Here is a 138,148-nt window from a genome sequence, read left to right on the forward strand (position 1 = left end):
GAAACTTCTACTTTCATAAACGACAGCCGATTGCGCCGTTAACAAAAAAGGTGATTATTAGCATGCGTAAAGAGAACTTTGATTTAACAAAAAGCTAAATATTTGCCAAAACGATAAATACATTATTAGATTCTCACTCTCTTTCCCTCTCTCTCTGTCAATTTATTTATTGGCACATGCGATATTACAAGAGCGACGACCTTTTGAGTGCGTTTGAAGTCTAGCCGGAATCACACATTTTTCCGGCACTAATTTAGCCAACAAGAAATAGGTTAATCATCAGCGTTGTTGCAAGAGGAGTGGAGAGAATCAGAAGGGAAAGGTCGCTTAGAGTCCATTCATTCCAAATTTGTAAATCAAGTACTCGAAGAGTAAATAGGGAACATTGTATTTTTGCTCGAAAGTGGATGTACAAACATACATATGTACATATATAACGGACAGAAGGAAACGTTTCCGACCCCATAAAGTATATGCCGATATTCTTGATCAGTATCGACAGCCGAGCCATGTCCGTCTGTCCGTCTTGTTAGACGATTTGAGACTAGAGTCACCAAAGTTTGTGTAAAAACTCATGTGATATTACACTGAATGCAGTTTGTTTCCAATTTTCGGCCCGCCCCAACAAAGAGCAAAAATCAGCTGTATCCACAATTTTAAAAATAACGAGAAGGGACGTGTGAGACGCTTCTTACAGTACTTACAGTCTTGCAGTACTACATATGTAGCTTTTTTTTGTCAAATTTTACATTTTTTCTTCATCTGTCATCTACATCTACAACACTTCTTACGCCATTACGCTGCTTTAGCTCGCCGCCCTTCCCTAGAACCACACACTGCAGAGTCATGGCAGAGGCAGCACACTGCAGAAGCAGAGTGTGAATGAAAGAATATGAAAAAAAAAACAAATATAAGCTGCTTGACGGGGTGGGTTTAGCCACGGCAGAGGCGGAGGCCGCATACTGCAGAGCAGAGTGTGAAGGGGAGAATGGGAAAAAAACAATAAAAGGTGTGGGACGGGGTCGGTATAGCCACTGCAAATTAATTTCTTCATTTGGTGATCTAATAGATTTGGTCCTTCCCCACAAAATGGCGTTTATAGTATTCTTTTATCTTCAAAATTTAAGGTTTGGGAGGTTTTCGCCATTTTGGGTGGCGGAAGGGGGCGGTGCTCATTTTTTAAATACATGGTAACAGTGTGAGCATACTAAAGTCAGGATGCAACCTTTGGTGGCTCTAGCATTTATAGTATCTGAGATCCAGGCGCTCATAAAGACGGACAGACGGACGGACGGACAGACAGACATGGCTCAATCGACTCAAAACAAAATCGAAAATTGTGCTAGCAAAAGTACAAAGAACACATTTTCCGTTAGCTTTATTACTTTCGGTTTGTTATTCACATCAAACATTGTACATAAATAAGTACATACACATATGTACAAATGTATATACACACATTTTTAGTTTGCATGCATGTGCACGTTGCACTTTTTTCGCTATTATACGAGTACCGGCGAAGAGTAAATAGGGTATCTTGTATTTGAGCACAAGAGTGGATGTATGTAACACACACAAGGAAACGTTTCCGACCCCATAAAGTATATATGTACATATATTCTTGATCAGCATCAAGAGCCGAGCCGTTTGTTCTTCCGTCTTGTTGAACGCCTGGCTTTCAGAGACGTTTAAAGCTAGAGCCACCAAATTTTTCACCCGGATGGCTGTATGCTCACACTGTTACAAGTGGTTTCGAAATATCACCCCGCCCCCTCCGCTCCAGAAAAGGGCGAAAATCAGATGTTAATACAATTCACAAAGATAAGACAAAACTAAGATGCCATTCCGTAGGGAAGTACCATATCTTCCCTCCTCGTTTTTGTTTAGCATTTCACGTCGTGTAAAAAACTGGGGAAATCAGATTAATACTTTGGCCAACAATTTAAGCTGCTAAATGTCCTATGCTCAAAAAGTAATGATGTATGCATTTCTGTCTGTATGTTTAGGTAGCTGTATTAAAAGGAAAAGGAAAAAAAATATAGTTTTATCTGAAGGTAATTAAATATGAAATATAATAATAAATATGAACCATCCAGAAGCAAGTACAGGAATAAAATTGCTTTTCCGCCTCATTGGGCAGCACCTGATTGCAAAGTTGTATGCGGTTGTTCTGGTTGCTGGGTTTTGTTAAAGCCGTCATATTTCACACTAATGTACTTGTTAAAAATCAACAGCAAGAACATTACTGACACAAACCGCATCAGGGACAGAATGCATGAAATGATTATCACAGATATTTATTCAACATGCAACATTGGTGGGGAAGGTTTATACGTATTTTTTATTATGACTGAACTTTCCCACAATACAATGTCAGAAAGTGTTTCTGTATCAGTGGCCTGTAGTATTCTTGTCAAGGCGGGACCCATTTAACATACTGTAAAGTAATTCTTGCTGTAGCTTTCCAATTCCTGTGTATTTTGTCCGCTAACTGAAATTATGTGAAAATAATTTATCTCTTATAAGTCAAATCTCTTTTATAATCCATCACTTTCCATATATAGGAAACCTATTCTCTACAGATAATTTTATCGTGCTCTATATTTCCATTCTCCATTCATGGCCGTTTCTTTTAGTTTTGCTTGTTTCTGGAGTTGACGGATATGCAAACGCATACATTTTGTGAACTGTTCAGCCTGGTGCCTTTTCCGACCCCTAATTTGTTCACCCTTTTATAAAACCATAAACTATGCTCAACCCAGTTCAATTTTATTTACTTTTTGCTTAGTTTGCTGAAAGTCATCGTTGATGTCTTCAGAGCGGGTTGTTGCATGTGGAAATTGGTGCGAGAGACAGTTAGAGCGGCAGAGAGATGTTCTGCAGTGTGCTGCACCGAGAGTGCTGGCACCGACAATGGCACTAGACGAGATGCCGGAGCATCGAAATTAGTATTCATGCCCCACAGTGTAATTTCCTCGAATGCAAACGCAAAACTTCTACCATAATCCTTTCCGCGTGGGGTGCAACAAGCAGCAAGCTGTGAGACGGCGGCGTAGCAAGCGATTGACAAGCGAGCTTCAGAAGTGACTAGGGGTAAGAACTCAGCCAAGGAAGAGTTTGAGCTTATGGATGGTGCGTATAGCTGATTGCGGGCCACAAGTTCTAATTTGCCGTAGTTCTAAAGTGCGAAGAGTAGCACCTATGCTTACAACAATCGCCCAATACATACATATATATATGCATGTGCAGTGCAGATTGTATTTTCCCGAACTAGCACCAAAAAAACACAACAATTTTGATCGAGTATGATGCCACAACGAGTTGCACCTACTACCAATTGGGCCGCTCGTGAAGAAGTAAGCCTCAAATCTTGCATAAGCTGGCGCACAATAAAAATAGGGTGTAGGCATCTAGGGACAGAAAACAGGTCGACAGCACCCTGAATTTGTACCTTAGGCCTGTAAAATGTTGCTGCCCAAGTGCCAAGTGTTTCACCAATTCTGGCACACTGCTCTCTTCCTGCCAGTCTGTCTCTACCCTAAGAGTGGAAATCAGCAGACCTGAATGTCAAACAAAAAAAGATTTCATTTAAAATTTGTGGAGAGAAACTCTTAAGAAGAAGCTCGTTTGTCAATCGCTTGCTTTAATATCGCCTTAGTCATCCAGTGATTTAATCCAGGAAGTCGGAAACAATGATCTTTCATAACCATGTCCATATGTTGCGTTTAAATTGAAAATCTGAATTAGGACTCTCGCAATGAACACAGCAACACAGAACCGTGGACACAGCGAAGTATAAACGAAAAATACGTAATCCAAGCAAAGCTGAAATTATTCAAAGTGTAGAGCTTTATTTTGTTCTCGTTATAGAAATTATTAGTGTTCTCTCCATTGCTAATGAAAGTAAAAAAGATAGGTCCGATATTTTATAACCGGTGAAAATACCCGTTACGATTTTTCATTTTCTGAAAGATGTGCCAAAACACCATGCCAAAACACCATGATTCCTTATTGCCCTTATTTGTTCTCCAACTCCATCTAGGCTAGACACATAGGCTTAGCCGTTTGGGCCAAGTTGATCGAAAAGTTGTAAGTTAAAAAAAGCGCTCTGCCGAAACATAGAAATGGACAGAAGTGTGTTCTCTAAGTTTCTGGTCCGTTTGTGTTAATTATTTTCGGTACCCCACTATGTCGTGTAACTCTCGCCAGAAAAGTTAGTTGGCTATTGTACATCTTAAACTTTCAGACTTAAAACAGAAAGTATCCCCATAACAAAAACATCCATCACATTTAAAAAAAAAACATCATACAAAATAGGGATACACTCACATTTCCAGTTGTCTTAACTCAACAATAGTAGCTGAAATTTGAAACTGCAAATGTTTTCACTCAGCTTTGCAGAAGCCATACGTTCTGCCACCTGAGAGTAGAGTTGACTAAGGTAAAGGAGACTTTTATTAGATTTGGGAATAGGCTGGCGTGTCCAATAGCTCTGGGTCTTGACATTTGTCGCTACGTTCAACTAAAGTTCGCCTCCTCTTTGCATTCACTCTGGTTTAAGTTCCTGAGTTCAAAAGCGGATTTAGATCATACGCGAGAATTCATGAATTATTTACCAGCAGCATAGTTAGGCGCACGGCCACCTCAGACAAACCCCAATACCAAATCAAATGTGTGCAACTATGCCCCATCCCGACTTTAGTTACCCTGCCGCTAGTGTCAAAAGCTGGTCTCAAGGTTTTCAGGGGTGCTGGCTTTCTGGAAGGAGCCAATTCATTGAGGTAAAGTTAAAGGTAAAACTCTGAGTCTGCCACCGGGTAATAAATTAGGCCTGTCGTTTGTCAATATGATCAGCGACGGTTGCTAATTGATGCACATTTCTCAGACCTGTGCGGGCTGCACAGTGTAAACCTCAAGGCAGTTTTCAGATTCCAGTTTCTTTTTTATTTTGAAGGTACATGATGTAGTAACTTAGAAATTATAATCTTAACAAACATACAAACCAAGCAAAACTTTTGACCAAACAAACTGTAATTATAAAGATGCAAATAACAGGACAGAAATAGCAAGAAGGAAATTATTTCCTAACTAACATCCATAACGTATATCCCTTTAAACTCACTTCATATTCAATTACTTGTAGTTCACCGACATGGAAACATAGCGTTTCATATTTATATCAAATAAATTCTAGAGTTAGTAAGTGTTGAAATTTGAAAATTTTTCGATATTTATTTAATAGTGGTAGCTCGTAGATTTATGCGAGTGGTACCCTTAGCTTCTTCAACTGTTATAAGTAACTATTCAAGACTTAGAAGTCAAGAGTAAGTTCATATTTGATATCAAAAGCTTTTGTCAGTTTTCCTTATAAATGGTCTACCTATAGCCATGACAAAATTAATACCAATTCTGTTCGCCTGCTACATTCGCCTGTTCTCGAATTTATCGGTCTTCGTCCTGGAAGAAGAGGATGAGCGCTGTCAACACCAAACCCGTTTTGGCAGCCTTATATTTTTCCTATCTATGATGGATGTGCTGCACGGCATTGAGGTACTACCAAAGAAAATGTACCGTAAGAGTCGGTTGTTCAAGATGTTGCTGGATACAATCTGTGTCTTGATCATTAGTGAGATTACCATGATGTTTTTCTGGGTTAAACTAGAGGTTACTATCGACATGGTTCTTCCACTTATCCTTGAGACGAATGACCATCGTTTGGTCCTTCTGGAGGCTATCACCGTTGGACTAAGTGTGTTTAGTTGGGCAATGGTCTCCCCAGCCACCCATAAGCAGTGCGGACTGTTCAGCTTCCTGAGCCGATCTTCTCGCATGATACAAGAGGCATTCAAGGAATTGGCCGGCCATTGCGGTAACCTGATCAAAGCTGGAAAGCAGCCTAAAGCTGGTGCCACTAGAATCAAAGGCATTTTGAAGAGTTCAAGGAATAAAAGCAAGCTTAATTAAATATCTGCATTAGTTTTGGCGCCAATTCCGGTATATGGTATTTGTGCGAATAACGGTTGTTTGTAACGCACAGAAGGAAACGTTTCGGACCCCATAAAGTATATATATTCTTGATTAGCATCAATAACCGAGTCGATTGAGCCATGTCTGTCTGTCCGTCCATCTGTCCGTCGGTACGTCTGTCCATCCGTCTTGTTGACTATAAATGCTAGAGTCACCAAATTTTGCATCTGGAAGTGTATTTCAAAAATGAGCCCGCAAAAGGGCAAAAACCTCCTTGGGAAAGGTTTTCGCCCTTTGCGGGGGCGGAAGGGGGAGAGGCTAATTTGAAATATACTAGTTTCAGTGTGAGCATACGCAGTCCGGAGCCAAAATTTGGTGGCTCTAGCTCTTATAGTCTCTGAGAACAAGCCGACAAACAAGACGGACGGACGGACAGACGGACAGACAGACATGGCTCTATCGACTCGGCTATTGATGCTGATCAAGAATATATATACTCTATGTGGTCGGAAACGTTTCCTTCTGTGTGTTACATACATTCACTTTGTGCACATATACAATATACCCTATTTACTCTTAGAGTACCGGGTATAAAAATGTTACACTTGCTACCACAAAAACAAACCAGCCAAATAGGTACAACATTAGTTTCACCAAAGCACGGCACCCATTTAAATGGAGATAAAAGCAGATCCTGCACTAAAAGTGTACCAGTTTATATAAGGTGAATGTAAGGTAATTTTATGTTAGTTTAAGGAAGTACAAATTGGAGTGGATGTGGATGTGGAGCAATCGTCTCAATTCGACGTTTCGAAATTTTGAAATACACTTGAAGCAGTGTGATATCACAGCAGTCTTGGAGAAAAACTTGGTTTCTCTAGCTTTTATGGTCTCTGACTACTAGTCGCTCATCAGGACGGACAGCCAAGGCCAGCCGGATCCCACATATATTTCAAGAATCTCATTTTCATCTATTTTCGAGCTGTGTTTTCCTCGCAGTTTCTGGGGCCACCGCTCTATTCATTTTATTCTGGGCGGGAGAATAAAACTGTATTGACTTTACGTAGCGCGTAATTTGTGTATGTGAGCCCTACATATTTCTGAGCAACCAAAGGAAGGAAAGATCCCGTCCGTTAGTGTTCTTTTTTGCACTCGACAGCACGTCCAAATATCTACAACAATTTCTTCTTCAAATGGCAAGGCATTGACGGTACCTCTTATTCCCTCTTCTCTACATATGGCCCAGTCGCCATATGCCATCAACTGAAATTGAAACCTGCAACAAATGGCCATTTTTTACTTTTACATTTCTCTTTCTGCTTCGTACTCTCTTGGCTAGTCGTCCATTTGTAATACACTTTAACGGCTCCCGAGCAAATAAACGATTTTTGCATTTTAGATTTGTAAGCGTCATCTGGAGGCAGCATTGCTACCAATATGGTATTAAGGAAGGTTGCATATCGATTGGAATTTCTCCGAAAAGTGCTGTGACACAGGTAAATACTTGATTCTCATTTCCTGCCTTATATAAGGTACTTGTTGGAAGCTGCAGAGCTTTTTCGACAACTCTGAATCTACATTTACGACAAATATCGGTTTTGATATATTTGTTTATTATTTTACGAATGTATACAATTTATAGGGGGCGTGTCCGTGAACTACGATTCGGTGCGTTAAACTTCACAATAATTAAGAGCTCGATTAAGTAACGGATTCGCGTTGGACATAGAAAATAATTGGACTGCTCGGAGATGCGGCGATCGACAATATGTTATAAGAGATTTTAAAGAGATTATGAATATAAACAAGGCGAGCTGATCTTAAGAATTTATATTTGCTGCAGCTCCGAACAGTACTATTTCGGTCAGCTGTGGCTCTACAATTTTCTGTGAAGATCGTCGCCGGCTTGGAAACCTCAATCGCTGCTCTCGTCGCTGCTACAGCTGCTGTTATGGGAGTAGGTGGTTTAGTTATGGTTTAATCATGTAGTCTCTATGAAGGGTTTTAAGAACTCACAGCACACCGCTAAATGGGAAAATAGACTGAGGAAACAGCTTTTTAAGCTTGCAACTGGAGATCTCGTGCAGGTGCAGTAACCAGAAATTGTGAAGAATAAAATTCGTTACGTAAACACCTAATACACAGGACTGAAATTTCTTTGTATAATATAATTATGTTTAAAAAAGTTTGTATACAATCTGGCAATATTTCGCCTTGTTTAAAGATTCGTTTCATTTCGTTCATTTATTTATTCACCTAAAAAGAGACAAAATAAATCGCAACCATACCCCATACCACCCAGACACTAAAACTGCTTTCCATTGGTCATTTCACTTTTGTATTTGAACTCCCGCTATCGCCGCATTGCAAAATAAAAACCGTTCAATTCCAAAAATCACCAAAAGCAAACAACTAACCAAATGGACAACGAAAACCAATTGAAATTGATGTACGAACTCCCAAATAAAACTGAGGAGGGAACTCACTTTCCCACTCTCTCACCATATCCAGGGCCCTTTGCTCAAAGCAAATGAAAGTCAAATATTTTTACATGTTCTGAAAGCATTAGAGCAACATGAAATTAATAGAAATATAGTGGAGAACTTATAAAAACGAGAGCATTACAAAATTGGTGGAAATACCAATACAAACTTGATAAAAAGATTACCACTGCCAAATCATGCGCCCTGTGTTTGATAAACAAGTTCCTCAACTGATTGCTCAACTGAACAAGATTTACTTCAATTCCAGCCATTGCAATGGCTGAGGTAAAAGGTTGACTACAATTAGTGAGGGGTTTAAGGCCAACTACAATTGCAGCTTCGTTTGCTGACCATTTTTTAGGGCCTCATCAAATCTAATGCTGACTCAGGGCTTTGGCAATTAATCTGCAAGAATTCTTCAACAACAAATATTATTATTCGTAACTCCTGCATATATTTGTGTATGTATGTCCTTGTATGTATTATCCTTTAAACAAGAGCTGAGCGGTAGTTCGATTTTATTTTATTTTCTACCTTGGTTAAATACACGAATTAAATTTATTAATTCAGTTGCCCAAAAGAAACATGTAATTCCCTTGCACTTTCTTTCTTTATTCTTTATTATTAAGCTCGGGCTTAATAAATCCGCTTAGTTTTCATCTCTTTTGTGAAACTTCTTCCCATTGTTCTCTAGCGAATGATAAATTATGCACTGCCACTCACAAAGCTTAGAGCAGAAGAGAAGAGAAATCAAGAAAGCAAACAAAGAAAGTAAAAGAAGCAAAATGCTGTCCGCCAAAGCCACATAAAACGAGAAGGGACGTGTGAGACGCTTCTTACGCGTCACAACTTTTATACCCGGCACTCAGGACTACATCTAGATGTAGAAGACATCGCCAACCACTAGATATCGTTCATATTACAGAATACGTAGTAAAAAGCCTACTAAATAAAATGCATCAAACAAATTGGATCAGTTAATCGTATTTTGCAATTTATGAGATATTTAAAACATAATTTATTTCTGTTGTTATTGGTACTTTTTCCCTGCACATTCTGTGCAATAATGACCGCTAGGTTTCACAGCAGATTTTTCGAAAGTGGCGCCATCTATGAAATTTTCTGGTACGCAACTTTGATGGTCACTCTTTTTCTAATACAGAGCGTTAAAAACCGAGTCTTGGTTTTAACTTTTAAAAATTAGCTTTTGGCCACTGTTTCCGCAACTCCTCGCAACCAGTTCAGAATCAAAATTTCGAAATAAAAAGCCAAGTGCTTCTGGTTCGACCGAGTCGCAATTCAAATCAATTTAATCTCTTCTTCTTTTCAATTTTGATATTCACCTATTAAATGCATGTTCTTCCTCTTTCTCTATCGTATTCACATATCACATGTATGCTCTATAGCAACAAGCTTCTGTCAGTATGTCGTAAATGCAACAATTCAATAGCTTAATGCTACAAATTCATTTTACTTATACAAAATACTAATTGCTCCGGACCATAATTTGGCTAATTGGCGTAAACAGCCACCAAAACTGGTCATTGGGACAATAGTGAATCTGCACCTCAGCGGTGTTTTGTCAAATTTTAAATTTTTTCTTCATCTGTCATCTACATCTACAACACTTCTCACACCAACACGCTCCTTTAGCTCGCCGCCCTTCCCTAGACCCACATACTGCAGACTCGCGGCAGAGGCAGAGGCAGCGATCGCACACAAAAAAAAACAAATATAAGCTGCGGGACAGGGTGGGTTTAGTCACTGCAAATTAATTTTTTCATTCTGGCTATAATAATGATTCAATCGGATCCCAATTCGGTGATCTGATAGATATGCCCATTTCCTTCGGAATGGCGTTTTTAGTTTTCTTTTATCTTCAAAACTGTAGATTTGGGAGGTTTTCGCTCTTTTGCGGGGGCGGAAGGGGGCGTGGCTCATTTATGAAATACACTGGTTCCAGTGTGAGCATATAGCAGTCTGGATGCAAAATTTGGTGGCTCTAGCTCTCATAGTCTCTGAGAACGAGCCGACAAACAAGACGGACAGACGGACAGACGGACGGACGGACAGACAGACATGGCTCTATCGGCTCGGCTATCAATGCTGATCAAGAATATATATACTTTATGGGGTCGGAAACGCTTCCTTCTGTGTGTTACATACAACCGTTATTCGCACAAATACAATATACCCTATTTACTCTTTGAGTACCGGGTATAAAAAGGAAATTAATCGACACATGAGTAGGAGCTCTGATCAGCACCATGATGGTGATAAAGTTGATGATAACACCGCCACGAGCCACCTTCAACCAGCGGATAGGAGCCGACTCGAATTTGTCCATTTATTTTGCTTTAATTTTTAACAACCAACACTTGGTACGGCACACAGAACTTGAATTTTAATTGTGCTGTTCATCGTTTTATTTGAACTTTTAAAGCGGATGCGGGTCCGAACGCACCCCAGCTCACACATCCACTTCACTGACTCGCCGAAAAACCTCAAAGTATCTCGCAGCAAAGTATCTCTTTGGGGTGGCAAGTGCCACACAATTTCTTCAATGATAGCTCAATTGTCAGACAGACAGACCCAAGCCCAGACAGTCGTCAGTTGTAGGCCTTTTGAGGCTTAAAGATAACTTAAGTTGTCCCCACCGGAGGGACAAAGTATAGCAGCAACAGCAGTGGCTCTTCGACCCGGAGGGAGGCACTGGAGCTCACCTTTTTATGCCAACAGTTGAGGGGTTGATGGAATGAAGAGGATACCAGAGAGGACGCTAAGCAAAGGAGGCTTTTGCAACGGGTTGTCCACGGAGCTGTCTGGTAGATGAACAGCGGCTCTGCAGCATTAAAGATATCATGGGCTGGCCGTAAATTCTATGAGCAGACAGACAATTAATAATTCCATTTGTGGCTGCGTTGGGAAAATGTTCCTAAGACACTAAATGACTAAGATAGTAGACAGGCATCGCAGCTGGCGGTGTACGGGGCTTCCCCAAAAATGATAGAGCCCAAATTGTTGCAGTTTAAAAATGAATTTAAGTAACACATATATTCTCTATCTATTTGTTGTATTTGTTTTGAGTTTTAGGAATCACTCAACTCGAAGAAAAATTATGCAAGGTCCCTCACGTCACCATAATCGATCGCCACTTGATCGGCAGGAGCACCAGTTCCCTGAGGATGTCACGCATCCAGCAGCAGAGGCAGGCGCAGGGCTAGTCAAATTCTGACAAGAATGTGTCGGACGACCTGATGCAACGTCTTCTGGCACTCGAACTAAAAGTAAGCGCATGGAAGGCAATCAAGTACTAGATTCGGGATCGGGATTTGATAGTTCTTATACGACAGGATTTTACAATAAATTTTTATCGTACCAAAAATTTCACAATTGAAAATTTTTATTAAACACTTCTTTCAAATCAGCCACTATCCGCGAAGTATACTTTTCCGCAACACTTTCCAGATAAAAAAAGAAAGACAAAAGGAATCTTTATTGTGCACTCAACAAACAGCCATTGTGTGTGGGGAGTCGTAGGAAAAAATTTTGTTAGTGCAGTTTTACAGTTGAAAGACGGCGAAGAGCCGGAAAGTTATCTCCGAACAGGTGGCTTTTGTTATTGACCAGCAGAGCGACGACAATTTATGTCAAAAATAAAATGTTTCTTTTTACGGGTGTGGTCAATAATTTTATCATCTAAAAGTGATGTGCGTCCAACTGCCGCAGCAATTTCAAGAGTTGATAGAGACCATCTTTGGGGAGGCTCTAAAATGGGCAAGAGAAGGTGGCACAAGCTTTAGTCATTTATTTATTTTTTAAACCCAGAGGCAGGGGCATGGCCAGAGCCAAACAGACAGTCGGAGGAGTCGAGGAAATTGTTTGGCTATGTATCCACGTCCCACAGCTTACTAATTAATTTCACACCGTTTATCGTTGCGTTTCACGCACATAAATATAGCTTAACCTTATACTAATCAATCACCAGAGAGGTGCCCCGAGCTCGAGTCGGCTCTTGGTTGGTGGCCAATTAGCAAAGCATACACACAGTACACATGCTGTTTGCATGGCTCCAGGCCGCCACCAGGAGTACGACGAGACAACCACGATAACGTCAGCGTGGTTAGCACTTAAGACAGATGAATGAAGTTGCAAACATGGCGGACAGCTCCAGTGCCAATGTCAGTAAGAGGGTCGAGAGCCCAGTTCAGAAGCGTCGACTGGCCGCAGCCATTTACAAATCAGCCGTCATTATGTATTGGGCTTCCTCCGAACTGAACAGAACAGAACAAAGCAGGGATTGGACCCAAAGTTTTCATTTTGGAACCTTTAATCATAACAGAGTTCGTTCCATTAGCAAACAATTGAACAAATAAGAACCAACAGCTGTTAAAGGAGCATGCGAATAATACCGAATTCAAAACAGCAACTTAATTAACAGAACAATTTGTTTACCAAAAAGTTAAAATTTGTTTTCAAAAGTAAATTAGAATATTAGATCGATTATGCCAAGGCGAGAGACTTCTGGAGTTTCCTCCTAATATGTTTTTGTCAACAAACCCCGTTGAAGCAGTCACTAATCATGAAAAGAGGCATCCTTAAAAAATTCAAAAAGGTAAACGATTCTTAGAGAAAAGATAAACAAGTACAAGAACAAAGAGGAAAGTGCAACAAGGCAATTTTTCAGTTTCATTAAGTAACCGCACAATTTCTTTTATAAGCGATGAGGGTATAAGCCAGAAAAAAATACAACAAATTTCAAGTTCGGTTATTAGATACCGGAAAACAAATGTTAAGCAAACTCGCACGTTGTAAAGGAGCAAAATAATGCACAAAGGAGTGAGAGCTTTAGAAATGGAAGTATGTTTAAAAATATATTCAAAAAATAATTATTCATTCTATTTATGGTGTTCGTTCGGTAAACAACTCCTTTATGAGTTCAAAATTTGTAGTGACTTTTTTCTAATATTCAACATAAACTGAAGTACCTGGTCAATGCGGACTAATCTGCGACCAACCATTTTCTCTATAGCAACTAAATAACAAAAAACAAAATAAAAATAAAAATTTGTATCCTGTATATACATTTACTATCTATTTACTGATCATAAAATTAAATTGTATACGGAATCGCTAGCAGCCTCGAATCCACTAAGAAACTTGTGAGGAAACCGTCAAATCTACTCCAATACTGTATGTTCCGTTCCCAAAAAGTTTTTGCCAGAAGACAATGACATATATCCAAAGCGCCAGAAGCAGAATCCTTGCTATAGTCAGCATAAAATTGTGTCTGCACTTTGTGTTAAGCCAGCAACAATTGTTGAAATTGGAAGAAATCATTTTGTGGACTGTTCGGTGTGCTTTGATTCGAAGAATTTGCAGGGCTTCAGCTCTGCCTTCTGGTTCTGGATTGCTGCCAGGCAGGGAGGAAATTAAAATGTATCTGTTTACCATAAAAGCTGTGCAGCAGATGCTGAATGCAGCATTTTGGACCACTGATGGAGGGCAGAATATGACCTGCCCCTTTGCCTTGGCTTTCCTTCGTAGCCACCGCCTTGGTCGTGTCCGACATGGTTGTTGGTGGTGGGAAAGCGTACCTGTCATTTAGCTGCCAATCGGCCATTTGTAAGCTTAGATCGTTCAAAAAGGAAGCAACCGTTAGTGCAGAATGATTTCTGTCTCTTTTCTGCTTGCCACTTTTCTGCCAAGTCTTTGCCTGAATTGGCTTAAGTGATTTGGCATTCAATCAATGCTAGAAGTTTTCTCCACTCTTAACCCCAACACTCAGCCATTCCTGCAATAATTATAGCCTTTCACTGAGTGCTTGCTTTTCGATGCCAATGCCACATAAGAGCACGCCATGTACTGAGGAGCGCGCCAACTCCATTTGGCTAAACAATAGTTGGTATTATCTGTCCCGATAGAAGGAAGTCTGGACACCGGATAGTTCTGGCAGAAATATAAATCAACCATGCGTTCTGGCCCTAATGTCTTTCCATGTTCCTCCTGAATTTTGTTGTCTTTTTCTTGACAAAAAGTACACCAGAAATTAGAGGACATAGATAAAAAATATAGCTAAATTATAGCAGTTGGAATAGCAGCAGGCGAAGGAGAAGAGCCGCAGGCTTTTGCAGGCTTTAAGTTGATATCACCGCAGTGACAGTGTGGCAGACAGAAGCACACGAAGAACCAGACTGGCGACCACATATCTAGGAAGGATATTGATTGATTTATTGCGACTCCTCTGGGTATGAACCTTCTCGCCCGAACTCCCTCGACAGCTTCACGCAATCAATGTCACACACACAAACACACACATTGGCGGATTGGAGCTTGGCCTTTTTTAGGGCATTATCAAATGGAGCGGGGAGTTTGTGGGGCTGTAAATCACTTTGAGGAATGCAATAGGGAACGGTTAGAAAACCCTACATATATTATTGACAATTTTGTATTTTAGAACGAAAAAAGAGGGCGGAACGCAATTAGTTATTGCATATTTCCATCATGAATATTAAGAGTTCATTACCATTTCAATTAAACAGCAAACTATGTTTTCCCATGACCTTAACGTCTTCTTCTGATCGAGTTCACGAATTTCCCCACCTGATTGGAGCCACCTAATTCCCACATCATCATTCCGCTCCTGAATTGCAAATATGTACAACGGGCTAAGTCGAAAACTATGGCTGGCCATGTGAGGGGTATCAAGAGTCCACTCCCAAGACAAAAACAAAAAGCGAAGAAACAAATAAGCGATACAAAAACAATATACAAGGAAAATAAGAACAAGTTCTGGCACAAGGCCAAACTGGGATACAGATATACACACAAACAGACCCAACTGTGGCCATTCATAAAACATTCCAGACGTAAAAGAGAATGAGCATGGCAGAGACTGAGGGCAAACGGACGCCTAGTACAGACAGACCGAACAAAAGAATTACCAAGTATTTTGTATTGTTTTCAATTGTTTGTTGGCAACCTAGCATAAAGATATTATTGATGAAGATAAAGGACCTCACCAAGTAGGCTGCAAAAGAGGAAAATTTGTGAACTGCCACATTGAAGCATTCTAAAGATGTTCCCCTAAGATTAAAGCTGCTTAAACCGACGAGTGATTCTATGAAACTGACAAAATTCTGCGTGCTTGCATGTGTTATAAGTTTTCTAAATATATATGTGTTTAACCCTTATAAAAACATGCTACCACTATCACATATAAATAAATAATGGCAGACCTGCACCAGCAACTTTGTAGTCTAATAATAAAAAAAGTTTTCATTCTCCTGCCCTGCGACACACTCACATCATTTAAAAGTTGGAGATCAGTTGTGGGTGTCAGTAGCTGTTGGTGGTGGTGCGGAGTGATTGAAATTAATCACTCAAGGAGAGCCCTTCAGTATCAAACCTTATTTTCAGTGTAGCGTTGTAGATACCCGTCGCAGCTTTAGGGCTCTAAAAACTTGTTCGCTCTTCACCCGAACATGCCGTAGATTTAGGTGATTTTTGAATAGGGGACCTTGGTTTTGACCAACAAAATTCTAGACTTGGTGTTATTAACAACACATGATCGATTGCTGAGAATGAACCGAGACTTCGCGCTAATGCAAAATGTTTGTAGCAGACTTGAAACTTAAGAGTCTCAATAAAACTACAGTCATTTGGCGGAAGATAAGACCTTGGTGGGAAAAGCTAACCTGAAAGCGTAAGACAAACTACTCGGCAGCAGGAGCCAACTGCAGTAGTCATGTAAATTGAAACTGAATTTGCTTAGCAGAAATTACGAAAGTTACGGGCCCCAAAAGGACCCCAAAAAAAAGTCACGAAAGCAAATCTTCATCTCCAGCCATGGACAGCACAACAGGACTTCAGCTCACGTATGCAGCTGGAGATTCAGCTGCGGCCTGGCTTTTGCCTGTACCTGCAAATTGCATTTGCAGTAAATTTACACAAAATTTAAATTGAATTTACGCTACGCTTGCACAAAATATCTATGAATGTCATGTAAAGACACCCACAGAGATAGCAAAGCGAAAGATGACATGTCCATGTCCATGGCAATCGAAAGACGCTTCAGCGCACAACAAAAAATCAAATATATTTTATCAAAATTCAAATTGTATTTTCTTTGCTCATCTTTTGCTGTCGTCTGTTTGTTTAGCATGCGTGATAAGTCAGCAAAAAGTAAATTCCAGCACACATACTGTACATGGCTGCGAGTCCTTACAATTTTTTGCAGGTTGCATCTTAGAGGAGAGCGAAGTGAATGCATGGTTTATTTTGGGGAAAAAATATAAAACAAACAAAAGCAGCCACGCGCTTACCCTCCCTCATTAAAATTTTACAATTAAATTACACTACCCGACACGATTTTTCCTCAAGGAACCAATCCCACTTTTTATGAAAGATATGCGTCTCTGAAATGGTCATATGACAATTTTTATACCCGGTACTCAAAGAGTAAATAGGGTATATTGTATTTGTGCGAATAACGGTTGTATGTAACGCACAGAAGAAGCGTTTCCGACCCCATAAAGTATATATATTCTTGATCAGCATCAATAGCCGAGTCGATAGAGCCATGTCTGTCTGTCCGTCTGTCCGTCTTGTTTGTCGGCTCGTTCTCAGACACTATAAGAGCTAGAGCCACCAAATTTTGCATCCAGACTGCTATATGCTCACACTGAAACCAGTGTATTTAAAAAATGAGCCAAGCCCCCTTCCGCCCCCGCAAAAGAGCGAAAACTTCCCAAATCTACAGTTTTGAAAATAAAAGAAAACTAAAAACGCCATTCCGAAGGAAATGGGCATATCTATCAGATCCCCAAATTTGCAGTGACTAAACCCACCCTGTCCCGCAGCTTTTGTTGCTCTTTTTACATTCTCTCATTCACACTCTGCCACTGCTTCACTCGGCCCCTGCCTCTGCCCTCCCCCTGCCGATTCCTCTTCCGACTTTTAACCCACCCCGTCCCGCAGCTTATATTTGTTTTTTTTTGTGTGCCATCGCTGCCTCTGCCTCTGCCGCGAGTCTGTAGTATGTGGGTCTAGGGAAGGAGCGTGTTGGTGTGAGAAGTGACAGATGAAGAAAAAATTTAAAATTTGACAAAACAGATTCACTATTGTCCCAATGACCAGTTTTGGTGGCTGTTTACGCCAATTAGCCAATTTATGGCCCGGAGCAATTAGTATTTTGTATAAGTAAAATGAATTTGTAGCATTAAGCTATTGAATTGTTGCATTTACGACATACTGACAGAAGCTTGTTGCTATAGAACATACATGTAATATGTGAATACGATAGAGAAAGAGGAAGAACTTGCATTTAATAGGTGAATATCGACATTGAAAAGAAGAAGAGAATAAATTGATTTGAATTCCGACTCGGTCGAACCAGAAGCACTTGGCTTTTTATTTATAGATTTTGATTCCGAACTGGTTGCGAGGAGTTGCGGAAACAGTGGCCAAAAGCTAATTTTTAAAAGTTAAAACCAAGACTCGGTTTTTAACGCTCTGTATTAGAAAAAGAGTGACCATCAAAGTTGCGTACCAGAAAATTTCATAGATGGTTTTAAATATCTCATAAATTGCAAAATACGATTAACTGATCAAATTTTTTTGATGCGTTTTAGTTAGTAGGCTTTTTACTACGTGTTCTGTAATGTAAACGATATCTAGTGGTTGGCGATGTCTTCTACATCTAGATGTAGTCCTGAGTGCCGGGTATAAAAGTTGTGACGCGTAAGAAGCGTTTCACGTACCTTCTCGTTTTTTATATGGAAGAGCTGCTTATACCCGGTACTCGATGAGTAAATAGGTGTATGTATGTCACATATAGACGGAAGCGTTTCCGACCTCACAATGCTTATCCATATATTCTTGATAGGCATCAATGGCAGAGACGATTTAGCCATGTCTGTCTGTCCGTCCGTCTGGCCGTCCGTCCGTCTGGCCATCCGTCTTGTTGAACGCCTGGATCTAAGAGACTATAAAAGCTAGAGCTACCAAATCCATCCATCCAGATGGCTATGTGCTCACACTGTTCCTGTGCTAACAAAACGTGTTGACGTGAGAAGTGATGTAGATGACAAATGTAGAACAAATGTAAAATGTAAAATATGAAAGAATCCACTATGGTACAGATATCGTACTGTATTCTATTCTACTTCAGCCCAAAGAGCACTCGAGCAAATTTGTAGAAGTATAGCATTACTTTTGGCATTAATGCCAAAGATTTTGGGCTTTTTACCCATAGTGAGTGGCCGCTTAAAATATGCTTTTAATTGGAATTGTCGCCCGACACATTGGAGCACATTATCTATATTTACTAATGCATCGTAAATTCTTCATATAAATATAATTAAATTGTTTAAATTCTGTCACAGGTTACAAGAAATGCAGACATATGTAAAGAAAAAATATATTTTAACATTGTAATTTTCAAAAATATATAAATTTTAGAAAATAATTGATGTGCACACATATGTACATATATGCTAGCGTTTATGATTGAATTATTTGTTCCTATTTACCACTTAACTTTTCGCACTATGCTCTGTATTTAGCAATACAATAGAATAATATGTTGACAGGCTAGTCGAGTACATAACATACATGTGTACTTATGTAGATCAGATCTCCATACCTAAAGTTTCCAAGAGTAACATTCCACTAACATATTTTTAGAGCTCGGAAGCCATAATCATGTTAGTCTATGTATAAATCTTACAAAAAAATTCATTATTTTAGAATGATGAGATGGGAGATGGGATAAGTCAAGACCAATGTAAATAGATCAGAGCGAGCTTTGGCACACTTTACTGACGTCACGTACACAAATTTAACAACAATAAAGCTTATTACCAAAAGCAGTTAGCGGCCAGGTCATCATTTGTCAGTAGGCCAACCGGTAAGGCAGAAGGCGGATGGAAATAGAAAGAAGCTTACAACCTCAAAGCCAGCTACACTGAAGATGAGAAATGGACAGAAACGGAGAAGCAATTAGATCACGTGTTACCGTCGTCAAACTCAAAATTTCGATGGCAGGATTTGTCGGCACTCTCCTTTTGGTATGCGAACGGAATTGTCAATTAGTTTTCATTTCAAGTCAACCTATGGATGTATGTGCCGACAATTGCACAGGCTACGAACGCAGTTGTAATAGGAGCTGAGGGACCAGAGTCCAGGTAGCGTAACTATCCATGCAAGCCATTTTTGTCGTGGCTCCTCGATTTTTCACTCTCAATTAAACGAAAGTATCCAAGGTACAAGAGTCAAAGAGGAGCCTAAATACCTTGAAAGGAATGCCGTCTTACAGTCTGACTGGCTTAACACAGCACTTGTGTGCCGACTACAAATCAGGAGAACCTCAAATGTCACACGACGTAAGGGTCATTGGATGTATGTGATGCGCACCCAAACGAGAGAGATCCAATGGAATTCAAAGTTCTCCATGTTAAAGGATTAAAAATGGACGGAATAAGCAAAAACTTTGCCAAATTGGCTGGCCAAACTGTAAACTAGCTTAAAAGGGCGCCTGCTTTATCCACCTTGGCAGATGGCTCGTCGCATCTCGGTCCCAGCCAGACGTTCCGAAAAACAATGCATTGATGATTGAAGGCAATACATAACACGGTATGCCGCCGGCACGGCAGGGATGTCCTGAATAACCTGTATCCCGCTTTGAAATCGTAAATTAAAAATTGTAATTCAAAATTCGGCACAGTAAAGAATACTCTCACAGTGAAAGTGAAAGAGCGAAAGTGGTGAGTGAGTTAGTAAATGTGTTTTATCCCCCAGGATACTGCGCCAGAGTCCACAAAATGACGTCTGCTCCCGTCACGTCTATCGTCGGCGCGGTTTTGACGGAATTGTTATTAATTTGGCCTGATGGAAATTTGACGAGAGCTGAGCACACACACGCAACATCGAAACGAGCTCGATGATGAGTACGATGTGGCGCCGCTAGCCACTTCGGGCAAGTTGTATGAAGCCATTAAATGCTTTCAACATTCGTCAGTCATAAAATGTTCCATCGTGTACGTTAACTGGGCTGAGACACATAATCGTCGGTGAAATTAAGATCTCAATGTGTTTTTTGAGAAAAAATTCCCATACATTTCCCAAACTGTAATATGATGGTTTCGTCATATGGAAAAGAGGGCTGACTTCGGCGAATTGACTACAACACTGCGTCAGTGTTGGTAGATAAAGATTGTAATACAACTATTGATAATTACCTATAATACATACATACATATATACATATATTTTATGGCGTCGCAAACGCAAAGACAATTTGATACGTTTGTAGTTACATAACTTTTATGATAATCATCACTACTAACTAGTCGTCCTCGACTAGTGTTAACATCTTCCGCTCCAAAAGAAATAATCCGCAATATTAAACAAATCTGTCATATGTTTTTCTCGTGAAAAATAACTTTTTGACCTTCTGTTAGAAGTTGGAATAGTGGATATTGATTTAAAAAAGTCAGTTCAAAAAATACAACTGCGAAGTCATAGTGCATTGCGGAGGGCAGCGCAACGCAGCGCAGTCGAGTGTCGACTCCCCGTGACATCTGCATCGAGTTTTGCTCCTGCCCCCAGCCACGTGTAGCCAGCATGGTGCCTCGTTCTCATTCGCACTCTCGCGCCGTCAAACTAAATCACACCCCCAAGAAGTAAGTTCGCTTTAGTTTCATTCAGATGGAGCAAGGAGGCCACTGTGTCCTGCCTACTCTGATCACAGTGGCCGAGGAGAATTTTGCAATCCAGAAATGTGCGGTGATGGAGGCAGTTTATGAGGAGCTGGCTCCCAGTCAATTCATGCCATTGGCTCTATCTACTCTAAGCTTTGACGTCCCAATTACCCCCAACAACCCTCGCAACTCAAGGTACAAATAATAAAAAACCGGAATCCAACCAACCAGCGAAATCTTAATACATCCACAAATCCACAAAGCGGAATGTCCGAAAAACTAAAAGCGGAGCTTTGTCCTATGTTCCTAGCGGACAGGACGGCCATGTGAAAGTGACTTACGCTTTAATGGAATGTGAATTGTCTCGGCTCTATTGTTGACCGTTTCTAACCATTAAAAATAGTTTTTTATTCATATGAATCTCGCTGCTGGACTCGTTGTAGCTTGTCTCCAAGAGAAGCCTGTGGGCCCCATACATTTCGCCAGAATTTCCATATTTGTATTACAAAGTGAGGAACTTCAAGAAACCGTTTGGTTTTTTCAAATAGATCAGCCACTTTTCTAATAAAATATTATTATTAACATTAATGGTTTTGTGAGAGTTTCAAATTTCTTCTTGTATGTAATCTACAAGGCAAACGAGAAGGGACGTGTGAGACGCTTTTTACGCGTCACAACTTTTATACCCGGCACTCAGTACTACATCTGCACCTTAGCGGTGTTTTGTCAAATTTTAAATTTGTTCTTCATCTGTCGTCTACATCTAAAACACTTCTCACACCAACACGCTCCGTTAACTCGCCTCCCTTCCCTAGACCCACACACTGCAGACTCGAGGCAGAGGCAGCGCCCGCACAAAAAAAAAAACAAATATAAGCTGCGGGACGGGGTGGGTTAAAAGTCGGAAGAGGAATCGGCAGGGGGAGGGCAGAGGCAGGGGCCGAGTGAAGCAGAAGCAAAGTGTGAATGGGAGAATGTAAAAAGAACAACAAAAGCTGCGGGACAGGGTGGGTTTAACCACTGAAAATTAATTTCTTCATTCTGCCTATAATAATGATCCGATCGGATCCCAACTTAGTGATCTGATAGATATGGCAATTCCCTACGGAATGGCGTTTCTAGTTTTTTTATCTTTATCTTTCTTTATCAAAATTGTAGATTTGGGAGGTTTTCGCCCTTTCGCGGGGGCGGAAGGGGGCGTGGTTCATTTTTGAAATACACTAGTTTCAGTGTGAGCATATAGCAGTCTGGATGCAAAATTTGGTGGCTCTAGCTCTTATAGTCTTTGAGAACTAGCCGACAAACAAGACGGACAGACGGACAGACAGACATGACACACATACTTCGAGTACCTGGTATAAAAAGAGCATTCCCTTTCTCACATTAATCAAGTCCTTTTGCCATATTTAAAGGCCCTTCCCATCCTCATGTTAATATTTTCGCTATGCTTTTCTGGCGGATTTTCTGTTGTTTTGTTGCGGCGTATGAGTTGCCTTTGCCTTCGCTTTTTATTTCTGCTATGCTTGCGTAATTACTTCTCTCCAAACTGTTTTCTGCTACATAGTAAGTCCCGGAAAAGTTTAGGAGATATTACTGGAAAGTCAGAAAAGAAAAATAAATGGCAGATTTTGTATCCTTCTTGTTCAGAACGATAAAACCGCAAATGGCAATTCGTTGGCAATTTTTGGTTTTTAAAACGCATTTAAAAGCCAGAAAAATACATTTTGTTTGCAGTTGTCTCGTTTCGAAATATACATATGAGATTGTTGCTCCATAAGTCCTTTCATTTCTAACATTTGAGAGCTATCGCAGTGGGTATATCTCCCATAGTAAGACAACTGTTGTATTGCACATCCACATCCAAGAAAATATCTTGCGCTTGACATCGTTCCGAGCTGTCACTCCCTGCCTGAGGGTAGACCGAGACATTTTCCACTATAAATTTTAAATTCTTTTTTGTCAGGAGACACGGTGGCACACACGGAGACACGGACTCTAGCTAGGCTTCGTCCTTGCCGCTGATGACGACGCCACCAACACTTAATTAACATGGCATCCGGCCGAGCCAGCAGGAACAATTCAGCATCTGCACACTGGACCTCCACCGCTTCAGACCATTACTTTCCCACTCCTACTTCGCCTGTTGTGAGTAAACGAATTCATTTCCCGCTTTTGGCCGTTGATTGATACTCCATTGAAGCGAACGTCAAGCTCGACGCTGAAGATCTGCAAGCCCAGACTCAGGCACAGACCCCAGCATGGGTGTAGAGCCCGTTTGGAAAAAATCGAGTTCGTTAGATACAAAGTGGTACTAAACATTGCAAACCAGTGGTCGACATAATAAAAATGATAACGGACGTGTGAGACGCTTCTCACACTTCACAACTTTTATACCCGATACTAGTAGATCTAGCTAGTATATCTGTACCTTAATATTTTTTTTTTAATTGAACATTTTCAATTTTGAAATCTGCATCTCTCTTCTGCATCTACATCTACATCACTTGTTACGCCAACACGCTCTGTGAGTTCGCCCCCTCACAGGGGGCCAATCTCTTCCATTTCGGTGATGTGATAGATATTATCATTCACGGAATGGTGTTTTTAGTTTTCTTTTCTCATCAAAATTGTAGATTTTCGTTCTTTAAGGTGGCGGAAGGGAGCGGGGCTAAATAAAGCATACAGAAGTCTGGATGTAAAATTTGTTTGCTATTGCATTTATAGTCTGTGAGATCCCGGCAGTCAACAAGACTGACGGACAGACGGACGGACATACAGATATGGCCATATTGACTCGGCTATTGATGATTATTAAGAATATATATACTTTGTGGGGTTGGAAAAGCTCCCTTCTGTGTGTTACACTTTTTCCGCACAAATACAATATACCCTACTTACTCTTCGAGTACCGGGTATAAAAATGCAGATGGGGTCCGATAAATGTTCAAATTGAAGCCACTTGCGCGTTGTATGGTCTGTGTTCAGACATTTCCACCACAACATTCCAACGCAGCAGACATAAAAATGTTCAAGGGATGTGGGTAGAAAGGTGTTTAGCAATTCATGGTTTTTATACAAGATGAGCTTTCGATCATTTAGCGGCTGCGATTCATGTCGATTGGTAAATTATAATTATTTAATGATAATTATTACTCCTAGAATAGCTTTTCAAAGATGAAATATTGATGTAACATTTCCGACTTTCAAAAGGATTCCCCCTTTCCCTGTTTCTTCTCCAGCAGCATCTGTAGAACAAAGGCGCAACTTCCCTCCTTTAGAAAATTTGTATAAGAGCTGCTTAAAAAGTTTTTTCAAGGCAAACATAAATATAGAGAGAAAAGTGGCACAAGAGCCAAAAAGTTCTTCAAGAACGCAGGAAAGCATTCAAACTCTATACCCATGCCTGTCTCAGGCTTGGGCTAAGAAAACGCAATAAATATCAGTACAAAAACGACACGAAAACGACCACAAATTGCATACCCAAAGAAAATACGAAAACAAAACAAAACTTGTTTTATGAATCTGGGATGGGCTACCCAGCCATGCAGACCATCTATATGCACATCTGTGGGTGGACGGCTCTTTCTCTCCTTCCAGAGGCTTTGCAAATGCTGCAACAATACAGAAAACATTTTGAATATTCAATAAACTTGTTTTTACTCGTCTTTTGTTTAGTTTGATCTTTCATTATGGCCTATGTATTTTAGAGAGGAAATATAGGTAAAAGGCGGACAAAAAGGTTGCAACGGTATGAACCCCTGTATTATTCCCATGTTAATTTTATTAATTTGTTTTTAAATTGTAATGAAATACATATCGATTTTCTGCCTCCGAGAGAATAGCACAAGCATAAAAATATACGTTACCTTTCCGCATTTATAAATGTACTATTATTCCAGGCACTGATAAAGGTTACACCAGAGTGCTATTTTACTTAGTTTATTGATTCTTTAAACTCATGTCTGGATTTAAGCGCACAGCTCGCAAACAGTCCCATCGTACTACTACGGGCTAATAGGTTTAAATGAAGCCGCGTACAAAATATATATTTGGACACCGGAAAAGTCGAACGGAAACACAGTAAGAATGTTGGCCTTCCACAAGAAGCAAATTGCAAGTGAGTGCAAAACTATAGATAACTCGTTTTGGGGCAGCGTTTAAAGGCTTAACTCTGGGGTGGGTGTCAGTCCGTCATTTTTAAAAATAAAGTAATAATTTTAAAAGCAACAGACAGGTTTTGCAGAAATTCGTTCACATTACAAACACTTGGGACACGGAAATTACACTTGAAAGGCAACTAGCGCCATTAAGAAATGGCACTCCGGGAGCTGACTTCCACAGCTGCTCATATTGGGAGCGGAGCCCTTGACGTCCAGGATGCGGATAGGGAATGGAGGTGGGGGAGCTCTTTGCCTTTTTGCAAGATAAAAAACCAAAGAGCGAGAACGAAAGACGCCGCCTGGCAACACTTGCAATCCATTAACTATAATGCTGGGCCATTATGTTATGATTACAAAAAGAGAAGAAATTTCAGAAAGCCTGAAATTGGTACACGTTGCTCCTTTTTAAAAATACTTGTATGAGCGAACACTCGAAAGTTCCCCCACTACGTCTCTACACTCAAAATGAACTCTCATTCAAGGGTAAAATATTTTGGAAATTAAGAAAGATAAATTTAGTGGAGGGAATGATAGATTTAATCAAAGGCAGAAGCCAAAAAAGGGTGCAGAATAACTTAACACAAGCCACAAACTAATCAATTATTAAGGGAGCAGCGATTAACATTGAAGGCATTTCCTACCAGCTACTCCGATAGAACAGAGTCTCGGAAAGAAAAGCCATTAAGCATAACAATTTCCTGTGTTACTCTTTTAGAAGGAGCAAAGAGCAAGGTTAAAGAAACTCGATGCTGCACTTAGGCGGAGCCAACTCAGACGTTTAAGAGTCTGGAAAAGGATTGCAGAGTGAAATGTTAGCTCTGCCAATAAACAATAAAAGCCAGCGAGCGAACTCCTTGAGAAGCTCTTCACATTGTATTGTGTGAGGTTTAAACACATAATAACATAATGAATAAGATATAAGAAGTTTCCTTCGTCTACACATTGCTGCCAGGGATCGGAAAAACTTCAATTATTTAACTAGACGCCTGTGGCATATTAGATATGACGAGCTCTAGTCCATCCTTGCCCTAGATGTAGTATTTCTGTTTCTACCAATTGTAGTTCCATAATTCATGGGTACCTAATAATGCTGCAATTTGGTAGGGCTCTAACACGCCTCCTTTTCGTGTTTGGTTCTCCTACCCCTCTTTATTTTGTAGCATTCTAAGAGCCACCTCTTCAGGTCATGTTTGTTGAACAACGTTTGTCTGACTGCCACTTTCACATTTTTGCAGCGCGCTCTGCAATTTTTTAGGGGTTAAACTACCCGTTTATCAAAAATTGACCAGATCCTTGTAGTGCATAAAAGGTAAATGCATATGTGCTTATTTGTTTACCTCGTCGCTTATCAAGATAATCCAGCCAACGTTCCAAAATAATTAAACATAATTTATTTCTCAAATTTTTATTTTTTAATTATTTAAATAAAAATTGTTTTCAAAAGCTGTATCTTTAAGAGGAAGTATCCTAGATTTCATTCCATGTACTCTATTGGCTGGTGTCCATGCCTTCTTTTTTCTTTCGCCCGTTGTGGTTTGGCTTCGACTTTTGTCTGTCTGTCTGCTCAACCGTACTCCCTTTTTTGGGTTCAAAGCTCAGCGGCTATTATGAGCGTGCCGCAATCGAGACAGACAGACAGACGATTTCCCTGCCAGCTCCGAGAAGTGCACTTATTCTTGTACAGACACAGCGCTGGCGTGGGTTGCCGCTTTTCGTGTTGCCACACTATTTTCTCAATGGTTATTGTTGCTCTCTCTGCACTCTGCATTCGACTGTTTGGCTGGCAACTTATGAAATATTCAATTGAATTTAATGTATTCGACCGACTGACTGAGTAATCTCTGTTATGTTCCGTATCAGACGTGGCGTGGCAGTGGCTGTGTGAAGTTGCAATGCCAAGACACAAAGATTAAATCATCAGAGTTGAACCCATTGGCTCTGCCAGTACTAGAGTTCACTGGAGGCACTTTTTTGGGCAACTCGTTCTTTCAACGGACCATTCAAGCTCTGCGGCAATGTCATTTAATTATCTTGCAAGCGAAAATACAGGAAAATGGGCACATATTGTAAATTATTGCAACCATAGCGGTTCACATACGAGAACAAGAAGTACAGAGGTGAACTGAGAACAATTTTAGGAATTGAGGGAAAAATGGATACAGGAAAACTCATCAGTCAAGGCCCATAGCCAGAGCCGCACCACAAGAATATTTGGGACAAGACTTGGCATAAATATGAAAGTGCAAAATTAAATTTGTAACGCTTTCGTTTTTCAATTAAAATCTCTAAGCCTAACGAGATCCTTTGATTGCCTTTCGTGTATGCTTGAGTGCATTTTGCAGTTGTATGTCAAGACCTGACCTCATTTAATTGAGGTCAGGTCTTGACATACAACTTACAACATACAACATACAACTACAAGATTTTAATATCCATGCTCTTCTCTGAGATATATTTGTACTAACTTTGGTTACATATATGTACATACTTATACTATAAAGATACTGTACAGTGGCACTCTACTATCACCATAGAAAACTTTCTTAACATTGCTTTCGGCCTAATTAGCAAATTGCCAACATGACTTTAAATGGAAGCAAAAGCTGCTTAAGGCCCCATCGATTCAGAAATTCTCGTAAAGCGTATGGCAAATTCATGAAAATTGTCTGTACGTTTATTTTGCCCCTCCTATGTGATCCTGCATTAATACACAAGCCACAAGCCAAAATCACACACATTTCGAGTTACCTTTTTCAACACCCTCAACCTCTCTCACGAGGCTGTTGTCTGCAACTTTTCTGATCATTCAACCAAAAAAGTCCGGCACATTGTAGCAAAAACAAAGGACAAGCTACTATGAGTACAATAACGAAGAAGAAGATGATAATGATGACGATGGCAGCCTACCTGACTTGCCCAGTTTCCGGGCTCATCCTGGTGTTTTTATAGAGCGATACACAGGGCTTTGCTTGGCTTTTTCGTTGGGTTGCTCATTGTCTCGGTTTTAAGTTTCACATTTGCCTCTCCAAGGTACACACTTTAGAGATGGGGACTTGTATCTATGGGTCAGGGAGTCTAAAAATTCAGAAAACATTCTATGATGATGATTAGGATTTTGATTATGCTGTTAAAGAAAGCAATCCTCCATTCACCATCTGGTGACACCATTACTGGTGTCGACAATGTGATTTTCTTGTTAGTCCTTTTGCTGCCATTGGGCTCACTGTTGTTGACTTAAATTACATGAGGTTTTAATTCGTGTGAGTCTGCTTCTGCTACCAGCTGCTGTTAAGGGGATAGTCGTCTGCCATTAAGTTAACGCCATTGTTTGGGCCTCCTACATCCTCCTCCTGCCTGCCTCTCTGCCTGTTAAAAAATAATGTAATTTTCATGTAAACAATTTGCACGGTGTTTGCTTCTCTTCATTTAAAAGGCTGGAAAAATCTGTGACAGAGACATGGCACAGGAAATTATACTTAATAAAAATTATTATAAACTTATCCTGTAGGTACAATGACCGCAATACCTTTCTTGCGCTCAATCGACAAAGGTCTACTCCACTCCATTAAAATCTATAATATTCTGAACCTTTTACTAATATCCCAGGCCCTGCGCCATTCCCGAAGCATAGTCCACCGCCACAATATTCTTGAACAATGAAGTTTTAATTCAAATTATATAAACATTTACGACAGGGTACATCCAATAAGAGCAAATAAACAAATGTCAACGATTGTGGTGGCGACTCTTCAATTTGTGATAATTGTTTTTATGCAAATATGTCAAATGCAATGCGGCGAAAATTAAGTTTTGAATATTTTATGAACGTGGCCAGTAAAAACAAAATAGAAGCACACGCAAACACAATACAAAAAGGGCGCTCACCTTTCAGAGCGATTGTCAGTCGATAAGCCATATAATTAATTGATGGTCGCCAATATTTGAGTTCGACAAACAAACACAATTGAACACACATACATTTGGATTACCCTACCCCAAAGTTATAACAATAATATTTAAACGAATGTAAACAAATATGTGTGCAATTCATTTATAGAATCAATTTTAAAAAAATACACCTAATTCATCTTCATTCTGCGGGAAGATTATAAATAATTTCTTAACAATTCTATTTTAAATATTTATTTTTATTGATATTTTGTATTATCTTTTATGCGCAGCATTATTAATTTAGGGGACGGATAGGAAATTTGCGTGTCACAAAAATATGAGAAATCAAATGCTGAATTATTCACAGAATATTTTTTAATGCTCTACGCCATTAAAGCTCACAGTGGGAGATGGAATTGGGAGTTTGCGAGATGGAACGAGTTGCGGAAGGAAAGAAAAACACAACATTTTATATTTGGCTTCGCTTTGGCGAAAAACACCGTTTAAAAATCCTTTTTACCTGGTGCCAGTTAGAGCTTGAACCCAGCGAAACGAAACGAAAAAAATTCCAAGGATATTTTCAAATAAATTTTTTTATATTGGTGGGTATTTTGAAACCCACATGTACATATGTGTACATTCGAGTATGTTGATACTCGAAATAGATTTGCACTCAGAGATACTACAGATGCAACCGAATTTGTTCAACATTTGTATACCCTATACTCGAAGAGAAATAAGGGAATATTGTATATCTGGTTGAAAAATGCAACACCCAGAAGGAAGCGTTTCCGACCTCATAAAGTATACATATATATTCTTGATCAGCATCAATAGCCGAGTCAATATAGTCATGTCCGTCTGTCTGTTCATCTTTGCTTGCCTATTTTTGTCAGTCTTTCTCGCTTGCACACTCTGCCTCATGCAGTGTGTGGTTCTTGGGCAAACAAGGCATGTTAACGGGATAAGTGATGTTGATGTAAATGACAGATTTAGAGAAAATGTTAAATGTAAAATTCGAAAAACGACTGAATCCACCGGGTATAAAGTTGTGACGCGTAGGAAGCGACTCACACGTTCCTACTCGCTATATTTAGTGTGTGTGTGGCGGAGGGACAGGGAAACTAGTTCTGAATGAAGGGAACTCAAGATAACCTTAAAGAGCAGAAGGACTCGTTTAAGGGGCAGCCCAGGAATATGGACGTTAACCAAATGCAATTGGCAGACTTTTAACCAGCCGCTCACCAGCGCAGCGGCACTACTGTGCCATTCAGTGTCCTTTTTGCTCTCCCGCATTCATTTGCGTTTGTGATTCGATTCAGTGACGGAAATGAAAATAATTTTATGCCATTAAAAAATCCAATTAAAGTAAATGATCGTTTTTGTAAGTAATTTTATTTAAATATATGTAAGTCATTTCCAAAGGATAGTGAAAGGCGGAGTGGAGGGAAACCGTGCACAGACCAGAGCTATCCCTTGTAGCCAAAGTAAGAGGATACAGAGGGTAAAGAGGCCCAATAAACAGTGGAAGAGTCAGAATACGTAGTGTAGGATCGATCTAGTAGAGGACTAGCACCTGAAATAAGCTGACAGATTTTCCATGATGAATTTGACTTAAATGCCTGCTCCCTGCTTGGCCACGTGCCATCAAAATATAAAAAAAAGAACCCACTAAAGGACCATAAGATAATTGTGCTGGGCGTGTCTATCAGCTGCTTGATCTGGGAGGAGCAAGCACTTTTCAAAAGTTCATTTCCAACTCTTTGAGATTTTGGGGGTTTTCCCATCTCCCACATGATTTCGTATTTTTGTAAGCTTTTTTGATTGATTGTTTTGTTTCATGTAGCAAATTTACTTGTGAATCGTCTCTCTCTCTCTTCCCTTCGTATGAGACGCTTCGTACGAGTCACAACTTTTATATCCTGTACTTAGTCAGCATACATATATGTAAATATGTACACATGGGCGAAATTTTGAAATACACTTTTAGTAGTGTGATATCCCAGCATTATGGATGCACGAATTTTGTTGCTTTTGCTCTTAAATTCTCTGATATCCAAGCGTTCATTAAGACGGACGGATAGACAGACAGAAAGATACTGGCCGTCTATTGATGCCAAACAAGAATATATATACTTTATGGGGTTGGAAACGTTTCCTTCTCTGCGTTTCATACATCCACTTTCGAGCACATATACAGTATACCCCATTTACTCTTCGGGTACCGGGTATAAAAAAAAAATGTCGGCATGTAAATCATTGTCAGGGCAGGAAATTGGCAATCGCCTCGCTCTGGCGTCGCTCTTGTATGGCCAGAAGCTTAATAACTTAATCAGTATCTTTACCATCTTTATAAAAAAAAATGAAATCTTCAAAATATCATCTCCATCTTCACCGTCTCCTTTTTCAGGGCCAGCATCATTACTGCAAATTATTTCTTATTGAATGGTCGCTCTTGGTTTGCTACTTTGACTTTTACCGTTATCCTAATCAATATTTTATTGATTTACATATTTTGCTGTTCCTTTTTTAATGTTTTTTTGGTTTTCTTCTATTATATCCCACATTTTCATTTTTGTTTGCTGGCATAGAATAAAAACCCAAGTAAACAGAATAGCTGAAATAGGACCTATAGACTGCGTAATTCATGACGGAGAAAATGTATCTAGGCATAACTTTTCCAAATTTAAAGACTAAAAAGCTCGAAATACAGGGCTATTTCCATTCTGGTTATTTCACCATGAAATTCATTCCCATGTTTTCCCCCTTGTTCTAAAAGTCAATTTTCAAGTCAAACTCGGCGTAATTTGGCCATGGCAGAGACAGCCTAAAAACATTTTTTCGGTCCACAGTTTTAACAATTTCTTTTCATGTTTGTTGCGGAACTTCCACGAATTCAGTGAATACGGGCTGAGGTAGACGGAGATTATTTAATTTTTTCTATTATAACCGAAAAACGCATTACTAAATGTTTAAATTGCAGTTTAATGTGGCCAAAAAAGGGAGGAGCACAAAACCCATTTGAGAATAAAAATGAAATTCGATTAAAAGTTTTACAGATCCTGCTCGGTGCTCATCCACGTTAATAACCAAATGATAGTCATGAATTATTCATTTCAAAGCAAAAGAGGAGGGACGTGTGAGACGCTTTTTACGCGTCACAACTTTTATACCCGGAAATCGTCAGTATTTTACATTTTTCAATTTTTCTACATATGTCATCTAAATTTTCATCACTTCTCCCCACAGCACGCTCTTTTAGCTCAATACCGAGCTAAACACTGAATGAGGCAGAGTGTGGAATGAGAGAATGTGAAAAAATAATCCAAGATGCTAGACGGGGTGGGTGTAGCTACTGCAAATTTATTTTTTCATTCTGGCTATAATAATGATCTAATCCAATCCCAATTCAGTGATCTGATGGTCATTCCCACAGAATTACGTTTTTAGATTTCTTTTATCTTTAAAATTGTGGATACAGCAAAATTTCACCCCGCCCCCTTTCGAACCCACAAAGGGAGATATGCTGTATCCACAATTTGGAAGTTAAGAGAAATATAAAAAATATCTTGTATCAGTGTGAGCATGCAGCAGTCTGGAGGAAAAATTTGGTGCCTTTATAGTACCTGAGAACTAGCCGACAAACAAGACGGACGGACGGTAGGACGGATGGACCGGACAGAAGGACAGACAGACGGCTATAGACTCGGCTATTGATTCTGATCAAGAGTATGTGTACATACTTTATGGGGTGAAAACGGAAAACGCTCTACGGAGCGTTAAAAACTTTTAAAAGACCACGAAGACTGTAAAGCTTACTTCATTTAGCCTGAATATTCTTAAAATTTTTGACATTACTCATCCCTAGGGATCGCTGAGAAAAATGTTCTTAAAAAAATAATAAGAACGAGACGAGACAAATTTGTAAGCAGTCGGAGACGGAGAGTCGCAGTCTAACAAATGACAAAAGAGGAGACCAATTTTTAAATCATTTAAAATAATAATAATTATTATTGGATATTGAAGTCTCAACTATTGATGATGCCGGCAGCCATTGGGGGAATGGTTTGCCGGGGAGAGGTTCTCTATAGAAAATGAGGCACAACAGCTAAAAATGGCTTAGTGTGTGAAAGGAGCGGACAAATGTTGATAGCGCTTCCACCAGTGTCGTACGAGTGAGCCTTGCCACACAAATATACAAACAATTTTGCATGAACTCGGCCGTTGGTTGCATGGGTGGTAATGGCTCTGGGAAATTGAAATAGATGGCTTTAATTGCTGAGGACGATCCATTGTCCCAAGAAAGGGTATCAGTTGACGGATGGGTCGAAAACGGAACCAGGCTCCGAAATCATAGCCAGATAAATTGTCAAAGATAGCAGAACAGAAATGCCGATGGACGATTTTCACGACCACGGGGTGGGGTTTATTGGTCAAAATCAATTAAGAGTTAAATTGGTGCAAAAAATATCATTTTCCAAAAGCGGTCATCAGTCGGGACAGCAGCATATAAAGTAAATGAAAATACCTGAAACGCAGAAAGACTGGAAGGAGCGGATTGGGTGGCAGGCAAGAGAGGGACGCAGAGAGAGACAGAGATGGAGAGAATAAAGACAACATTAGAAAAAATGGATAAATATAATTTTTGCATTTGAAAGATTCATATTTAACAGACGGTTATCAGCTGTTTAGTAAATGTAAATGTAAAAATTCATTACAACCAGATGTAAAATACTTAAGCTTTGTGAAAAAAAGAGCTACATCTAAAAAATCTTTACAAAAATAACAGTTTAAAAAAATTCTGCCAAAGAGTGAAAAACAAAGTTAATTTACAAATTGTATGCCCCAAATCTTTCAGACAAACTTGGTTTGGTTCCTAGAGGAAAAAAAAGTTCGATTTTGTCGAGTAGTGTTGTTATTCCCATTTGAAAGCCTCTGAAAACGCTAGTCCTGACTGGGCTTACGACCTTGCAGCTAAGTGGCTCGCAGGCGGTAAACTAAAATCACAGAGTCTTTGGTTCAAATTTTTAGCTAAGATACGCTATTCAATATATCAATGTTCTTTACCAATTCTAAGCCCCATATCTTACAGAAAAATTTGGTTTGCTTCTTCGAGAAAACATCGTGACGTTTAGTGTAATCATTTCAAGCAGTGAAGAAAGCCAAGGCAAACTTTAAAACTGTCACCTAAGGGAAAGGTTCAAACTTTTGTTTTGCCAACAAAATTGTTTCCATTTTTGGGTAACAAAGTAAAATAATATAATAAAAAGTGGAAAAACATATAAAAAGAAAGAGGAGACAGGAATATAAAAGAAAAGATTTTTAAATCAAAACACTTTTATTTAAAATTTGTGGGGTCTGCAAGTTTTGTCAAACTCGTGCTTAGCCTCAGGTCCTTCTCTCTTGACAACCCCCTCTCCCAAATCCATCACCTTCCGTCCCAGCCCAACTGTTTAGCATATTTCCTCTTTCAGCTGACTCACATTACGCGCAATATTTTGAGTTTAGTGTGATTCTGGCTTAGCATGTGATTGCATCTCTGCCCAACTCAATTCTTGTTCAAACCAAAGAGTTCCAACTCTACAGAGGTGGTATGTGTTATAATTAAACAATGTTCTCGGAAACTTTTACAAATTAAATCTAAAATTAAACACGAAAATGCACTCAACATTATTGGTGGGAGCTGGATTACAGACAAACCTCGAACTGGACACTGATTGTTAATGTGCAAATTCACAAACAATGCAACTAATTGAACGTGTTCACAATTGTGCCTCAATCTTCCGAACTAGTATCGAATGGCAAACATTGACTCACCGTTGCAAAAGTGTCTTTTGTCGGTTATCGCATCTGGCCATACCCTCATATCTCTGTCTCGAGTAAATGATTCCCCATATTAACAGCATGGTTAGCCCCAAAAGCAAACAAAATGGCTTTTAGTCTAAGCATTATAATGAGCATAAAATTCCTTCTGGGATTCGGGAGAACAGGAATGTGGATAATCATGGAAGACAAACGTAGGGTAGCAGAAAAGCAATAAGGACAGTAACCATGCCGGATCGCTGTCTGCATGGTGTATGGGCAAAATAAGAACAGGATGTATAGAATGTTGTATACAATGGAAAAATGTATAGCTTTATACTTTCGCTTCTCCTCTAGACACTACACCTGGAGACCAAGTGTCCAGAGCAGCGCCAGTCCTGACCAGGCTCCCAAAATATTAATTTATAATGCTTTAATTTGGCTACTGGTCAGCGAAGACGTAAGACGCAGACCAGACCAACTTTTTGTAATTCATAATTACTAATTTGCTTTGCTTTGCTGGCCCATCGAAGGGAGTTTTTCCTTCTCTGTGGTTATGGGAGTCTCAGTTTTAACCACAGCAAGCATTCAAAGTTATATTTATTAATCTTTGCCGAACTTTACTCGCCTGTAAATGTAAATCAATAATTAAAAAAATGTATACTGAAATATGTATACTCGCATAGCTAAACGAATACGAGTACGATGAGTCAGGAGCTTAATCAACAGTTACAAAGTTTGTGGCTGACGGAGAGATACAAGTACAGAAAAAGAGGACGGGCGGCTTACAGGTCGACTGTGTTCAATGTTAACAGTAACAATGCCAAAACTACAACTGTAATGTTGAAACAAAAGTCAAGTTAATACAACAGCTCTGCAAAAAACAACAACAGAAACATAAGCATCGAGTTGGGACGTTTGTGAGACGCTTCGTACGCGTCGTACATACCGTACATACAGTATTTAACCTAACGATTTTTTCGAATCTTACATTTTAAATTTTTTCATCTGTTATCTACACGTACATCTACATATTTATAGATCACTACTTACACCTACACGCCCTTTTAGCTCGGCCTCCCTCCCCCAGAGCTGTACACTGCATGAGTCAGAGTGTACAATGAGAGAATGATAAAATAAACAAGCTGTCGGTATTAATTTCGTCATTCTGGGTAAAATAATGCTCCAATCTGATCTTTATTTTGGGATCTAATAGATCTGATATATCTATTTTCTACGGATTATATATATACTTTATGGGGTCGGAAACGTTTCTTTCTGTGTGTTACATATGTACATCCACTTTCTAGCACAGATGCAATATACCCTTTACTCTTCGTGTACCGGGTATAAAAACAGGAATCCACACATGAAACTTATTCAGGCTCAGTCTACAGAGATCGTTGGCAGGTAGTAAGGGTGGGACTAAGAGGTGGACCTCCGGAAACATATCATCCCTTAATACCAGTAAGGCTTCTCTCACACTCTGCCACTCTGTAAGAATCTCGGGGACTCTCTCTAGTACATGAAAGTGGAACAAAACCAATATGAAAAGAATCCACATTTAAACACTTTCAATAAATGCAAAAAAAAGAAACAGCCTTGAAACAAATTTTTATTTTTTTTTTTTCATTCTCTTTATATTTACAATCTGTTTTTAAACAATAAGTAAATTGTATAATTAATATTCAATTAACAGAAATAGCAGTTTTCCAATGAGCCCTGCTATTATATATAACATCTTTTTAGTTTGTTGGATTTATCTAGCAGGGATATCGAGAATGTGGTATCTTTTCAGTCTTCTTACTGTTAGGCTATTGTCTAATAGACTTAAGGCTAAACTATTTTCGTGGTTGTGGAGTCTGTCGATGTATTTCTTACTAGTTTTCTTTATTTCTTCTTTAATGGTTGGAATATTCAGATCTTTGTGGATGTTTGCATTAGATACGTTAAACGGAGCATTGACAATGTGTCGCAAAGTTTTTGATTGGTTGAAACAAATGAAAGTATAACATTAAATAAAGGAACAATCTTCATATATGGAATCTACTCAACCTGTACAGATCTCCTGCCCCTTAAAATTTGTCCTTATGAGAAGATACCATCTACCTTCTCCATCTATGCGCCGCAAAAAAGAGACCCGAGTTGGGCAACCCACACACACAAACCTATTCAGGTCAGGTTCCTTGCTATTTGAATGTTTTTTACCACTGAGCTAAACTTTCCCCTTCAGGCAGAGCTCTTGACCGCATACCATTCCCACCTAATTCTCCCTAAGTGTGGGTGAGAACTGGGAGCCTTGTAGTGAGAGACTAAAAGGAGACCATGTGCCAAGTGTAAATGAAGACTGATTGCAGTGCACATGATTTTGTGTCTACAACAGGCGCATGGTTGCAGAGGTGGGACTGCTACAAAAAGAGGGATAAAAACCTTGCTGCCCGCTTTTTTTTGCTGAAAAGGTGGGCTCTGGTACTCGAACAGTCGCTCGCATGACTAAGGTTAAGGGAAAGTTTTCGTTAGCTGACTACCACCCCTTTTGAAGGACAAAATTTAGAGGTTTTTGAGCACTTGCTGTGCTGTATGATCGAGATTTTTAATGCAATTCTGTTGAAAATATGTCATGATCATAAAAATATCATTCAGCTCATATGAAATATGGCATCGGCAGGTTTAGTCCCACCAAACTCACCTTGTGCTAATTTTCATATGTATTTCTCTCATATTTTATGCTCTCGAAATTAATTGCTAAAAACCATTCCATGTGCATCCACATTAACGTTTCTGAAGCACATTAAAAACATTTATTTTTTAATTGAAACACAAGCCCGCTGGCTATACTGGAAATCGGAGGGGAACACGCAAAGGCATCACCGAAGAGAAGCAGCCATGAGGGTTCAGTGAAAGCACTTCACATTTTTCTGTGGAATCGGTGCAGGGGAGCCACTGTCGCTCATTTAACTGAATACGTAAACCAAATGTCACTCAACATTATCAACAGCAAACGTAATCAGTTGAAACTTTTTTCCTCCCGGACTACCACCCTTCCCTGCCTTTCAGTTACTTTGCTGTGATGTAGACTCAACCCCAACATTCTGATGGGTGAGTGAAGCAGGCTAAATGGCAGGCAGTGGCAGTGGAAGTAGTTTTTGTTTTGCAAAAAGTTGGCAACATTTTTGTGTTCTCTTTCAATTTTCCATGCCATCCATGCCTCTGGATCGGACCTACATTTCCATGAAAAGAATAGAACAGAAAAACAACAGTCTGAGAATTTACTGTTGAATATTTGTATGGCCCAGACATAACGAAGATAACATTCTCTGAACAAAAAAAATTTATTAGTTTTATTCTTCATTCATCTGATATGGGATTTGTGTAATATATTGTTTTTTGAATAGAGAATTTCTGATATTAATTATTTTTCTGCGTATGTATTTATTTTGGACAATTATGGAATGAGCACCCTGAAATTAGAAATGCGTAAATAATATTTCAAGAATTCTCTACATATCTTAGAAAGAAGATTCCATTAGTTAGAAGGTTTCCATTAGTTAGTTTCTTGACCTTTCAAGTATGTGCGATTCGTTCATTAGCCTACTTGCCAACCTCCCACATAAAGGGTATAAAACATGCATGGCATGCGTTTCCACTGAGTACTCCACTCCACTCTGATCCTGGTTAGGCGTATGGAAAAGTTTTTATATTTTGGCATTTGGCGGAATTTTTCGTTGACTGCGAACTTAACACACAACAGCAGCACAGAGAATGTCTTACTTTAGGTTTTCATGGAGACCGGTTAGCAGGTCGTGCGGGCATGTGTCTTAAGTGCACGCTGTTTTTGCATATTTTTGGAGCAACAAGCAAATGGCGTGTTTTGGCCACTTGACAGCCGTTTAAATGCATTAAAAATTACCTACTACAACATAGGCACAGAAACGGAGCTGCATTAGCAGCAGCATGTCACCCACTAAATTGTAGGTACTTACATATCTACAAACAAGGCGGCTCAAAATCAAATCCACAGAAAATATTGCAACAAAAACAATAAGGTGATCCTGAGTCTGTTCATTCTTAAAAAAAACAAAACAGTAAAATGTAAGTATTATAAGAAGGCTCAGATGTCGATATTTTACTATTTTGTTCGTCCATAAATCAAAGTCGGACTCTAAGATAAAAGAAGAACCAAGACTGATGTTGAGCGGTAAGATAATGAGAACTTTAACAATGAGAGAAGGACTTCTTCTATATAAAATCAACTTCGAGTGGGAAAAGTTGTTTAATCTTTAAGGACTATGGTCTTATTTGTGGAGAGATTGTCTTCAAATCGTCCAGAGCCATACAGACAAAGACAGAGATCTAAATTGTGTGCAGGTTTTTGAATAAAAGCAATTAAATTATTTTCCACTTATGCACAAGCTCGTCCGATAACCTGAAAACAGAAATATTTGGCAATGCATAAATGCTTGTTTTTAAAATGCAATTCAAAATTCATAAATTCAATTCATTCGATGCTCGCCAAACTACATTTCCACAATATATTAAACCAAATAAATTGGATTAGCCCCTGACGTCGATGGGGCAATTAATGTGGCAAGGCGGCAAGATAAAGCAAGATATAACCAGAGAACAGGACCACAATGCAAGGCCAAACACCAATGTGACATCGATTTATGATCATATTTCATACGTGAAGTCGAAGTCAGAGCACTATCTGGTAGACGATACGGATGTAAATGCTATAAAAAGGCATCACGATATACCCCAGGAGTCGTAATTCGCAGAAAGACCCCTGCTCGTGTAGGTTCTCATTTTTGGCTGCTTTATTGTTTCAAGATTTATGACTTTGACTTGGACTCTCCGTTAAATTGGCCTAGTCGGGCGACCCCATCGGGCACCCAGAACTGCTTCAACTCATGTAAATCACACGCTGCGTATGAGCAATTTTTAAATTATTCTCAAATTATGGTAGAAGAAGTGCGGGCCAAGTAATCTTTTGAGCAATTCCTGTTCTTTTTCTTCTCTTAATATATTTGGCGTATATCCGCACCATTTAATAATTAAATAAGTTATGAAATATAAATTAATCAGTTTATAATGCATTAAGACTCTTGGTGGAGAAAATGAATGCCGACGATTACTCGTCCTTCTATAGATGGTTACTACTGCTAACACTTCATACCAAATAATATTCCTGGTATATTCAGTCGGTAAGCTTGCTTTGATGAGAGGCTTGACTTTGGGTCAGCTCTGGCTCAGTGTTGAGTTTCTGGAAACATCATCAGCAGCAGCAGATACAATGGTTGCACGCACACAACGGGACAGGCAGGTCGACACACAAATACGTGTTTGTTCTTGAGTAAAAGAAGATGACACCAATGATTGACATCGTTGATTTAAGTCATTACAAATTGTAAGATGCAATGCAGGTGAAGACGTAGTCGGACCCGAAGGAGCAGCAGTTGCCATGATGCACCATATGCATGTGTGAGTGTATATGTTTTTACATGTGTCTGCATGTCTGTCCCTAGGCTAAGCATTAAAATTGTTTTAAAAGCTGAGCAGGACGAAGCGGAATTGAATACTAGCTCTCGGGCAGAAAATTAATTATTTCTTGTATTGAATAAATGCATGGCCAGTAAATTACAGCTAATAATCGGCCAATTCATGCAAAATAATTCATATGCCACACAATTCGCATTCATTTCATTGCCTATTTGTCGCTTGAGTTGTTTTTTGGTAATTTAGATTATAATCTTAAAGCTTCAACCACCGTGTGGAAACGATTACAATACAAAATCGTGAAAACTTCTTTTCGGAAAGCATACACAAAATATAATTCGAGTTTTTTCAAAAGGACTGAGAAACATCGCATAAGTTTTATTCGCATTTCCTATTCTTTTTTTTAAGAGTTATCCGGCCGACCGCAAGGTATAATGATGGGATTGAGGAAAGATCGGAAAAGAGGATACAGAAAGAACAGGATAAAACAGGTAATTACACTGATAGAAAATAAAATATTAAATAAAAAAATAAAAATATTCATTTTGAAATCAATGGGAAAACTTTTTATTTTAAATATTTGATATTATATTGTTTATTAATTGTTGGTGCTTTATTATGGATTTATTAAGCTGCTGCCGCCTTAGTGACTATTGGATAAATATAAAACATACATACATATTTATACATACTGTGTACATTTACATATGTAGTTTATCGTTTAAATAGATTCATACTTTTATTTAACTCCAGTATTTATAACATATATTAATATATGTAAATTAAAATATTAGGTACATATTTTCATATGCTTGTGTGCATTGTTTTAATTATTAAACTTTTATACATGTAGGCGTAACTAATTTTTGTCATTCTTCATTATTTATTCTTGTTTCGGACATGTTATATTCCGAGTCATGCACTCTCTTTCTTATTTGGTCTTTGCGGCTTGGTCTGAAACTGGTCTGAAATTACCAAATTTAAGATGAGCCTGGAGCCAGGAAGCCCGAAATATTCGAATGCAAAAAAAAACCAAATGGCTTATTACCATTTTGTAATAGAAAGTTATTGAAAAACAAAGCTCTGAAAAAACCTTAAGAAAAAATACCAGACTTAAAATCTTTAAAAAACAATTCCTGCCATTGAATTATTATTAAAATTCGAATTATTCGAATTATTATGTCATAATTATCATTACACCATTTCTAAGCTCCATTTCCTTCATATTAAGTGGGTTTGGTTCCTTGAGGTAAAATCGTGTCGGGAAGTGTTATTTGCTTGTGCCCATAAAGGATGTTCAAAAAAAAATCTGCTATGCAGTCTCCTTTGCTGTTTGGTAAAACCCTTTTCAATTTTTATACCTGGTACTCGAAGAGTAAATATATTTTTAAATAGTATTTTTTGGGAAAACGGTTGTATGTAACGCACAGAATGAAACGTTTCCGACCCCATAAAGTATATATATTCTTGATCAGCATCAACAGCCGAGTCGATTGAGCCATGTCTGTCTGTCCGTCCGTCTGTACGTCTGCCCATCCGTCCGTTGGTCTTGTTGAGCGCCTGGATCTCAGAGACTATATAAGCTAGAGCCACCAAATTTTGCATCGAGATGGCTGTAGGCTCACACTGCTACAAGTGTATTTCAAAATTTCGCCCCGCCCTGTTGTACTGAGTACCGGGAATAAAAGTTGTGACGCTTAAGAAGAGTCCAACACGTCCCTTCTCGTTTTTAATATTTTAGTTGTTGTGTTCTTTAAAAGTCTACTTATTTATGAACATTTCGTGATTTTAATGCACCCTGATCCATAATAATCTCATTAAAAATATACTTCGACAATCGCAGTACCTCCCCCTCCACCTCAATAATCTAAGCTACGAAGCATTGGACTGAATATATAGAATACAATTTATTAGGAAGAGTTCCACAAACACACAGAAGACAAAAAAATAAACTCTTTCCCAGTCTCTATAGAAGTGTGAACTATTTTATCCCCATTCAACCAATAAGTATCCGTAAGAAGCCGCAGCCAACATCAACAGCGGTCGGCAGAGCAAATCAAGCGAGTCGGCTGCTCTTGCTGCAACCAAACTCAGATAAGTTTCTCTGTGTGCAAGTTCTGTGAGTATCAACAACAAATGCACGCTGGACACCCAGACAGATGAAGGACCAAGAAGTCGAAGCAACAGCAGAAATTACAAGGACAGAAAAGAAAAGTCGAGTCCATTGCCGGACAGCTTAAAAAAGTTCGCTAAAATAAAGTCAACCAGAGCCAAAAGAGGCGGAGAAGAAGGAAGTCAATGCTTAAAATGTAATCAACTTTTTACCTAGTGACAGGCAGCCGACAACCATCTGGACTTTTTCAGAGGTGTTGACATTTGTCCCACAGTGTGTATGAGTAACAGGTAAAATTTAAAAATTAATGTCTATACATAAAACTAAAATTTGGATTTCTAATATAATACTAATGTTACATTTATTTACATGTTTTTTTTTAATTACATTTTTTATAACAATTTCTTCAATATTTTTTGGGTGCGTCACTTTTTTCCTTTTTTCCATAACGAAAACACTGGTCTCAGATTAAATTCATCGGTAACGACGTCACGTAACGGCGGCGACGAAGACAACTGGAAAACGAACGATGAGGACGAAAATTCGTAGACCAAGACACGTAATATTTGACAACGAAAACGATGATGAAGGATGAGCGCCGAGGAATGTGTACAAAGCAGCAACTGCCGCGCAACTGAGCCGGCAGAATGCCATAGCAGCATGTTCCATCAGGCGGCTGTGGAACAAAATGAGAATTGGAACAGGCCAAGTCACGACTTCGGTTCCATAGCCGAAGTCGCAACATAACATCTGTTCGAAAGCGGGATAGCCTAACAGAGCGTTAGAGGAATGTGGCTTGACCGAAAGTGGCAGTGAGTCTGGGATTAGACAAGGGACGGGGTAATATGCATGCCCCCCGTAATGTAAATACACTTTAATGTCTGGCTAACACTATCCTACCCCCAAAATCAAAAGTGGGAGTCGCATCGAATCAGCTTTAGAATTCTGAAATCTAAACCGATTTCTAATTAAAAATCCAAACTTTATTGAAAGTCATTATTTTAGTACAGCCCTTTCTTACGCCTTGGCTTAAAATAAGTCTTAAGCGAATCAAGGGAATAACCAATGACCGAGAATTTAGCGAACAAAACGGATTATCAAAAGCCAAAACACAAATGGCGAAAATCGAAGCACACGTGGCTGTGAGGTGCCTATAAAAGCTACAGCAACCAAATTTTGCATTCAGATTGCTATGATATCCCACAAAGGGCGATAATCTGCTGCTAGATCACCGCGTGGCCGGAATGAAGATTTTAATTTGCAGTGGCTACTCCCACCAAGTACAGCAGCTTTTCTTATTTTTTGCACATTCTCTAGGGGAGGGGGCGAGATACAAGAGCGTGGCGGAAGAAGTGACACATTCGAAAAAAAACCACAAAGGTATACCGCGTATAACAGATGTGTCGCGTACGGAGCTTCTGACATGTTCTTACTCGTTTTCCTGTGTCTTCTTTTCATCTAAAAGCTAGGAGGAGAATTAGAAGCGCAGGAAAAAAAGAGAATGTTTGAGAATAGTTAAAGCACAGAGCACAACACCAAAATGAAAGCGAAAGTTTTGCGATGAAATTTCCTGAATGAATCTTCATTTTATTTTTGTCTTGATTCTGATTTTGGTAATTTTGCTTGCTTAGCTCTTTTAGTTGTGTTTAGCTCCAATTTTCCTCGAATATTTGCCAAACATCTATCTTTCCTGCATGTTCTCGACATTTTCGGTTAAAAGTGCCGCGCGCCATGCGCCAGTGCCCCTCGGTTCTGCATTTTGAAGGGTTGCCTTGGTTTCGCATGGGCCACTTGATGTTGCAGGCATAACATATCAACGTCCAGATAACTCTAGGATTAGTTGACCACATTGAGCTAAGCAGACACAAAATATGATCTGGCCAGTGCAAAGAATTCACACGGAACTGGCGGTGAATGCCAAATGCCGGTTTTTCGTGAGATCCGCAGGACACTCAGACGTTGAACCAGTATCAGGCTCAGGCTCGCACTTGCACTTGCACATAAGAGTATAACCACAATTAGGATAAGCGACGCTTAAGTGCCGCAAAGTTCTGGTACCGCTTAGAATGCACCAAAAGCCAGCACGAAAAAAAAAATTGTCGGTTCAGAATGTTTGAGAGCAGTTCGCGACCCGCTACCCTTCCTTCCTTTCGGGCATATAAGCCTTAATGGGACTTTTGCATGCTTTACTACAACAACTTGCGCGCTCTGGCTGCTGAGTATTCCGACCACTCCTCTGCCAGCTTTGAATTCTCTTCCACAGTATGTTCCATACATTTTCCATTGCCGCGCTTGATTTTTTTATAAGCTTTGGTCAAACCTTTGCTCAGGTCTCACTCAGGCAACCAAATCGGCCTCACGAAATATGCCCTCCCACTGCATGACAGTCAATTTGCTGACTAGCCCCGGCTATGTCTCCTGATCCAGCTAAAATTACGACTAAGAATATTTTCCCCTGCTGCTTACTATCTTCTTGTGTAAGAAAGCTTTAGGCTCGCCCCAAAATACTTAACTGTACAAAAGTGCAGACAGAAAAAAGTAAAACAAATACTTTTGGGCCTATCAAAAAACAGAGAACATATTGATTAAATAACAAAATAAATAGTTTGTTTATTTGTCTCTCCTGTATATTTATGGAGCTTCGCGTGGATTCACTTGTCTCTTATACTAACATTAATTACTTACCAACCCCAGATCTGTCTTGAAATTAAATATTTTAAGGTGGTTTCAAACGTGTCAGTATTATATAACTTGTATAATTTGAAGAAGAAACTCCGAAAAATACTAAAAAGGACATTTCCAATTTAAAAAATAAGTTTATTTGTAACTGGGTACCACATTATAAGTACTTTCCAAAATGTTCACTAATTTTGTCACAACTTTTGCACAATATTTTGTGTAAGGTAACAGCATTTTATAATAAGACATAAGACCCAAGAAAAACAAGGAGCAAACGAAGCGTACAGAGGAAGAAATGTTGAGAATGTAGAGGGTACGGAAGAGAACCGGAGTGGCATTCAAATAACATAAGCAGCAGCCAGTAACTGAAATATTCAGGAACGAAGCGGCCTCATAAATAAATTTTATACCGAAAATAGCTTCTCTATCCGTGGTGATGGCGGCACCAAAGCAGAGACACAAGTGGCTTTGGAGCTGCTCGAGAAACTAACAAAATGCAAAGACGCCACACCTACACTTCAGGTGTCCCCGACTCAGAAGTATCAGGGTTTGATGATTCTTCGATTTCGTGGAATTAGCAACGAGCCAGGGCGGCGATGGGGCTTTGCCGCTGCCTCTGCCAACTCCTCTCAATGGAAACTTAAACTTTTAATATTACCTGGGGAACTTACGGCTGGGTGTATAAGGGCAAAGTGCAGGTCAAGTGCCGAATGCACCATGCAGCAGCCATCAAAGTGCAACTCCTGAATTATTTTCCAGCGAGAGCAGGAGAACACTAGAACCTACTCCAGCAAAACATTTGTGTGGCAAATGGGGCTGGAATACTCGTGAATAAGTCAGACTCACCCAGAAGAGATACTGATGAGGAATGATTTTCCTTTCACTCTTTGTGTGTATGTGTGAATAAAACCTGATGAATATTGTGGCAGATTTCATGGAAAATTGATTACAAGCCATTCGTGTGCTCCGTATCTTGCCTTAAATTGAATCACGATTAAAGTGTGAAATGTGTTCTAATTAATTTAAGAAGAAGACACATTGGAATATCTCTGCTGAAATCAGGATTCAATTTTGCAATTTGCTAACCTTTCAAGAAGTATTAAACCCCCAGCCTTACATCGGGGGTAGAGGATAGAGTTGGCGACAAAGAGCCATGAAATAAATTATTTCAAGAATCAATTACAACTAATTGTATAGAACACTTGGGATCCAATTGAATTCACTTGAAAGCCCAGACCCCAGACGCAGACGCGCACAGTCGACCCAAAAGGGATCCATCCGTCGTCTGTGTGTGTTCACAAAATGGTTTGTCGTACATATGTATGTATATGCATAGATGAATATGTATGCACATATGTGTGTAAATATGTATATACATTTGTATGTATCTTTGGATTTAAGCTAATGCATAATTGAATAAAATGCCTCGGCAAGCTTCGACAGAGCATCGTAACACAGATTCCTAATGCAAAAGGATTCGGATTCGCCTTTGAATTCTCGCCATTGTACTTAGAATTTTGTCGTGAACTACTTTTACGTTCTACTTCATTTCCTTTTCTAAACTATTTTGCACACTCTGATGTATGCATATCTTAACACCTCACACACAAGACCAAAAAAATGGAGTCACTCATCCCAGACCTCTGGCTATACCTGAAACATGTTTCAAAAATTTTGCGGACAGAATTTGCTGTAAGAAAGGCATTTGCCGATGGAGATTGTTATGAACTGAATCAATGTCGATAGTTTCGAGATCCCAGATGCCCGAGCCCAAGGCAGAACTAGGCGACATCCAAGGACTTTGTTTACCTTCGTGTGTTATTGTTAATCAATTGAAAACTTCAAAGTATCAATTAGAATAGAATTGTAAGTTTTCCATAGAGCCTGTCCCTGAAAGGGTCCCAAACTTTTGACAAACCTAACACTTTGATTATAAAGAAACGAAAAGAATAGGAAACCAATTCATTCAGAGTTCCATGGGAGGAAAAAGTTGGTCTTTTGTTATGCCAAGCACGGACACGCAGCCTACGAGGGATGCACAAGCACGCATATCCTTTGATGATAACAAAAAAGTGCAGACACACAGATAAAACCATTATAGACGCACGTTTGCACACCAAAAAGGAAGCGGTGGAAGTGCTGCAGCGGCTCTGTGGCCCTATTGGAACAGCTTTAAGGCCCATACATGTGCGCAGTAAGAACTCACTCTGTGGGGTAATTAAGAGAGATTACAGCTCATTAAATGATAAAGGAACTGTGTGCACGCAGAATTGTATTCCCCTGGGCCTCATCATTAAAATGATAAACATGCACGCGATTTCCTAGCCATGTCCTTGCCGCAAGCGACTTGCAATTGTGGCCAATGCAACAGCAGCAACAGGAACAGCTTGAACCGGGGCAGTAGCAGTAATGTCTGTTCCTTGGCTACCTTCCAAGTGCAAGCAACAATTTCAAAGCAGCCGGCAAAGTTCTTTTCCTTTTTTCCCAGGACCTGGGCTTACTTTTTGCTCCTGCCACAATTGCGCACAAATTGTTTTTTTAGCCATGTGCGCCCAACATTGTAAATTGTAAACATGCATAAACGTTGTTTATTGGAAGCAGCGGATAAAAAAGGTTTTGGCAGGCGGCAGCTCTTGTTTGAGCCTTATATAAAGCTCCTCTCGGTACTGGAGTGTGCTAACTGGGAACACTTTTGGCATGTAATGCCAAGTGGTGGAAAGAATAATTTCCTGGTATTTTTATTTTATTTTATTTTATTATTATTAATTTGTATTATTTATTAAATAACACTTTTACGGACGAAACTCAAGGTAAACGAGTGAAACTGCAGCCCACTCCAAATTAGGTAACCATGCAAATTCGGCAGAGAGTTATGGCAAAAATGCTGGGCAAGAAGACCAGATGCAGAAACGGCTTTATGCAAGAGCATTTGTAAGAGCAGCTGTTGCAGTTGCCCTTGCCTCGCTTGGAGGTGCTGGGGCTGCTACAGCAGCAGCTGTTGTTGGCAACGAAGACTAAAAGCGTCGCTTGGCATAAATCCCGACCTGGAGCAGGAGCGGGCAATCCTTCCACCCGCACCTAAGCGCATTTGTATTAAATCGAACCTCTTCGTTCGCAGCCGTCGTCTTTGACTATTCCAAGAGTGCTACACTAGAAAAATAGCTTTAAAATATGGAATAAAGCAGAGAAGTTTGTATGTCCAAGGTAAGAACAATCAAATCAAGCAATCAAAAATAACGCTTCCATATCTCATGCAAACTTTTGCAGTCAAGTAGTGATAGTTTGGTAGTAACTATCGTAAACTATCGTCGGTAGTAACAAGATTAGTAGTATACATTTCAGGAGCTCTGATATGTTAGAGCATTTTTGAGCTAGGTGTACCTCTCAGTGTTAAGACTCCTGCCACTTCTGGGGCCACTGCTTCCCCTTTTTATTCTGGCACGGGAGTTTATTTATTGACTTCACGTAGCGTATATCCTTATAATTTTTGAATGTGAGCTGAACATATGTCTGAGCAACCAAAGGAAGGAGAGATCCCATCCGTTAGTGTTCTTTTCTACGCTTGAATGCACGTCCAAATATCTACATCAACATCTTCGTCAAATGGCAAGGCAGTAAGTACCTCTTTTTCCCTCTTCACTATTTTTCGGTCTCTTTCTGCGTATGAAATCAACTGAAATTGAAACCTGCAACAAATGGCCATGTTTGACTTTTGCAGCGAGGCCTTCCCGTTCTGCTTCGTAATCTCATGGTTAGTCGTCCATTTGAAATTCATTTTAACGGCTCTCGAGCAAATAAACGATTTTCTCATTTTAGATTTTTAGGTGTCATCCTGCCAGCGGATCCTTGCTACCTATATGATTTAGGAATTAGGATTTAGGAAGATTGCATATCGATTGGGTCTTCTCTCTCTCACAGTGTCTGCAGGATTGATTCTCATTTCCTGCCTAAGATTGCGGGTTCTTCGTGGGGACTTAAACTGAATATGGGGGTAGATGAAGTTCGGATACAATTAGTCACGCCTTGAGGATTCTTTGGGAGGGGGAAAATGGACTCTCAACCCCATGCCATTCAGAAGCAACTATTTAATTGACTATTTCCTTGTTACTTGCAGGTGCTTGCCACATGCATGCCTTCTGAAACCACTCTCCCCTCGAATTTGATTGATTTGAATGAAATATGCTAAGCAAGACTGAGAGCTAGGAAAAAGATAAATTATACACGCAGAGCTGCATATAAAGCTGCAGTGGGTATTTACAACGCTGCACTGCAATGTTTTTGTATAATTGAACATTTTAAATTTGTTCTACCCTTTTCGCCCTTTGTGGGGGCGGAAGGGAGTGGTGTGAAATTTTGAATTCAGCGTGAACAAAATCTGGTGACTCTTATAGTCTCTGAGAAACAGGCGGCAAACAAGACGGACAGACAGACACGGCTATATCGAGTCGGCAATTGATGCTGATCAAGAATATATATATACTTTATATGATCGAAGACGCTTCATTCCGTTCGTTACGCACATTGCTCCGACCATCTGGTCGAGTACCGGTTATAAGAATGTTGCATAGTGCGTGGCACCCCAGTGAGTTATGCCAGTCACACGGCACACGGGGAAGTGGTCCGACTGGCACAGTGGGAGGAGGAGCCATAGATGTTATACGGCAAAGCTCCAGGTGCTGGTCCGACCCACATCATCGCTTAACACGTAACGATGGAATATGGGGGTGTAGCATTGAAAGTGAGGCTTTACAAAATACACATATTTATATGCGTTGAAGTTATCAATTTACTAGCTCCAATCGGTGCCAAACGGTACCGATAACAGAAACCCACACCTGAATTGCACTTGGTCCAAGATCCTTTGGAAAAACTGTTAATGTGGTGTGAATGCATTGCCTCTTCCGCCCAACTGTTGACTATTTAAATGCATTCAGACCACATGGCGGGTTATATACTCTACATATAATACAAATGGATTTGGCATTGAAGAAAATACTTGCAAAGGGGCCTTTAACACTACGCGACACGATTTTCCCCCAAAGAACCAAAACTACTTTTTCTGATAAATATCGGGCATTAAAATGTTTGAATGTTTATTTTTTCAATGCCAGAACTTTTTTAAGAATTTTTAATTTTTTTTTAAATTTTTCTTTTCTATTTATATTTTTTCAGAGGTAGCGGTTTGTTTTTCACATAACTTAAGTATCTTAGATCTAGTTGCAAAGGACTTTTTTTATCTGAAAAGCTAATCGATAGCAGGGAACTGGAAGGCATAAAAAATCAACTATTATTGATTGAAGGTCGCATCACTTAATCCACCTCGAAGCCAAATTGGCAGAGAATTAGAAAATCCAGCCTTTACCATCATCTCGGCCAAGACCAAGGCGGTGACGCCAGAGTATGCCTCCATCAGGGATCTAGTCAGCATCTGCCTCGCTATGTATGCCATATACATTTTAATGTCCTCCCTGCCTGGCGGTAGGCCAAAGCCAAATCCAACCCAAAGCAAGAGCCAGAACCAGAGCTGATGCCCAGGCATAGCTTGGCAACCAAACCGAACAATCTGCAAAGTAGGAGCAGAGCGCCTTCCAATTTCAATTCCAATTCCAATTCCAACAATTGTTGCAGGGTTAACACAAAATGCAGCCAATCTCCGTTGACCAAGTCTATTCGGGCTATGGTTATGGATGTGGCTGTCGCTTTGCATATTTGTCAATGAACCCAGGCCAAAACTGCTTGGTCATTGGCAGCGCCCCTAACCAATAATGGAGTGTGTTTTCCGGTCTGTTCATGAGTTTATTAGTGATTCGTATTCTGAGTTTGCCAGCAATTTTGCATATAGTTCTGGCGTTTATTTAATGCAGCTCTTGGCTCGGATGGCATGGATAATCTCTCTTTTTGATCTGCCGATTGTTGGCCTGAGCAGAGACTCAGTGAGTGTGTCTATCAATAGATTACGTGTGGGGTTTTCCTGCTCAACTAAATGTGTTTGCCTGCTTAATCTATTTAAATTTTCATAAGTTTCACTCTGAAACCCTTGACGTGCAGTTAATCTTTTGTTTGCGTTTTCTAATGGCTAGACTTTTAAACTCAGCTTTGCTCATTAGTAGCTCATTTCTCTGACATGATGGCCTGCTCTGGCCTGTACCGCACATAAAACAAACTTTGCGGTTACTTTATGAAGCTGAAAAATTGCTTTGGTTTTCCCGTTTATTTGCAATTGCTTTCGCAATGTCTTTTCTGGTTATACCCGGTACTCGATGAGTAAATATGGTATATTGTATTTGTGTGAATAACGGTTGTTTGTAACCCATAAAGTATAGATATATATTCTTGATCAGCATCAATAGCCGAGTCGATATAGCCATGTCTGTCTGTCCGTCCGTCCGTCTTGTTTGTCCGCTAGTTCTCAGAGACTATGAGAGCTAGAGCCACCAAATTTTGGCTCCGGACTGCTGTATGGTCACACTGAAACCAGTGTAATTCAAATATTAGCCCCGCCTCTTCCGCCTCCGCAAAAGGGCGAAAACCGCCCGACAGATGAAGAAAAAATTTGAAATTTGACAAAACACCGCTAAGGTGCAGAAGTAGTACTGAGTGCCGGGTATAAAAGTTGTGACGCGTAAGAAGCGTCTCACACGTCCCCCTTCTCGTTTTTTTTCTATCTTTTGGGAGGGGAGTGAAAGAAGTAGTAGATCTGCTTGTCTCTATTAACATACGACTGACTGTAGCGTGCTTAGAAAGGGGAAATTAGGCATTCTCCCTGCCAGCAGGAGAACACTTAAATCAAGTCTTACTACTCTCTAATCAGATGGATTAAAGTGAAAAACCAAACACCACAGGATTCTACAATCAGACTTTCAGATCGACCCGGCTGATGATCATCCTGCTAATCATTTTGTTGTATATTTATCAACAATAACTATTAGTTTTTGAAATGCAAAAGCGAAGACAGGTCGAGCCAAGGAACAAGTGAAGTGCATAAGTACAGCAATACCACAAAACCACAAGCTTTTCATAAGCAGCCCGATAAAGGACCTGGTCGAATGAGCCGGGGTAGGACGGAGTATAGTGCAGTTTGCCACAGCAGTGTTAATGGCTGGGCACTCTGAAAGTGTTCCAGAGTTGCGTGTTAATTGCATGGTGCTGCAGGCGCTGCTAGGCAAATTGCTTTAGAAAAACACAGAGAAAAAAATATACTAAATATAAAAAAATTGTGTTATGGCTGAACAGTGCTATTACGATATTAGCTACCTAAATAAAAAGCGACAGAAAACCGCTACCCTTTGTGAGAATTTTACGGTGTTTTTTGGCTCAAAAATGAACTCGTTTCTGGTCGAGAATTGTTGGCCATATAAACATCTATGTATGTGTGTATATTGAAACGATTTCAAAATGGATTTAAACTCGATAAAGAGCGTCGAGGGAAGGTTTTGTTTGCAATTGTTTTGTATTTTAAATGCTCAAACATCTTAACTAACTTAATCTAATTCAGCTTGTTCATTTAGTTGTGCTGATGATTTCCGAGCAGCTGCAGCAGTGGATACTGCACGTCCGGCTGCATTCGAACATCGATCGGTGGGTCCGAGATCTCGGAGCAAGGCGAGCAGCCACAGTTGGCGGGCACCTCGTGCTGTAAGCGAAGGGGAATGTGAAAGTGATTTCCAGGCAGACGAATCAATGTATAGAGGATATACTCACCCTTTGGCTGTACGTGTGACCGTCTTGGCAGACCATTTTCACTGAGATCGGTTGGTAGGACTTGATGCTGCAACAGGTGCAGAACTTTTCGTGCATGTCAGTGATGCGGTTGTACTTGGATCCGGACGAGCAGGCGCCCTGGCAGTCGGTGAAGCCCTTAATGGGTTCGGCATTGACACAGATGCCATGTCCGGACTTGGGGAACTTGAGGATTTCCTTGGTCTGCGACTCGGCCAAAGACACAGGCAGGCAAGTAGCTAATAATTTTCTCAAATAAGTAAAAAACCGCACAAAATTGATGAATTTACTCACATTTATCCTCCACCATTGGTTCCAACTTGCAGCGCTTGCAGCAGCCCTCCTGGTACAGGAGATGGGACAGACAGCCGGTCACATCCGGACAGATCTCCTTCGAGGAAGTAACCATCAGCTGGTTATCCTTCTTCAGGCAACTGTAGAGCGTGCAGTTGTCCGCCGACTTCCACTGATCATTGACCCCGTACAACTTCTGCTCGAACACACAGGACGATTGAATGCACTTGCCACAGCACTTGCTTTTATCCACGCTCTGATAGCTAAAGCCAGGAGCACAGTCCGTCGAGCACAACTCCAGAGTGCTGAGCACCTGGGCATTGCCATCGGGACCATACGAACAGGTCTCGCGCTTGCACACATCCTTGGCATGAGTCCACTTCTCGCCCACTTGCTTGGTGAACTTTGAGGAGTCATCCAGCTCGTACTGGACAATGCACAGATTCTTCGGAGGCACTAAAAGTGAGAATAAATGTTGACTGAGCGTTTATTCTTGCCATTTCGTTTTTATACTCACCACAGGAGTGGGTGGAACAGCAGGCGTCGACTTCCTTTGTAGTCTTCACTTCGTAGAAACGCTCTGGACAGCTAATGGGCGCCTTGGGGCACAGCTCTGTCTGGCAGACGATCTTCTGTGTGGGACAGCAACCCTCCTCAATCTTGACTAGCTTCTCGCCAGGCAGCAGCTCCCTCGGCGGCTTCAGTACCTCGCACTCTTCCTTTGGTTTGCACTCTACAGAAGATTTATATGGGTTAGTGAATGTTCCCTGCGGGTCAAGCATCGTATCTTACCGCATATGTATTGTGGGCAGCCATTGACATCGTTCTTCTGCTTCTTAAACTGTCCCGGACCGCAGACGGGCATCATAGGTGCCAGGCATAGTTTGGCAGGATCCTTGGGTTCCGGAACACATCGATACCTGGGGCAGCATTCCTCTTTGGTGACAATTATCTGCGGCTTGTAGTCCTCGGCGCATATGTTCTCCTCCACCTGGCACTTCTTCTGCACGCACGACGTTTTGCCGTTCTCATCACACTGGCAGTCGGTGCACTTGTCCTTTGGCCACTTTTCTCCCGGCAAATGTAAACCATCGTCGCACTTTGAGCAGGCTATCTCCGGCACACACTTGCCGGCATCCATTACCTGACCGGGGGGACAGAAGCAGCCTTCGAAGCGCTCCGAGCTGATGCACATCTCATCGCTCTTCACCGTCTGGATGACGGTCTGACTCTTCAGACTCACTGCATCGTACTCGGACATGGCCTTGATCGTGTCGCAGGACTTGGCACAGCCGCAGGGCTCGTAGACCATATCGCTGGGACACTCATAGGGACACAGCCGCGGCCTTCGCCACGTGGTGCAGATGCCGTGCTGGTTGCACTCCTTGGCATAGGCAGCCAGAGCCACACAGACTCCTTGCTGAGTGTTGCCCGGCTTGCAGATATCCTGCTGGCACGCGGAGACGTACGCAATGGGGTCCACGACCAGCGGACACTTGCCGAACAGCTCGGCGTTGTAGAACTGCAGACAGGGATCCTTCTCCGGCGGCAGAGGGATGCACTGCTCCTTGGGCACATCCTCGCTGAGGCACTCTTGCGCGTCGGTGAGTCCCAGCTTGGGCTCGTCGGCCTGCCAGCTCTGGATAGCATCCACTCCCGGCTTTTTCCTGGCCGGATTGGGCTGCAAGTCATTGGCCGCGTTCCCGTTGCAGTCCCCGCAGAGGCCCTCCATCTTGCTGCCGTACTTGATGCTGGGCACGCCCAAAGAGAAGATCAAATCCTCGAACGAGGCAGTTAATTCCACATGGGACTCGGGCAGGGAAAGCACCAGTTCCTTGCCCACCACCTGGCGCAGGGATATCCAGCTGTCCTTATAAGGCATCCGCTTCACCTCGAAACCATCGACCAGCACCTGAAGGGATTTCGGCTTCTGTGGCACCCTCTGTACGTGGATCACATGATCCCCATTGAGAATGTGCAGCGACTTGGCGCAGCTGCCGCCTTCGACGGGACTGCTCTGGCCCAGCTTCTTGCAATCGTCCATGCTGACGTACACCTGGAATGTGTGAACGCCGGGCAGGACAACATCTCGAGACAGCAGATAGGTGCAGTTGCCGTTGAAGCTGAAGCTCTTACGATCGTAAGTCATGTAGTTCGAGGCTCCCATGGCATTGCACACACAGTCCTTGCACTCGGAGATGGGCACGCAGTTGGGTCCCTTGCGGACGCTGCCCTCCGGACAGTAGCAGCCCGGGAAGCAGGTGTCGGGTAGCACAGGGCAGTCATCGCCATGGATGTTGTCGCACGATGGCTCGCAGCGTCGCTTGTAGCAGTCCGTATGCACCAGAGGCGACGGGCAGCTGATCTCGCACTGAGCCACCGCCCTCCATGTGGAAAGCTGGACCAGCGGATTCACACTGAGGCACTTCTTCACGAAGCTCTCTAGAATGTTGCACTTGCAGGCGGCTGGATCTCCTCCGTTGGCCATCATGCAGTCGCAGGCGGCCTCGAGGCAATAGTTGTTCAAGAACTGCTTATAGTTCACGGCCTTGTGACAGCGCGCAAAGGTGGGATGGCTGTGGAAAGAGAAGGATCGATACAGTAATGATATGGAGCAGGATCAGCCATGGTACACTCACTGAATGATATTGCACAGCTGCAGGGCCTTTGCCTGCATCTGCCTAGAGCACTTTAGATCCCCGCACTGCTCCTTGGGCACTCGCTTGTCGTACCAGCTGTCGCCGAACTTCTCCGTATTGGCAATGATCTGTCCCTCAGGCGAACGCTTGTCATCCCGGGGATTGCCATTGTAATAGCCACACAGGCCGTCGACAGTGCGTATGAACTTGGAGGAGATGCCCACCTTGACGATGCCAATGTCATCGAGTTGAACCCAGAAGCCGTACTTCGTAGAAACCGCCAGCAGAGTCTTGCCCGGCTGGGAGACCACAAACGAGGCCTTGCAGATGGGCGAGTTGATGAGCTGCTGGACCGTGAACTCAAACCCATTGAACTTGAGCTTCAAGTGGGGCAGGAGGATCAGCTCATTGCCGGCCTGAATGTCCTGGATGGTGATCACCTTGTGGCAGATCTTTCGCGACTCGTCAGTGCACTGCTGATGAACTGTACAAACGTGTCAAAAAGTTAATTATTTTCATTTTTGATTAGTGATCAATCCCTACCCGATATGGACCAGCTTCCGTTGTGTATATCCCTGGCCAGAATGTGGCTGCATGGGCCATACTTGAAGAGGGTTCCATCGAAGCTGGTGAAGCTCTTGCCGCTGATCTCGCACACATCGTCTTTGTTGGGCCTGAGAACGCAGGTGTACTTCAGGCAGTCGCCCGCCTTTGATGTGCTCATGTCTAGCTCCACGTCGTACTTTTCCGGGCACTTGGGCTCCGTGCAGGTGACTGTCTCGTTCTTGTCCACCAGCTTGCTGGGTATGGGCACACAGGTGAACTCGTCGCAATGCTCCTCCAGCTGGAAGTCCAGCTCTTGGGTGGGCATCGACAGTATCTGCTCCTTGGAGGATACGAACTTTGTCTTGGTGATGGTCACGCCGTCATCCAAAATCGACACCTGCTTCGAGAAGGTAAACATCTTCGACATCTTGCGCGCCTTCTTCTCAATGATTTTGATCTTCATTTGCGGAGGACAAACGGGAGCAGGACAGGTGATGATCTCAGCTGAAATGCGAGAAATTCGCTTAATTTTCAGAAATTCCTACTGTCTTTGGGAATCCACTCACTCTCATTCTTCTCCCGCTTGATGTCGGGCTGAACGGTGAATGAATCGCTGCAACTGGAGTCCTCATCGTCCGTACAATCCTGGACACCATTGCACCAGAGCACCTCTGGGATACAGTCTCCACTGGAAGGACACAACCTCTGCTGCTTGGGACAGGGCTCGCACTTGCAGAAGCAATCGCTGGTGATCACCGGACGCAATTTGGCATCCTGACAGGGTTCACACTTTTTGGGCTTACAGTTCTTGTGGCCGCCGAGGACACAGACACACTCCTCGCAGGCGGAGTTCTCGAACTTGTTGCCAATCGGGTAGCTAACGTAGTTCTCTACACAGGGACACAGATTGTGCTGCACGCAACTGTTGCCATCCCAGAAGAGAGACGGCTGGCTGTGGCAAGGGCAGTCGCTGGCGCTGGACTGGGGACCTGCAATGCCGTCGCAAATGTTGCACTTTGTGGGTGCGCTATCCTCGACAGGCACTTGACGCTGGATCTCAGCTGGGAATACAAATTATAAGCATTAAAACTCAACACAAGTAAAGGCATACTTTGGGTTGCGGCTTACGGTAGGGTTTAAAGCATCCCAAGGGTTCGATACGCATGTTTATGTTCCTCTCCCACTTGGCTGGCACCACCTTCAGGAACTGCGTGAGTATGGGGGTCTTGAAGTGATGTCGGCGCTCCGTGTCACCGTCCACGTTGGCCTCAAAGATGCGCGGCTGGCCGCTCGGCGAGAGCACCGTGTTCCAGGTGGGCTTTTTCTTTGAGAAAAGCACTTTGTATCCGGTCACCCAGCCATCGGGGCCGCCCTTGGTCAAGAAACCAGAGATGTTTCGAGGCTCCAGGAAATCAAACTCCACGAATTCGTTCGGGGTATTGGACAGAGGGCGCCAGGACAGAGGCGTCGATAACTTCAGTAGATCCAACAATGCCGGCTTCTTGGCCGGCTTGGGCAGCCGCCAAATGCTGCTCGATTGCACCTGGTCTGCATACATTTTTCCTTCATCCACACCCATCTGGTCGATGCACTCCATTTCCTGCAAGTGCGCTGGATGCTCCGTGCTGGTTGGAGGAATGGAAACGGTGGGCTTAGGCTCCTCTTTATCACCGCATACCAGCAGCTCCACACGCATGGCAATGGAGCCATGCCATTTTAGGGGATAAATGCGCAACGAGCTCGCTTCAATGGGGATCTTGAAGAGGGTCTGCACAGGCGCTCGGGAATCCAGGGGGCCATTGAACATCTGCGGCTTTTCTGTCTCGTCCACCAGATAGTGATAGGCTATGCCGTCATGGCTGTGCAAGATCTGCAAGTAAAAAGGGTCAGAGAAACTGCTGAGAATTAGGAGTGGAGGAGGTTTCCCTCACCTTGAAGAGCGTCACATAGTTGTCAAAGTCGGGACTGCCCGCCATGACCACTCCATAGAAGGGCTCTGGACGGCCGAAATTCAGCTCTAGATACTGCATTTGGTCGTTGATGTTGGGTGACCAGCTGCCCCTTGGATGCTGCTTGGTGAGACGAGCCTTGGTCGGGCCGTATTCCGGGGCGAGCTGGGAGCTGGCATTGAAGATACTATCGGGCACCGAGTGAGGGCCGTTCTCGATCTTCGGGACGAGTCTAAAAGGAAAAGGACATTGAGAACAAATAAAGATTGAGCGATCTTAAGCGATCCGTTACCGATCTGAAGCGCAGTGCAGTGGTGGGGTAAGGGTGACGGGGTAAATGGGCACAAGTGGCTCAACCTCTGGCACTCCCTCTGAAAGTACAAGGATATCCACAGATTAACTCATGAATGGGCCTGGTGAGAGTTAAGCACTCACCTATAGGTTGCTCCGGGATGGGATCCGGCTTATTTGGCACACAGGTAAAGGCATTGTCTATGCACTGGCAGACTTCAAACTCCCCAAAGACGGGTTTGTGCGGCTGAACGTAGTGCTCGGCCTTGTCCATGCAGGGGCACTCGTCGGCATGAACACAGGTGTCCTCGTCTCGCCAGTACTTACCCAGCTGGTGGCAATCGGGCCGTTGTTGGTCCACACAGCCAGGCTTGCAGTGCTCACCGGGCTGGCAGAGGCCACGTTTCCGCAGGATGCTGCCGTAGTAATGGCAGGTGTGTTCGCACTGATTGGCACAGTCCGTCCACACCTTGCCCTCGGGACACTGCTTGATGGGCTCCAACTCGGGCTCCGGCTTGGGCTTCTTGCCACAGCTGGGCTTTAGCTCCTGGACAGTGGCGATGTGGTCGCAGATGAACATGGTGGGATTGAACATCATGTACTCGCCGCAGGTCTGCTCCACGTAGATCCAGCCTCCCTCCACACCCTTGGGCTGGCAGTGAAGGAACTTGTGGCAGTCCCCGGGGAAGTCCTTGTACTCCACCACGCCAGCATCGCAGGACAAACCTATCTGAGGCCGCTCTGTGGGCTTAGGGGCTGGCGGCAGTGGCTCCTGCTCGCACTGGCAGAAAGCGCGCAGCTCGTAGTCGTGGCACTTGCCAGTGCACCGCAGGCCCTCCTCCAGATTACAGACCACGTTCTCATCCATCTGCTCGGGCGCCTCGTGGGTATCCTTAACCCGACACTCGACCTTTGTCATGTACTCCTTCAGGCAGGTGCCGTAGACGTTCTCTAGGCGATCGTAGCGTGGCACCTTCTCCTCGTCGTTAAGCCGCACACTCTTGTCGGAGGCGTCCTTGTCCTTGTCGCACCATCTCGTCCAGCCCTTGACGCACTTGGTCTGATTCTGTGTGGCCAGTGGCATTGCCTCGGTGGTTCCCTCCACGAGTGGAGCGGAATGGGCGGGCGTGGTGGGTGTGGGCTGGTTGCACTTGACACCGCTGCAGATCTCCTTGCGCTTAGAGCAGCGACAGGTGGCACAGGAGTCCGTGTAGGTGACGTCGCCCTCGTAGTAGGTCTTTCCGTCCCGCACCATGCACACTGGCTTGCACTCGGCCTTGGGCACGCACTCGCGGTAGGTGTCGTTCAAGTAGATGAAACCATCGTCGCAGGGTTTGATGTGGCACCCCTCGAGGCAGTTCTCCCTGTTGCACATGCGCTCCGCGATACCCTGATCCAGGAAGTTGTCACATGTCTCCACGGCGCAGGCCGGAGTGCAGGACTTGTAGTCCGAGCAGTGGGGATCACATTGCATGGCTGAAAGAGTTGAAGCCGAGACCCGTTAACGTACTATCCGAAATGGTAAGGAGTCCTCAGCTACTCACGACAGAAGTGCTGCGATCGCCAGCGTATGTTGATGCCCTTCTGGGCACAGGCATCCGCATAGGCAGACATGGCCGTGCACAGACACTCGCAGTCGCCTCCCTGATCGCAGGCGCACGTATCGAAGATGCAGCGTTTCCAGTAGCGCTCCAGCGGCACCTCCGAGTGGCACTGCGCAAACAGCTCCGACTTTAGAGCTCCGCACTTGAGCTGGGCCCAGGTTTCGCGCTCCGGATGAGCCTTGCAGGCGTCGATGGGAGCCACCGGGGCTGAGCAATGCGGCTGAAGCTTCCAGGCATGTCCGAAGAGCATCGGGCTGGTCTCTAGACCCAGAGATGGTGTCTGCATGTCGTCCAGTCCATTGCCGTTGTAGTTGCCACACAATCCGCTGACCTTGTGGCGCCACTCGTTTCCCAGCTTCACGTAGACTCGAGTACCCTCGTCCCATTTGACCTGCAGCTTGAGGGGAATCACCTCCACTATCACGAATACTCCCGCCTTGTAGATGTGGAAGGCATTGTGTCCTTTGGAGTTGACGCTGTCTCGAAGCTCTAAATGGAAGGATAATGATTACTACTGTGGATGTTGGGCAATAACCCTTCACTCACTCTTAATGGGCGTCTTGTTGGGATCCGTGCTGTACGCGGAATCTGCACTGAGAACCAATGACTCCTGAGCATGGCCAGTGAGGGAAATCTCCAAGGATTTGGAGCAGGTCACACCCATTGTGCCACAGAGGACATTCTGTATGGTTATGCTGAAGCCATCGCCATTTTCGAAGGCGCCCTTAGCGAGGACGTAGTCGCAGGCTCCCTGGAAGTCAAAGTCGTGGCCATCGAAGGTGGTGAAGTGCGAGTCTCCCCACACACTGCAGGTGGACTCGCAGCCGTTCTCCGAGCACTTCCAGTTACCCGCTTGACACACGCACAGGTTGCAGTCCTCCTTGATCTTCTCCCCGTCGTCGTAGCTCTTTCCGGCGTGGTGGCACGAGCAGTTGGTGGGCAGCACACAGGACAGGCGAGAGGTGTCGTACACATACCCCTTCATGCAGACACAGCCGGGCAGGCACTCTGACGAATCCGCCACGTACTGGTCCATATTCTTGCACGTCTTGGGCTCCTTGGGGGCGCACTTTGTGAACTCGGCAAACGGTTGCTTGGAACACTTGGATCGCAGCTCGGACGAGGGCGGATACTTGTCCTTGTCGCCCGGCTCGGCATCCTGGCAATCCCAGACACCGTCCTGGCATGTGCACAGATCGAGAAACTTCTCCCCGGGGCGCACCTCTTTGTAGCCCGGCCGGAAGGACATGCCATCGAAGCTGCAGTGGCACTTCTGCTTGGGCACACACTCGCCCTGGTCGTTAATGTACTCACCGTGCGGACAGCGGCAGCCCTCGACGCACTCCCGATTGCAGCTGCCCTTGCTGGGCAGATCATCACACGTGAGGGCACATCCATCGCCGCACTCGTCGAAGATCTGACCCATCGGACACTTCACAGCTGCGGGTATGGATGGGTTAGACTCTGGAGTGGCTGTTGTTTCTGTTGTTCTGCACTTACCACACTCCTTGACCGTCATGCGCCAGCCCGTCTTGACACCCTGACGCATGCACTCCGTGCCATAGGCGGACAGGATGGGGCAGAAGCACTTGGACAGCTCGTCCTTGCAGGCGCACGTGTCGTACAGGCAGTCCTCGTAGAACTGCTCCGGCTCCACCATGAAGTGGCAGTCCTGGAAGATGTCCTGGAGTATCCAGTCACAGTGCTTCTCCGCCTGCGTCTTACGCTCCGGATTAAGCGTGCACGGATGCGGGCCCTGATGAGTCTCCGCCTTGAATTGGCACGTGTCCTTGGTGCGCCACTTGTCTGCAAAAGGCTCCACGGCCGTCTCCACATCGCCCTCGGGCGTCAGGAAATCGTCCTGCGTATTGGAGTTGAAGGTGCCGCACAGGCCCTGTGTCTGGCCCCGCCAGCTGGGCGGGGCGTCGATATATACACGTGACACGCCGTCCCACCAAACGCGAATGCCGTCGGCGAACTCCACGGTGAGGAAAGTGGAGCTGGCCCGGCGGATCAGCACTTCTCCCAATCCTAGCATCTTGGGCAGCTTGGCAATGGGCTTGTCATTGATGATGGTGGTCAGGCCCTGGTCCAGTTTTATGATCGAGGGCGTGCCATCCCGAAGGACGAAGCGAATGGTCACCGACTTGGTGCAGGACGGATCATCGGGTGCAACAAAGTTCATGGCCTCCGAGACGGCGCCCGAACAGGGCACGTTCTCCGCCTCCACCGACATGTTCTGCGTCTTCAGCAGATGGTACGAGCACTTGCCCATGAAGTCGTATCGCTTCCCGTCAAAGGTCTGGTAATGCGGATCACCGATGGCCCCGCACCGTGCACCGCACTTGTCGTCCGTGCACCGCCACTGGCCGTTCTTGCAGGTGCAGGTGTTGCAGTTCTTCTTCACCGTCGACTCCGGCTTGAACTCCTTGCCGCGCAGCGTGCAGGGACACAGCTCGCGGGTGATGCACGCGTCCTTGTACTGCACCGTGCCCTCGGGACAGAAGCAGCCCTCGTTGCACGTGTCTCTGGTGGGCGACAGGGCCACGTCCGAGTCGCAGGTGGGCTCCACATTGGGGCCACAGGCTTGATAGACCCGCCCAAAGCCGCAGCTAATGGCTGAAATTGTACGGGGAGTTGTAAGGAACTCCTCGAAATCGCAGCTATCCTTCAGACTTACGACAAATCTCCAGATTGCGCCAGCCATGCTCCAGCTTGATGCCCTTGAAGCCGCACTCCTTGGCCAGCATGGCAATGGCGTCGCAATTGCAGCTCTCCGGGTGCTCCCGGTTGGCGCAGTTGCAGTAGTCGGCCATGCAGGTGCGTATCAGAGCCTCGTAGTTGAAGGGTTTGATGCAGTCGCCCAGCTTTTCGTTGGCCAGGAGACGCTCGCAGACAGACACTGCCTTCTGCAGCTTGCTCTGCTCGCAGGACTCCATGCCAAAGTCCAGCTCGGCGCCGTTCTCCACGAGGCACATCTCACTGTGGTCCTGGACGCGCCAGGCATCGGCGAACGCTTTGACAGTCTCCAGTTTCTTGCCAGTGCGAGAGACAAAGTCGGTGTTGGGATCGCCGTCGAGGGAGCCGCACAGGCCACCCACTTTGCCCCACATCTGAGGTCCGGCCTGCACGGAGACATACTGATGGTGGTCCCAGTCGAGCTTGAGGCCCACCGACTCCAGATCGATCTGCACATGCTGTGCCACGGGCATCACCTTCATGCCCATCACTTGGACAGACATGGGCAGCTTCTTGATGGGCGTGGACAGCTGAATGGTTCCATCTGAGGGAGTTTTCTATGTGAGGAATATTTCACACGTCAATTACAGAATCCTTACTCAAATTCTCAAAGGTGTAGAGCACCGACTGCCAGAGGACCTTCAAGGTGTGAGCGCAACCATAGCCGGAACCATAGGGACAGGCCTTCAGAATTATGTCAAAGGTTCCCGACACTTTGTCCGTGATCAGCGTGTGCGAGCAAGAAAGAGGTGCTCTGCGGGAGAGCAGTTATCCGACTGAATCATAGCTTATCTAAAATGAACTCACTTGAACACCAATCCATCAAATGTTTTCATGTTAATGCCTCCCCAAGTGGTGCACAGAGCGGGTCTCGGGGTCTTGTCTATAACCACATCCAACTCGTTGCTCTGGTACAAGGAATACCTTCCAGGGGTCACGACAGTCTCCTCCGATGACCACCATTCCTGTGCATATATCAGAATATTAACGAGTGTCAACGCAGTGCCCCCCCTGGAGCACAATTAACATACGCTTCGTCGCTCCATATCCCTGTACTTGGCCAGGAGGGCCAGTAGCTTCTCCCGCTCGGTGCGTATCTCATACGCCATCTCGCCGCTAAAGCCTCCATGATACACGCGTCCTGCCTGCTGCGTCACCTTCTGTGTGGATGTGCTGGAGCGGATGGTATAGCCAGGAGCTGCGGCATTATGTATTGGATTGTGGATTATTTACTTGAAACATTCGTTTAAATTTGCTTTACAACCTAACCTTCACCTCTAGTAACAACAAAACAAGATTTTCTCGGGTAAAATTCAATTTAGGGACACTCACGAAATATACACCTTGGAAGCGGTGCGGGAAGATACTGTCCCCGCTGATAGTTACACTTGTACTCAATGTCCAAGCGTCCTTGGACTTTTAGTCCGGGCACCTGGGGACAGTTGAAGGTGCACCGAGCCTCCTCCATCTCATAGGCGCACTTGTAGTTGCCATTGAAGTTGGTGTTGGTCACATTGCAGGTGGCGATGTCTGCGCGGAAGCGAAGCATTCAGAGATTGTAAGAGCTGGTGGGAATGGTAGTTCTTTGACCACTTACTGTACTGACAGTGGGCACCGCGGAACATCTTGGAGCACTGGCAAACATTGAAGCTGATGCACTGGCCGCCATTCTCGCAGGCAGGTGCACAAGTGGCTAAATGGAGCAGAATGAGAGAGAGAACCATTCGGAATATGGGGTCTACTTACGGCCACAGTCGGGGGGCTTGGACAATCCGGTCTTGGTGTGTACCCACTGGCCATCGCGGCATTCAATGTTGGTTATTCCACTGCCGTCGGGGAACTGGAATCCTCGCATACATTCCGCATGGCAAACACTGAAAAGAAGATGAGCATGTCGAACACACCGCTTCTCTTTCAAAACTCACTTGTTTTTGCAAGAGACCTTCGAGTTCTTCGGAGCCTTGGGAAACGAGGCGCACACGGACTTCTTCTGCTGACACGCGACTCCGAAATAGTTCTCGGGACACTGACAGACGCCCGCTGAAATGCAGATGCCATTGTTCTGACAGGCTGGCTGGCACAGGGCCTGGCAGGGTGGCACTGCGGAGAAAATGGAGTTGCCTATGATCCAGCCATCGTTGCTGCAGAACATCTCCAGCAGGTGGATGTCCTGGCCGAAGCTGTATCCAGCCGGACAAGAGACCTTGCAGCGACCATTGTGGCACTCGGACTGCACGTTCGGCGGCAGCTCAAGGACTGAACACTTCCCGTAGGCAGCCAGAGACTGTCCGCCGTGTCCGTAAAAGTTCCCTTGATTGCTGTGCATGAAATTCTTAGATGAAAACTTATCAGGATTATCGATTATGCCTGTACCTACCCCTTGCCAAAGACCCCGAATAATTTGTTCACCAATGCACCTCTGAAGCAAGAGTGCATATTAGAGGATAATAAATGGACCAAATGATGCTTCCGCTTACCCATAACCTCCGGCATTGGCCGATGTCTTGATGCCAGCACCGTATCCTGCTCCTACACCTCCTCCACCAGAGCCAGCGTAACTGTACCGGGTGCTATAATTTGATATATAATTAGATCTGAACTTGGGCACGTATCCTCCTTATCTTGCTTCCTTCCGACTTATCATTACCTCACAGCGGGTGCATTCCGCAGCGAGAAGCTTATGTGGCGCTCGTCGCGGCCGACTTCGTTATCGACGGCATCCGGTACGGCCTGGACGAGGGGGCTAAATATGCGAATATTCCAGATAAACAATTTAAACTAAGCGAAATTTAAGTGCGACACACAAAAATATTTTTGGCATTGGCATAAAATAAAGCAAGGCAAATTTACGTTCTTCAAAAGGTTTTAAGGGTCAAGCACTCAAGGACATTGTCCAACAAGGACAACATTGTCTCCAAAGGATTCAGAGTTACAAAGTTGTCCATAATTTTTCACTTTGGTTCAAAATTTTTGTTGGATATTGTGGATCCTCCACCAAACGGATAATTCACTCACTTTATATCCTCGTCATCCTCATCGTTCATCACAAGATCTCCTTCCTCGGCCCACACATGGCTGATCAGGAGCAGCCACAAGGATACATAAATCACTTTCCCTGTCATTCTGGCAGGACTTTTGAGTTCGCAGATTCTGAACTGCAAGCGACACTGGTAATCCTTTATCCTGTTTAGTATCAACACTGGTAATCCATTATATCCAGGACACTGAGACTATGTCCTCCAAGTCCTTGGCACTGTGACTTCTCACTTGAACACTTATTCACTCAACACTTGTACACTTTTGTAGATATCCACGAGACTTTAAGACACTTCCAGGCAACTGCGCGATCGCGACTGATGATGCCAGTGGCTGTGGAACGCCTTTTATAGGCCCCTAGGCCCACGCCAATCTCCATTTTGTTGCTGGAGGGTGGGCTTATCAAAGAGCTTGGGATTTCTGGGGTCAAGCCCACCACTTTATCCGGAATGAGCAAAAAATTCACTTTTCTTGAGCTTATCGGCTGGGGGTACTGCTTTAAATAGCTTCGCGAATGTATCCAAACTATGCCAAGTTGAAGTAGAGGCAGAGGCTGAGGCTGAGGCCAATGCCTGGCTGATAATGCCACTTCCCGTTTTGCCTATGTCATAACTACATATCCAGTCCACAGACTCGAGTCGGTTTTGCCAAGTCGAGGGAGCCACAATCTCTGGTTACGTCGCCATTCCATTTATCAATAATGCAAAACATATGAATGGAAAATACGTACCACAATTACGCAAAAACTGCCATTGAACTTGAATACTGCCACGAGAAGAGATTAACCCACAACCCAGGCTTTGCCGGCATTTCATTGTATCTCATTTCATTTATATCTGAACAGCTCTCTATTTGGAAGTTATTTTTATTGGATGTCAGATGCCCCTTAGCTTATAACAAATTAAGGAGCTTCACAAGAAATATGAGCCCACCTCGATGCCAAATAACAGCTAACATCAAATTTCTTCAGAACATTTTCTTGGTTATGGTTGCCATTATGGATGGGATGTCAGAGTAAGTTGGACTGGAGCTGCGTAGTATTAAGTTCAAATACAATTGGGGTCCCAGTATCAGGCTAGCTATGTCAAGCACCACAGCCAGTAACTTTTCATTCAAGCTCTAGTAATACTGTGACTGCGAAAGATCTAGAAAAATGCTACAGCATTTACTGCGTCATTATGGCCAATCAGCGTGTATATTGTGTATTTGTATCGCGTTTCTGTAAAATTATACATTTAATTGAGCAACGCCTTTTGATACATATTCGATTCGAATTTGATTTTACAATTTTCAAATTAAATATTTATCGTTTGTTTCTATCGAAAAACTGTCATCACAACAACAACAAATGAGACCGACCAATCACAGCAAAGAACGATTTGGATCTACGCGGCGCTAGGTGGCGTGGAACAATTATTTTATTCGCCACAAAAATACGGCAGGCGACGCGCCACCCTTGCAAGCGACGCTAGGTGGCGTGCTTAAATGTGAATAATTAGAATTAGATGATCGTTTATTTGTTAGTGCTGTCAGTTGATTTCAGACAAGGATTATCACAGCCCATTGGATTATGGTGGATTATGTATTCTATTGCTGTATAGATTAAGTGGCAACAATTTGTAGGTAAATTTGCCGAGGTGCAAATGCTACTCCACGTATGGTTGAACATCGTGCTGCTGGCGCACAGCCTCAGTCTCGGCTCCCACGGCGCAGGCCAGCAGGGAGTTGACTGTCTGCTCCTCTCCTGCCTTGTAAACATAGCCGTTGGCCTTGTCGATGTGATTGCGTAGTCGCAGCATGCTGTCCGTGCTGAAGGAGTCCAGCAGCTGGAAGGATACCAGGGCATAGTCCTCCACCATGGAGCAGATGGCCTCGTTGAGCTTCTGGTACTTCCGCATGGTGGGGTCGTCGTCCAATTTCTCCAGCAGATACTTCAGATCCAGCACGTCCGTGTAGTAGTCCACGTTGAAGTGCAGCTTCGACTCGTGCTTCCGTAGCAGATCTGCCTTGGAAAGGACATTCACATGCGGCAGGCTCATCCTCATCATGGTGTTGAGCGCCATCAGAAGCGTGGCAATGAACTTGGCCGGCTCCGAACAGTAGTGCGAGTCGATGAGATTCACTGTGACCAGACTGTACCGCTCCCGCTCCAGGCGCTCGAACACCAGCGCCATGGCATTGTGGTGCGTGTACAGCTCGATTTGTCCGGGGCAGTCGAACAGGAAGTAGTTGTGGGTGGCGCTCAACTTGCGCAGAGCTGGCAGCAGCCAATCCTCCATGTGCTGCTCCAGGTACTCGGCGCAGTGCATCAGGGCTCCGTTGGGCCCCAGCTGCAGGTGCTCCATGCAATCCTCTACGGTTATCAGCTCCATAACATTGATGACCGGCTCGTAGGACATGTTGTCATTTGCGGGATCCAAATTGACGACGCCCACCTGCCTGCCCAGCTCTCGGTAGAACTTGTAGGCCTCGTTGCAGTAGGTTGTCTTGCCAGAGCCCGGCGGGCCTATTATCAGCTGCCCATAGCGAGGATTCTCCACTTTCGCCTGCGTTTGGAAACGTTGCAACATTTTTGTTGTCAAAACATGTAAATACTAGTCATTGACGAGAACGCTTAACCCATTGTCGGCCACGTGTGTATTTCATTTGACGCATTGTAAAACATTCTGGTGAAATATGTTTTATGTTTTGTTTTAAAACAATGATCTACAAGAAGAATTTGAAAAGAGAATTATTTGCTGCGGATCGACTCAAGAGGTTTAAAGACTGTTCTTTCATCGGTATATTTGCGGTATTTCTTGAAGATGAGACGGTATGTTTCTGAGGGGCAGACTGTATATCTTATCAAAAATCCGCGGTCACACTTGCTGCTCAGTGTTTTCATTTTTCGAAAAAAAATCTTCAATTTAACAAAGTCTCCCAATTAAACTTAAGCACAAAGTTATACTACCCGCAATGGCTCAACCTCAACCACCAGCCTACGAAAACAGTGAGTGTGCCTGTCAAGAGTATCAGCGCATTAGGTGCTTCACAATTTCACCAACTGACTGTGACGACAGGGGCATGAGTCAACCTGCAAAAACGGTAAAAGCAGAAAGCAATCGCCGGAAGCGCCATGATTATGCCCATAAATGGGCAGGAGCTGTTCTCGTCGGCGAGCGCTGATTAATGGGAGGAGGGAGACATCGGCGTCCAGCTCCCACTCCCATGTCATGCAAAAAAGCAAACAACTCCGCCGCCGACGCCGGCCGGCATGAGGAGAGGCCGCACCCTGTTTTTCCTACATCTGTTAAATATTTTGTGTCTGTGCTTTTGTGTTCGCTTTTATGAACCTTTGGTAAAGTTTATGGTTCGTTTAATTGCAGAAAATATCTATGCAACGCTGCCGCGCACCCAACGCGGCCAGCCCATTGTCTTGGGGGCCGATCCCAAGGGCAAGAACTTCCTCTACGCCAATGGCAACTCGGTGATCATCAGGAATATCGAGGTAAGTTGATATTTTACGCAGCATATTCGGACGTACTCCTGCCTGCCTGCCATCATAATCTATGGCATTTTCCATGCCGAATGTTTTATTTTTGGACAGCTGCAGTTTCTGGTCTTATTCCTCTCCTGCATCTGTGTGTTGTGTCTGTGTCTGTCCGCTGCTGGCAGCTGTTCTATATTTATTTTTATACAATATACGCCGTGTAGCCATCCCAGCCTATTCCACAGGCCGGCAAAAATCATACACACTCTCGCTACACAGTCCACGCGGACGGAGAGACGGCCAGAGAAATGTTCTTGCTTGTGCCGCCCACGCATCATCTTAATGATGATGATGTTTGTTTGGGTCGCTTATTAATTGAGAACTCAGTTTTGTTGCCCCAGCAAAATGATTGTAAAAGTGATTTTTCAACAATTTTCCCCTGCTTCTTTGTGCCCTGTAGAACCCAGCCATCGCCGATGTCTACACGGAACACTCGTGTGCAGTCAACGTGGCCAAGTACTCGCCCAGCGGCTTCTACATTGCATCTGGCGGTAAGTGTACCATTGCAACTTCACACTTGGCTTGGACGCTGGCTGCTGGCTCCGCGGCACGCAGTGAAGCGTGCAGAAGCCGTACCGAGACCAGCCAGATGAGTCACGTCACACCATAAGCGTTCGTTTCTCTGTGTGCCGTACCCCATCATTACCATAACCATGTTTAGTGCCCATCGGCTGGGTTTCTTTATCTTATCTTTTGCTATTTTTCTTTCGTTGCGGTTCGGATTGTTTTCGTTTGGTATACACTCAAAATTCCCCTCTTATTACCCACTCCAGACGCGTCGGGAAAGATACGCATTTGGGACACGGTCAACAAGGAGCATTTGCTGAAGAATGAGTTCCAGCCGATAGCAGGACCCATCAAGGACATCAGCTGGTCGCCAGACAACCAACGCATTGTGGCCGTCGGTGAGGGACGTGAACGTTTCGGCCATGTCTTTATGTCGGAGACGGGCACATCGGTGGGTGAGATCAGTGGCCAGTCCAAGTCCATCAATTCGGCAGACTTTAGGCCGGCGAGGCCGTTCCGCATCGTAACTGGTTGGTAGAAACAACATCAGATAGAAATTGCAACTAGTAATTTAAAAATCTCTTCGAAACACAGGCAGCGAAGACAACACGGTGGCCGTGTTCGAGGGACCTCCGTTCAAGTTCAAGATGACAAAGCAGGACCACTCTCGGTTTGTCCAGGCGGTTCGCTACTCGCCCGATGGCAAATTCTTTGCCTCGGCCGGCTTCGACGGCAAAGTCTTTATCTACGACGGCACCAGCTCCGAGCTGGTAGGCGAATTTGGATCGCCCGCTCACAAGGGCGGAGTATACGCCTTGGCCTGGAAGCCGGACGGCACGCAACTGCTCACCTGCTCCGGTGACAAGACGTGTCGCCTCTGGCAGGTGGAGTCCCGCGAACTGATCAGCGAGTTTGTGATGGGCGCGACTGTGGATGATCAGCAGGTGAGCTGCCTGTGGCAGGGGGACAACCTGATAACTGTGTCGTTGTCGGGCGTAATCACCTACCTCAACGCGGAGGATCCCAGCAAGCCTCTTCGAGTGGTCAAGGGCCACAACAAACCCATCACTGTGCTGGGCCTGAGCGACGACCGCAGCACCATCTACACGGGCAGCCACGACGGTGTCGTGACCAACTGGAACTCTGGCAGTGGTGTCAACGACCGCATCACGGGTACCGGACACGGCAACCAGATCAACGGCATCGCTGCTTGGGGAGACTTTGTCTACACCTGCGGCATCGACGACAGCCTGCGCCAGTTCAGTGTGGAGGGCAACTCATACACGGACTACGTGGTGAAACTCAACTGCCAGCCGCGCGGACTGGCCATCTTGCGAAACGAGAACATCGTTGCCCTGGCTTGCGTCAAGGAGCTGACTCTGGTGCAGGACCAGAAGAAGATCTTCTCGCTGCCCATCAAGTACGAGGCCAGCTCCATTGCCGTCAACTCTGAAACCTCCGATGTGGCTGTCGGCGGCGATGATCAGAAGCTGCGCATCTACAGCCTGAAGGACGGTGCCCTCGAGCTGAAGGCTGAGTTGGACCACCTGGGCGCAGTCACGGATGTATCCTACTCCCCAGATCTGAAGTATTTGGTGGCCTGCGATGCCCATCGCAAGGTGGTGCTCTACTCGGTCGAGGAATACAAGGTGAGGATTGGTAGTCAGAGGCGTCTGATGCTGAATTTACTGATGGTTTTGATCGTTTCGCCTTTAGCCTGCTCACAACAAGGAATGGGGCTTCCACAGTGCTCGTGTCAATACGGTGGCCTGGTCGCCCAACTCGCTGCTGGTGGCCAGTGGCTCCTTGGACACCACCATCATCATTTGGTCTGTGACCAACCCAGCCAAGCACACCATCATCAAGAGTGAGTCCCGGCAACAAATTTACCAAGGCGGCATTCCTATAATTTTGTATTGTTCCTCTTTAGATGCCCATCCGCAGTCGCAGATCACTCGCTTGGTCTGGCTGGACAACAACACTGTGATCTCAACTGGCCAAGACTGCAACGTCAAAGTGTGGCACGTGGAAACTATTTAGATCACCCTCTGAGCGCTAAGCGGGAGAGCCAAGCCAAGCCAAGCATATTTTTATACTTATCCATGGGGCAGTGCCACTAGTGCCCCCTTGGCTTCATTTCATTTCAGTGCAACAGTTTACGTTTAGCTATTTATGTCCCTGCAACTACCCACCCTCATTTGTCGTGTCGTCTTTAAATTTAAGCCCAAAGTGTTTGCTAATCATCATATCATTGATTCAGATCTGTTTTGCCTCAACCGTTCAGCGTCTTTCGATTTTGTTTTCTCTTTTGAACAACTTCCTTTTGTACTACAATTAAAAGAAACACAAGGATTAATTATGTAAAGTACGCCAGCGTACATAAATTATTGTATTATGAAATGAAGTATACTAGTTTTTGCATAACCCGTTGTACTCTCTGGGGACCCATCCTGGTTTGGAATCGGATCAGCTTCTATATGGTCTATAGCCTATAAACACACACACGTCTTCATCTTTTGGCTTCTTATAAATTTATTCTTTCATTTTATTCTGATTTGGTTTAGTAGGTCCTTTGCCTTGTCTTTTTGTGTGCAAGTGTTTGTGCGTGTGCGTGTGCGTGTGCGTGTGTGTGTGTGTGTGTGTGTGTGTGTTTCTTGGTGTATAATTACAATATTTATAAAAAACTTCACTTAATTTACTAGAATGTGTAGGTGCGAGAGTGTGTTCATGTACGTGAGCGTAAGGGAGGGAGAGAGAGCAAAAGTGAAAGGTAACGTAAAGTTCTATAATTTGAGAGCCCCGCTGGTGGCTCGCTGTAAGCTCAACAAAATAAAGATTTGGCCTAAAAGAATAAATAATAATAAATAAATTAAAGAGTGTATGTATGTGTGTGCGGGCGTGCGTGTGTGTTTGTGTGTGTGTATAGAAGACGAAAAAACGAATTGCGCTAAGTATCACAGCCGGGTCTAAGACGTTGGTTTTTGTTGCTTTTTTGTTTGTTGGTGGGGGATAAAGAGTTCCATATGTATATGCATGTGTGTGTGTGGGTGTTTCCAGTGTCAGTGTGTTTGTGTCTGTGCATTTGTGCATCTCAGCATTTTCAGCCGTTCAACATTCGAAATTAGAAAACATTTTCACCACCAAGAGCTAAGTGCCCGCCACCGCACTCGTATCGCCACATCCCGGCTCTCCATTGCTCGCCACGGCCGTCTCCCGTTCGCTTTTGATGTCTGGCGGCGCCTCTTGAGCCAAATCCGAGGAGGGTCCAGCATTTGAAGAGGATTCAGCCACGGCAGCTGCAGCTGCCGCCATCTGAAACTGATTGGGTAGAAAGAGGTACGGACTGGACACAGTTTCTCTCGGGCTTTGTCCCTGTCCTGCACTTCCCAAAATATCGCCGCTGGTCATCGTGTGGCTGGGCGTGGGAGTGGTCGTGCCAGTTGACAGCTTAGCAACACGCTTGCGTCGCGCCTCGTTTTCGCAGGGCGAGGGCGCTCCAGGATGGCGGTAGCTGACGTGCTTCCGCAGAGCGTCCTTGCTGCGGGACACATGTGAGCAGACATTGCAGGCGTACCTGTGGATTAATGAAGACTAAATCGTAAATCATTCCTTGAATGATGTTCAAGATCCTTTCTAAAGGATCAGACATATGTATAGCAAAAAGTCCAAACTGGAATAGAGAGGGGAAGGTAGCATGGATATTTTCCTTCTACATTTCTCTCAAGATCATTCTTTGTCAGAGCAACAGCAGTCTTCTGCATTTTAACATGTTGTTAACATAATGTTAGGGCGTTACCGCTTGCTGTTACCGCTCGCTGCAACTGGTCGCTCGCCGTTATGATTCCCTCTCTCTGTACAGCTCGTGAAAATCGTTGAAGTGGAATAAACACAAGTACATACTGCTCGTCGTTGCACTCCTCCCATATCTACAATATACAATCCAACCTCCCACTAACTTCCTTTCGAATTTCTTGCACTCATTTCCCCATCATTTACTTACCGCACATTCTGATGGGTCTCGAGGTGCACACGCAGATTGTATTGGTTGCTAAGCTGCTTGTGGCAGATGAAGCAGGTGGCGTAGAGCTTGGAGTTGGACGGCGGCTTGATGGGGGCGGAGGTCAGCTGCTTCTCGCGATCGGCGCTCAGGGAGAGTAGATTCGGCTCCGACTTGGCGCTGACCAGAGCCATGCCACCGGCTGTAGCTGCTGCGGCTGCGGCAGCGGCCGCCTCCCGCTGATACTGCTCGATGTGAAGCTGCAGCTTGGCGTGGTCCTCCGCCGAGATGTAGGGCGAGGAGGCGACTGCCTGGCTGTGGTGCATTTGGGCCGCCTGCTGGGCGGCGGTGGGCGTGACAGCGCAACTGTAGAGCGGAGGCTTGGTGTTGTACATCTGGTTGGGAGTTAGGGGATTCGAGTAGCTGGCGGAGGAGCACTTGACCACCGGCAACTGGGGCGAAAAGTGCGCCATGGCCGGGGGCGCCAGGGTGATGGGTGAGGTGGCCACAATGGGATTGGGCACCGAGCACTCTGTGGGGCTCTTGTTGCTGTTGCTGGCGGAGTTCCTGAGGCTCTTCCCCATCTTGTCCTGCCGCTTGACTTCCTTCGGCGGACTGTCACCCTTCAGCCGCTTGGCGCCGAAGCAGTCGTCCTCCTCCTGCAAACCGCTCTGGTACAGCTGGCACTGCTGCTGGTACTTGGCCAGCAGCTCCGTTGTCTTGTTCAGTGCCGTCTGCGAAAAGTTCAGTGGCTGCGGCAGCAGGCTCGGATAGAACTGCAGCGACTTGAAGAGGTTCTCCAACGGTGAGGTGGTGGCGATCATGGGACCTGCCACTGGACCCACCGATCCCAGTTTGTTGGCCAGCAGCGGAGTGCTCAGAGCGGGACTGGCATGCTGCGGCAGCGGCAGACTCGGAGTGGAGGTGGATGTGGGTGTGGGCGTGTGTGTGGGGGTTGGAGCCGGCGAGGGTGTGCCATGAAGCTCGAACTCCGAGGACTTTTCGTGCGGAGGCTCCATATAAGAGTGGGCTCCGCCCTTTGCCGTCTTGGGAAGCTGCCGGAGGGTAAAGTCAAGGTAAGTAGAAGGATTCGGAATTAGATTAGGAAGCGCAGCACTCACATTGTTGTTCTGGACATCCGCCAGTCCCTTGATGCCGAGTGTCTCTGCAAGATTGAGGAGCATCGGTATCTGCTCCTCGTACACGTTCACCTCTCCGGAGTACATGAACGTGAGCAGCGACACAATGGCCCCGAAGCTGGCTCCGGGTATGATGATCACCGGGTGATTGCTCGCCTCCAGGGCCCGGAATATCTCCATGAAGAAGCTACTGCAGGCACTCAGCACCACCCGGTGGGCACGCAGCTGCCGTCCCTCCGCCGAGATGGTCACATCCGTCAGCTGCGACTGGTCCAGCAGCACGGGCAGAGTGCTCAGCAAACTGGTCTGGAAAGAAGAGATCATAGGAGAGAATCTGTGTGTGAGAGATGGAGAGCATCTGGGTCACAAGATCATAAAAATAAACTTGCCCAGGCCAGGCCAGGACAGGGCAGGGCAGGACAGGACAGGACGGGGCAGGGCAGACAGAGACTCTTTCCCAGGGATAGTGGATCTGCATTCGATGCAGTTCTGCTCTTCTGTCCAACTTTTAGATTTACGCTCGCTGCAAATTCTTTGGATTTTGGCAATTGTAGCGAAGCTTTTCATTTATTTGACATTTTCTCCGCACCGGCCCTCATCTCATCTCACCCCACTCCTCCCTCTGCCCCAGCTGCTATTTTGGACAGCCTTTGGGGCTGCCTGCTGTACGAGTACGAGTGGCTGTAGTAAACATCGACAACACAAAATTGTCACTATATGAAAATGCGGAAAACTATGTGTGAATCTGTATGTGGATCGTGGTGTGGTGTGGTATGGTGTGTGTTTTGGATGGATGGTTCCGCTATATATAGACGGGGTGACATTTCGTTCGCCCGACCAGACCATACCGAACGATGTCCAGTCCAGTTTTTATGAGCGACGCTAAGCCCCCAGATAATACTGCAGAGAGAGAGAGAGAGAGAGAGAGAGAGGGAGGGAGAGGCATTTCGATGGCATTGCTCATAGATAGAGTCATTTATTTTTTTGCAGTTTCCCTCTACCTTGAGGCTCTGACTAAATGGAATCTATTTGAATAGCCTGGAAACCTCTAGCCTAATCCTTTAGGACATCTGTCATACCTGATGATTGTGCCACCTGAGGCAGAACTGCTGTTGGTTATCATTGTGTTGTTGATGCTGCTCGAACTGATGCTGCTGCAGTTGAAGATGCTGCTGATGTTGCTGTTGCTGTTGCTGTTGGTGCTGCAGTCTTGCATTTGTGGTATTTACATGTTCCATAATTCATCTGGTGTGGATCACATATGTGTAGGTGCGCTGCAGGAGGGGTGGAAGGGGAGGGAAAATTCATTCATTAGACTCTAATGTATAGCAATTACTCTTTCATTCATAATGTATTCCTGATGAGGGGCAATCTGCCCCACTGCTCCTCGTTGCCCACTCAATTTTCACTCAGTTTTTGTTTTCTCGCCTCTCATAATTTGTTTGTTTGTTTGCCTTTTGGCTTGTTTATTTATTGAACATTTTGTCACACACTTTTCGTGTCGTTTTATTTCGTTGCTTTTTAATAGACCCGAACACCACGCGGCGTATACGTACTATGTATGTCGTAGCAGTTGGCTTATTACTCATACGCCGCGGCATGCCAAGGGGATTCGAGTGATTGTGTACCTTGATATCAGGCCATATCTATCTATGGATGGATAGATAATTCGAGATAATCCTTTTCCATTTCATTTGCCAACGACCGGAGCAGGAGCAGAAGCCGAACCATGTTGCTGTGGGAAGGTTGGCTAAAAGGTTGCCTGGGCATTTATCTCTTAGATGGATATGAATATAAATATTCCCTGCAATTTATATCTGTCAGCGCATAGTTGGGCATCAAGAAAACAATCACCCAGGCATCACGGATGCCATCGGAGGATAGAGAGAGAGAGAGAGAGAGAGTGTGTCGCTTCGCGTCGCACAGTTGACGAATCTAAATTACAACAATAAAAACCCACACGCACACACACACCACTCACCACACACACACACACACACACACACACACACTGTACATCAGAGATTATTTCGTGTTTTGCTTGCTGGCAATTAAATTAAATTTATTTAAATAAAATAAGTTCTCTTGGCTATCCTGGCCTGGCCTGGCCTAGCCTGGGACAGCTCTGGTTGTGGTGGTTGGCTGGTTGCTTGGTTGTTGCTTTTGTGGGTTTCTGGGTGCACTATAAATTTGCCAATTTCCATTGTTCGGATTGTTCTGGGTATGCTAGCTGGGATGGGGATGGGGAAAGGGGGCTGCAGTGGCCACTACACAATCAGATCTCATCAGACTTTTGTCCGAGGGCTATTTATAAGAAGATCTCTTTGCCTCGGTCTATGCTGGCTGCACTGCAATCCATTGGAGGCCCCCCACCTCCGTGCCGAAAAACAACCCAAAGTGACAAGTCCGTGTCCGAGTCTGTGTCCGTATTGGTGTCCACATCTCTGCCAGCCCAGCATGCAATTGTGGCTGGCTGGCTGATGTTGGTGTTTGTTTCTGCTGCTCTGGCTGTTGCTGTTGCTGTAGACGGACGGAATTTTCTTCATTCCATTATGTGTGCACATGAGACTGAATCGCATCTAAGCACTGCTCTACGAGTATTGAGAGACGATGGATGCTGTGGAGGTTGCCTGACGCCTGATGCCTGATGCCTGGTGGGGCACAATGGCTGGGCTGCTGGTTCGCTGGTTCGCTGGTTGCTGGTTCGCTGGGTGGGGCCCGCTGTCAAAAGGGGGTGTTGGTGGTGGTGCGACAGTGCGGCCTTTTTGGCGCTCGTTCACACAAGAAAGTGTCGTGGCAGAAGGCAGAAGGCAGAAGGCAGCCTTCTTTTTCCGTAACTCTTTGGTATTTCGCTCAGTTTTTACTTGATTTTCCGAAATTAGTTTTTCCTAGCCTTTTCGGCGCAGTTCTGATTCTGGTGATTCTGCTGATTCTGCTGATTCTGCTGATTCTGCTACTGCTGTTGTAGTTTTTAAATAGCCATCCAAAAAATAAAGATCTGTGCTAAACGCTCTCGCCAGGCTGTCTATTTTGATTTGTTGTCCAAGTGCCTTGGCTGCCTTTTGTCTCCGCCATCGTCAGCGATTTGTTCATTCCACCTCACCTCATCGCACGGACTCGCTTCGATCACTTCAGATCTCTCCAACGCTGTCTCAGCTTTTAGTTCTGTTGATGCGTAATATTTTACACATAATCACTCATCCGCCTCCAACCAGCAACCAAAATGAACAACATTCAAGCGAAAGAGGACACATTCCAAAGCTCATTTTGCTCATTTTGCTCATTTTGTTGTTCTTTAACTTTCATTTGTTCCATGAACATACATTTTGTCCACTTTTTACTGTTGGATATTCAAATTTCATTATAGAACTCGCACATACATATACACGTGACATGTGTGTGAGTGTGTGTGTTAGTGTTAGCGTGATTCACGCGTAATCCAGCAGCAGCCCAGCACTGCCTCTGGGGGATGGCTAATAATAGAGCGCTCTGCCCTGGCCTAGGTCCAAGGAACCCTTCTCCGATATTTGCGCAGATCCTCTTCACAGGTTGAGTTTTATGTGCTACTCGTGGCAGCTATCAAATGAAGTGTTACTCATCGTTTTATTTTATTTAGTGTGTGTCTCTTTTTATTGCCCGTCGGTCGTTTGGTTTCTTAATATTCCGAAATACTCTTTGAAAATACTTTCGACACTCTTTTCCAAAGGTTCTTCTTTGCCAGTTCTTGTTCTGGTTGCACAATTGATTTGTATCAATTATTTTGTTCGTTCTATTTCACCGAAGGAGTCCTTCACATTTTTGTCGCCCTGTGGCGACGACACTTTTCGCGCCCGCTACGAATTGTTCCCTTTTTCCGATTCCGATTCGGCTACAAGTCTGTCACCCGCTGCGCTGTGCACCTTTGTTAACCGTTTGCTGCTCGCATCTGAAATGAAAAGATCCGAAAATGTTTCAATTCTTTCGGTTTTAGTTGGAGATTTTCTATTTTTCGAATGTCCATCTCTTCACCATTTTTTTTCCTCTGGCTTTGGCTTTGGCTCTTCTCTGGCTTTTGCCTTTGCAATGCCTGCTTGTTATTGTTGCTGTTTCTATTGCTGTTGCCGTTCCTCTTCTGCGGCTGTGTGCTATGCCATTTGTTTAGTCCATTTGAATTTGAATCCGAGTGGCTCTCCTCTCTGGTTCGCTGTCGTTTTTCGCAGTTTGTCGCCCGATTCCATGTTCTTTAATTAATGAGGAGACAGCGCCAGAGAAAAGAGAAATCTCCGCAGTTTTGTACTCGCGATCGCGCCTCTTGGCCAAATTAATTGGCTGCCCCCAGCAGTTAGTTAATCAAAACTTTTGCTGGTTGGAAATCATCATCGTGCGAGTGCCCCATCCACAACCACATCCGAGGCAGGAGCTGTGGCCAGTTCTCCTCTAGACACAATTGACATGCCCCGAACCAGCAGCAGCAGCAACAACATGACGCCTCAGCCTCGTGTGCATTATTAATTTGCAATAAAATGTGGAAGCGGCGACAGCAGACGACACCGCCTCTAGTCCCCTCTCCATCTCCCGTGTTGCGATCGGTGCGGGTACGAAAATACATTTCGTACCTGCGAAGTGGATTTGAATTATGCCTGACAAATACAAATGGAATCGCCATATGGAGACGTGGAAGGTGTGCAGAGTGAGCAGCCAACCCAGCACCCAGCCAGCACCTTCATTATGCACTTTTTCAATTCATTAAAATGCCACAAATACTTATTTATTATTGTCATCTGTGCGCTGCTCTATTTAGCAGCGGGTTAGCAGCGCCTCCTCCTCTTCTTGGAGGCTGCAAATACCACAAAATAAACTATCCCTAGCCCTACCCTTAGCGTCCATAAATCTATAAGCTGTAGCACTGAGCCTCCGACAGGGGCTGGCACTGCTGCTTGCGAGAGTCCCATCCGTACTTGTAGGGACATCGCACAATTGTCAGATAGCCGCTGAGGCAGCGGTAGTAGTACTCGCACCGCTGCGGATGGGGGTGGAAGCTGTCGCTGGAGGCGTCACAGTGTGGGCGTCCCACAGGTACAGAAGAGGCAGGTGCCTCAGTCGAAGGAACAGTCTCGGGTGCACCAGTAGTTGAGGGGTGCTCCTGCTCTGGAGCACTCTCTGCTGGCTGCAGAGTCTCCGCCATGCCAGAGGGAGCTTCCCTGAGACAGAATCCTGCATCGTCGAAGGCACACTCCTGGGCCTTGTCGTCGAAGTAGGTGTGTTCCGGACAGCTGTCCCTGAAGGAGTCCTCCCCATTGCAGTAGATGTACGAGGCGCAGTCTTCGACGGCCATCACAAAGGTTTCGGGCTCCACGTTCACGCACTGCGGAAACTCCTCTCCCCGACTCACAGTCAGAGCTCCAGCCAGGAGCAGAAGGCAGAGCACAGCTGGCACTTTGGTAAACATATTGAACTTGCTTGGAACTTGTGATGGAGTGCTGCCAAATGTCTAGGCCTTTTATGACACATGTTCAAGGTCGTTGGATGTCTCTCCTATCACTGCTCTTGTAAGTACTTCTTATCTGGCAAAAAATTTTGCCAATCGATGTCTCTTTATCGCACATAAATCTGTGTCAAGGCCGTCCAATGACTTTTTTTGCAAAGGAAATGGACAAAAAGATAAGTGGATTCAAAACATACTTTCAAATCGGTCAGTTCACCACAACAAATTCAAATCGTGAAGTTCACCACACCCCAGCCACATGACAGGGCTCATGTGCATGAACACCAGGTGGCGCCACGGCATGCAATTTCAAAATTCGATTTTTTAATTGATAATCTTTATCGTTTATTTATTAATGTACTGCATATTGCACACTAATCCCATATTTGATAAGTGATTGGTTAATTAATTACTTAAAATCCTACTAATACTGCTGCTGCGGCTGCTGCTTGATGTGTAAGTATCTACGGCACCTGCTACGAGTATTTCTAATTTCTTTTGTCGTTGCTTTGGTTTGTTGCTTTGGTTGCTTGTTTCGTGTTTCGTGTTTCGTGGCTATATATTTATATTTATATGTATATGTGTGTGGTACTTTGATCTCTTCGATCTCTTTCTCTTGAGCATATCACAGAACAAAAATGACAGTAGAAGAAGACATCTTTGGGTCGAAAGATCGTGTGTTTGGGTCGGTTTGGGGGTTGGGGGCACGGGACTTAGAAAGTGTCAAAGTGTAAAAATATTAGTCGGAGCTTAAAAGTACATATCCATAAATAAGTATATGTGTATATCTGATATAGTATATGTGTATATGCATCTGTATATGTTTATATAAAGGGGACTTTTTAGAAAAATACTGAGCAAAAGTACTTGGCATTGGGTGTGGTATGTGTGGGTGTTTCAGGGTTCCAGGACTACAGGACTACAGGGCTCTGGGTTCCTTTCTCTGACATCGAAAGCCTTCCCTAGATACCCGAGGCCTACACTAGAATCTTGTCGTAGGACGGCGGCGGCGACTCATCCATCGGCATCTGCTTACCCATCGCGGCCGTCTGCTCCGGCAGGAGGATCGCTATATGGTAGGGCGGCGGACCGGCAGTCGCCGCACTCCCAGTGGTCACCTGGCGCTCCTCCAGATACCGCACATCGCTCATCTCCAGCAGGCAGCTAGCTGCTGCCGATGCACTTGCTCCGGGCATAGCAGCGTTAACCCCGCGACTATGGCACACAGTGGCTCTGGCCCCGCCACGGTTCGACAGCAGTCCCTTGGGTATGCGGCAGAGGCTGACCATGCAGGCGGCCAGGAAGAAGGTGGCCGAGAAGGCGCAGAAGATGAGCACCTCCAGACCAGTGCCCTGGTGATCGAAGTAGAACTTGGTGCCGGCCACGAAGACGGACGCCAACACCAGGGAGGCGCACATGCCGCACTTCAGGTGGCTGGGCAGCAGCTGGGAGTCTGCGTGCTGCAGGAGCGCGTGATGCTGCTGCTGCAACTGGTTGGTGTGTGTCGTCTGGGCGGAAGTTGCGGCAGCAGTGGCCACTGGTGCTGCTGCCATGACGGATGTTGCGCTAGCTGCTGGCTGCCTCATGCTGCTGCTGGAATTGTGGCGACGTGGCGTTGCATAGGCGCTCGCTTGTCGATGACTGTGGGCGTGACTGCTGCTGTGCTGATGATGATGATGCTGCTGCTGCTGCTGCTGTTGCAGCTGCTGCTGCTGATGGGGATTGTGGTGATAGGCGCTGTATGCATCATCGCTGGGTAGGAGGAGGATCGGTTATAATCAGGAAAAGATTAGTCTGGGACTGTCTGGGGGTACTCACGCATAGACGCCGGAATGTTGCAACTGTTGCAATTGTGATTGCTGCTGCTGCTGCTGTGTATCGTGGTGTCTGACAGGCACCATGTTCCCAAACTGTGGATGGTGATAGCTGTACTGGTGCTGCGTTGGCTGCTGTGTCCTGGGATGGTAGCGCGAGCTACGCGCCACCAGTGGCACAATGGTTCCACTTCCTGTGAGCACCGCCGCCGCAGACGCCGTGCCACTCGCGTTGTTGTTCGAGCTTCAGATGGTGAACAGAAAGAAAGAGAATATTTAAAAAATTTAACCATTTAGTTATATTTAATATATATTTAATATATGCCGTCAGACACGATCTTGATTGCTGCCGAATAATCGTCTTGAGTAAATGTTTTTCTAACATAAAATCTCCTTTTAGATTTTAAAGCATACCGATATAATAATATCGCAGTCCGATTTGAGGATTTGGTTATGCACCTTAAGAACAATTTACAATTGCATTAAAACTCAGTCTTTGCTGCAAGGCAACTTCCTAGAGGCTTCCTAGAGACAAAAATTAAGTTTTATGCCTCGGTGACTAGATCACTTCCTCATACTTCGAATTTGCAGTATACTTACCCCCAAAACATTTTTTTTTTAACTCAAAAACATTGATTGAACACTTTTATAAATTAAAAAACAGATTCTGCTTCGCGGATTTCCACAAATAAATTGAGTTTGAAAGACAACTTTACCATCTTTCACAGTATTTTGGATTCGTGGTGATAGAATAGATATACTTGAAGATAATACTAATCATACTTTCGTATGAGGCAAGGTGCATTTTCTGAAAATTATAATTGCATATGGAAGCGCTCAAGAAACCACCACAGACTGTTGCCTGCTGCGTCCCATCGAAAGTCTATACTGCTAAAATGTTACTCAGGGAAAGGTTAGCTCAGATATACTCTATGCTTGGTACATTACATGTTGTTGCTGGCAGTTGGAGTTCCAGTGCCAGCAGCCAAGTGGCTGCTGTTCACATTGTTGTTGTTGGTGGAATGTTGCTGCATCATCTGCTGCTGTTGCTGCTGGCCATGCAGTGAATTGTTGTTCACATACTGGGAGTGGGAATGGGACTGTGAATGTGATTGTGTCTGGGACTGGGACTGGGACTGGCGACTGGTGCCCGGCTGATGGCAGTCATAGGGCGTCTGTGGCAGGGATCTATGCACGGGTGGCATGGTGCTGCAGCTCGAGGACTTGGCTCGCCTGGGCGGATGGCCGTAACTGAGCCCGCTCCCGGCATGGGAGAGCGAGGCAGCCACACGAGAGCGTCCGAAGCCGCACTGCTGCGAGCGTTTGTCTATCCAGAAGTGCATGTCCACGAGCAGGAAGAGCAAATGGAGCAGTTTAATTAAGTGTAGCTGCTCGGGCGGAAGGATTCAACTGCAAAGAAAGAAACTGAAATTAACAAAAAAATAATTTAGGTTTGTCTCATGTTTTTCTCAGTGTTAGCAGAGCAGCAGAGACTCTCAGAGACCTCGTCAGGGGGAGTGTTTAATCTTTTATTTCTTTTATCGTTTATGGGATTAAGAGGAATAAATGTTGGAACGACAGGGACAGACCGACAGTTGGCATTGAGTGCTGCAAACTTATTTGAAGTTCACGCTGCGGTGCGGAGGAAGCGAAACCCTTTCCAGCACACAAAGCGCATCTGAGTCCATTTGGCTTTGTGTCTGCCAGACGGAAGAGGGTCCTCCGCAAGCTACACTTCCCCCACGACAAATGCTAAAACAGGAAACGTGCTCATCGTATTTTATGGTGCCTGCACTCTGCACACTCCCTTGTCTGCCGAACACTCTCTCTCTCACGTCTGACATTTCCTCTTTGTGCCTGGAGCTTGAATCCCCGCTAAGCTTCCCCTTTTTAAAGGTGCAACAAGGAACAAAGGCTGCTTGGGCTGCCTGGTCAAGGAACTCGCCCCAAAATATACGGCTAAAACATTCATTGGCCGCTTTCACTTCCCGTGTCATTGGCAGCAGCAGCAGCAGCAGCCAAACCACTACCACCAACAACAGCCACAGACACAAAAGCCTCAGCGCGCCAAAACACACAGACTCTGTGTGTGGGGACTCGAATCGGGATGGAATTTGGGGAGCATGCAAACCCCCTAAAGGAGCGATGCACGGTGGAGAGGAGAGGTTCAGCGAAGCGAAAGAAAGAAAAACGAACCTCAGGTTGACAAACTATTCGAAGATGGATTATGAGGATTGCTTCGATTGTTCCTTGGTTGCCGTTCCCCTTTCGCTTTTGGACCAACTTTCAGTTTAGTTCAGTTTGGTTCCCAGGTTCAGTTAGCATCCCACTCCGGGGTCGCTTAGCTGTTCGTTGAACCGAGCCGTCGGGGGGTTGTCCTCTGTGTGTGCGTGTGTGTGGTTCCTGTGGCAGTGCCGCTGTGGTATTAGTCAATCAACGATGACAACAGCAGAAATCATCGTACTTAAACGGCGACACAAAAATAATGAATTTTTAAAATAATTCCACAGACACAGAGCCCAACAAACGAGGCACAAGTACATATGTACACATCCACAGATATGCACGAGCACATGTTCCGTAGGCACTGTGGTCCGAGAACACCATAAAAGTCCCCGCACCATAAAGCAAATTTTACTGTGGGAACTTTCCTGTTCATTTTGGTGGAAAGGTTCAAAGTTCAATGCCTGTCAACGTCTTGAAGGAGGAGAATGGGAGGTCCTGGGAGAGTTTTCGAGAGAAATTATACAATAAAATGCTGCAGCAGAGACGGGAGTGAGTGGAGAGCAGAGCAGAGTGCAAATAAATAAATACCCAAGCACGAGTCAGAGGGCAATAAAATAAACATATTTAAAAGAGACATTTTGACAACCTTTTGATAGGTTCATTTCGGTTCTTGTTTCTTGCCTGGCGCCACTGACATTTCTATCTGTTTCTGTATTTTGGGTGGGTGCATGTCCTTCTCCGGGTCCCGGGTTCAATGATTTTTGTTCGCTTGATTTGTACTCTCCTTAGAGCTATATAAATACCCCTCCCTGCCTTACGTTGGCGCATGATTACAACTTAGTTTTGTTGTCTAGCGGGGCGAAAGTTCAGCTCGATTTGGTTAAGAATCGTGCGGAACTCGAAGCAACTCAACTCGGACATTGACATTGTGTACATAAGAGGGGGCCACTCAATGGCAGCCAACCCAAGTGTGACTGTACATAGATAGATGGACTTTCATAGAATGGGTGCCCGACAAAGAACCATTGTTTGGCATGAAACAGAACTACCATACAAATTGTTGCTGTTTATACCTAAACCCACTGTAGTCGTATCAATCACTATCTCAGCAGCTTGACCACACCTCGCTACGCATTAATATATATTTTATCACCGCTGCCTTCTCCCTGCCCCTTCCCCACGCACACTCAACAATGACCAAACTGAACAATCATTGAGTGAACATTCACACAACATAAAACTTTAAATAGACTTTGATTTTATTCACTGAACCAGTTTCCTTTTCCTGGCCCATCGCCAGCAGGGCGGCCCCGAGGCGGCGTCCTCAAGTTGACCTTTTGGGGGCAATAGTTTCAACTGTTTCCGTGGTGTAGCGGTTATCACATCTGCCTAACACGCAGAAGGCCCCCGGTTCGATCCCGGGCGGAAACAGATGAAAATAACTTTTTTGAGCGCAATTCAAAAATCAATTTTAATTTATTTTTAAAATTCTAATAATTTGAGCAAAGTCCACTTATAGAAACATAGTTATGTTCTTGACATTTCAACTCTTTTATGCCAAAACTATTTGAGTTCATTGGCGTATTATTGATTGAGCCTGTGTATGAGGATCAACTGTTCTGTTTTTCATTGAGAAAATGTGGCTTAATGTCCATGAAACTGATTGAATTTTTTAAAAGTTTTCCTTCACCACAGATTTAGCTTATAGTTCCCTTTAAATTTAAATATTTAATTATTTTGGGCGGTCCGAAAAGTTACCTCGAAACCTGAAAGTGAAACAACAATTTGAAAAGAAATTAAATGCTGAAAAATGTAGATTAAACTTTCAAATAGTGGTTCAAAAAGTTAACCGCTACACCGCGGAACGACTCGTCGTTCGGTCATAGAGGACTCTTGTGGCTCGAGAGGCGTCTGCTGTTGGGCAAGATGCCAGAAAACCATTTCAAAGCATTGCGGAAATTGAAATTAAGCGAGCAGCCGCCACGCAGTGATAAAGATAATCGTGAATGGGTATAATACGAGAATGTGTATTTATATTAAAATTGTTGCAAATATTTATTGTGTGGAATTTCTAGACAGTGAAAAGTTCTTGGATGAGTAAGAGCAACGCCAAGCACATTCCAAATCGAATGTCTGACGCTTAAATCCTTTTCCCATGATACCTAAAGCTGCTCCACAAAAAGACGGCCAACACAAAACAGAAGTTGTAAACTTTAAATCGTGTGCACATCCCATCCCTCCCTGCGGACAACGACAACCAACAACAGCAACCCCCTCGTTTACTCTCACTTGAACGGTTTGTTTTTTTCCATTAACCTTTGTGTTGTTCTGTGTTCTGTGTGCTGTGCTGTGCTGTGCTGTTCCTGCCTTTTACTTTTCGCTCTTTTTATGCGATTTCTCGTTGGCGGGAAGTGAATTTTGTCCCATTCGAGTGACTTTGCAAAGGCAAATTGCTCTAGGGGAGGTGGAACTGTGTGGGAAGTGGTTCGGGACGTGGTTGGAGTGGCTAAAGGTAGATGAATATGGACTGAGTGAGGACTGGCTGACGGGCTGTCCGTCTGTCTGTAGCTGTGTCTCCTCTATAAGAGCCACAAAAACGAACAAAATCTCTGCCCACTTGATGACACTCGCTGCGTATGAGCAATGATAGCAAATGCAATGGAATTGTCAAGGGGTGGGAGAATGGCATATGTATGGATAGGTATTGGTGTAGGTGAAGCTGTTTTTGTTTGTGCAACTGTATTGGGGATATGTGTGCCTGTGCCTGTATGCTAAGGGGGGTCCCTTTCAAGTGCATGTCAATCCGTCAGCCATTTGTTGGCTCGCTTTTTTACCTGCAATATTTTCTTGAAATATTTCTCGGATATACTTGAATATTTTCTTTGGAGCTTTTCAATGCCTTTTCCTATGGGCACGTTTCTGTCACGTTCGTTGTTGCTGTTGCTGCTATTTTTGTTGTTGTTGTTGTTGTTTTTGTTGCTAATATTGCACCCATATTGTTGGTGCTTTTGTTGTTGGCGCAGCACTGGAAAAAGTCCTTGAACGCTCAACTGACCCGACACGATACACACACGCACACCCTCGCAATGGATATCCTCTTGAAAATGCTCTTCACTCACACACACACACAGATAGACAGATAGACAGAAAGCCAGAAAGACAGACAGACTGACAGACAGATACAGAGACAGAGATGGGGACACTCACGCGACTTGCAACTTTTGTATTCAATTGCAAGCTCTTCTGCTGACACTCTCCACTCCACGAAATAAATGTACTTCTTAAGGCTCTTGTGGCCTGGCCTGGTCTGCTCTGCTCTGCTCTGCTCTGGTCGCGCCTCCCGTTGTTCGAATTAGAAGCGCGCGCTGCCGTAGGACTCGCAGCCGACTGTGCTGCCTCTGAGTGCAGCAGCCAGCCAAGAAGCATTTCGTTTTCACTTTTCACGAGCCACGAGAGAAGAGACTCTGCTGCTGAGAGACTTAATTTTTGTTCATTCATTTTGTTTTTGCAAAAGCACCACACAAATTTTGGGGCATGAATGGAGCAAGCAAGCTCTCTCTCTCACTCGCTCCCCCAGTGTACGGATCATGCGCGGATAGCATTTCAAATCAAACCGCCAATGGATGCCATTGTGAAGCTTTTGGAGCTTTGAAAGCTCCGCCAGGGTACATTAGACACAAGGTAAAGCAGCACATAATTGAAGGGGAAAAACTAGCATTTGTTTATTTTTAGGATCCAATAAACTTTGGCTCTCGGCACTCCTTAACCTTCGGGTCGAAGTACAGACCCGGAGTACAGTCCAGAGTCAGGCCATGGCCATCCACACAGTAGTAGTAGGAGTCCGAGCGCGACTTGTGAGGATAGAAGTGGACTCCCACCATCGGGCAATCGATGTCCGCGCGGCGCAGAGGCGATCGGTAGTAGGGCTGGATGTTCCGGGCCACTGCATTATTCTGAAAGTATAAATAAGCCACGTACCTCGTCAGATGAAGACTCACTCAATCAGTTCCGATTAGAACTTACGGTACAGTTGACGTTCTTGGCATAGTCACAGCACTTGCACTCGGGACTGTAGTAGAGACCGGCGGAGCACTCTTGCTCCCATGGCCGGCCATTGGAGCAGATGAAGTACTTGTCGCACTTGGCTTTGCTGGGCAGGTAAATTATGTTTTCGGGCTGTTCCTTGGCCGAGCACTCATTGGACACACAGTCCACATACTCGGGGAAGTCGCAGCGATCCGTCGCGTTGTTGTACTGGAGGCCGTCGTGGCATTCCCTCAGCACCGGGCGCCCATAGTAGCAGAGGACATACTTGAAGCAGGTGTTGTCGTAGCAGTAGCTGCTCAGCTCGTAGTCGGTGCAAGTAGGCTGGCACTGCACACTGCTCACATAGGTGCACACCTGAAACACAGGGTCGAAAGCAAATTCAACGTCGCGATCCTGGCAGTCCCCCATGTCCTTAATTTCCCCATCTGGAAGTGAGAAAACCAATCAATCGCAGCTGCCACACAGCAGGGGGTCTTTCCACTCACCCTCACACTCGATCCACTTGCTGCAGCTGCCGACATAGGGCAGGTGGACGCCGTTGGCAACGTTGGCGCATATCTTTATCTGGGTGTTTTTGTACATGTCATACTTCGACAACTCATCATCCTCAGTCTCGCGATCATCCTCGGGCGAGGGAGCCACCACCAGGCCTTCGTTATCGTCGCCCCGCACATTGTCGATCAGGAACATTAGCACCAGCGCGCCCAAGTACATTAGCCACTTCACTGCGGACAGAAAGGTGTGAGACAATGGGTGGCCAGACTCTGGCAACGAACATCTTACTCCTGGATGGCAAGAGATCCACAAGTCAACTGTTTCTAATCACCCACTAAATATGCAATTTATATCAATCCAAAATCGGACGATTTTTATTCGCCTTGTTTTGCGCTCGTGCAGAGAGTCGCCTAATGAGTTCTTGCCAGCTCCCTTATCGATCCACTCCACTCGGCACACGACTCCCGCAGGAGAACTACATTTTAATTTCCCCAAACATTTCAGCACTCAATTTGTCTTTGCCTAAACATTGTTAAACAAAGATACAGTTCCAAGAAACAGATATCTGCATAGTTCGTGATTGATCGATGGAGATCATGGCATACCCATGCCTATACCATTGCGTAACTAGTTCCATACCATCAGATAAGTATCTATACTAACTTCTTTACTCGTATCTCATGGTTATGTTTGTGTTACATAGCTGCACACTCGGCAGCAATTCACGCCATCTAATTGCTCTGAGAACCTCTTACAGAGTAATACCATGGAGGAACACCCATGACAGTGGCAGTGGATAACCAAATTTCATAATTATGCATATCCGTTACTCGTGTGCCGACTGAATACTTTTTATGTGAGTTCTCACTAAAAACATACTCGAGATTGTCTGTTGTTGTTGTCGCTATCTGTCAGAGTCGAATTTGAATGCGACAAGTTGCGAGCGATTCCAATTACAACTGGAAATCATGCATCCTCCTCATCTGATAAGTATTGGCAATTCGCAGTGAACGAAGACGAAAGACATGGCCAGCAGCTGATTGCCAAAAAGGGTTACCTATAAATGGAGGAGACCGTCTCTACAACCCCACAGTAGACAGAGCAAGACTAAACCAACAAGTAAGTACGGAATGCGAGGCACAAGGAAAGTATTATTAACGAGCTCTTCAAACGAACAGTGATGTACCGCCTGAACGCCTTGCTGGCCCTGGCCACCCTGATTGGAAGCTATGGAGCCATTGGAGCCGACATCAACATCTGCTCGGGTGTGGTTAGCAATTTGTTCTTGCCGCACATCAGCAACTGCAGCCAGTACTACCTGTGCATGAGTAAGTGACTCTCTCTCTGGTGACACCTGCTCTCCTTTCTATGACTCTATGACTTTGCAGGTGAAGTGGCGGTGCCGCGGGAGTGCCCGCAGGGCTACTACTTCGATGCCAAAGATCAGCAGTGCGTGGTTGTGGAGGAAGTCCGTTGCTTGCCCGTTTGTCCCGCCAAGGGTCTCTCATCCTTCTGCTACGATCGCACCTGCACCAAGTACGTGCTCTGCTTCGATGGCACACCCGTGCTGCGGCAATGCTCCGACGGACTGCAGTACAATGCCCAGACGGATCGCTGCGACTACCCGCAGTTTGTGGACTGCGTGGACAACCTGTGCGTCAGGCAGAACAATCCCGCTGACATTGTCTACATAGCCAGCAAGTCGTTGTGCGACAAATACTTTGTCTGCGTGGACGGTCTTCCACAGGTGCAGAACTGCACCCGCGGCCTGCAGTACAATCCCGCGACCACGAGCTGTGACTTCCCCTCGAAGGTCAACTGCACGGTGAGTGGACTTTCTCGTATCCATCTTGGCAGGATATCATATCTTGCGGTGCCCTCTTTCAGGTGGAGACTCTGCAGCGCAACATCCTGCCCTATGCGAAGGCTCCGCCCCGAAGCGCCGGCACTGTATGCCCTGCCGAGGGTACTCACTTCTATGCACACAAGAGCCGCCAGGATGCCTACTACTACTGCCTGAATGGACGTGGTGTCACCTTGGACTGCACACCCGGTCTCATCTACGATGCCAAGCGCGAGGAGTGCCGCGAGCCACAATTCATAGCAGCCTAAGGATTAAAGGATTGTCCCGCACAGAATAAAATAAATTGCACTTGTCTTTGAAAAATATCTCTGGCTTTTGATTACCCCCTTTTAGAATGGCTACTGAGAACTATGTTCCTAGAGATTACATTTTAACAATGATCGAACTAATAATCATCAAAATGATACCCAAAAGACGAAAGCTTGGGGAGCCAATTAATGTTTTCCAAAATAAATCCATTTTTGTCGAGAGTAAATTTCATTTTATTTTATTCATTGCATTCCCTCAGAGTTCTACATTGTTGGGTTCTCTACACTCCTGTACCTTGGCATCGTACCACAGACCAGGAGAGCAGTCCAGGGTCAGGCCATGGCCCTCCACACAAAAGTAGTAGGCATCCTTGCGCGACTCGTGGGGATAAAAGTGGACGCCCGCAGAGGGGCACTTCATGTCCGCGATCCGTGGGGACTGTCGGGAGAAAGGCTGGACCATTTTCTGCTGGTAGGATATCTACAAGGACATAGGAACTGTTTACCTTCGAGTTCATTGTGGAAAAGGCATCCAAAAATAACCCACCTGACAGTCAGAATCTGATGGCAAGACGCAGCAGTTGCATGTGGTGCTAAAGTACAATCCTTTGGCGCAGCTCTGCTCTCTGGGCACGCCATTGCCGCAGAGGAAATACTTATCGCAGGACACCTTGCTGGGCACGTAGTGCAGTTGGTAGGCATTGTAGTAGATGGAGCACTCGGACTCCACACAGTCGACATTTTGGGGGAAGTCGCAGCGATCCGTTTTGGAGTTGTACTGGAGACCGTCCTGGCACTCCCTCAGAACAGGATGACCAAAATAGCAGAGGACATACTTGGTGCAGGTCCGCTCATAGCTGAAGGTGCTCAGTGTATAGTTCGTGCAGGTGGGCAAGCAGTGCGCCTCGTTTTGCCTCACGCAGCTCTGGGTGGGAGCATTGAAGAGGAAAGGCCTTTCGCACTGCAGTTCAATTGCCTGTCCGTCTGAGGTATGGAACAAAAATAAGCATGTTAACATGGAATTCGATGAATCATTAGGATCCGCACATACACCGACAGAGATAGTACTTGTTGCAGTCACCCACATAGGGCAGGAACACACTGTCGGCCACGTTCTCGCAGAGACTGAGGTTGCCCATGATTAGACTCATATCACTGCCATCTTCCGCATCATCTGCGGCTGTGACGGATGCTCTGCCATCTTCCCTGTCCGGCAAAGCACCTGTATCCACATCAGCATCTTTTGCTTCAACCAGAAAATGGTTGCAGAGCAGCAGTCCGAATATCAGCAGCCCTGTTCCTATAGTACGTAATCAATGAATCATCATCAAATATGAATTTCAGTTTACAGTTTGTGCCCGACTTACTTCCAGTCATTGTCAGCTTTTACGCTCAACTGCGGGCGGAGTTCTTCCTTTATAAGGCTTTTTCTGTTAAGTACAATCAATTGATAAGACAATCGCGCCATCGATGTCTTCTCCATGGAGCTGACAAACTAATTAGCTGCAATAGACAATGACTCTTGACTGTACAATTCTCTTTGGATTTCTAGGGTGTCTCTCCCCCATTGATGATAAATCGTTTGGCTCGTTGCTCTGTGCAGTCGGCCTCTAATTTCCCCCTAGCTGCCACACATCAATATTGAAACGTTCGCCGCCTGGGCCAGCCACCGACCGAACTTTTACTTATAGACAAGATCGTTTAAAAGAATTTCATTTTCGGCACGATTCAGTTGGATCTTTGGCATCATTCTGTGCACTGCTCGGCGCTCTACGGAAGGAAAATAATTACATTGTATATTGTATATCATTTGAATAAGAAATTTCTGCATTTGTGGAGTGTATTATTATTATATCTGTTAACCTCTGTGTAAGTTTACATAATGGCTGCATTTTTGAGTCCTCCCACGATTGCCGCACTTGAAAAGCAAAGCGTAAAAATGATTGACACATTTTTAACCGAAAAGTCAATCCGACACAAAGAACAACTTATTTATAGACAGTGCTTCGTGGTGGGCCTCTGTTTGTATTGAAAACATTAGCAATCTGCCCGATATAATATTTAGATTGAGATCTCGTACACTTTTCATTCAGCTGCATAATGGTTAACGAGCTCAACAGGCCGCCTAATGGGGATAATGCCGCCCTCAGCGAGGTAAGAGCTGTAATTGGATATAAGGAGATTACAGAGTTTAATATTGTTCATCTTTCGAAGCGTCTGGCCGCCTCCAATCGGCAGTTGCAGGAGATGCAGGAGGAGCATCGTCAGCTGCTGGAAGAGATGGAAACGTTGAGAACACGCGCCGCAGAGCTCACCCGGCTGAATGCCCAGCGCCAGCAGCTAAGGCATACAGGACGCGAAGAAGAGCAGCAGTCCCTGGCGGCACCGCCCAGTCCAGCAGAAACTCCAGGTCTAGCAGCAGCTCCAGTCGACCTGGAACCAGTGGCCGCTCGTTCTGCGGAGGCTGTCCAGGAGGAGGAGGAGGAACAGGGCGATGAGGATAAAGAGGAAACTGCTAGTTATCTCCAGGAAAAGCTGAATGAGATTGCAAACCTGAAGGCTCAATTCAAGCGAGTCCAGCACATGGTCGATACCACAAAGCTGATCGAGCAACACGTGTCCACCAGAGAATCTGTGCAGACCTCAAGTACCTCAAGTCAGAGCAGCAGCAGGCAAACGACTAGCACCTCAAATGCCACCAGGGAGGTCCAAGTAGCGGCGGAGACGGAAGATGCGCCCCAACCTGATCGCACCTCAGCTGCTCCTGACAACGCTGAGCTATTGAACTCCATGCTGAACATGTTTACGGATTTCACTAGTGACCTGCGTGGTCAGGCGGAAAGTCTACGTGCGGAACGCGACCGCATTCGGACGCTCAAGGAGGAAATTATTCAGCGCAAACAGGGAAAGTAATCTTTGAAAATGTTGTTACGAAAATTGAACAAAATCGAGGCCTAACGAACAACAGCAGTCACCAACTGTATTCAGCACTGGCATTCTGTATTCATTTCGAAAGTGAGTCGAAATACACATCTATATCTGTTGAACCACATAGCCAATAACAGTAATAAATATGTCGAGAGTAGGAAATCATGTTGTCTTTACTTTTTTAAGGTATATGACGAACAATTTGCAATTTGTTTAATGTTACCGCTCTACCCTTGGGTAGAGGGGGACTATTTGACCGCCCGCCTTTACAAGGTGTAACTTGTTACAGTTTTACTTCAATTTGGTCGATGAACTCGATTAATGTTTGGTACGAGCTAATTTGTTCTTTTTCAAAGAATTTATTGATATTATTATATTTCCTTGGCGATGGGTAGTTTTGCCTTGTTGTGTTGTTATATTAACTGTTATATGCGATGCGTTATCGATGGTATCGCAAGTATCACAAATGTTATATGCGCAAGTGTGTGCCTATAAAATGCACTGCCGCTAAGCTTTTAGCGTGAATGGCTTTTAGCTTATTTCTATTTAGGAAGTATAGTTTTGTTGAGGTAGAGGGAACAAGTGAGAAGTATTCTCTGCGTTTAACGCTGGCAAACTCGGCATACTCTCTCTCTCATTCTTCTTTCAGTATTCGGCGTATCTCACATATCGCATCTTTAAGATTCCATTTAACTACTGTGTATTTTCCCAGTCTGTGTGCTTCTTTGGCTGCTGTGTCTACTGCCGTGTTCTGAGGGATGTTGGCATGGCCGGGTGAGAAATGGATTTCTACCGTCTTTAGGTAGAACGGATCTTTGACGAATCTTTTCCCTGATTATATACGCGAGACAATTATCCTGAATGCTCCTTGCCAGTATTAGAGCCCAGTTTCTGCTGTCCGTTAGGATGGCGATATGAGAAAAACCGCGCGAGATACCATGGTCCAAGGCCTTTTCAATTGCAAGCAACTCGACAGACAGTGATAACAGGACGTGTTTTGAGCGTGTAAAAGCTATCTATGAAACCTTAGCCGTCGTGTAGAGTGTCTGTTTGCTACTGATCCATCAGTGTGGTAGGTCTCGAAGCCTCCCCTTGTCAGGAGTGCCCTTTTTTCCCTGTGGAGAACTATTATGCCCGCCTGGTCTAAGCTGTGCTTGTTAGCAGCGACCCCTTTAAAAAAGTCTGAGTCAAACCTAATTTTAGTGCAATGCGAAGTGGTACTCTCAAAGACCTCGATTCTCTCCAGAATATCGCCGATCTTTCGAAATGCCTTGGCGTAGCCCGTGTTTATGTCCCTGTTTAGAGACACCGTCCTACTCTCTGGGAGGCTGTACGCAAATGCCTTGGCTAACTCTTTTGCCGCCAGGAATCTCAGTCTGTATTCCGGGGGAAGTTGGAGTGCAAATGACTAAGCCTAGTGACTTTCTGAGGTGGTGGTTACAATGAGATTTGATTTTGGCTAGAGAGGATTTGGACAAACTGCTGAAAGACGAGCAAGCGTATTCTAGTCTACTTCTGACAAAGACCTTGTAAACAATGAGCCCTCTCTTTGGGGTGATACCGTAATGGCACCCACTGAGTAGACTTAGAAACACACAGTTCCTGTTTGACTCCCAAATGGAGTCGATGCTCGATGTGCGCTTAGGCTGAGTTGTTCGCTGAAATTGTTCTGCCTAGATATTTTATCTGATCTACTTGCCTAATCTCGACTCCTTGGTGCTCAATGTTCAGCTCGGTTCTTCGGATGCTGAAGTGAATCACTTTGGATTTGGCTGGGTTGCAAGCAAGGTTAAGCCTGTTGTTAAGTCTTGCCTCAAAGCTGTCTATTTTTCCTACGAGCATACGTTTGGCAATGGAAATCTCCTTGTGGAAGCAAATAATAAAGAAGTCGTCCGCATACTGAAACAGTAAGCAATTGCCATCGTTTATCTCGAGCAGGTCTGCGGGTTACAAGTTGAACAGAGTTCGACTGAGACAGCTGTCCTGACTAACTCCCCTGTTCAGCTCAACCTCACTCTTGCCCTTAATGAGTAGACGCCTGCTTAGGAAGCTGGCAATCCATGCAGTGTGATTCGGGTCGAACTGCATGACATTCATCTTCTGCTCTAACGTGTCCACTATTACGCAGTCAAAGGACCTTTGTAGGTCAAGACAGGCCGCCACGACCTGGTTCCCTCTCGCCTTCAGAGACAGGACCTTGTTGATCAGGTCGTTGATGCAGAGCGCCGTGGACCTGCTCCTCCTGAAGGCAAAGGCTCATGCATTGAAATATGTTCGTCCAGCTTTAGCTTTATCAACCCCTCTATAGACATAATCAAGGTGTTTATTAGGCAAATAGGCCTGTTGTTTTGGAAGGAAGCGGGGTCCGCATTCTTCTTGGGAATTGTTTATATGTTTATAATTTAAAAAATGCTATGATTTTTCTCCACAGGAAGTTGCTGCAGCATCCGGAACGAGATGCTATCTGGGCCTCTTGTCGAATTAGGGTTCCTGGATTTCAGGAAGCACAGAAATTTCCCCATGTCCAAAGGTTCAGGGTCGCCTGGTCCAATCAGAGGTGGAATGTTTCTGGGGGCTACTACTTGCAGTGGAAAGGATGCCTTTGACCATTTTTAGAAAGCCCTTGTCGTTTTCGTATGTCCATGTGTTCCCTACGTTTTCGACTTGTCCTTATTTCTTAAGGTTTTTTACTCTGCTCCACTTGGAGGGCGAAGAGGAAACCTCTTCTATGAACTTTGAGAAATTTGACCTTTAATTTTTTATACGCCCTATGTTAAATTTAGTTAAGCATACAATTCAACAAACACATCAAAATCAAACTCAAATGAAACAGATGTTCAGATAAACTAAAAATTTATAGTTTCGAGTCAGCCGGACTCTCAAGTTCTTGGAAAAGAGATCCCATTGTCCATATAATACAATATAACTGCATAATCCAGTCACCAAGTAATGTGAAGTAATGTGCTTCGTCATACACGGTGGCGGCTCAATTATGGTCTGGGGGAGATTTTATGAAAATGGAGCTGATGCCTTGGTCTTAATCGATGGAATAATGCGAAATGAACAATATTTAAGCATTCTGAAACAGAATCTCCCAGGAGTCATCGGAAGTTTTGGACTAGCTGCTAAAAAAAATTAGAAAATGGCCCAGAGCACTTTTACTTTTTGGTCAAAAATTGGATTTCCAAACAAAAATTCCAGTCAATGGGTGCCCATTATAGTCTTCCGATATGAATACTATTGTACTTTTATAGTTCCATGTGAAATCTTAGCTTGAAAAATATGCAGACCCTGCAAGTATAATTATTTAGTTGTGGGAGAGGCCAAAGGACGAATGGTTAGAAATTCACCTCTGCATCGGTGCAACGCTACTCCCTCAATATTCGAAATCGCATTGCAAACTAAAAAAAAAATTAAAGTCCAGTGCAAACATTATTCAAAAATTTTAAATACACTTATTTGTTTAAAATATAACCGCGGTGCAATACTGTAGCACTTGGCTTCTTTCATATTTTACGTTTTCATATTTCTTCTGGACTTTCAAATGTCTTCAAATCTTCAAAAGTAAGTTACACGGCGATTTAATCCCCCGTGATGGAAATTCTCCAGGAAACCCTCTCCTGTGTCAAAACGGTCAGGGAAATCTTCTTCTGTGTCTAAACGGTCAGGGAAATTATCTCCCACCAGACGCACATACAGCTGTGAAAAAAAAGAGCACCACTTTTGAAAAAGGGATTTAAAATTTATAAAATGACCAAGCTCTTTTCCTAGATGTTGATGTTCAATTTGATATTACTAGCTAGTTACTCAAATTATCATTCAATTCCCCGCAGGATTTGCTGATTTTGTGATACATCTTTCCTCAATTGATTGCATAATAAGGTTAAAACGAAAAAGGTCAACCCTAAAAATATATTTGCTATTAATCAAATATATTAATCAACCGCTTTTAACAATAACCACTGACTTTGTCTTAGACTGACATGCATTTAACCTTTTCATATGTTTTGTATGTACCATATACCGATCTTTATTTATTCCCGGTCTCTATAATCTGCCAACTTTTTAAAGTAATTTATTGAGATTGTGGCTGTTACAAAGGATACCACTCCTCCATCATCAGCGATCTTTTCTTTTTCAACAGAAAAATAAGGTAAATCGGACATTTCTGCAGGTATTGATAATTTATAATAAGGGATGGTATGTTAGCATTTTGTGAATGTTATCTAATCACAAAAGCCATCCTTTATTATGCGTTATATTTTCTGGGCATATTTGCAATTCCTCTGGGAATTTAATTCCTTCCTTTATATATTGCATTTTAAATATATTTTTAAATTCTCGCCGCCTTATGACTAACTTTATTGATTTTATGGTATCCATTTTGATAGAAGCCTGTCTCCATTTCGGATCTGCCAATAATGCATATGGTCCATTATTTCCAAAAGAGCGCAAATAATAAATAATTTATTTATTAATTCTAGTAAAATGATTTAATTTTCAATAAAGTCATGGGATAAGTATTTTGTTTTACTCCGACGATCTATTTCGACTCTCTATTACATATTTGCGCACAGTTGTTTCCGATTTTTATATAATCACTGACGAAATATTTCACAATACTTTTAATCGTTCGTAATGTCTGTATTCAAAAACCAACCTTCAAATATTGGGTGGATTTGGCCGCAGAGTCTCACAAATGAGAAAGCTCACATTTTTAGAATTGTCCAGCAACTGGAACCGACCATTTTTATGAACTGGCGTCTGCGAAATTAGAACGTATGGATCTAATTTCTGGAGGATTTTTATTCCCGGTCCTCGAAGAGTAAATAGGGTATATTGTATTTGTGCACAAAGTGAATGTATGTAACGCACAGAAGGCAACGTTTCCGACCCCATAAAGTATATATATTTTGATCAGCATCAATAGCCGAGTCTCTGTCTGTCTGTCTGTCCTTCCGTCTGTCCGTCCGTCTTGTTGAGCGCTTGGATCTCAGAGACTATAAATGCTAGAGTCACCAAATTTGGCATCCAGATGGCTGTATGCTCACACTGTTACAAGTGTACTTCAAAAATGAGCCCCGCCCCCTTCCGCCCCCGCAAACCACCCAAACAATTTTGAAGATAAAAGAAAACTAAAAACGCCATTGCGTAGGGAATGACCTTATCATCAGATCACCGAATTAGGATCCGATTGGATCATTATTATAGCCAGAATGAAGAAATAATTTTGCAGCGGCTAAACCCACACCGTTCCGCAGCTAATATTTGTTTTTTTTTCACATTCTCTCATTAATACTCTGCTTCGCGCAGTGTGCGGCCTCTGCCTCTGCGACGAGTCTGCAGTGTGTGGGTCTAGGGAAGGGGAGCGAGCTAAAGGAGCGTTTTGGTGTGAGAAGTGTTGTAGATGTACATAGATGAGAGATGAAGAAAAAATGTAAAATTTGACAAAACAACCGCTAAGGTACAGATGTAGTACTGAGTGCCGGGTATAAAAGTTGCGCCGCGTAAGAAGCGTCTCACCCTTCTCGTTTTTATTTGAATTGAGAACGCAGTTTTGCCATTTCGGTTGAATTAAACATAACATAGTCCCCGAGTTTTTTTCTACGTGTAAACTTTTGATACGCTCTTTCAAATGTATGTCAGCTGTCAAAATATATTTGTATGAATGAAATTTTATACAGCTTTATTATAAATATATTTATAAATCAAATTCTGGCTTCTACTTTTTCTTATGGTCGTTTAGCATATTCTGTGCAAAAAAATGTCAAGAAATGATAACTCTTCAGAAATTCAGAAAATCACCTCAGGAACAAAGTAGTTATAATATACGAGCATGCTGTTACAATAAAGTTTCAGCAACTTTTTAGCTTCCATCAACATTATCTGGCTATTTCTAGCTATTTGTATGGCTAGTTGAGCTGTTTTTTACCCGAACAGTTGGCAACACTGAATAGAATAACAGCTGTCAGCTGTGCTCAAAACGACAAGAAAATTTATTAGGCGTCTTTTTTGTATATGTATATTTTGTGATGGCGCCGCCCATTAAAATTGTTGTGGACCCAGCTATTAGCAAGGGCCGCAGCAGTGGATGCAATAACAACCACACGAGCAGTGGTACGGGCGCAGTGCCCAAACAGCAGCAACAAAACTCAAATGCAGGTGGAGCCGCCTCTGCCGCAGGACCTGCACCTGCCAGCAGATCGGCACGTTCCAGACGCCATCAAGAGCATCTAGGGGAGCCAGACATGGACTTTGTGGAACCTCTGCAAAGGGAAACACTAAAAACATTAAATGTGAGTTAACAAACTGCGAGATTCGATTCTCCTCCCATGCACTGCCATCGATTGCCGCCCACCGTTTGAGGCGTTGCCATGGCATCCTCCGGCCTGGCATCTTCTAGAAGTACATAGTGAGAACTGACGGCTCCGCTGTTCTCTTTCGATTTATAAATACTTTTCACACTCATTACGGCCACCGTCAGAAAGAATTCGTGGCTGCCGAACGTTTCAGTAACAGAAACGAAACGAAAGCAATCACATCGCACAACGACTTCGATCTGCCACAGAAATACTATATATATATATATCTATATCTATACATCTGTAGAGATATATTTACATATATAAAGACACTATCTTCAAGATTACCGCGTTTCTTGTACTAATAATTCTGGTATTATTTACTTGCTGCTGGTTGAAGGATCTGCTGCAACGAACTCGCATCACAAACGGCCAGATCCGCAGCCAGGAGGAACAACAGTCGGCCATATCAACAACTACATCGTCAGGAGTTCAGCAACACCAGCGGGAGCGGGAGCGGGAGGCACTGCGTCACTTGGCTGCTGAACACAACAGCTACGACCCAACAGGTAAGTGGCGGAAAAGTTCTTACTTGGCCCACACACTGAATGAATGTGCGCTAGTTCATGGTCTATAAATACCCATGGGGGCCACAGAAATAACTGCCTCTACGCTCCACGCTAGCCAGCAGCCCACACTAATGCCCACACACAATCTTCTCCTCCCTTTTGCAGAGCAATTGCAGGAGCAGCAGCAGCGCTATTGCTTTCCCGTCCGGCCTGTGCAACGTGTCCAGCATCAGCCGTCATCTGCTGCCCCGCCTTCCGCGTCATCGGCCTTGCTGCGTTTGCGTCAATCGACGCCCCCGAATGCGACAGTAGGCGTGGTCATACCAAACGCGACCACAACGAACGGTAACGAGGAGCACTTGATTCAGTTCGCCGGTGGACTGCAGACACTGGTCCAACGACTGCTTGGCGTTGCTTTGAGCCCCAGAGGCGAAGGAGCTCGCCCACAGCTTGAAGTGTTTCGCTCCCTGATAGAATTCGATGAGAACTTGAATAGCAGCAGACTGCAATCGAACGGAATCTCATCCGAGCAACTGAAGAACATGGTGCACGAGATCAATCCCAGCGCCGAACAGGAGGAGGGCATTGTCAATTCGACCAGCCTCGAGGATGTGGCATTGAGTGAGGTTGGCCAAATCCAAAAATTTACCAATTAGTATGTCTGTCTTGTGAGGTAATCAATATGTCCTCTTCACCTTTCAGATGAGCGACAATCGGGCCCAGTCGATACAGTCGTTGCATAGCGTCCTGGAGACGCCCACACCCGATGCGACGCCCAGCTTCGATGAGCTGCAGCAGCGCCTGGATGCCTCCAATCGCAATATGCAGCATCTGCAGGATGAGCAGGCCAAGCTGCTGCACATTCAGAACATGGCCAAGTCCCATCTCAGCGAGATGGAGCAGTTGCGCCAGCACGCCAGCCACATGCCCCACTCGAGCAACGGTGGCGAGGGTCCCAGCTATGAGTCAGTGCAACAGGTGCAGGACGACATGGCCTCGCTGGTGGGTCGCATGAAGAACCTTACCGCATTTATACACAATCAAAACGAGGTGAGCAGCGTCCTGGGTGACGACGGTCCGGAGATCCTTGCCGAGCAGCAGGCCCTGCAGGACAAGCTCGAATCGTTGCGAAGTCAGCGGGAGGACATGCGTAATCTCGTCGACCAACTGAATAGCATCAATCAAACGGCGAAGGAGACCAACCGGGCAGTCAGGGAAGCCAAAGAAGACACTCCCACGCCGGCAAATCCGGCTCCACCACCGGTTCCGGCTCCTGCTCCTGCTCCAGTGTCCACAACAGATCGCGTGGTGCCCGTAGAGTACCAACGGAATGTGCCCATTTTACGGCAGGAAGCGGCCAATGCCGCTCAGCGTGCGCTCCACGCCCAGACGATGATCACCCAAAAGACGGCAGACATTGATGCCCTCAAAGCCCAAATGGCAAGGCTCAAGGGCATGCTGAACACGGTCAGCCAGATTGAGGACTCTACCCCGAGCGTCGGAGCTATTTTGGAGCGAGAGAGTGTGAGCATCGAACGACAGCTGCTCCCAGACGATATTAGCCATCGCGTGCACACCCTCAACGATGTCACGTCAGAGCTGAGGGCCGAAGCAGCCAGCCTGCAAAAGGAGCGCGACCGCATCTTGGCACTGAAGGCAGAGATCGAGCGACGCAAGCAGCAGGCAGCGGCCGCAGTGCAGATGGGTGAAGAGGCGCTTAAACGAAACAGCCTGACACCGACACCCACGCCCATGAGGCAGCGCGAAGAAGCTCAGGAGGAGGAGCCATCCGAGGTGGAGACCTCCCTGCAGGCCACTCCGCCACGCGAGCAACTGCGCGACGAGTTGCGGCTTCAGTGCGAGCGTCTGCGGAAGGAGTATGAGCAAAAGCAGCGCGAGCTGGAGCAGCGGTACATGAACAGCAACAACACCACCTCGGAGGCAGATGACGAGGGCAACGACGATACCGACAGCGACAAGTACTTTGCCAATGTGCGCACAGCCTCGTCGGCCACCCTGAAGCGTGCTCCCTCGGCCAGCACTGTGGTGGAGCAGCGACGGTCGCAGCCAACAAACAACCCACCGCCTCCTCCCATGCACAACGAGGAGGATTTAAATGTGACCATCGACACGCTGTCGCTGGGCAACGATAGCCTGCTCTCGAGCAGTGCCAGATCGCAGTACATGCCACCGCCCATGGCGCCAGTTCATGGTATGTGGGGTAAGTACAAATGGAAAGCCATGTGACCTGTGATCTGATATTTATGTCTCGCCGGCAGCCACGCACAATGCCAGCAGCAATGCCTGGCACGGTCAGCAACCCATCTATGCCCCAGTGCATCCCAGCAACGTGGAGAGCAAGCCAACTGTTCCGACTGCGCCACAGGCCACATCCTCGAACGCCTCCGGCTCGAATGCATCGGCCGATGCCGTGATGCTTCAGCAGTTCATGCAGGCCCAGCAGATGCTCATCAACTCGGTCTGCCAGTGCAATCAGACCCTGTGGCACCAGCAGCGAGAGATCGATAATCTTACCAATCAGCTGCATGCGGTAAGTCGAAGTCTCCAAGTCCAAATTGATCTTTGGCCAATGTCTCTCAACTCTATTCGAACAGCTCCAGGATCGCTTCAATGTTGTGGGATGTCAGGACCATAGCTACGGCTTGCGCTCTGAGTCAGTGCCTCCACCGAACCTCTCGGTGGGGACTCCCATTCTGGGCCAGATACCCAACAACCTCTGCCTGGGCGGCAGCAACCACCGAGCCCAGTCGGAGCAGATGTTTAATTTCGGTGCCCATCAGAGCGGCCATCAAAGCGCATTCAGCAACTATCAGCGCAGCTGTCACCGCAACGCGGGCACAACGGGAAGTGTTTACAGCACCAGTAGCGATGCCCACCAGCAGCAGCAGCAGCAGCAGCCGTTCCTCAATAATGCAGCCCCGCCACAGCCGCCGCCACCGACACACTTCAACAACGAGACGCCGCTGTCGCCACCCTCATATCGCGCCAGTCCGGGACCCATTTTCATGAATCACCACAACAACACCATCCACCAGAACAACGCAAATCTGCGCACCCAGAATCAGTACGCCAACAATTTGCACTCGCTGCCAGTGGCCGGAGGAGCAGCTGTGGCACCGCCACTGCAGCCGACGCTGAACAACCAGGTGCCGCCCGGCAATCGGGCCAACAACTACTGGGACAACTTCAGAAGGTAATGAGAACCCTGAATTACATTTATGTACTTGGGCTTGAGTGGTGGTGGCTTGGGCCTTGTGGTTGCTTTTTATTTGGTCAGTTTGGTCGGGATGGGGGCGGCAGAAAGAAGCCAAAGAAATAAAAATTATTAGAACCTTTGAGTGTTATTCAATTCATTTTCAATTCTGTATAATTCTGGCGGTAAGTCTAAGCAAATGAATGGTTCAATTAACAGAGTTGAAAGTGACTAACTAAAAAGCTTTTATATACTAACCCCTAATTAATATAACACTTTGCTAACCTGATTGCCTGCTTTCTATTAACCCATTAATATTTCTGCGCTTTTGCAGCTACTCGCGCCAGAATCTGCTCTCCAACAAGAGCAATGAGGAGCTTAATGTGGACCATCAGCAGTATCGCCGTCAAAGGTCGCGTCTCACATATTTCCCGTCGCATGCTGCTGTGCCATGCTCGCGCAGTTCCGCCTCAGCCAGCGCAGTCCTGTCTTTCCAACAACAACAACCGCAGCAACAGCAGCAGCAACGACAGCACCATTTCTTAGAGTCGTCTCCACTAACCGCTTTGCATGGCAGCGGCAGCAGCAACAGCAATAACCTAAACAATACCACTAGTGGGGGCAGAAAGCGGGATTGGCGTGACGATCCACAGCTCGTGGACGAGGACTTGGACGAGGTGGAGGAGAACAATGACAATGCCATCTATGGCGGTGGCCGGCGTCGTAATCGCCGCCGTCCTGCGGCCTCCCCTCTGCTCGATGACGATGCCGATCAGTCGAGCTCCTGCAATTTGGTCAACATGAACGTCAACTTCGGCAACAGTCCGTTGTATCAGCGCAACAAGGTGCCAGCCAAGCCAACCACCTCGGCCGTCTCACTGACTCCACTGCAGCAACGTCATCTGCGCTTTGACTTTGAGCTTCCAGCACAGTACATCGACTATGATCTGCCCCAGGCGCCTGCTTCTGCACCAGCGGCACCTCGAATCGATACTTCCAGCTTTAATCATGAGAGGGGAGTGCCAGTGGATGAGTCGAATGCTTTGGAACAGAGTGAGGAGACTGCCTCCGAGGAGCTGAATCGAAATCTGCTTGTTAATGCATTGAAAAGCGACAAGTTCACGACCAAGTTCTACGAGTCCATCAAGGAGGATGTCTACAGGCGGCTGGAAACCCTATTCGAGCAGCAACAACAGCATCAACAGCAACAACTGCAGCAGAGCCAGGAGACGCATAGCCTGCGGAAGGCCCTCAACCAGGGTACTTCTCCCCCGGAGCGTGCGCAGGCCCAGGAGCAGGAGATCGAGAACGAGAACGAGGCGGAGAACGAAGCTTCTAATGCGGAGGGCACAGAGAGCCGCAGCGAAACGCCTTTGGAGGCAATGAGCCTGCAGTTAGACAATGACAGGCCCGAGGACGAGAAGGGATCCCCTGCGAAGCCAGCCCAAAACGGGCACGCCCAAGCCCTCGAGCTGAGCGATGGGGCTTACGGTGCTTCCGCTTCTGCTGTAAGGACAGACAACGAAGAGGTAAGAGGGAGGGAGCAATCCTAACAAGATCTGTGCCAAACTCATCCTTCGATATTTTGCCAGAAAATAATTGAGCCGACCCTTGAGAGTGCCACCTCGGGAGCGGTGGCGGTGGCTGGGGCAGTGGCCAGCGTAGAGATGGCTCCTGATCATGCGCTGATCGAGTACATTATCAAGCGCATTCGGAACCAGACGCACAACAACACAATCATTAACGACTCTATGCTGGTGGAGGTCTCCAAGCTGACGGCGACGGCCGCACGCAACTCTGCCACCAGTTGGGCCCAAAACGCTTCTTCGCCCCTCATTTCGCCCAAGCGGATCTATGCCAAGATTAAGAAAATGGACATACCCCGACAGCGGGATGAGTTCCTGCTCTGGTATCGCTCTTACTTGGAGCAACTCTTTGTTGTGGATCATCCGAGAGGAGACAGCCATGCCAAGTCCAAAGTGTCGTCCACCAGCAGCCCCAAAAACCAAACAAATAAGCGAGTGCGTGAGCAGTCGCACTCCCAATCACAGGACTCCAACAACGATGCCGATCTTGCAGAGGCTGATCAGAAGAATGTCTCCTCTTCCAACGGCAACGGGGACCTCGAGTGCGAGAACAATGAGAACCCCGATGAGGAGGCTGACGCGGATCCGGATGGTCTTGCTGCCGGCGATTCGGGAGATGTGGAAAAGAAAGATATCAGTCTGGACTAGCTACGATATACCCAACCCAACCCACACATTCCTAATCTCACTTAAAACATAAGACACAACATATACATATTTTTATGGGTAATCGTCCCTCGCTCACTCCCATTCTTCATCGCTAGAAAGTGGTTAATTTCTGTTTGTGTTTTCGTTTAGTTTTCACTTTGAGTTTTAGCTATTTTTAGTTTAAATAACATTATATAACAATTACATAAACACTGATTATGACTGATGGGCTGCTCGTTCCTAGGCAGTGGGGCTAGCTCGCCTTACTGGCTAGCTCCTCCAACATGCGATGGTAGCAGTAGCGACTGTCGTACTCCATGTCATACCAGAAATTGACTGCGATGCATTTGTGGCTCTGTTGGACATGATGGAACCAGTAGTTGGGCAGGTACAGGACATCGCCAGCATGGACTCGCACTTTCAGTGGCTTGGCTCTCGAATACTCGGGATACTTGGCCAGGTCGGGGGCCAGCGGGTCTATGCTGACCCACTCCGTCAGTTGTTCCACACCATCCTCGTCCGTCAGTGGATCTATGTAGAACTGCCCAGAATCCGATGTCTTGTAGACGCCCGTGGGATAGGTGCTGCGTGGAACACAGCTCAGCTTATGCGGCGGTATGAGAATGAAGTCCTTATAGCCGGATATCACACAGTACATATTCTCATAGGGATCCTTGTGCATGGAGGTAATCGCGCGCTCGTCCCCCAGCCAAAAGTTGACGGCGTCTGGGGTCTTATTGAAGGACTGTTGGGCAAAGTCCAAGTCGCCCATCACCAGGTCACTGGCCAGCTCCGGGAAGTCCTGGCTTAAGTTGGAGTTTTGCTTCTGTACGTAGTGGATGGCGCCCATGGGATCATCGAGCCGCACGACTAGCTCTGAGAGTTTCATTCGCTTCTCCAGGGGCAGGACAAAATACTCTCGCCCCTTCTGGGTGGCCAGACCATCTGCGTAGCCATTCGGTGTGACGGCCACATCCACAATCTTGTCGTTCAGTTTCTCGACCAGGTACTCCGGGGTCCATTTGCCAATGGCCGGCCACGCTACCGCATTGCGGATGACGACCGGCGAGTTTTTGGCATAGTAGTCGCGGCAAAACTCCAAGGCACTGGGGAGGTGGTCTAGCTCCGCGATACTGTTCCCAATGCACAGATCATCCGCCTCTTGGATCAGCAGATCGATGCCAGCTTGAATTTTAGACATAATGCATTGCGGGTGGCGTCCGGATCTATCAGTAAAATATATCTAATAAAACCATGTCATTTTCAAAATATACCTTTAATCCTAAACCATTTTCCTAGACTTTGCTATTCTGATTAATATTGCCAGCTAGTTGAGACTCTCAGCGCTAAAACTATACTTTTATTCGACTCATCAATCAATTTTCCACAAGATTGTCTTGTTTTTTTTTGGCTTCTTTGTATTTGATTGCTTACAAAATAAGGATCAAACTAAAAAGGTAAAAATACAAACAATTAGCATAAAACGTAAGAATGTTACGTGATTTGGCTACTTTTTGCTTGTCAATCGGTGGTATGGTATGGCACTTCGTATACCCTAATTCAATTAAGTATTGTTAAAATTCTGGTTTCCAAACAGATTTTAAACATTAATTATGAAACATAGAGTAGAATGAATTGGTGCATTGGTGAATCCAAATACATATTTAACTTGTCAACGGATATGGTATGGAATTTAATAGATGGATAACATGGCAGTGGCGACAATTTAATAAAAACTTAAATATTTATAAACGGGGATTCATTAAAATAACTTTAGTTTCGCAGTTGTTATTTACAGCAATTCCGATATATTTTCTGAGGGTCACATGGTATATTTTGTCGATAAATCCGCGTTCACACTGGCTGTGACATATGGGAAAAAACATGTTGCGCTTGTAAAAATCGAATAAATTTAAGCTAAATTCAATTAAAACGGAGACAAGAAAACCAGGAGGCGACGTGATAGCATGGGCGACTCAAAAGCCAGCGAAGGGGACTGCGAAGAACAAGCGTTTAACTGCATTGACGAGGCCAATGCGATCATCAACGATGTGAAGGCGCACGTCGCTGAAATATGCATCTCTTCCAAGCTGGCCAGCGATGCCACGCAGATATACTTGAACATACGGACCATAGAGAGTGCAACCTGCTGCGTGCAGGTCACCAGTCGCGGCTTCAAGATTGTCTCCTCCCTGTACGACACCGTCGATGCCGACAAGAGGATGGCTGCCAAGCTGCACATCGACGATGAGGAGGAAGCCGCGCCAGAGGATGACGAGGAGATCTTTGAAACACCCTATGCGTTGCTGGACAAGATAAGTCCCCGCTATGTGGAATCTTTCGGCAACCAACTGTGCCAGCAACTCCGGCAGCTGCAGCAGATGCGGACAGAGTTCCTCGAGGAGGAAGAAGAGGAGGAGGAGGAGGATGCCGACTAGTGACTGTAAAGAAACTCGGACCCGAGGCTGTATACTCTTTAGACAGAAGATTTTAATGTTAGTTTTATTTAATGTTTACTCGTAATGGTATCTCGTGCGTTCTCTGGAGCGGGTCTAAAGTCGAGTCCGAGGCCCATCTCCGATGTCTAAAGATATTTATGTGTGTGTGTGTGTTTGTGTACCATAAAGTATTCCCGCGAGTGTTGGCCACCATAGACTATCCAATTGTAGGGCCAACTCCTCCCGTTTCGCGTGTAACATCGATGTAACATTGTCCTTGCTTAGCAAAACCCAAACACTCAATCCAAATCCAAAATTAGAATTTAAGGCGTTTCAAGAATAAAGATTGTGATTGCAGTTCCAAGTCTGTTAGTTTCCGCACCGTCGGCACCAGCTGCTCCACATGGTCTTTGTAGCCGGTGCCGGTGTTCAGATTCTTCTGCCCGTAGACCACCTTTCCGTCGAAATCGTTGACGGGCACCTCCATGGCCTTGTCCACCTGCTGTATGGTGATGTTCAGGTGATCCTCGACCTCGGCCAGCAGGTTCGGCTCGTTATACCAAATGCAGCAGCCGCGAACATCGGTCAGATTGGTATTGCTGCAATTGCGGCCGCGCGACTTGCACCACTCGCCATGGTACCAGACCTTTTCCGGCACCGTGGAGACCAAACTGATGGCCAGGCCCATGCGCTCGGCTCGACCAACACGTCCGATGCGGTGCACGTAGTTGGCCTTGTCGTCGGGCAGAGTTACATTTATCACTACAAATCGAATGGACAGGATTGGTAAGGAAATAAAACGTATGATGGGAGAAACACTCACTGAAGGGCAATCCTGTGATGTCCAGACCGCGGGCAGCCACATCTGTGCATATCAGGAACTTGACCTGCTGCTGCTTGAACATCTCCAGATTCTGTTTGCGCTCTTGCGGCTTACGGTCGCCGTGCAGACAGACACAGGAGAAGCGCTGACCCCCGCGCTGCTTGAGGTACTGCTCCAGGTTGTCGCAGTCCTGCTTGGTGCGACAGAAGATGATGGCACGATCCATCTGATGCTTCTCTATGGCATGGAAGCAGTACTCGCCCTTTAGGAGCTTGACAGCCTGCGAATAGGTCTCCTCCGACGGATAGCTGGCATGCACATTGTCGCGATCGTGCACACCGTCGGTGCGGATGGGCTGGCGGAGGGACTGCCAGCTTCGATCTGCCTGCGGATCCACCAGGCAGACCACATGATGTACGGTTTCGGGCACGGCATCTTCGCCCTTCAGATCCACCCAGGTGGGGAAGTGCATCAGGCGCTCGGCCATTTTCTTAACCTCGAAAGCGTGCAGCGTGGCCGAGCAGACAATCATCTGGAGGCGGCGCCCTTCCGCCGTGATCTTTGGTATTTGCTTGTGCAGACGGTCGATGAGATCCGTGTAGCCCTGCTTGAGCAGCGCGTCTGCCTCGTCCAGCACAAAGAACCGGCAATGGGTGAGCAGCACGAAGCCACTGTTAATCAACTCTTCCAGGCGGCCGGGAGTGCCCACCACAATGTGGATGCCCTGCTGGAGCTGAGCCTTCTGCTCGTCCAGTCGGACCCCGCCTATGAGCAGCAGGGAGCGTACTTCCGGATTACTCAAGTGGTACTTGAATTTCTCGATCTGGTTGTAGGTCTGTTCGGCCAGCTCCCGACTGGGCTCTATAATGATGGCTTGGGGAGCGTTGGGGGCTGCTTTGGCGGCTGTCGCATTAGCGGTGGGACTGGCCAAGGGATTGGCCTTGATGTGCTCCGACCCGGCCTGGCAGACACCTACGAATCCATTGCCTGGACTGTACTTGAAGTCTGTTTTGCCAAAGTTGAACAACATTTCGGCGTTCTTAAGAACCACAGCCGGGTAAAATGTTTCCTTGCTGAGGTTCTCTGGCACGCGGAAGGCCACGCCCAGGCTCTGGCCATTCTTGGTGAAGCTCAGCTCCAGGCGCTGCAAGTCCAGCAGGCAGCCAATGACGTCTGCCTTGCCAAAGGCCTCGCCGTAGTCATCGAACTGACGATTGTTTGACTTCTTGCCCGTTCCGCCGAATCCGAAGCCATGCCGGCAGGTTCCTAAATCCAGATTAGCCTGCTGTGTGGACCAGCCGACACGGCACAGTCCCTCATCCGTTACTGTCGTCTCAAAGTAGAACTTTCCCTTGCCGCGCACTCCGGTGGTAGCACGACATCCGTGCCACTCCTTAAACTCCCTCGACTGGCAACGCAGTCCATCAGGGGTCACAGCTAGAGCATTGCCCCGATCGTAAAAGGACATTGTCCAGGGGGACACAGCTGCTGCGGTGCCCCCGCCGCCTTTGCCAGCCTTTCCCTCCTCAATGTCTCGTAAAGTCTCCCACACAATTTGCAGGATGGGCAGACAGAAGGCTCCCGTTTTTCCGGAACCGGTCTCGGCGGCCATCAACACATCGCCGCCACCCAATATGAGAGGTATGGCCTCCGCCTGCACATCGGTCGGCAGGCTGCAATGATACCAATTTATTGTAAAATGTTTCATCTCGCAAAATGTTTCTTACGTCCAGTCAGCTTCGTCGGTGGCCTTTCCCAGCTCCGGGAGAACGCCAAACTCTAAACGTGAATTATTTATTAACCAAAATAGTATAAACTTTGCTAGCTACTCACCCTCAAATGCGGTCATTCTGTATTTTATTTATATTTATATTTTTTATAATTTTCAATGCAAAAACCGCCGGCTGACAATCTGACTGGGAGCTATCGATCAAATATACAGAAATATACCTTATCCGCTAAAATATATACCGTAAATATACCGTCCTAAATCATTTTCCTTAATTTTGCTTTTTTATGATTCAATCAATAAATTTATCAATCACTTCACAACAAGGATGGCTAGTTTTCATGACTTTCTTTTATTTTTATTTATTTTAAAAAAAGTCAGCCAAACAATGGTATAAAACGTTATGTGAGTGAGAATGTGTACCCTAATTCCGTTAATTAATATTAAAATTTCATTTTCCCAACTGCGTTTCTTAGTGCTTTTAACCTTACAATTTATCTACAATATAGGTGTCTATAATTTGCCACATTTCGTTGAGACAGATTGAATAGTTTTTTCATTGATTGGCGCCAATTTCGTCAATTCCATAATAGCCTTTTCCCAAGGGTAGCAGAATGTTACGCATTCCGTGCTCATGGTGGGGAACAAGGTTGCTCGGAGAAACACTGAAATATACCGACCGTAAACGGTCACGTTAGACCGCGGTGCAAAATCAGTGCTGCAAAACAGATGTTTTGGCAAACAGCTGAGATTTCGAAATGTTTGCCAACACTCTTATTTGTATACGCGTAAATTGCAGAGATTTTGTGTTGTATTGTGCTAATTAGTTGAGATAAAATATGTAAAATTGGTCGTTCAAGATAAAATGTAAATGCAGACACGACTTGCCGCAAGTAAACATCAGTTTCGCCATGCATTCCAGATTGCTAACGTTCTCAACGTTCTGTTCTCCTTGCGCAGTAACTTTTCACTCGGAGGATGTACTTTCCAGTGGGCTGGCCCAAGCGGGTTAGTCTGGCGCTGCCCGGAGAGAGTGCCAATATACGTCACATCTGCTGTGATGCCGTCAAAATACTCGTGGCCGCCGTGGGCGATGACTTTCTTGGAATCTGGTACGCCAATCCCCTGATACCCATTGCCTACTTTCGCAGGACGGAGGAGTCCCTCAAGCAGTATGGGACGAACAATTTGATTGTCTGGAAACCCGACTCCAGGCAGCTGGCTCTGCTCACCAGCGTGGGAGCCTTGCTGGTCTACCAGCTGGACTTCGATGCCAATGGCAGTGGCATACTGATGCAGGTGGATCCCCCAGCGGCCAGCCTGAAGAGGGACTCTGCGGAGCTGTTCATCAAGGAGAACATACCCCGCCTGAGCCTGAGGGAGCTGTGCAGCGTCACCCTGGGCTCGGTAATCACAACCGTCTGCTGCATCAGCCTGAGCGAGCTGCTGCTGGCCACCCAATCTTGTGAGTTGCTACGTCTGCAATGGACCCAACTGGAATTGGCCGAGAACGAGCAGGAGCTGCCTGCCCTGGCCTCCATCAAGCTGCGCGACATTCCCTTCTACGTGCAGCAACAGCAAGCGCCTGCCAAGAACTTCCCTCCACTGGGCAGCGACTCGTTTGTGGCATCCCTGGAATACTCACCGTTCATTGGAGGCTGTGCGGCCGTTTTCAGCGATCGCCGTGCCGCCTTTCTAATAGCCAATCACCTGAAGTTTGAGACGGATCACATGCACGGCTTTTGGGTGCAGGACGTCGAGGATGCTAGTGTCTGCAGCGTGAACCACAAGTTCCGCCTGCTGGCCTATGGCCAGGAAAGCTCGGCGGTCAATGTCTATGCGATAGACGATGCCACCGGAGGACTGGAGTTCTCTCACCGGCTGACCCTCACAGAGAACGTGCTGCCTGGTAGCCTGGGCGCTGTGAATGAACTCAAGTGGAGTCCCGATGGTTGTGTTTTGGCTGTGAGCTGGGCCAATGGTGGATTGTCGCTCTGGAGTACCTTCGGCGCCCTGCTAATGTCCACGCTTAGCTGGGACTTTGGCCTCAATGTCGATCTGCTGAAACAGAATCCACTCAAGATGCGCCGCCTGGAATGGTCCACGGAGGGCTATCAGCTGTTCATGCTCATGAAGGAGGCGGAGAGCCAAGCCAACAACGTGCTACAGCTTCAGTTTGTGAAGAGCGCACTGAGCATGAATCCCTGCATGACGGCCAATCCACACATTCTGCTGCAGGGCGATGACTGCCTGTACATCAATCAGGGAAACAATCTGGAGGAGACCTATGGCGGCAACAAGTTTACATTCCCCTCCAGCGGAGGAGCCGACCAGCCGGAGGAGGACTGCCTGGAGCTCAAGCAGAGCTTGAACATGGGCAGCATCCTGACGGAGAGCAAGTACTGGACCCTGCTGCAGCTGCCCCTGAACTACGCATCCACCAATTGGCCCATCAGGTATGCGGCGATAGACAAGGAGGGCCTCCACGTGGCCGTGGCTGGGCGAACGGGCCTGGCCCACTACTCCCTCATGACCAGAAAGTGGAAACTGTTTGGCAACGAGTCGCAGGAGAAGGACTTTGTGGTGTCTGGCGGGCTGGTGTGGTGGCACGGCTTCATCGTGATGGGCTGCTACTCCCTACTGGACAGAACTGACGAGCTGCGCTGCTACCCCGCTGAATGCAAGCTGGACAATCAGTTCGGTCACAAGCTGCAGGTGCGGGCTCCCGTCATCAGTCTTAATGTCTTCCGCAACCAGCTGATCGTGCTGACAGCCGACGGCATCGTGAGTCTCTTCCACATGTCCAAGAAGTCGGCCTACGCCATAGACATTGAGTGTGCGTACGAGCTGGATGTGAAGAGCATCTGCATCCACCCCGCCTGTATTGTGAGCCTGACGGTGACCAACCTGAAGAACGAGCTGAAGCTGCAGGGACAGCAGCAGGACCAGGCCGAGACGATCATTGTGAATGTGTGCGGCCGCATCCTGATGATACAACGCGATGCCAATGAGAATGTGCCCAACACTCTGTTGGCCACGTGCCTGGCCAGCTGCGTCGAATGCTTCTGGCTCTCCCACACCCTGGAGCGGTGCGCCATGAGGGACTGCCTGTGGCTGTACTCGGGAGCGCATGGAATGCGCGTCTGGCTGCCCATTCTGCCGCCTGGACGGGAGAGAAGGGAGCAAGGTGGCGCCCAGCGCCTGCACAGCTTCATGTCGAAGAGGATCATGCTGAGTTTCCCCCTCAAAGTATATCCTCTGGTGATCCTCTTCGACAATGTGATTGTGCTGGGCGTGGAGAACGAGAGCACGCTGTACACCAACGAGTCGTCGTCCCATTTCTCCCTGCCATTCGCCCTGATGGAGCGCAAGTCACAGATCTACCTGCATAAAGTGTTGCGACAGCTTATCAAACGGAATCTCGGCTACTCTGCCTGGGAGATCGCCCAGTCGTGCCGCGCTTTGCCTTATTTCCCGCATGCCCTGGAGCTGTTGCTGCACGAAGTTCTCGAGGAGGAGGCCACCAGCAAGCAGCCCATACCCGACGCTCAGTTGCCGAGCATTCTCGACTTTATCCGCGAGTTCCCCGTCTACCTGGAGACCATCGTGCAGTGCGCCAGGAAGACGGAGATTGCCCTGTGGCCCTACCTCTTCTCCATGGCGGGCAAGCCCAAGGACCTCTTCCAGCTCTGTCTGCAGTCGGAGCAGCTGGACACGGCGGCCAGCTACCTGATCATCCTGCAGAACTTGGAGCCTTCGGTGGTCAGCAAGCAGTACGCCACAATGTTGCTGGACATTGCCCTGCAGCAGAGAAAGTGGGAGCTGGCAAAGGATCTGATTCGCTTTCTCAAGGCCATCGACCCGAACGAGATCGATTCGCCGCGCTCCTCGATGGTCGTCAACGTGAAGATTGCCCCACCGCCGCAGGTGAACACCCAACAGCAGGTTAACCAGAATGCAGATGCCTTCAACATGGTCCTGGGCCCCATTGCCCGGGAGCGCAGTTTCTCCACCACAGTGACCAGTAATCTGCCCAAGGACAAGCAGGCGGCTGGATCTGGCAGCGGAATGGCAGCCACACCCATCGGCGAGACGAGTAGCTCGGGTGCGCCCTCTGTGGTGCGTCGACGTTCCACGAAGCAACGGGAAACGTTCTGCATTGACCTGATCCTGCAGCGCCATGCCAGACAGCTGCTCCAGAACCATAAGCTCATGGACCTGGGGTACATGTGCGCGTATCTGGACTTTCATTTGGTCACCTGGCTGTCGCAGGAGGCAGAGCGGACAGCCAAGTTGGACGATTTCGCTGGCGCCCTGCAGGCTCTCCACGAGGAGCTGCAGCTGCCGAGTCCGTTTCCAGCTTCGGGCAAGGACGACTTTGCTCAGCTAAGGGCAACCCATCGGCAGGCGGGCGGCGGTTCATCGCAGACCTCAGAGTCGGGCTACTTCAGCCTAGCCACGCCCAATGGAGCGGCCACGCAGTCACCCCAACTGCAGCCCAGCATTAAGGAGGAGGAGGAGCTGCAGCACAGCTCCCTGCCCATCTTGAAAGCTCGCTCCAGCTCGCAGTTGTCGTTTGACAACTTCCGCTACCGCCGGCTGTACTCTTTGCCGGCTTCCGAGGACGACCTGCTGTCTGATCCGTTGCCCGAAAAGCTGTCCATCAAACTCCGGTACCTTCTCCAGCTGTTCATCGAGGCCAACTGCACGGACTACGCCCTGGTGCTGTCCATACTGCTGCAGGATGCGGCCTCCATCTCCCGGATAGTGAATGTAATCATCCGCAGCGAGTCGGTAAACTCATGCAAGCGAACGGAGGCGGCTCTGAAGCAGCTCAGCCAGTGGACCTTTGAGCACAACGGATCGCTGTATCGGGGCTTCGTGATGACGCTGCAGCCACACATATATCTGCTGGAACAGTACATCCAGTCGCTGGGTGACGTTTCCAGTTCGTCCACCCACGATGCCAGCACCAGTAACGATTTGACGGCCGACTCCGCTGACACGCTGGATAATGAGGAAGGCGACTTTGTGCCAAAATTGCAGCAGGTGAATGGAAATCAATGGAAGTCAGACCTGATGCCGGCCCACCAGCGCCTGACGCGGCATGCCAGCCTCGAGTCCAACGGAAATGCAGGCCCAACGCCCGTCGGCTCTGCCCAATCCACGCCCACGCAGCAGCGACTGCACCGCCAAAACAGTAGGGAGCGAGAGGGCTGTCGCCTGATGTAATTCGTACCTACATACTCGATGCAAAGACGTAAATTCCGTACAAGTGTACATTAGTGGATGTTTTGTAACTTGTTTTGTTGCTGTACTCGTAATTTGTTGAAATTGTTCGTTAATTGTAAGCCAAACATACATACACACGCAACACACAAACACACACACACGACAACGAAACAAACAATTGTATAACTGTACTGTATGATGCATACATACATAAATACGTAACATAATTCATAATTTAGTAGATGAAATTTGCTGCAATATTTGTTAATTACAATTATACAAACCATATACTTAAATATACAAAACGTAACTATATTTTTACTAATAAAAATAAACGAAATAAAAGAATAATATTAGAAGTCACTCGAAGTCATAAGACGCTGTGCATTGATGATCGGCTCGAGATGCACAAGTGAATTCCGATAACATGTGAGTTGAGTCTGTGATCGCATTTGGAAACATTTATTGATGCTCTCGCTCTTCAGATGGGTTTTTCCAACCGATTTGTCAGCCATCTCTGGTGTCTTTTGTGTCCATCCGCGCAATATTCGGTTGTAAAAGTTAATCGCTGTGACTGATTCATTACGAGCAGTGCTTGATTTGCTAATGCAGGTGGATAGTTAGTCCGTGTCCGTGTCCGTATCCGTGTTTTGTTGGCTGCGAATTTGAAGTTTCCCAGCAAGTTTTTCCGTGGAAATTCGCAAAAGTTCGAAGGCAACAAACACACAGCATCAGCAGGGAATGGGGAGGGAGCTTACAATAAAACCGTAACTTTTACAGAGTGTAATCACTGTAATGTTACGATGCGACAGGCCAAGAGTCCTAGAACTTCGCCAACTCCATCTCCCTCTCAAACGACAGGGTGCCCCTGGGGCGTAATATCTATGTAAGTTGAAAGGCAGAAATTCGTGTACCTCACATCCGGCCTGTGGCTGGCTGGTTGCTGGCTGGTCGGAGGAATAACTATTGACGCTCCACCGGAGAGCGGGCCAAAGTTATAGAAGCAAAGGGCGCAACGACAGCATATAAATAAAAGCATCAACACCAGACACATTGCTGCGGAAGTCGTCGCCGTCATCGTCAAGTGCGCAGAAATTTTTTAAAAACTTTTACAAATTCTTTATATTGTGGCCAGGAGGAGCAGCCGAAGCTCCAGCCAGAATCTCTGCTGGCGGCGCTAAGAGAGAGAGAGAGCAACGACAATAACAACTGTAATAATGCCGCAGACAACACAACATCCAACATCTAGCAGGAGCAGCAGCAGCAGCAGCAACAACAAGAGCAGGAGCGGCAACGTCTCTGCCACAGCCACTACAATGTAATCAACAACGCCACATGCGACGCTCTTCCTACTGCCTGGATGGCTGGCTGGCTGGCTGGCTGGGGCTGTTCTCGAAACTCCTGGGGCTGGAGAGTAAAGTTAGGGCGGACTTGAAGGCTCAGTGCTGGTAGGTCGGAAAGTGGCTGGTAGACCACTCAAGCACTGGGATGCCGATGTACTAGGTGTTGTTGTAACAAGTTTTCTTCAAATATCTGATGAAAATTCGGGTTGCCTTGGCGATTTTGATGAATTCCTTAATACACATACGACCATTCCACCCTCATATGCATGGCAGCCAGTGTGTGTGTGTCTGTACATTTTATAGCTGGAACTGCAGTCTAAGTTCCAGCTGCGGCTCCACTCTCTCTGCCTCGTTCTCTATGCAAACGAATGGCATGTAAGCTGGCTGGCTGGCTGCGGTTGCAATAAAAGTCTCCCATCGGCCATAACAACATTAAAATATGTTCAGGCGTTTTATATTAAGGAATACTGGAGCTAGAACTTATGCCTTCATCTGGCCACTGTTGTGGGAGAATATATATTGATGGCTCGGTGTGAGTGAGTCCGTAACAATACCTCAAGAATTTAAGCGTACATAGAGAGAGTTTACCGCTAAGTGGCTTTAACATACTGATTCTGGGCGAGGGTAGTTGTATCGATCGAAGCAAACACAAGTCGATCGATTGATTTGATTTCGATTCGAGGAAATAATTTCGATTATCGAAATAATTTCCACGGGAAAGCACATGGCATGGCTTGCTATTGGTAGCAGAACTCCTATTATCTTCAAGTACATAACACTTGCTTTTCAATTTGGCCCAAACACAATTTGTTTATTTGTCTTGGCACCCTTTCCTTAACCCCCTAAGCCCTTACCCACTGCATTGGTGTTTTTGTGTTGCTGTTGCTGTTATGCGAAAAGTTTTTGTGAGCTTTGCTGTGGGGTGAAATTTTCGTTTTAAAAACCCCGAAACCAAAAACAATTTCATTAGCATAGATTACGAGTCATTCAGACAAAACAACGGCTTGCATTTCAAATGAACCCCCGCCCCAAAAGCAGAAGCAGCAGCAGCAGGAGCAGCAGACACTGCCACACAGAAGGATGTGCCTCAATCTGCTGTGCAGCTCAATGGAAGTGAACTGAACATAACCTCAAACAGTGGCTGGCACTGCGAGTGCCACTGCACGCTCTTCCCAAATTGCTTCCCCTGATGGGGCACGCCCTGTCCCTGCCCCTGCATCAGCCACTGCAGTCGTACTGGTTCCATCGAGTCTAGTATTTTTTGGTGTAAAAATTTCTAAATTGTACATTCATTGCATTTGCATTTTACAAGTAAATCCCCAACTGCCAATCTAATGCATGTTGCAAACGCTTCCCCAACTCCATTCATTCCATTCCCCATCTCTCTGTGTGTCCGTCTTTTCATCTGTTTGTTTGTAGCCATCCAAGCGTCTAACCATTCGTCCAGGAACCCGATTCCCGATTCCCGATCCCCGACACAGGCAAAGACACATACTATACTATACCAGAGAGACAGAGCCGGGACCCGTCCTTCGATCCTCGATCCCCGACCTTTCCTTTCGTGTCTGTGCCAGCGCTTTGTGTAAAACACTAAAAAGTCTACACTTTTCTTCGTTTTTCGTCCTTTTCCCGCCCCAAACTTTTGCAGCAACTTCAACTTTGAACTAACACGAGGCGTAGAGACCCCGCTCGCATCCCCCTCATCCGTTCACCAAAAACATAATAAAAGCTCAAAATGCAGCCAGAACAAGAACGAGCATGATGGCGGGAGCTAGGGCGAGGGCTTGGACGTAGACGAGTCCCCGAAAAACTTTTCCTCCCAAAAATCACGGAATCAACTTGCACTGCAGTCCATTGCCAGCAACGGCGCTCCATCTCCATCTGCAGTTCTGTTTCTGTTGTTGTCCCTACATCGTTAGCTGCATTGAAGTTTGCTTCTCTCAGCCCCCAGGCCAGTGCCTGGGCCAGGGCCACTGCCAGGTCCTGCCTGGGTCCGGCGTTCGAATTGCTTTTTGCGAGCATGAATAGATAAATACGCTGAGCAGTAGCACCAACTGGTAGGTGTTGGTAGCTCTCCCTGCAGCAGCAGCAGCAGCAGCAGCAAAGAAGCCTCCCCTCGTTTCTGGCACCACCTCCTCCGCCAGGCTTTGGCCAGGGAATCCTCGGCCTGTCTGGGCGAAATTTGAAAGCCGCAAAACTGTCTGACACACTGGAAGAAATGCCGAACTAGACCGATGTTACATATCTGGTCATTTTTGACAGAGCTCCAAAGACCGCTCTCAAAGACCTGTGAAATATTCGCTATAATCAAGCTCCAGAATCTTTATTGATATTTAGGCCATGTGTTTTCTCTCAGTGTTCCAGTTTCCTATTCAGAGAGCAGTATGGGGGTGGAGAAGGGGGAGCTAGGTGTCTAAAGATGTCCATCGCAACTGTCGAATTTTATTTATTTCGCTAAGGCTAAAAGCTCACAATAGAAACGTTAATGGCAACGTCCGACCCCGGGCGGAGATTTGAGGGCGTCCGTAACAGAGTTTCCGTTGGTTTCTTGAGGCATCTGCCCCTCTCGCTGGACCACACATTACCACCTTGTGGATAGATGGATGGATAAATGAATGTACGGTATGGATGCCCCGTACTCTTCACAAAAGAATTGCCGAAGTTTTGGTTGTTGTTGTTTCCCCATAGCTCCACCACTCCCCAGCCACCTGGAGTGTGCGTGTGCCATGTAAATGTTAATGCCTTGTGCTCTTGCTCACCTACAACGTACTCGTACCACTGCCCCTGCAGCAGAAGCAGGAGCAGCAGCAGTGATGGGTGCCGGGGCAGCGTTTTATCACGTGTCAGCAACAGCATTGACGTCGACTTGGTACACACACAGGGGGGCTTGGTTTCTTCCCCTTCCTGGCTGGAGATGGACACGTGAGGAATGGGCCAGCTCATGTAAATCAGAGCTGGGAATGCCACGATTTGTGCCACAGCTTGATGACAAACGGGTTTTCACAGCTCCCTCTGGTGGCAGGCATTGCATGGGGAGAAATACTAATCCATCTCTATCAACATAGCTGGCAAATGTGAATAAATGATTTTACAAACACACATACGTTAGACTTTAGTTGAAAATGGTTTTAAAGTTGTTAATAGAGTACAATTTATCACAAAATATCGATACGCAATTTCCGATGATCGCTTGGATCCGTATTCCATCACTATGCGCAGGCAAGTCTTTCAGGTTGCAGTCATCTTCTATTGCCTACATTTGTGCGCCCGGCCAAAGTTTTCTCTGGGCTGACAAGCTTTTTTTGCTGCTTCTCCTGCTGCCTGCTGCTGCCGGCTGTCGCACACTGACCTCTTGAACCTATACATTAGCAAACCAAAGTCAGAGACGGGGCCAAAATAACGTAACGTAACGTTACACGTAACGTGAGGGAGCATTAGAAGCAGCCATTGAACAGGAGCAGGAGAAGGAGAAGGAGCAGGAGAAGGAGCAGGAGCAGCACCTCCACCCGCTTTGCCTTTGACTTTGCTGTTGCCGTTGCCTTTTCTGTCATTGAGGTGCAAAGTTTACCTCATTAATTCATTAATCAATGTGTCTGCGCCCTGTACTTGTCTCTGTGTGGGTGTGTATCTGTGTCTGTGTGTTTCTTTATGGGTGGGTGTGCGTGAGTATCGGTATACGTTCGTGCGTGTGAGTGGGTGCGTCTGTCTGCTTTGTTTTGGCACTTTTGGAAGAGCAGCACCTGTACATAATGGCCCTTTGTTCTACGCCTCAGCGACGGCGCTTGAAAGGAAATGGACGGGGAATGAGCACATTTCGATTCGCAGCAAAAAGGGAGGTGGCACCCGCCATGACTCGACGACTTCTTCTACTCTCACTTTGGCCCAAATGCGAAAACTCCAATGAAGATTTATGCCCTGTTCCAGTTACCAAGTCCAAACCATGTCCCTCTCTTCCCCCAGCCAGTTTTCGTCAATCATTTCTGTTTGCTAGTAGTTTCGATTTCGATTTCATGGCTTTTACACGCGCTTTTGGCCCACAAATGACCAGAGCGGAGAATCAGAAGGGAGAACTAGAGTGAAATTTATGCAACTCACTTCCTTGGGAACTAAAAAGCCATTTACGCAATACAACAGCACAAAAACTTAATTTCCTGCCCCGAGTCCAAGCCCCAGTCCCAGTCCCAGTCCCAATCCCAGTCCACCCCCTAGATGACCCGCAACATATGCCGCAGATCATTAAGTTTTCGCTTTACCCAAGCTGCAAAAATAGAAGGTGGATGAGGAGTAGTAGCAGTAGTAGCTGCAGGAAAGGGACGAGGACGTAGGACGAGGGAGCAAAACTATCGCCGGCTAGATAAACTGCAATTTCGTTGCAACACCTGCGAACTGCTTAAGTTTTACCCAAAAGATACACCAGTTATGGCCATGGCTATAAGCTGCATGCCGCCCTGCCCTGTTACCCCCCACGTTGTAATCTAAAAGATTTCACCCTTTATGGGTGTATCAGACTGTGTGCAGTAAGTGCATAACACTTAAGCAACATAGAACAGAGCCAAGAGAGAACCAAGCCAAGCCACTCCAAGCAGCTGTAAAAGTCCAGCCGACAAAGTAAACCAAAGTGCGGAACTTGGACGACTTATACGAGTCTGCTGTTAATGGAATCTACGAGAAAGTATTTCTAATTGGGATCAAATTAGAAGTAGATTAGTATTTTAATGGGGTACGAGAGGTGGGGAAACGATTCAACGAGCCAAGATCTATACAAATTTTGGGTTGAGGAAAGTTAGCTCTGGTCCTGGCAACTTTCTGGAGACAAGAATATGCTGGTCTCTTCTTGGGAAATACTTTGTCGGGTGTTGGCTTTGCTTGAGATAAAGTGATACACCGAAAAAGAGGATGGAGAAAAGAGGGGTTGTGTGTGGGTCTGTGTGCATTGCCTTAAGATCATTTATTGTAGAATTATGCATATTTTTATTACATTGGACTTGCATAAATTCTGGCATTATTGCACTTTACGACCAGCTGCTGCTGTTCCGCTGCCACGACCTCCCTCTTACAGGTGATTGCCAGGGAATGTCGGAATCAAAAACCACAGACAGACGGACAAACGGACAGGATGAGCGCAGAAGGGGGACGGACTCATCATCTCGATGCAGGCTTAGATTTTTGCATGCCCATGGCCCCCTGCCTGTCATAGAGGTGTGTCTCCGCTGCAGCTGCAAAGTCCTGGCTGCACTTACATGTACTTTACCCCACTAGCCCCGCTTCCAAGCCTGGCACATGCACATGACTTGTGTCGAAAATGCTGTCATTCGGAATGTGTGTTCGTCCCCGTTCTCTAGATACCTCTGGATGGCTCTCTTCGAGTCTCCCTGGCAATGATGTTTGGCAGGCTGCTTTGAAATTTAGATTTTTATGACTCGACAGGCGGGAGGGGGGCGGAGGAGAGTTCTGATGCTACTGCTGATGAGAGTGCTGAAATTGGCTGTCGTCTATTAGAAATGCACAGCTCAGCATTATTTCGCATATAAACTGTGGAAATATGCTAAAATTTCGTCCTGCCAGGGCTCAGGTATTTCTCGGGGGTTGTGCTACCATTAAAAGGGTTGCTTAATGGCCAAAGAAATGGGAAACTTGTCAGCAGGTGGGGGAAATTATTGAAATTCTTTTAGGTGTTGTGTTTGACTGGAGGCCAGTTGATATTGCCACTTGAATCGGGTGTGACAGCATTTAACTTTTCATTTCTATTGCTGCTGCTGCATAATTTCCACCTGCTGTCCCTCAGTCCGCCCACTTTTCATTATAGCCTAAGTATCGGTTTACAAATGTGGCACGCTTTTAGGCACGCATTATGCCAAGTATTTGAGTGAGTCTCGTTTCGAGTGTGGAAATTTAATATCCTTTCACGCACACAGCTGGGCAGGTTCTGGACCTACTTTTGTGGACGAATGCGATTGGGGAACCCAGCTCTTGAGCAAATTATATGTGATAGTTCTGGAGCCGAAAGCGCCCGTTTCAGATCAATCAAATTAAGGCTCGCCTTAACGTTATTCATGCGGTAACATTGCCATGGAAATCCAGTGCTCATCAAGCATGAACATAATTCTTTGCCTTTCTCTTGGGGAATTTTCGTGCTTTGTCCACACAATTTCACTGACAATCGTTTTCAGGCAATTCAATTGTTTTCGCAAAAAAAAAAATGCTTAATGATCACAAAGAGAGGTGGAAAAAAAGCAAACGATTGCAGATTATATATCAGGCTGTATGACAGACCAAAACATTTTCCCAAATTATCCGCACTTAAAATGCTGGAAAATTAAACGCTTTTTAATATTAATTCGATTTTTTCATGATTTTAATATTGCTCTTGTTTTTGTATCTTTGAGGCTTTTTTTTGTTGTTGCTGCTGCTGGAAATCATTGTCCTCTCATTGAAAATAATTTAATATGCAAATTATTATAAATGCGAATCACTTCGCAAAGTAATTTTAATAACTGCAACTGCATCGACATCAGCACCAGCGTCAGTTTAACGACAGCAAAAACCAGCAAAAAATAGCATAAACTGTTTTTAAACATGGCCAAAAACGACTGGCCAATCGATGGAGCCTGTTGAGCCATACAAGCAGGGACAGGGATGCAATGAATAAATAAATAAATAAATAAACAAGAAGTGAAGGACCCTGCTATACGAAGAATCGATACCCTTTTAGGCCTTTTAATGAGAATAAATATTAAGATTTAATGAATATTGGAAGAGTTTTATTTTTTTAGCACAGAATAGATTATATCTCATCTGATAAAAACTAATCATACTCTCGGCAAGTGTATAACAAATCAACAAACGTTGAGTACTCTGAATTTGAGCTGTTTATATATGTATATTTTAGCTCATATGCACATAAATCTGTATGTATCCACTTGCTATGCACTTTTGCGATGATTGTTTAAATACTCTCAGGTTTTGGTTAAAAAGTTGACAAGCTCTGACTGTCTCTTGCTCTTTCGGTTTGCCAAGGCGCCTCTATTTTTTCCCTTGTAATTGCGTCTCTTTTGCTCTCAATATTTTGTTGACATAGTTTAGGTGGTCGTGTAAAATTTGTAGCTGCTTAGTTTAAATGGTTAATTAATATAAATTCTTTATGGCGTCCGAAAAGCCAGATTGCTATGGTAGGACAGCTTTGCTGCAGATTTTGATGGAATGCAATAAGCTGAGATGGGCATTGCGATTGAATCATTTTTCTTATGGATACGCATCTGTCAATGGTAATGGGTTTTCGGATTAATAAAATTATATTTGAAAACCAATTCTTTTCTATAGAAAGCAAGCAACAAGACAAAAATATTAAGTGTAATGGTATTAATCTCAGGGGATCCTAAGTTTCACATAAGAACGATGAATCTTCAAGTAAATTTATAGATTTTTCCCTGAATCGGACCCTACAGATTTATACACGGTAGTTGAGAGATAAGGGGTACTTTAGATTTGTTGTCGAATTTATTAAAAGTAATTAGGTTATGTTAGGTTATGTACATATGTGCATATCTATGGCCAATGCGGACTCATAGCCTGCGACCAACCAATTTTGCTGTAGCAATTAAATTTAAAAAAAAATGTGCATATGCTGACTGAGTACCGGGTATAAATGTAGTGACGCTGCACAAGCAGCGTTCCTTCTCATTGTTATTTTATAGTTTGCCCCCAAAAATGTAAAGTTATTTGTGCTGGTACTTGCCGCCTTGCCGGCGGCACGCGCCTTCCATTTGGCACAGTTCCACACCCAATGTTTTCTCTTCCTGTTGACTTCCCTCCCCGTGGCCATGTGTTTGCACTTTAATTGAATATAAATGTAAATTAATGATGCAAAAATAATTTTTGCTTCGAGGCTTACCTCGCTTTGCACCGCTTTTCTCGTGTGTGTATGTGTTTGCTTGTTTATATTTATACCCTGTGCGCATATGGTGCAAGGGTCTGTTGCACTTGCATTACGTAGTGGATACAAGAGCGATTAGCCTTTTCCGTGGGTTTAACCTTTTTGAATAACCGAGTATATGACTTTGCAAACTGTTAAATAGGATTTAGCGAAAGTTGTCGCTGTTCGATAATAAAGATTGCGAGAGTGGAAAAATGAGTTCCCAAAACTCCAAAAGCCTTAAGAGATTATTAGACACTTCACCTCCGTTTCTAGTCAGAACTTCTTTGTTGGTCAACATTTCGGGTGTGCTTGGCTGCACTGGGTAGCGGGTAGCTTATTTTCTATGCACTCGAGAATGACGTTTCGCCTTTTTCAAGTGTGTGTGCGTGTGTTAAGTTAGCGATTCAGATGCGGCTTTTGATGTTGCTGGTGCTGAGTTGTGTAAACAGAGTTTTCAGCTTTTATAGGCAGTTGTGTAATTAATTTGCATTTAACTAAATTTGCATAAATAAATGCGCCAGAGTTTAGGTGGTTATAATCTAGCCATACACTAATATTATATGTAGAAGCAAAAATATCCCCGTTTTAAATGCAAAAGAGACGCTTCTCACGCGTCACAACTTTCATACCCTGCACTCAGCCAGTATATCTGTACCTTAGTGGTTTTTATTTTCTACATCTGTCATCCACATCGGAATAACTTCTCACACCAACACGCTCTTTTGGCTCGCCCCCTCTCCTAGCGAAGCGCACAGAACGAAGCCAAGTGTGGAGAGAATGAGAGAATGTGCAAAAAATAAAAAAAAACTGTTGGACGGGGTGGGTTTAGCCACTGCAAATCAATTTCTTCTTTCTGGCTATAATAAGGATCCAATCTGAATGGCGTTTTTAGTTTTTTTTTATCTTCAAATTTGTGGCTGTTGGGATTTCCCCCCTTTAGATTGCGGGGATAGAAGGGGGCGGGGCTCATTTTTGAAATACATTTGTATCAGTGTGAGCATAAAGCAGTCTAGAGGCAAAATTTGGTGGCTTATAGTCTCTTATAGTCTCTGAGAACTAGCCGACAAACAAGACGGACAGACGTATGGACCGACAGACAGACAGGGCTATATAGCCTCGGCTATTGAGGCTGATCAAGAATATATATACTTAATGTCCACTTTGTGCACAAATACAATATACCCTATTTACTCTTCGAGTACCGGGTATACAAATTAAAAGAGACAAAAGCCCCAAACAAAAGAAACGAGTCCCATGTAGTATTACAATGGTACTTTGATACCACAAGATTTGGTTCCAGATAGAGAGTGAAAACACGTGTCGATTTCTATATATATATATATATTTAATATATATTTTAATTTTATTGTTTGTTTTTGCTTTTGTTTTTGTCTTTTTATCAGATTTTCATTCAGTTTTGTTTGTTTTTGTTTTTGTTATAGTAAAAGTTGCTTAGCTTGCGGTTTAGTATTTTACAAAATGATTTTAGTGAGTAACTTAAACACATTCATAGAGAGTAGTTGTTGTTAAAGTTTTATTCGGAACTTAACTCACAATCAAACAATGAAATTCACAATAGATAAATGATGATGATTCTCGTTTTAATTCGGCTTCCACTTCTCGTCCGAGTATCTGGCTATCAATTAGTTTGGTATCAAAAAAGCCCTGTTTCTGTCGGTCTCTGGATGTGTGGATGTGGGCTTTTGGCTGTGTGAGTAGAGGCAACCGCTTGCATTTCATCTTTAGACAGATTGAGGTTGAGCTCAGTTTAATGTTAGTTTGAAACTAAAAGTGGAAAAGGTTAGGGATAGGCCAGGTGGAAACTGAGAGTGAGCGTAATGGAAGCTTTATAGTAGATATTTCTGGCATTTAAACGGTTGCTTCAAGTTCAGTTGCCCCTTTTCACGCAGAGTTTAGCTTCAGTTTTGGAGTTTTGGAGTCGGTTTCTGTCTATAGCTTATGATCGAGTGGCGTTATCTGGTAATCGTTTAGTTACTTATTATGTGGCTTGATTTCTACGCGCATTCTTTGGGTCTAGGTGAGGGTTGGTTCTATCTCCATATATATACTATATATACTATCTGTATGCGTTACTATGTATGTATATATATATATATGTATTGTATATGTATCTATGTGGGTTGTGTGTGTGTTCGTACGTATTCCATTTCATGCAGGAGATATACATACACAAACACTGATGATGCGATGCTCTTCCTATGATGCTGGCTATGTTATGTATTGTAGTTCTCTTTGATTCGGTATGATGTATGGTATGGTATGTATGTTTCTTCCTCATGCAACTTTGCTACTATGGCTAACGACAATGCAACTACAATTTTGTTTTGTGGGGTTTTACTTGCCTACTAACGACACATTTAAATATTTCGCAATCTGCTCTACTTTAAAATAGTTTTTGTTTTGTTTTACTTGGTTTTGTTTATGTTTTTAATCATATGCAATTCGATTTCCCGTTTTTTCTTCTTTCTCCACACAACGCCTATCCCTGTTCCCATTTCCGTTCCTACCAAAAAGGCTGCCCCAAAAAGAATGTTACCCCGTTTCACTCGTTCTAATCTGTTACCTATATCTTTGCCTAGAGTTATGGTATTTTTTTAGCCTAATCCTCCTATCCGATCCGGTCCGCTCCTCATATCGATAGCCATGCGTTTGCTCTTTATTGCTTTATTGCTTTTCCTTTTACTTGATTTCTCATTATGGTTGCTCCTTTACTCGTACTCTATATGTATGTATGTATATATGTATGTATGTAGTTCTCCTGGGGTAATTCGCTCAAGGTTTCTTTCGCTTGGAAAAAATCAAGGTACACACTAAAAATAGTTAGGTTTTGTTTTCTTGCTTTAGGTAGGTTGTGTTTTTTGTTTTGTTGTCTTTTGCTTTCTTCGCTTCTATTCTGCTATTCTCATCCTGCTGCATCTGCTCCTCCGTTCCGCTTCTCGACGAACTAAAGTCTTTCAATAGAGGGCCTAAGGACATATACACATATCTTGATACTACTAACATCCTACATTGTTCTCGCTCTCTCTCTCTCTCCTTCCCTCTCTCTATCTTTGAATGTACCGTGTCTCTGTGTGTTTGCCACTTTGCTACTTTGACAGACTGGAGCTGGAGTCGGGGCAAGAGCTCCCATCTCCTGTGATTCTCAGGATTCCTTTGAGTGGATGAACAAAAGGTGTCTATGCGGAAGAAAAGACTGAGCCATGGTAAGGAAACAAGTTAAGCGAGCTAATTGGGGCAGTTTTACAAACTTATTAGGTTCCTCAATGGGTTCCTAGTCGCTTCCCAGACCAAAGGACCAAAGTCAGAGCAAAGAAAAAGAAAATCTTTATAGAAAAGACAGCAGAGAGCTAGCTGGCTGATGCCAACAAAGACATTAAGCCAGACCAGGTAAAAAAGGCCAGCAAATTGGCAGAAAGACAGAACTGGCAATGCAATTGAAATGCTCCACTCAGGAGTTGTTCCATAAGCAGGATGTTCCATTGGTACCCCACTGCAGCAGCTCTTCGGCTGTGTCAAGTCCCCCAGATGCCTTATCCCCAATGCCAACTCCATGCCGCGACATCTCTGGCCCACGGCTCCTGCTGTGCTCTCGTGTGTTTTTTTGTTGCATTTTTAATGTAGTTTCCGTTTGGATTTTGTTGTTTTTTTAGGTTTAGTTAGATTATTTTAGGTTACTTTCTTCCATTTTTCTCGCTTCGTTTGCTTTTTGTTTGTATATGTTTTTAGTTTTTGAAACTATTTACTGACTTTTTTTTTGTGTTATCGTTTCTATCGCAAGTACATTTTCCAAAACCGTTTTTGTTGTTTGCATTTAATTAAATTATATGAATACATTTTCCTCATTCTCCATGTGTGTGTGTGTGTGTGTGTGTGTGTGTCTGTATGTGTGTTTCAGTGGATCTCTGTGGCAGAACAGAACAGAACCCAAACTAATTTTCAATTGGCGAGCCAAAAGAAGAAATGTTTGCGTTCTGGTTTCCTTCCGCTTTTGCCTTTGTAATTGTGCGCCGTGTTTTTGCTTGGGTTTTCCTCTCTCCCGCTCTCTCTCTGTCCCCTCGCTCCACTGGGGCAAGAAGTTTAATTAATGTGCCAAACAAAGGTAGAATGGTTTGAAAAAAAAACGGCAAGAAGGGGCAAAAAATTACCAGGTTGCTATGACAAAGGACAAAGCAAGCGAATCGAAAGCCAAAACTATGCGAATGATGTTGGCTGCTCATCGCTCCTAATTAGACCTAGTTGGGCCTGCCAACTCGGCTCAAAGCGGTCGCATTCAGCTGAAAGGGCCTAGCTGGAGAAGGGGGGCAGGAGGGCATGGCTCTAAAAAGTTGCCAGTCAAGTGGGAAAACCTCAAAAACAGGATGGCCCATATTTAAAGGGCACGCCTCGGTCTGCAACAAAGTTTCACTTTTTTACCCTCGCCCTCACCAACAAGCGTTCAAGTTTTCACTGTGTGAGTGAGTGTGTGGGTGTCTGTGTGAGTTTGGAGGAAAACTTGTAATAGTTTTTTTTTTTCTCAAAATAAGAACTGTACTGTTTCCTTTTGTTTAAATGTTATTTTGATTGTTTCAACTTTGCATTTGCATTTTGCTTACGCCAACTTGTCACTAATCATAGTTATAGCAGTTATCCTAAAATATATATCTATATATATGATTTTTATTGTATATATATATAGCGTTCGATCATGGGGGATCGGATCGTTATCTCGATCGTATAAAAATGGTTTATGCTTGTTAGGGTTTTGTTTTTTATCGCTTCATGCTTTGCTTTATTTGCTTTTTATTTTATTTTATTTAATTTCTTTTTTGTTTTTGTATAAAATACTCACATTCACATTTACAACTACGAACCACGTAACTACTTATAGATGTAGGGTATTGTATATATATAGACTTTATAGTTATAGTTATCGTATGTACTATATATATTTATGTTAATGTCGTATGTGTGTATGTATATGGTATATTTTTACTACTTCGAACAGAACTTGGCGGCCCCGTCATACAATGCTACGTGTCCTCTAACCGTCTATCTGTATCATCTGTATCTGTTTCTGTTTCTGTTTCTGTATAAAGTACTCGTACAATCCTACGCCTAGAGCTGCTAGAGCTGATCGAGAGCCGTACCTAATCACACACCCTGTATAATGCTTCCGTATCCTCCTCCTATTTCCCTCAATTACCCCGCTTTTCTAACAATTCCGCTTTTAGTTTTCCCCTTTCCCGTTTCCCCGTTCCCTTCTAGTGGAGAGTATTTACAGCTTATATCTAGCAAAACGTGATATCCTATGTGTGTGTGTGTGTTGGTGTATAAACTAGAGAGAGATTAGTAGAACGACAGCGAGTGAAAAAGAGAGGAGGCAACACTTTGAGTGTTGAGAGTATTTCCGCTTCTTCCGCTCATTCATTTCATTCTGTCCCCAAAAAGCGCAGGTAGATTTTCAATAGTTAACTGAATTGAACATAAGATTAAAGAGCGAGTATAGTATAGCCACAATAGGTTAGCAAAGTTATACAAATGCACAGACTGCAGGCGGGTATGATTAGCAAATAAGTTTTGAAAGATGGTTGAAACCGATGGCATTATGTGAAGAACTTTGACAAAAAACAACCGATCTATCGACTTATCCACATTATCGACCATTAAGCGATTAAACGCACCAATATAAATGAAACTGATCCACTTGCCTCAGTCTCCCTTGTTCTCTGCCTTAACATATAGATAAATTACCGGAGTGCTGAACTCAATTAAATATTTCGGTTTGTAACGATGTCATGATTATTGCTTTTTCCTACACTACAGGGTTCTGCCTCTCCTTATGCTCATGTAAATTTTCCTCTTAGTCTTTTCCCAACAAAGTAAAGATATCCAAGTCTTTTTCTAATAATTACGTTAAACTAAATCGGTTTTGCCTTCTCTCGATTCCGCTTTCTATATGGACGTATAAAGTTGTATTTATGTATGTATGTATGCATGGGGGTGTGTATGATTTATGTTGCATGTTTTTTATGATTTTGCCCGTTCGAACTTAGTTCCACTTGGTTGTTCGCACTAAACTTAACTGGGGGGAGGACTCTGATGCCTTCGCCTAGGACTTGCCACTTGATGTCGGTTCCCTTCTACGATTGTTTCTTGCAATGCCCAACAAAACCCATCAGACGCTCAAGCTTTACCCAAGTCAGACCCTCTATTTATAAATGTGTGTATATATATCTAAATATACATATATGAATCCGTATATATATATGTATATATATATTTGTATGGTAGAAGGAATGACTGCTCTATATATATGAAGTCAAGGTGTATATCTATAATATCTTTTACAATTTCGCGGTTTGTATATTTAATAACGACAACAACAACTAATTATTGCTTTTCGGTTTTTTTTTCGACATTATTCTTTTGCTCTTTTGCTTGTTTTTGTTTTTTGTTGGTTTTGTTTTACTTTTAGCTTAAACTACACTAAAATAATCGTTAATAATTTAATAAAACTCTAGAACAAAATCAACAAAATTGTGGTGGTAGGGAGGAGAATAAATAAATGGGAGTTGTCGTGGAGGAAGTGGATGTAAAGGGGGTTGCAGAGGGAACAGCAGGTGCTGGTGTTGTAATAGGAGTTGGAGTAGGGAGAGCTGTTATACGCTAGCTTATTATGAATATTTCATGTTGGCTCTTCCGCTTTTCACATTTTCCTACTTCTTCTATTTGTATTTGTATCTGTAGTAGGATTAAGAGATGTCATTTAAAGTTAGAGAGTTGTAGTTGAGTTGAGTTCGCATTTTCCGTTTTCCCCAGATTTGTAATCTTTTTTTTTCTGTTGTGTTGCTGCATGTTTAGTTTAGTTTAGTTAGACGGTGGTGCCTGTGATTCCTGCTGTTCCAGGTCCTGCTGCTGCTGCTGCTGTTGCTGGATCCCCTCACGTCCTTAACATGAGCAGGAGCCACCAGGAGGAGGCGCCCAGCCAGAGCAGGCAGCTGACAAACTCCCGGCAGTTGCCCCGACTTAAACTCAGTCCGTGGACATCGGTCGCAGAGCTGCGGCTACTCCGCGCTGCTCCTTCGATGATGTTGTTGTTGTCCAGCTCGTGGAGGACGGGAAGCTCGCTCAGATCGGAGGCTGGCGATGGAGCAGTCCTCTCGGTAATCGGTGCAAAAAGGCGCTTGGGCTTGCACCGCTTGTGCTTCTTGTAGGTCTTTGTAACATTTATGCTGTAGCCTTCGAGGAACTCGGAGCCCTGCAAAGGAAATGAGAAACATTAGCGCTGTGGTAGTCTCTCTCTCTTTTCTCTGGATCTGTACGTAATAAATTACAACATTAATTAAATGTATCTTTTTCCTCGCGAGTCTTGCTTTTTTCGGTTTTTGTTGTTCTGCCAACACAGAAAGAGAACCAGCAAGTCAGAGGAAATTGAAAAGCTTATTTATGCCGTTGACATTGCAACAAAAGGGAGAGATGAAGAGACAATATATAATAGGGCTTTAAGAACTCTGGAATGCTCTTCAAATTATTCTCTACTGTCAGAAACGCAGGAAAAAATGATCATTATTATGTTTCTGTGATTATTTATTGCTGAAACTAGGTCAGTTTTTCCCCTATCTACATAGCTTGGTAGCCTGCAGGTGCTATCCCAAAAGTATGCCACATTATTTTGGGCGGATTCCATACCCATACCCGAATTCCTTTGAGGAATCCACCAACATGGCAGGTGTTTTCACGCGGAACAAGCAGCCTAACAAAACAGTTATACCCTCCCATCCGCCGAGCGCCAGAGAGAAAGAGAATGGAGAGCCGAAGAGCCGGAGAGCCGGCGAGAGTAAACAGAACCCACGCCAGAATAAATTCCTGGTACAATAGCAAAACAATGAAGCCTCAGACCCAAATAAAACAGACCAGGATCCATCTCTCACACTCCCCACACCTTTCTTGTTTGCTCCCGGACTCCCCAGCGAATTCGTTGGCTCTGAATTTTGTGTTTTAATTACGCTGAATAAATTTGTGTTTATAAATAGGTGGAGGGTTGGTCGGGGCTGGGTCTTGGCATGGGGATCCCCCGGACTTGCGCTGCGGTCAAATATTTTATGCCCAGTCGAAAATCTAAATCTAGCAAATGTCTGCATTTGTGTGTGGGGCGGAGGCAGAGTCGGAGGCGTGGCTGACTTCATAACGAGTGTTTACTAATAATATTATGCAAATCGCAACGACAACGACAACGACGAACGACGAAGCACGATGGTAGGAGCAGAACGGGCGGACCTTCCCTGCTCGTTGTTTTTTGTTGAATTTTTGAAAAGGCATTTTGTGAATCGTTTTGGGGCGAACACAACGAAAAAATAGAAACCAAAATCTATGGGTCAGCTCCCAATCCCCTCCCGCCTTGGGATATCCTCGAGAAGCTTGCTTGACAGACATATCCAGGTGTTGGCTTGGCCAGAAGGAGCCAACCCCTCGTTGCCACTGACAGACATTTTAATTGAAAAGGAATGTGTGTTGTGTGCTTTGTTTGTGCCATCTCCTGATGACTGATGCTGCTCCTGATGCTACTGCTGCTCTTCTGCCTCCATCGCCATTGAGGTTGAACATTATAAAATGTGCAATTTGTGTGTTGTGCATAAATTTAAGGCTTTAATTGCTCTCTTCTGGCACTCGGTGTGCCACAATTTGTTGCCTTCCCCGCAGAGCTAGCTAGGGCGCGGAGTTTTGTGTGTGTTTCGGTGTGCAGAGATTGACATGCTAATTAGGTGGTCGGCTTTGGCCTTTTTTGTATTTGTTGGGTTTCTCGCTTTGCCAGCTTTGATAGCGCCCATCAAAATTGGGGCTACAATATTTTATACTATGCTAATTAAGTGGACCCAAAAAAAAAAAAAGAAAGACAAAGCGGGACTTTGGAGAGCCTCATGGATGAAGTGCCCTTTTGGTACTTGAATTGAAATTCAACTTAATATCAATCCTGGCTGATTCTCTGCTAGTTTAGTTATATTTTTATCCGGAATCTCTTCAGCCCCATTGCTCAGTGGGTTGTGTCTGCTTAAGGTATTTTTTGTGTGTCCCAGGAACAGGAACAGGGCAGGAACTAGGCCTTCCGACTCAACGAACCCCGCTTGAAAGGTGCTGGGCGAAAACTAATCAGGGACTTCTTTCGGTTCTTTGTCACCTCTTTGCCGCTGTATATTTCACGCTACATTTAACTGTCGTTCACCTTTCTCTGTCACGCAGTAACTATAGTATAACTTTTTGCCCTGCTTCCCTGCTAATTTAGGCGCCTGAACGGGCTCTTCTTTTTTTCCCCTTCTAAATTCAATGGGCCTGTCTGTCACCGAGGGAGAGATTGGTTCGGCCCGGTCCTCCAATGAACTATTGACTGAAAAAAATGGCCGAGCTAGAATTCACCCCGAATGGGCAGCATTTAACGCAATAGCACGGAAAATCGATGACAATTCAAGCGTTGATAATTTTGGTCTCGAGTGCTACAGGAATAAAAAAGGAAGAAAACACCGAGTGAAAGTCAGAGAGGAAAAGGCTGTTGCGGAGGCAGAGCCAAAGACAGAGAGCCAAGTCAGTGGCATGAAAATGGCAACAATTTCCAACTTAAGCAATTTCCCACAATTTCCACACAATGGAAAAGCGCCAGAGAGAGAGAGAGAGAGAGAAATAGAGGGAGGTAGAGGGAGAGGTAGAATCATGCTCATATGGGAGCATTCACTCAGTTGGTCTAAACCATTTTGGACGTGAATTAGAGGCAGCTTGTTGGGAATCGTCGTCCTAGTCGTGGTCGTGGTTCGTCCTAGTCCTCGTCCTCGTAGTGGTCCTAGTCGTGGTTTAGTGTGTGACCCATTAGAATGATCGTTGTCGAAGCCGTACGTGTGTTGGTTTGATAGATGTGACTCCCCCTAGAACCACTCCACTCTGCGAGCGACTGCTATAAAGTGGCGCCTAACAAACTCGAAGTCGAACTCGAACTCGCAACGAGCGGAGCGAACAGAGCGAACAGAGCCCTGGCCCTGGCCGCAATGCAATTGATTGCACTTTATAACGTGCGGTTTCCGGTAGACATTACCCGCATTTCGCCCGAGCCAAAGCAGGATGGTAGATGGGGTTGGTAGATGGAGGTAGATGGAGGTGGTCCTAATGTCTTTTCTGCTTTAGCTCTTCTCTGTGCGCCAGCCCCCATTCCTCTATCCAATGAATAAATGAGCACTTGTCTGGCTCTGTGGCTGTTTTCGTATCTGAGCGGCAGGGAGAGGGGCAGGGTATCTGTGTGTGGGGGCGGCTGGGCCATCAAATGGCAGCAAGAAAAATTATCCCAGATATTGTCTAGCAATTTAGCTGATTAAGCTGATGGATGTAAAGCAGGACCAGGACCAGGACCAGGACCAGGACCAATAGCAGCAGCGGCAACGACAAGCAGGACAAGGGAATCCAGCTCGAAATGTTCTCAGCGATTAGCGGAGAAAAAGCCAGAGAAGTGGAGAAAGAGCGAATGAAGAAAAACGAGATTGAGATGCCCAGATGGATAAAAAGGGTTAATGCGATTTCAACTGTGACAGACACCGGCCAGCACTGCCTTTTGAATGAGAAGTTTGCTCTGGGGGAGAGAGTACGAGCACTCCGTCTTCCGCTTGTCGCCGTCAGAGAGCCCGAGAAGCCCGAGATGCCAGGGAAGCGAGTGAAGCGAGAGAAGACTTTTCCCATTGAAAAGTTTTAGCCGTTATCTGGAAGCATAAATCGGGGCAATGGAGAAATCTCTGCGCTCTACTTACCGGCACCACATGATTCTTGGCCCCCCAGCAGATGGGCTTGAAGCTGCCCTTGCGTGTGGCCTCCTGGAATTCGCCAAATTGATTTTCCCAATCGTAGGATATCAGACGTGCCTCCAGTGTCATTCCGGCCAATTCGGGTGGCGATGATATAAGCACGGGATTCGAGTCGCTGCAAGATAAGACACAGAACGGAGAGTTACAGAGGGGTGTGGGCACAGATCTTAAATAACATTATTAACTTTATTATTATTGTCAAGTTTGATTAGGACTTAAAATTTATTACGTATACAGTCTGGCAGGCTGGCAGATTCAGTCTCTCCACCCCCAAAGGCGCTTTGCCAGCAGATTTTCGAGTTTTCCCCCAAAGAAATAAGAAGGATGAAAAGAGGGTTGTCCTGACTCTGAATCTGATCCTTGGCTTGGCTTGGCTTGGCTTGGGTCCCTTTTTTCGGTAAGTCGTCGCAGATTTGCGCTCGGATTTTCGTGGGGAGGCGTGCGCGCCCGACAAAAACTTGAGCTAATTAATCTTTTAGATTTTCATTTGTGACGCGTCAAATACGTTGTTACAATTTCTGGTCTGCCAAACGAAATAAAAACCGCACACGGAGAGCCGCAGGACGACGGCTAGGCAGGGCACAACCACGCGAAGAACACGGAACAGCAGAAGGCAGAGAAAAACTTAATAAATGGGCTAAAAGTGTAAAACCTCAGAGTGCCGCAATCAGTGGCGTAGTCTGGAGGGATGGAAACCCCTCACTCTCAGAGCGACTCACAGGGAGAGATGACTAATGGAATGGCTTACAGAAGTCGCTTTTTGGGACCTTGTGTGTTTACTGATTACTCAATTCAATGTCAACCCTGTGTCGCCCTGGGTCCTGATTCCGATAACAAATATGTATAATTTGGTTGTTTAATTTCATTTCTCTTTTGACTCCGAATTTGTCATTTATCATGATCTTTCAGTATCCATAGAGGGGTTGTCTCGCGTAAAAGCTGTTGAGCTATTTATTTCCAGAAAGTTAGTCGCTAAAGATTGGGGCTAAGTAGCGACTAGCTTCTTGCCAAAATTGTGTGAGCGAATGGGGAAATCCTTGCTTAAAGCATCTACATAAAAGTCTTATGAAGACTCGAGTGCTTCGAAATTCATTCGCGGAGCAATTTTGTATAGTTCCACTTATTCTTGACAATTTAACTCATTGAA

The 138,148-nt window shown here is 45.0% G+C and overlaps 17 protein-coding genes, 1 long non-coding RNA gene and 1 other non-coding gene across 26 annotated transcripts in view; 9 read left to right on the forward strand and 10 right to left on the reverse strand.

Moving 5' to 3' along the window:
* Window positions 1–5,199: 5,199 nt before the first annotated feature.
* Window positions 5,200–5,999, forward strand: LOC117579448. The gene is made up of 2 exons (XM_034265337.1): window positions 5,200–5,324; window positions 5,387–5,999. Exon 2 carries the CDS (start codon window positions 5,389–5,391, stop codon window positions 5,962–5,964), a length of 576 nt encoding a protein of 191 aa, XP_034121228.1. The 5' UTR covers window positions 5,200–5,324; window positions 5,387–5,388; the 3' UTR covers window positions 5,965–5,999.
* A 46,724-nt stretch (window positions 6,000–52,723) lies between these two features.
* Window positions 52,724–66,425, reverse strand: LOC117579670 (hemocytin). The gene is made up of 27 exons (XM_034265654.1): window positions 66,089–66,425; window positions 65,721–65,816; window positions 65,551–65,643; window positions 65,451–65,492; window positions 64,999–65,391; window positions 64,820–64,947; window positions 64,671–64,766; window positions 64,406–64,603; window positions 64,105–64,271; window positions 63,881–64,038; window positions 63,673–63,827; window positions 63,015–63,617; window positions 61,835–62,953; window positions 60,881–61,774; window positions 60,275–60,823; window positions 58,875–60,206; window positions 58,732–58,810; window positions 58,422–58,671; window positions 57,619–58,360; window positions 57,057–57,551; window positions 56,488–56,994; window positions 55,945–56,428; window positions 54,098–55,881; window positions 53,823–54,038; window positions 53,306–53,761; window positions 52,994–53,250; window positions 52,724–52,925 (listed from the first exon to the last, which is right to left on the reverse strand). The coding sequence occupies exons 1-27, from the start codon at window positions 66,193–66,195 to the stop codon at window positions 52,797–52,799; spliced, it is 11,529 nt and encodes a 3,842-aa protein (XP_034121545.1). The 5' UTR covers window positions 66,196–66,425; the 3' UTR covers window positions 52,724–52,796.
* Window positions 66,426–67,629: 1,204 nt separating this feature from the next.
* On the reverse strand, window positions 67,630–68,704 carry LOC117579677 (GPN-loop GTPase 2). Its single transcript, XM_034265665.1, has one exon. It carries the CDS (start codon window positions 68,677–68,679, stop codon window positions 67,756–67,758), a length of 924 nt encoding a protein of 307 aa, XP_034121556.1. The 5' UTR covers window positions 68,680–68,704; the 3' UTR covers window positions 67,630–67,755.
* A 249-nt stretch (window positions 68,705–68,953) lies between these two features.
* Window positions 68,954–72,501, forward strand: LOC117579673 (actin-interacting protein 1). Its single transcript, XM_034265658.1, has 7 exons — window positions 68,954–69,098; window positions 69,475–69,596; window positions 70,039–70,129; window positions 70,412–70,675; window positions 70,740–71,794; window positions 71,862–72,012; window positions 72,076–72,501. Exons 1-7 carry the CDS (start codon window positions 69,065–69,067, stop codon window positions 72,183–72,185), a joined length of 1,827 nt encoding a protein of 608 aa, XP_034121549.1. The 5' UTR covers window positions 68,954–69,064; the 3' UTR covers window positions 72,186–72,501.
* A 302-nt stretch (window positions 72,502–72,803) lies between these two features.
* LOC117579672 (modifier of mdg4) lies at window positions 72,804–79,211 on the reverse strand. Of its 2 annotated transcripts, none has more exons than XM_034265656.1 (5): window positions 79,181–79,211; window positions 76,361–76,555; window positions 75,264–75,587; window positions 74,146–75,197; window positions 72,804–73,719 (listed from the first exon to the last, which is right to left on the reverse strand). In XM_034265656.1, the coding sequence occupies exons 2-5, from the start codon at window positions 76,517–76,519 to the stop codon at window positions 73,293–73,295; spliced, it is 1,962 nt and encodes a 653-aa protein (XP_034121547.1). In that variant the 5' UTR covers window positions 76,520–76,555; window positions 79,181–79,211; the 3' UTR covers window positions 72,804–73,292. The 2 variants fall into 2 exon arrangements, with proteins under 2 accessions (XP_034121547.1, XP_034121548.1); XM_034265657.1 differs by lacking the exon at window positions 79,181–79,211 and adding an exon at window positions 76,910–76,984.
* Window positions 79,212–80,147: 936 nt separating this feature from the next.
* Window positions 80,148–80,713, reverse strand: LOC117580443. The gene has a single exon (XM_034267000.1). The coding sequence runs from the start codon at window positions 80,707–80,709 to the stop codon at window positions 80,152–80,154; it is 558 nt and encodes a 185-aa protein (XP_034122891.1). The 5' UTR covers window positions 80,710–80,713; the 3' UTR covers window positions 80,148–80,151.
* A 405-nt stretch (window positions 80,714–81,118) lies between these two features.
* LOC117579674 (myb-like protein Q) lies at window positions 81,119–88,212 on the reverse strand. 4 transcript variants are annotated; one of them, XM_034265660.1, is made up of 4 exons: window positions 87,993–88,212; window positions 83,508–83,969; window positions 82,564–82,803; window positions 81,119–82,497 (listed from the first exon to the last, which is right to left on the reverse strand). In XM_034265660.1, the coding sequence occupies exons 2-4, from the start codon at window positions 83,900–83,902 to the stop codon at window positions 81,723–81,725; spliced, it is 1,410 nt and encodes a 469-aa protein (XP_034121551.1). In that variant the 5' UTR covers window positions 83,903–83,969; window positions 87,993–88,212; the 3' UTR covers window positions 81,119–81,722. The 4 variants fall into 4 exon arrangements, with proteins under 4 accessions (XP_034121551.1, XP_034121552.1, XP_034121550.1 ...); XM_034265661.1 differs by having other exon boundaries at window positions 83,508–83,984; XM_034265659.1 differs by having other exon boundaries at window positions 87,989–88,212.
* Trnav-aac lies at window positions 86,144–86,216 on the forward strand. Its single transcript has one exon. It is a non-coding gene; the product is annotated as a tRNA-Val (tRNA).
* Window positions 88,213–88,482: 270 nt separating the features above from the next.
* On the reverse strand, window positions 88,483–89,633 carry LOC117579679 (probable chitinase 10). The gene is made up of 4 exons (XM_034265667.1): window positions 89,616–89,633; window positions 89,318–89,557; window positions 88,809–89,257; window positions 88,483–88,738 (listed from the first exon to the last, which is right to left on the reverse strand). Coding segments are annotated over exons 1-4 (915 nt in total). The 5' UTR covers window positions 89,617–89,633; the 3' UTR covers window positions 88,483–88,513.
* A 739-nt stretch (window positions 89,634–90,372) lies between these two features.
* LOC117579680 (protein obstructor-E) lies at window positions 90,373–91,496 on the forward strand. Its single transcript, XM_034265668.1, has 4 exons — window positions 90,373–90,446; window positions 90,506–90,655; window positions 90,716–91,152; window positions 91,215–91,496. Coding segments are annotated over exons 1-4 (813 nt in total). The 5' UTR covers window positions 90,373–90,445; the 3' UTR covers window positions 91,440–91,496.
* Window positions 91,497–91,660: 164 nt separating this feature from the next.
* On the reverse strand, window positions 91,661–92,931 carry LOC117579678 (protein obstructor-E). The gene is made up of 4 exons (XM_034265666.1): window positions 92,807–92,931; window positions 92,491–92,739; window positions 91,987–92,423; window positions 91,661–91,920 (listed from the first exon to the last, which is right to left on the reverse strand). Exons 1-4 carry the CDS (start codon window positions 92,814–92,816, stop codon window positions 91,696–91,698), a joined length of 921 nt encoding a protein of 306 aa, XP_034121557.1. The 5' UTR covers window positions 92,817–92,931; the 3' UTR covers window positions 91,661–91,695.
* Window positions 92,932–93,171: 240 nt separating this feature from the next.
* Window positions 93,172–94,529, forward strand: LOC117579681. Its single transcript, XM_034265669.1, has 3 exons — window positions 93,172–93,308; window positions 93,533–93,593; window positions 93,654–94,529. The coding sequence occupies exons 2-3, from the start codon at window positions 93,540–93,542 to the stop codon at window positions 94,350–94,352; spliced, it is 753 nt and encodes a 250-aa protein (XP_034121560.1). The 5' UTR covers window positions 93,172–93,308; window positions 93,533–93,539; the 3' UTR covers window positions 94,353–94,529.
* Window positions 94,530–100,356: 5,827 nt separating this feature from the next.
* LOC117579671 lies at window positions 100,357–106,889 on the forward strand. Its single transcript, XM_034265655.1, has 8 exons — window positions 100,357–100,663; window positions 101,070–101,238; window positions 101,404–101,864; window positions 101,941–103,459; window positions 103,518–103,789; window positions 103,854–104,452; window positions 104,787–105,981; window positions 106,045–106,889. Exons 1-8 carry the CDS (start codon window positions 100,400–100,402, stop codon window positions 106,684–106,686), a joined length of 5,121 nt encoding a protein of 1,706 aa, XP_034121546.1. The 5' UTR covers window positions 100,357–100,399; the 3' UTR covers window positions 106,687–106,889.
* LOC117579676 (bifunctional peptidase and (3S)-lysyl hydroxylase Jmjd7) lies at window positions 106,889–107,970 on the reverse strand. Its single transcript, XM_034265663.1, has one exon. It carries the CDS (start codon window positions 107,885–107,887, stop codon window positions 106,940–106,942), a length of 948 nt encoding a protein of 315 aa, XP_034121554.1. The 5' UTR covers window positions 107,888–107,970; the 3' UTR covers window positions 106,889–106,939.
* Window positions 107,971–108,532: 562 nt separating this feature from the next.
* Window positions 108,533–109,488, forward strand: LOC117579501 (GSK3-beta interaction protein). Its single transcript, XM_034265403.1, has one exon. The coding sequence runs from the start codon at window positions 108,654–108,656 to the stop codon at window positions 109,122–109,124; it is 471 nt and encodes a 156-aa protein (XP_034121294.1). The 5' UTR covers window positions 108,533–108,653; the 3' UTR covers window positions 109,125–109,488.
* Window positions 109,170–111,849, reverse strand: LOC117579500 (ATP-dependent RNA helicase Ddx1). Its single transcript, XM_034265402.1, has 4 exons — window positions 111,781–111,849; window positions 111,675–111,726; window positions 109,948–111,620; window positions 109,170–109,886 (listed from the first exon to the last, which is right to left on the reverse strand). Exons 1-4 carry the CDS (start codon window positions 111,794–111,796, stop codon window positions 109,441–109,443), a joined length of 2,187 nt encoding a protein of 728 aa, XP_034121293.1. The 5' UTR covers window positions 111,797–111,849; the 3' UTR covers window positions 109,170–109,440.
* A 566-nt stretch (window positions 111,850–112,415) lies between these two features.
* Window positions 112,416–117,223, forward strand: LOC117579243 (guanine nucleotide exchange factor subunit Rich). Of its 3 annotated transcripts, none has more exons than XM_034265025.1 (2): window positions 112,416–112,543; window positions 112,637–117,223. In XM_034265025.1, exon 2 carries the CDS (start codon window positions 112,655–112,657, stop codon window positions 116,906–116,908), a length of 4,254 nt encoding a protein of 1,417 aa, XP_034120916.1. In that variant the 5' UTR covers window positions 112,416–112,543; window positions 112,637–112,654; the 3' UTR covers window positions 116,909–117,223. The 3 variants fall into 3 exon arrangements, with proteins under 3 accessions (XP_034120916.1, XP_034120919.1, XP_034120918.1); XM_034265028.1 differs by having other exon boundaries at window positions 112,445–112,565; XM_034265027.1 differs by having other exon boundaries at window positions 112,451–112,569.
* Window positions 117,224–132,995: 15,772 nt separating this feature from the next.
* LOC117579157 (MOXD1 homolog 2) overlaps window positions 132,996–138,148 on the reverse strand; it is a 128,726-nt gene continuing 123,573 nt past the window's right edge. For both annotated transcript variants that reach the window (XM_034264917.1, XM_034264916.1), the window contains 2 exons: window positions 136,948–137,116; window positions 132,996–133,424 (listed from right to left, as the gene is read on the reverse strand). In XM_034264917.1, the coding sequence (XP_034120808.1) occupies window positions 133,107–133,424; window positions 136,948–137,116 (487 nt within the window). In that variant the 3' untranslated portion in view covers window positions 132,996–133,106. The remainder of the gene's footprint in view (window positions 133,425–136,947; window positions 137,117–138,148) is intronic.
* Window positions 137,254–137,861, forward strand: LOC117579159. Its single transcript, XR_004573447.1, has 2 exons — window positions 137,254–137,398; window positions 137,481–137,861. It is a non-coding gene; the product is annotated as an uncharacterized LOC117579159 (long non-coding RNA).

Source organism: Drosophila guanche, unplaced genomic scaffold (genome assembly GCF_900245975.1).
Source record: "Drosophila guanche unplaced genomic scaffold, DGUA_6, whole genome shotgun sequence".
In the NCBI taxonomy this organism is placed as follows: domain Eukaryota; kingdom Metazoa; phylum Arthropoda; class Insecta; order Diptera; family Drosophilidae; genus Drosophila; species Drosophila guanche.

Excerpts from the sequence above, each read along its gene's own strand:
- LOC117579448 (XM_034265337.1), top strand. The coding sequence starts at position 5,389 with ATGACAAAATTAATACCAATTCTGTTCGCCTGCTACATTCGCCTGTTC.
- LOC117579670 (XM_034265654.1), bottom strand. The coding sequence starts at position 66,195 with ATGACAGGGAAAGTGATTTATGTATCCTTGTGGCTGCTCCTGATCAGC. Across the intron at positions 65,392-65,450 it reads TTCGGGGTCTTTGGCAAGGG|CAATCAAGGGAACTTTTACG; the intron begins GTAGGTACAGGC and ends TTTCATGCACAG. Across the intron at positions 64,948-64,998 it reads AAGGTCTCTTGCAAAAACAA|TGTTTGCCATGCGGAATGTA; the intron begins GTGAGTTTTGAA and ends TCTTCTTTTCAG.
- LOC117579677 (XM_034265665.1), bottom strand. The coding sequence starts at position 68,679 with ATGTTGCAACGTTTCCAAACGCAGGCGAAAGTGGAGAATCCTCGCTAT.
- LOC117579673 (XM_034265658.1), top strand. The coding sequence starts at position 69,065 with ATGGCTCAACCTCAACCACCAGCCTACGAAAACA. Across the intron at positions 69,099-69,474 it reads ACCACCAGCCTACGAAAACA|AAAATATCTATGCAACGCTG; the intron begins GTGAGTGTGCCT and ends GTTTAATTGCAG. Across the intron at positions 71,795-71,861 it reads ACTCGGTCGAGGAATACAAG|CCTGCTCACAACAAGGAATG; the intron begins GTGAGGATTGGT and ends TTTCGCCTTTAG.
- LOC117579672 (XM_034265656.1), bottom strand. The coding sequence starts at position 76,519 with ATGGAACATGTAAATACCACAAATGCAAGACTGCAGCACCAACAGCAA. Across the intron at positions 75,588-76,360 it reads TCAGGTGGCACAATCATCAG|ACCAGTTTGCTGAGCACTCT; the intron begins GTATGACAGATG and ends TCTTCTTTCCAG. Across the intron at positions 73,720-74,145 it reads GAGACCCATCAGAATGTGCG|GTACGCCTGCAATGTCTGCT; the intron begins GTAAGTAAATGA and ends ATTAATCCACAG.
- LOC117580443 (XM_034267000.1), bottom strand. The coding sequence starts at position 80,709 with ATGTTTACCAAAGTGCCAGCTGTGCTCTGCCTTCTGCTCCTGGCTGGA.
- LOC117579674 (XM_034265660.1), bottom strand. The coding sequence starts at position 83,902 with ATGCACTTCTGGATAGACAAACGCTCGCAGCAGTGCGGCTTCGGACGC. Across the intron at positions 82,804-83,507 it reads CCAACTGCCAGCAACAACAT|CTCGAACAACAACGCGAGTG; the intron begins GTAATGTACCAA and ends CACCATCTGAAG. Across the intron at positions 82,498-82,563 it reads CAACATTCCGGCGTCTATGC|CGATGATGCATACAGCGCCT; the intron begins GTGAGTACCCCC and ends CCTCCTACCCAG.
- LOC117579679 (XM_034265667.1), bottom strand. Across the intron at positions 89,258-89,317 it reads CAAGTGGATCGAGTGTGAGG|ATGGGGAAATTAAGGACATG; the intron begins GTGAGTGGAAAG and ends TCTCACTTCCAG. Across the intron at positions 88,739-88,808 it reads CCAAGAACGTCAACTGTACC|AATAATGCAGTGGCCCGGAA; the intron begins GTAAGTTCTAAT and ends TTATACTTTCAG.
- LOC117579680 (XM_034265668.1), top strand. Across the intron at positions 90,656-90,715 it reads CCAGTACTACCTGTGCATGA|GTGAAGTGGCGGTGCCGCGG; the intron begins GTAAGTGACTCT and ends ATGACTTTGCAG. Across the intron at positions 91,153-91,214 it reads CCTCGAAGGTCAACTGCACG|GTGGAGACTCTGCAGCGCAA; the intron begins GTGAGTGGACTT and ends GCCCTCTTTCAG.
- LOC117579678 (XM_034265666.1), bottom strand. Across the intron at positions 92,424-92,490 it reads CAAGTACTATCTCTGTCGGT|ACGGACAGGCAATTGAACTG; the intron begins GTATGTGCGGAT and ends TCCATACCTCAG. Across the intron at positions 91,921-91,986 it reads CATCAGATTCTGACTGTCAG|ATATCCTACCAGCAGAAAAT; the intron begins GTGGGTTATTTT and ends ATGTCCTTGTAG.
- LOC117579681 (XM_034265669.1), top strand. The coding sequence starts at position 93,540 with ATGGTTAACGAGCTCAACAGGCCGCCTAATGGGGATAATGCCGCCCTC. Across the intron at positions 93,594-93,653 it reads ATAATGCCGCCCTCAGCGAG|CGTCTGGCCGCCTCCAATCG; the intron begins GTAAGAGCTGTA and ends CATCTTTCGAAG.
- LOC117579671 (XM_034265655.1), top strand. The coding sequence starts at position 100,400 with ATGGCGCCGCCCATTAAAATTGTTGTGGACCCAGCTATTAGCAAGGGC. Across the intron at positions 103,460-103,517 it reads GCCAGTTCATGGTATGTGGG|CCACGCACAATGCCAGCAGC; the intron begins GTAAGTACAAAT and ends TCTCGCCGGCAG. Across the intron at positions 105,982-106,044 it reads TAAGGACAGACAACGAAGAG|AAAATAATTGAGCCGACCCT; the intron begins GTAAGAGGGAGG and ends ATATTTTGCCAG.
- LOC117579676 (XM_034265663.1), bottom strand. The coding sequence starts at position 107,887 with ATGTCTAAAATTCAAGCTGGCATCGATCTGCTGATCCAAGAGGCGGAT.
- LOC117579501 (XM_034265403.1), top strand. The coding sequence starts at position 108,654 with ATGGGCGACTCAAAAGCCAGCGAAGGGGACTGCGAAGAACAAGCGTTT.
- LOC117579500 (XM_034265402.1), bottom strand. Across the intron at positions 111,621-111,674 it reads ACCGACGAAGCTGACTGGAC|CCTGCCGACCGATGTGCAGG; the intron begins GTAAGAAACATT and ends GTATCATTGCAG. Across the intron at positions 109,887-109,947 it reads CATCACAGGATTGCCCTTCA|TGATAAATGTAACTCTGCCC; the intron begins GTGAGTGTTTCT and ends TTCGATTTGTAG.
- LOC117579243 (XM_034265025.1), top strand. The coding sequence starts at position 112,655 with ATGTACTTTCCAGTGGGCTGGCCCAAGCGGGTTAGTCTGGCGCTGCCC.